This window comes from Lepidochelys olivacea (genome assembly GCF_965140295.1).
Source record: "Lepidochelys olivacea isolate rLepOli2 genome assembly, chromosome: 1".
Lineage (NCBI taxonomy): Eukaryota > Metazoa > Chordata > Testudines > Cheloniidae > Lepidochelys > Lepidochelys olivacea.
Window position 1 is genome coordinate 137284471 of NC_140411.1, and position 122323 is coordinate 137406793.

The 122323-nt window shown below is 41.9% G+C and overlaps 1 protein-coding gene across 3 annotated transcripts; it reads left to right on the forward strand.

Moving 5' to 3' along the window:
• Positions 1 to 31415: 31415 nt before the first annotated feature.
• On the forward strand, positions 31416 to 102759 carry EGFL6 (EGF like domain multiple 6). Of its 3 annotated transcripts, XM_084616874.1 has the most exons (12): positions 31416 to 31702; positions 50349 to 50458; positions 55472 to 55564; positions 59467 to 59586; positions 62060 to 62179; positions 68741 to 68875; positions 70737 to 70859; positions 82047 to 82364; positions 93868 to 93948; positions 95390 to 95476; positions 98807 to 99072; positions 100952 to 102759. In XM_084616874.1, the coding sequence occupies exons 1-12, from the start codon at positions 31635 to 31637 to the stop codon at positions 101060 to 101062; spliced, it is 1632 nt and encodes a 543-aa protein (XP_084473000.1). In that variant the 5' UTR covers positions 31416 to 31634; the 3' UTR covers positions 101063 to 102759. The 3 variants fall into 3 exon arrangements, with proteins under 3 accessions (XP_084473000.1, XP_084473001.1, XP_084473002.1); XM_084616875.1 differs by lacking the exon at positions 68741 to 68875; XM_084616876.1 differs by lacking the exon at positions 50349 to 50458 and having other exon boundaries at positions 31417 to 31702.
• Positions 102760 to 122323: the final 19564 nt, after the last annotated feature.

Sequence of the window (122323 nt, forward strand, 5' to 3'; positions counted from 1 at the left end):
CATTTAATGTCATAAATAGCTCATGCCGATGAAAGTAAAACTCCCAGGAGACAGAGCTGTCCCACCTCCGTTCAGTTCCTTTAAATAGTTTCTCAATATGTGAATTCTGTTCCTCTATCAAGACAGGTAGTATATGGAGAGTAATTTGAAATAACCAAGGGTATTTCAAGAGCTAAATGAAATATGGTTTTAATTTTTTCAATATAACATATCCAGTGTGGAGGAGAAAAAGGATCTGAGGCAAAAAAGACAAGCATTCACAGTTTCCTTCCCCTCCACTCCCCGCCTCCCTTTCTTAAGGGTAGAGAACAATAACCACACAAATGAGAAGTGGAGTGAGAGAAGAAGCTTCTTCAAGAAATATGGTTTTATAACAGACAGCAGGGTTTATGCTATCATTCTCTGGGGGCTATTCATATAGTATTAGGCCTGAAAAATCTTGCTTTGAGGCCAGATTTGGCCTTCAAGGTACACATAGTAGATTCCCATTGACTTCACTGGCAAATCACATGCATACATCTAATAACAGAATTTGGGCCTTTGTGATCTCAAACCTTCTTGTTAGCTTTTAACCGACAGGCTAAAATTGGAATGGACTTTAGCTGCTGAATGGGAAGTCTTACTAATTGGTGACTTGCAGTGCAAAATGAATATATTACAACAGTGTACATTTCAATACACTCTTTGCCTCACTTACAAGGTTGTTACAAAGTAGCCACTTATTCAAAGTACATACACATACACACACACACACACAACCTTATTTACCAATATGATACTAAAGTACCACATAAAAAGCCCTAGCATGGCAATGGCAATGCTTGGAAGAGTGTAAATTTACTTGTATAAATTTATTTACCTGATTTTTACATCCTTGTCTAGGCTGAGGGGCATCTTTGGCACCCACTAGAGCCAGAGCAGGAAGCGGTGGGAAGAGAAGGAAATTGGTACCCTAAGACCCCACACTTCAAAATGGATGCACATTTAAGTGCATATGCACATAGGCATGTGTGTGTTTCAGAATGAGCCTATATGTTGGTAATTTCCATGCAGTATGCTGTTTCTTGCAGCTGAATAAAACAGATTCACCTCTCTATGTACAATTGAGGGGGCATTCTCTCTGGGCCATTAAGAGTTATGGAAGGCCCTGAACGCAGCACAACCAGTGTGGTCCAACTGAACAGGGAGGGACAAAGCAGAGAGAGAGCCACACTTTGCTTTTCTCGCATTTCATGGCAGCTTTCTCAGCAAGTTCACAACCTGCTTCATCCAACTCTTTACAGTAAATGGAAAGACTCCAGTCAGAGATGGATCAGATTCAGAGTGTAGTAGATGCGGCCAGTGAATCTATAACTTACACAGATCTTTTGGCCAGTTATCCCCACTCCAACCAAGCAGGGAGATTCAGGGCACAGAGACTGCTACAGCCCATGAGCTGCAGGAGACGTTCTGCTACTGTACACACATAGGATCAGTCATTAGCCAGGGGAGAATCCTTATTGTCCTTCACTCAATGCAAACTTTCCCATGCAAAGCCATTGATTTGATTTGAACAAGTGTGAATGCCAGTGTGTCATTTGATTGCTGTACCATTTTTGAAAGAAGTCCTACAGACTGTGGTATATAATCTAAAGTTATCTCTATACATAAAGTCTTACTGAAGCCCTCATTTTCTATCTTTCCAGAAATTATCCACAACTTGGTAACTTTGACACATTTTTGCTGTAGCATGGTTTTGTTAATAAGAATGATAAGGGGATTTGGTAGTGAGATACAGACTCCAAGCCTTTCACCACATAGTTGCTACTTTGAGTTCAGCCAAGCTTATTAGTATGGAAGTTACCATTTGAAGGCTGTTCTGTGGCCAATATAAGTCGCTGCTCACAATCTGGTTGTTTTCCATGTGACAAAAGAAAATTTCCCAGCTGGTACCACTTTAACAATCTCAGAGGGACCAAGGATTAAATGCTAATTTATATAAATAGATCTGAGGCATATTGAGCTAGCAGTGTGGAGAAACATGCACTCATGCTGTCTATTTCCTTATTCATTCTGTGGCTAGAGAATGGACTTTTTGTGTTCCATTTCACTTTCACTCTAACACTTTTTCACAATCACTAAATACTTATTTGATCCCTATCATAGAATGTGAGTTCTTTAAAGACATTACTGATTTTATCTTCACAATATCCCCCATTAAATAGGGAAGGGTGACACAAAGAAGTTACATGATTTGCCCAGCATCACACAAGAAGAGTATGGCAGAACCAGAAACTGAACAGAGATCTCCTATGTCTCAGTCTAGCATCTTCATCACAAGACCATCCTTCCCACCCTAATATAGAAATGGGTCTGAACCGTCTGTCGTCCTGTACTTCAGATCTGAAGATAAACTTCACAGTTTTCTCCCATCTCAGTAACAGGCCTAAGCAATATCCCAGATCGGAACCCCTCAGACTTTGAGTCCTAATCAGAACTTGGCAGCTCAGGCCCATCTCAACACTGAAAGCAATTGTGTGTGTGTGGGGGCGGGCTTTGGGGGAAGAGATTGACATAAGAATGACCATATTGGGTCAGACCAACGGTCCATCTAGCCCAGTATCCTGTCTTCTGATAGTGGCCAATGCCAGATACTTCAGAGGGAACGAAAACAGGGCAATTGTCGAGTGATCCATCCCCTGTCATCCAGTCCCAGCATCTGGCAGTCAGAGGCTTAGGGACACCCAGAGCATGGAGTCACATCCCTGATCCGCTTGGCTAATAGCCATTGATGGACCTATCCTCCATGAACTAATCTAATTCTTTGAACAAGAGCTTATTGACGAGATTCTGTTCAAGACTTCCAACAAAGTTGTGAACTGGCCTATTGAGTTAGAAAGTTCAACCGTCTGCGCTCAGGATTGTTTTCAGAAACAATCCACGCACAGACAGGCAATTGATCAGCTTGCCAAAATGTGGCAGACTGAAGGAGTATTTAGAGGTATGATTTAGTAGAAAGATGATCTTAAGTTTACATTTCAAACAAACCTTGATGTTATAAAGTACCTCCACTTCGCAACAGCCACCGTGCAGCCTCATTTTGCCAATAGCTATGGGGTATCCCTGCAGGGTAGATCCTTTAAAGAATTTTCTTTATAATTTTCAAAGCTGAGGGAACATGCATGGTTCATTCCTTTTACTGTTAACTTGAGCAGAGGATAAAGAAAAAAAAACAGTGAACATTTATTTGGTCTTAGGGTCTCTCAAATTTCAAGTGTATGTAGTGACAGAAAGTATGATACGGAACACTCCCAAAGCATCTTCTGTTACTTAAAAGCTTGTGGATTCTGTCAGTCAGTCAACAACAACTGACATAAGTGCAGGGTTGCTTGTAACAGAGTCGCCCCCCCCCCATACCTCTTATACTTCACCCCACAGGTTGATCAGCTTTTCAAAGTGAAAAACTGAGACACCGATGGGAAGTATCAGTGACAGGGTTTTAAGTGAGGGTGGGGAAAGATGAAGGTGTTTCGTGGGGAATTGGAAGAGAACTCAACAGCAGAGTTAACATCCAAATCTGGTATGTTCAAATCATTCCCAAGGAATAGAATAGGAGTCCTAACAGAAGAGTCTAAGCAATCTAAGTGTATGCCTACACTACAAGTGAAGGTGACACTGTAGCACAGGTTGGCATAGCCATACTTGCTTTAATCTAGCTTCCAGGGCTAACAATAGCAGTGTAGATGTGGCTACATGGGATAGCAACCAAAGTACATACCCAGGCTTCGTGGCAGGTTTGTACTCTGGGGTACATCTGCACAGGAATAAAAGACCTCAGCACTTGTCGCGGCTGGCCCAGATCAGCTGCCTTGGACTCCCGGGGCTTGGGCTGAAGGGATAAAAATCTCTGTGCAGATGTTTGGTATCGGGCTGGAGCTGAAGCCTGGGCTGCAGCTGATATTGTTACCCATGCTAGCTGGATAAAAGCAAGCACAGATATGCCAGCCTGTGCTATGGTCATACTTTCACTTGCCATGTAGACTTTCTATAAAGGAGAAGGCAAATTGCTATAGGGAATTCACTGCCTTGTAGAGTCTCCTGCTGGAAAGCTAAGAATAGTGCTGCAAACACTACTGTCCAAAACTCAGAAAGAACATGATTTCAGGATGTGATGGTTTTGATCTGGGGAGAAAGAAAGAAAAACTCTTTTCAGGAAGTCAGCCAAGGCCAAAAGGTTAGTATACCATATATATTGTGACGGGGCAAGGCCAGATGGCTATAGAAAAGTAGTGGGAGATAGATATATTAGCTCCAGGCTAAACAAATCCCTGGTACCAGGATAAATGAAATGGCAGCTGCTCCAGGTCAATTAAGACACCTGGGGCCAATTAAGAACTTTCCAGAAGGCAGGGAGAAGGCTAGGTTGATTGGGACACCTGAAGCCAATCAGGGGCTGGCTGAAACTAGTTAAAAGCCGCCCAGTCAGTCAGGTGGGGGTGCATGTCAGGAGCTGTGGGAGGAAGTTGCGCTGTCGGAGAGGCTGAGAAGGACATACCATATTAGGCACAAGGAAGGAGGCCCTGAGGTAAGGGTGAAGTGGAGCTTGAGGAAGTGAGGGCTGCTGTGGGGGAAGTAGCCCAGGGAATTGTACATGTCATGTTTCTAAAAGGTCAGCTACCATAGCTAATACTAGTAGGGTCCCTGGGCTGGAGCCCAGAGTAGAGGGTGGGCCTGGGCTTCCCCCCACAACCTTTGCCCCCTGATTAATCACTGAGACTGGGAGACGACAGAGACTCTGCAAGGAAGGATAACTTCTCCTCACCTCCCTTGCTGGCTTATGATGAAAATGGCTCAGTAGACTGTGACCCTTGTCTCGAGAGAAAGAAGGGTTACATAGAGGGTCACAGTGAGCCTCTGAGGCTAGCGAAATCCGCCAGGAAATGTGGGACCCACAGAGGCAAGGACAGAGCTTTGTCACAATACATACACAGGCACACAGTGTAATAACGTTGATCTGAAGCTTGGCTTTATAGGTAAGAGATTAAAGGTTGGTCAGAGTGTTTAGACATGGACATTCTAGCTTTAACCTCTTAAAATGTATCATTTTTTCAAGTTGGAATTGATAGATTTTAGTCCCTTGATTCCACTTTGACAGAATGGTAAGTAACAATCAGGTGCACATTACCGTTATTTCCTGGCCATGACTGATTTATCTAGGAGAAGTTTTCACCTAGTTTGGTTATTCTACATAGTTTAGGAATGAACTCTGAGCATGGCCACAGTAGAAACTCAGAGTTACAAACTGACCAATCAACCACACGCTTCATTTGGAACCAGAAGTACACACTCAGGCAGCTGCAGAAAAAAGAAAAGAAAAGAAAATACAATACTAAACATAAACTACTAACAAAATAAAGGGAAAGTATACTTTTTTTCTGTATAGTAAATTTTCAAAGCTGTATTAAGTCAACGTTCAGCTGTAAATTTTTGAAAGAACAACCATAAAATTTTACATTTCAGGGTTATGAACAACTTCCATCCCTGAGGTGTTCATAACTGAGGTTCTACTGTACTTGGTGATTACCAAGGAGGCCTCTGAAAGTGGCATTCAAACAGTTCTGTGTTGATATTTGGTATATCCAAGGTATGTTGATAGAGGGGCCAAGAAGAGAGAGGTTTCAAATCAGAATGCAAGCTGGGGATTACTATGGGTACTTGCAATAAAAAATTTTCTCCTGAAAGGCACAAAAGCATGATATTTAATTGTTTCCTCGATTCCCATTTTAATTTATCTTTGCCTTCTCTCCCCACCCCGAAAAAAGGCTACTGTAATTGAGAGAAGTGATTTATGTTTTACACTTATGGCTGGCTCACCTGTGGGTTTTATTTTATTTTTACTCTTCTTTGTTTTATGACTGTTATTAAGGAATGGGGAGGGGGAAGTAATAACTCAGGGCTTTCATAGCACTGGAAAGCGAGACATTTTTTCTGGTGATATACCGAGTGGTTTTGAAGATACTGCAAAGGAAGATTCAGTGCTCCATACCAGTCTGGATGGTATTTTTGACAGCAGAGCATTCTGACTATGTTTCAGTGGTATCTGTTCTGCATCACCCAGCTCATCAGTCACTAATGTAACGCCAGGTGTTGGTTCTAGCATGCCAGGGTGTATGAGCAGTTCCCCTTATTAGCCAAGGAATGCTAAATAGAAGACATGTGATTTCTTTATTTACATGTCATTTAAAACTGACAACTTTTATATTGGATTTACTACAGGCACTTATCTAGTATTTGAGGTGCCATACATTCTTTCAGGGAAATAAATATAAAAATTAAATCAAATGCAAAAGAAAAAAAAGAAAATGCCATTCATGGAGCCTGATTTTAAAAAACTCCATGATTTAAAACCAAAGGGAACTTCACCTGAGGAAGAGATTTGCTCCCCCTGACAGCAGCCTTCTAAAAGAAACTGTAGCTCTGTTTACACAATCTGCAAGAGAGGAACCAGGGCGTAGTAGATTGGGATTCATTTCCAAGAGAAGCAAATATGTGCTGCCTCACTGTATATTATTTACTGCTGAGATTCAGACTGACAGGGTCATCAATTTTATAAGCAGGAAAAAAAAAATCTACCAATGATAAGAATCACAGAGAATCACTATCTTCTAACACGAACACATCCCCCAGAACAGTTTGATCACTAACACTACCATAGGGGCTGGAACGAGGGGTGCTGCTGCACCACCAGCTTGAAGTGGTTTCCATTATATACGGAGTTTACAATTTTGTTCAGTGGCTCTCAGCATCCCCTCTATAAAAATTGTTCCAGCACCCCTGAACACTACTATACCTGTGTTTCTTGCTTCACTGCATAGCTTCTACTTAGAACCTTCCCCCATCTCCCACCCAGCCTGGTTTCAGATTTAAAACAAACAATATGCCTGTTCTCACATGTCTGGTTGAATGTGCTTTCCTTTTTTAGTTTACCTTAATCCCACTCCCTTTTCCATCATATCCCTCAGCTGATTCTTCTAGGTGAAGCATCATTGTCACTCAACGATGCAGTCATCCAAGCAATATGAATGTACAATCCCGGAGAGTCAGACATTCTGTCCAACAAACTCTCAGACTGCTGATTTGATTCAAGCCTCATTTCCTTAATGCCCAACTGTGTAGCTAGGCCAAACATCCCTCTACAAGACAGCAGATTGCTCCTTTCCCTTCCGATGGGCCAGTTGCTTCCAGTGGGCCAGAGCACTCCTAATACATTAAACTTCCACTGTTGGATCATTTATCTCTACACAGTAACTAGGCTGGACATGGCTTCCACAATCACAGAGGAAAGGGCAGGACTGTCTTCCAAAAACAACTCTAGTGTCTCTTGAACATATTCTTTGATTCCTCTGTCTTCCTTGGTAACTTACTTCATATATTTATTGACCTTTGCCTGAAGCATGTCTGTTCAAGGATCCCTATTACATATCGTAGATTCTGAACCTTCATGAATGCTGCGGGGGAGGGAGTCTCTGTTGACTAAACATGACCTAGGCTTTACCTCTTTCCCAACGTGGACCAGATTATCAAAGAGGTCAGCTTGAGGGTGCTGACCCCTTTTGAAAGTCTGGCCCCATGTGCATATAAAAGTGATATTTCCTACAGTGAAGTATCCGCTCCAAAAACATTGCACTGGCTGAATTCAAAATTTGCACTTTACAAAATATTGAAACTTTTCATGTCCCTCATTGTATTTCACCATGAACAAAACTTCACTATATCCAAGTTCACCCTCATCACATTCCATTGTGTGCACATACACATGTAATATACACACAACAAATGTATAGCAGGATGAAAACTGCTAGCATCAGTCCATTACTTTCATCTATTAGCTTCCTAAATAATAGGGTATTGAATTTCTTATCTTTAAATTTAATAAGCACATCCATTCAACTGATAACTGTATTGCTAAAGGAGGACTGCAGGAGATTGTTTGGATATATAATGCAAATGGACTTTTTATAGTGTGGCATAGGAATTAAAAACAGACCTAGTAGAATTTTATCGGCTAACTCATAACAATGTTATTACATTTTCTATTGCCTTTTGCAACGTCAATTTTTGGATGTGCTGATTGAATCTTAAATTACAGAAATTCAATTCCAAATTATTGAGCAAGTTAAAGGAGTGAAACAGCTTTTTTGAGGCTAGCAGTTTTCATCCATCATGATTTATTAAAGCACTTACAGTCAAGGTAATACTCAGAGGATGAAGAATTGTCTTCCACAAGTGGAATTTCCCAGAACAAATGCAGGAAATGGAGATTATATTATAGTGGCTAAAAGAAAGAGAGAGTGCTGGCCATGGGAAAAGCCAGTATCTTGTAACAGGATAGCACTCAGATAGTAATGGGTTATGTATGGATCAATACTTAGTATACTTCTTCATGTAGAAAACTGAACATTAGAAAGGCACTGATATATTGTATTAAAGATCCTGAAGTGTGGGAAATGACACAAATATAGATAAGATAGTCCTTTCAGTTACATAGAGACACTTAAGAATAACAGTAAACCCAAATCCTAGAAAGAAGAAAGATAATAAAGCTAATGTGCCTAAATATTTTAATATTCAGTTATGTTTTTAAAGATTCTCATCAAATCTGTGCACCTTATTTGTTTTAAGACTCTGGATTGCATGTTGAGAAGCATTAGAAAACATTTTCTAGAATGTGAATGATCTTTGTTTGCATTATACCTTTCACGCAAATGGAGCCAAGGAACTTCGATTTATCTGTACAGGTAGGGGAAAAGTTTGCAAACAGGAAATCTCGGTGCCTATTGCTGCATTACAGCCATTTCTGGGAAGAACATGGCAGCTATTAAACAGCAAAGAACAACACTACCGTTTAGGACCCATCCAACTGAAGTTACAGATGAAAGTTAGAGAGGTTGTTACCTAAATTGAGATTTGATCAAGCAATCAAGATTAACTATCACTCACTCTCATGAGAAGACATGTCTATTTACTACCCATGGTGAAGACCCAAGTTTTACAAGCAACAAAAGCTGGCAGCTCCAGCCACATGATGCCCGTTAACATCATACTAGGGCATTTGGTCCAACTTTGGTGTTGAGGTGAGGGATTTGAATATATCTGTGTTACTAATACTGTTGAGGCCTGCTGCTTACTTCAGGTCTGCCATATGAGCACTTAGGAACTGATGTAGGCATTGTTCCTGCATCTGGCATTACAAAAGCATTCATTCAGTGTCTATACCTTCCGCTCCTAGCTTACCCATTCAGACAGAATAGCCATGAAATAAAATACCAAACATAAACACGAAAATCCATCCACCAGGGATGGATGATTACAGCATTCTAATCCACATATGGGGTCAGATCCTCAGATTACAATGGAGCTGCTCCCATTTACACCAGCTGAGGCTCTGGCCTGCTGTAAGAAAAACTGAGAAGCTCAGATATATTTTTTTAACATAATACATACAAGTGGGATTCTTCATTACAAATAGAAATGCCAGCTACACAAGGCTGGGTTCTATCACTCGACCAGTCACCATTCCCTTCTGCTGTTGACCCAGTTTCTCTCTTCCTCAGTTTTTTGGCAGGAAGCCTCCATTTCCTGACATGCTGGGCTCTCCAAATCCCACAGCTTATTCAACAGAAATAAAGTGAAACCACATAGGATCCCACACATCACCATATAAAGCAGCAAGACCTATACCTGGGATTTAAGAAGGCACCACAGTTACAACCAAGTAAGAAGGGAAACAAATATAAATAGAAGATGACTCGCTCTACAGCAAAATCAAAGGAGTTATGTCCTGGCTGGCTACAAAAGTCTGAAATACAAAAGGTAAGAACTTGAAGAGCTGCAAAGGCTGCTGGAAATCTTCAGGATCACATATTCATGGCAGCTAAGGGTTGTGCTCCTTGAAGAAAAGGTAGTCTGAGGCTGTGAGGGCAGGGACTTGCTGGAAACCTCTTCTCTCTGCCTCACCTGGTTACCCACTCTCAGCACCACCTGCCATGTCATGATAGCAGTGGAAGGAGGAACAGTTCTTCAGACTGAGCAGGTAGGGCCTGCCGAGATGGCCTTTCCCTGCCCAATACTGCTTTCAGCTGTAGCTCCTCACATTTGGTCTAGATTATTTTTTAGATCATGATTAGGAGCTGGTGCTCTAAGTAGTTAAATTCTAGTTCCTCAAGAGTTCTAGAGCTAGTTACCTCTCTAAAAGTGAGACAAAAATGTCTCTATACATGTGTTTTTAGCATGTGAGTGATTCAAAAGCAGGAGTTTTGTGACTCCCCCTCCCTCAAAGTCCTGTACCGTTCTAATTCCATTCTTCCTGCAAATGAAAAAGGTTACCTGCATGAATTTCCACCACATGGAGACTGTGCACCAAGGTCCTCAAGGGTGACAAGGCCTTAGAGTGACAGAGTTTAAAAAACTTTGTGACAAATAATAAAAGCTGTGAGGATATAACAGTCATCAATTAATTTTCCACTAAGTTCTCAACCTAAAGTTCTCAACAGTTCCTTGACTATGTGGGGGAGGAAAGCACAGGTTCTCCAGTTATACTCACAAGAAGTTACATATGAGCAAAAGGAGCGCCTTGAAAGCAACTTCTTTTAGAGGATACAATGGTTGTGTTAATTCCGAGCAATGCTATGGATTCCTTGGAATAGCGTTTTGGGGAGATGGACAAGGAGATTCTGAAACACATAATAAGCGGGGGTAACATTTACTTTCATAACAGCTGTTTGCCATTTACTGTGTCAAATACACCGCACATCATAACTTTAAGGCTGTAGTGCTTATGAATAAGAGATTATAATTTGCTGGATTTGTGGGTGAACTACCAAGCGCCATGGAAGAGTTGCTTAAAGCCTTATAGAGTTTATGGTAAGAAAATAACGAGGCTCTTCAGGGAAAGAGCAGGGAGGTCTTCCTTCAGTGAAGGGTGCCGTGCAGAGGTTAAGCATTGAAACTCCTTAATGAGAGCTGTAATTGTTTTCTGTTTGACACAGAAAGCAACAAAAAGCAGATGTCTCAGAGCAGCCACCTTGTAAGAATGGAGGGCAGGAATGGATTGGAGATGGGAGAGGCAGTAGGATGCAGTAGGTTTGGAAGTGCTACTTTATTTACAGTCTATACACCGCTGAAGAGACAAAAAAAGTGGGGTGATCTCATATTTAAAGACATTTTTGCAGCAGGGGTCTAATAAATACTGCTGTCATTAGCTGTAGTTTTACACTCTGGATATTAGCAACAGATAGATTTTAAACAGATGCATGTGAGAGAAAATATCCTTAATACAGAATCATAGACGCTCAAATATATGCTAATGAGAAATAAATGGCTAACGTGAGATTTAAAGAGAGGAAATGTTTGACGGGTTTGATGGGAAAAGTTCCAAGATAGCTTGGTCAAGTGGCTTTCAACAATGGAACATCAGAGGGAGATATGAGTGAATGCCAAGACTGAAGGAGCAGGCTAAGTAGGTGGATATGTGGTTGGAGAGGTAAAAATGGAATGACAATAGAAAGTGTTGGAAGATGGAAGTGATCTCAGTTTACTGGGAAAAATTAATTCACAATGCTGCAGCTAGGTTATGTGCCAGGAAGAGAATAGGTATTTAGAAAGTCCATAAAAGAGGGAATTGTGATAGTCAAGATGGAAAATTATTTCACAGAGTTCAAGGCCAGAAGTCTGACTTCATGTATATCACAGTCCATTAAATTTCATGCAGTTACCCTTGTGATGAGCCCAATGACTTTAAACTAATGCATTTCAGTCCTCAAGAGATTAAACTGTTAGGTGCCACAGACAGAGAACAGGAGAGACCAAGGTGCCCAAAGCCCCTGCAATGGCAGGGAATTAATTAGAAGAGACACGCATAGATGATCCTAACAGGTGATCCATGTCTCATGCTGCAGAGGAAGGCAAAAAACCCTGTGTCCCTGCCAATTTGACCTGGGGAAAATTCCTTCTAGACTCCAACTCTATGATCAGTTTGACCCTGAGCATATGAGCAAGACACACCAATCAGTCATCTAAGAAAGAGGGTTCTCTGTACCACTTCAGCTCATTGGTACACGTCATCTGGTGTCTTGTCTCCACCTGTGACCAACCTCTGATGCTTCAAAGGAAGGTGGGGGAAAAAAACCAAGAATACATCTGGCCAACTGTTGCATCAGGGGAAAAAATTCCTTCCTGACCACTTCAGGTAACTGTATAAGAGCTGAAGCATGAGAATTATTTATAGACATGGTCTTAATGCAGCACTGCATGTGTTAGGAGAAAGCTGGGAACAATGCAGAAAATCCTGTCTCCTATGGCCCCGGAAGAAAGGGGATGAACAGAGAGACTCCTAGATTCCAAGGCCACAAAGGACCATGCTGACCTTCCAGCCTGATCCCCAGCACACAAAAAGACCATAGAATTTCTCTGAAAAGCTGGAGTAAAGCATACCTTGTAAGACAAGATTGCATATCTTAATACCAATTGATGGCTCATCCACTACCTCCCCTGCTAAGCTGTTCCAATGTTTAATTGCCTTCACAGCCAGGAAATTGCCTCTTATTTAAAGGTTGAATGTGTGTATCTTGTTTTGCCTTTGTCAGCAGGGTTGAAAAGCCCCTCCATCAGATATTTTCCATGTGTAAGTAACAATATGCAGTGATCAGACCACCTCTCAATCCTCTCTTAGATAAGGAGTTCAACCTATTCAGTTTAAGCCTCACATCATAAGGCTTCAGAGTAACAGCCGTGTTAGTCTGTATTCGCAAAAAGAAAAGGAGTACTTGTGGCACCTTAGAGACTAACCAATTTATTTGAGCATGAGCTTTCGTGAGCTACAGCTCGTTTTCCAGTCCCTGGGTCATTTTTGGGGCCCTCCCTACCCTCTCCAATATTTCCACATTCTTCCTTAAGTGCAGACACCAGAACTGGACAGAGTAGTCTACTAGTGGTCTTACCAGTGCTGTGTAGGGAAGTGATCTTGCCTCTGTACTTCTGCTTGATATCCCCCTATTTATACATCCGGAGATTGCACTGGCCCTTTTTGCTGCACTACTGCACTGATGAAGTGGGCAAGGGTCTCTCCAACACTAAGTCTGGGAAAGTGGCAGGAATGAATGGGATATACCCAGAATTCCAAAAGAATCTTGATCCAAAGACAAGAAGGTGACTGGCAGACATCTTCAGCAACATCCACTCTTCTGGCAGAATACCCAAAGAGTGAAAGGTAGCCAAGATTATAGCTTTTAGAAAAGACCGAAAAGACCGAAAAAGCTACTGGCCCATCTCCCTACTGAGCTGTTGCTATAAACTGTTGGCACAGCACCTGCTTCAAAGATTACAGCCCATACTGGAGCAATGGGTCCCCAGCGAGCAGGCTGGATTTAGAACTGGTCACAATTGCTGTGACCAGGTGCTTGCCTTGACCAACTACACAGAATCTGGCTACCAGAGAAAATTAAAAACAGCAGGAGCATTCACTGGTCTTTCTTCTGCATATGATACTGTATGATGCTACATTTCTTATTAGCTTTCCCATGCCAGCCAACCAACCAAGATGCTGAGTAATAGATTAACTGTACACCTTGGCGAGTGTGCCAGTAAATCATGGAGATTGAACAAGAGCCTCCCATAGGGATCCATTTTAGCACCTGCATTGTTCCATCTCTGTGCCAGTGACATTCCGGTCACATAGTCCTGTAAATTCATCTATGTAGATGACACAGCGCTCTCAGCACAAGCGTCCTCTCTGAAGACCCCAGATGATGTCATGAACAACAACCTCCAGACACTTGACACGTGTTTCAAAGCTTGGCGACTGAAATCCAACACTTCAAAAGCACTCTGCCTTCCACTGGAAAAATCAGGAGGCCAAAGTGAAGTTGAAAGTGGACTTTTGTGGTCTGCCTTTTTCACATGACCACAGTCCACAGTTACCTTTGACTGGATGCTGAGCTATCACCAATGCTTTGACAACACCAAAAAGCAGATAAAGACAAGGGTTAACATCATCCAAGAAGACACTGGCGCACCTGGGGATGTGATGCACAGATGCTTGGAATATCAGTACAAGTCCTAGTCATGCCATCAGCCGAGTATTGTGCACCAGTCTGGTGCAACAGCTCCCACACCAATCTCATTGACACTGAAATTAATCGCGTGCTCAGGATTGTTAGCGGCTCTTTCAAATCAACACTAATACCGTGACTTCCAGTTTTGATGAGCATCATGCCAGCCAACATCAGGTGAGACACTACTGTGGTCCAGGAGTACAACAAAATCCTGGCTCCTCCTGACCTGCTGATACACCAAGACCTCAATTCATTGCCACTCTCGCGAGTATCTTTCTGGATACATGCGTCAACACTATTGGCCAATGGAAAGGATGCCAGCACTCGCTGGCTCGAATTGTGGGCTGCTTGTGATGTCCCGAACAAAGACCTGATTGAAGAGCCGACAAAAGAAGTCCTGGGATTCTGCCTTCCCTGTACGTGGTGGACGTCATTTAACCACATTCGGACAACTCACGGAAGATGTGGATATCGCCGCCACAAATGGGAAAAGAAAATCATAGAATCACCAAATTGTGACTGTGGTGAAGTACAAGCTATGCGACACATCCTGGACAATTGCCCCATTCATTCTTACAGTGATGGCACAAGTGGGAATCCATCTAGCTATCCCAGAAGCATGAGAACGGCTTTCAAATCTCAAAAATCAATTACAATCCCAGCCCATTGTTTTTCAAAATGCCATAGGAAAGAAAATGTCTGCACTGAGAGCTCACCAGGAGGCAATTCTCTGCAACACTCCCCTAAGTCATTCTCTGAGTCACTGCTTTCTCCAACACAGTCTCCCACTCTAAAGGAATAACTTACATTCTTGGTTCCCAGATGTATTATCTTGCATTGACTGTATGATTGATTCATTGTTAATTTGGTTAAGATCTCAGAGGCCCTAGGACATTGTAATAAATCTGTGTGCAATGTATTAATTATTATATTAAAGGAGGCTTCTAGCAGAGGACAGAATCAATTTAAGAACAGGTCCTAACAGGGAAACTGTAAGCACTTATACGGACAAAAGGAAATGTGGAAAGAAAAGTAATTTTTTTAACTCAAAAGATACTGCTGAGATTTATAGCCTTGAGAGCAAATTTGAGTTCTAGCCCTGATCCTGCATTGAACGCTGCACAGGGGTCACTTGCATGAAGCTCAGCACAGGATTGGGGCTAACAATAGTTTCAGAGAAACTGACTGAACACAGAGAGGAAAAAAAAAAGAGAGAGAAACTGAATAAATAGATTGTTCATGAGAATTTTCTTTACTAAAAGAATTCAAGTTACATAAGAATTTCTGTAAGTGTCTAATCACGCATTTGTTCATTTGAATGAGAATTTTTGAATGTTTGTATTTTTCTTGGATATACTCCTCATTCTACCAAGATTTATCTGAGAGGAGGGGAATGCATTAAAAGTCACAAGAAAAGCTGTTTACAGGATACTGAACAGAGACTGAGAGGGTTCACAAAGCTAGCTGAAAAGTAAGACATCATCTTTTGTCAGAACCATAACTTCGCATCCCAAGATCTGGATTTCTCAGATAACTCCAGCTAGACTAGTTGCACAGAACCATAACTTGGCATCCCAAAATCTGGATTTCTCAAATAACTCCAGCTAGACTAGTTGCACAGTAGTTAGAGCATTTGAATAAGACCTCTGAGCATATCCCTTCCTTCCCAAGTAGAATTTGCTTAGATAATCCTTGCCTGGTTCTCATCCCTTCACTTTTTCTAATTTATATATTGTGTAGGAAGTGAAATAGAGTGGACTAGATGAACCAGTCTTCCAGCTCCTATTTCACCTAAAGTGCCACCAGAAGGATGCTATCGTAGAACATTCTGTACTAGGGAGTTATTGTATACTCAGGAGCTTATGGCAGTTTTGAGTAAATTCCAGCCAGAGGCATAAGGGAGATCTGCTTTGCTTTCTCTACCACCCCACACCCACCTGCCGAACCTGGTCATGTCCCATGGCTCACAACTACCCTCTGATCCTCCTGGCAGCATGGGGAGGGGGAGCAGTACACTAACTATCTCCCCCCCCCCCAATCTGCCCAAGCATCATCAATGCTTTTTGTTCTATCTAAAACACATGAGAAGAATAAGGAGCAGAGCACCAATCAGGGCAGCACACAACACACCTCTGATGGACCCTGCATTTCCTACTCTGCCCATGCGTTTGAGAGGAAATTAGTGAAAAGTGACCTGAACAAATAGTGAGGAGTTGATGGCAAATTATGGGAGAGGGAAGCAGGAGAAAAATCTCAAGGGCAATTTTGGCAGGAGTCTCAGCAGACCTGGAAAACAGGCCGATGAATAAGAGTAATGTCAGCAAGTGTCTTCTGCATGGCAGTGAAAGCCTGGCTATGAGACATTCCAGAAGACGACAGATGATAGAGAGAACCAAATGAAGAGACTTGAAACATTCCACTAGTTATGAGTGGGGGAAACCTTTTAATACATTGGTTTAAAACCTCATTGAGACTGGTTAGGTCTGAACTCATCCTTCAATTAACATAACTGTATGCATAAACCCCACAAAAGATAAAATGTATGTGTGAAACCACCCAGGAGCTTTTGGCTGAGTACTGTTTTGGGTAGGTGTGCCTGGGAAGTGATCATACAGAAACTGCGATCAGTCAAACAAGAATGGACTGATGTCTGAGGGAGAGAGACAGCCTGAAAGGGCAACTGAAATCATGGTGACTGACCCTGGGAGAAACCTGGGCAGGGGTGCTGGAACAACTTTTATAGTGGGGATGCTAAGAGCTATTTAACCAAACTGTAAACTCTGTATATAATGTAAACCACTTCAATCCAGGGGATGAGGCAGCACCTCCAGGACCCCTAGTTCCAGCACCTATGAACCTGGAAAGAGATTTTTGGGCCAGGGGGGCTGGCTAAAAGAGTGCTTTTGCTGCTATGAGCAAAAGAAGTGGTTTCCTGCTATTTGATTCCTTGAAGGCTCAGAAACACAGGGATTTGTACATTCTGTGCAAATAAATAAAACTGCATCAAGGAAAATACCAGACTCAATGAATTTCTGCTCCCAACTGGAACACCCACAGGGCCCCAGACCCTCACTAGCCACTCAGGTCAAAAAAGGGCAATAATGGTATTGGCAGTTGTAGTAACAAACAAATTCTGGCCAGCATCATGGCAAATATACCCTGCTGTGTACATAGAGGCATGTCTCCAAAAATCTCTTGACAGCTACATGCAGAACACATAACTTACTCTAGCTCAGTGGAATATTTTATTTGGATTCAATTCTGTCTGCATGCTAAGTAAATCACAACATATTTATGCTGATTTTTAGGGAAAACACAGCCACATATAACTTTTTTCACTGCTAACTTGAATGGACAATCTAACTGATTCAATTAGACTGTTTCTGCTTGAGAACTAGCTGTCCTAGAAGCCTGTGTACCTGTACCCCATCCATTGCTCTGTTCCAAAACCAAGTTGGCCTGCTGGGAATTCCAGCGGGCAGGCACATGAAATATTCAAGAGGTAAGATAAATAAAATAAATCCCTGCTCTTCTAAAAATAAATAAAATAACCAAACTCCCATCAATTTCATACTCTTCTTAATCTAAGCCCCCTGCCAAAAAAAAAATCCAATAATCCTACTGCTTCTGGCTCAGTATCTCTAGGCTTTCCCTTTACCTTACAGCTTTTCCTCACAGAAGCAGTGATGATGGCAATCAAGTTGCTCTGCAGTATTTTTCAGCAACAAAGGTGGCAGACAGGTCATCTGGGATCTCTGGCTTTGGGGTGGCTACTCTGACGAAAGAGCAAGTCTCCTCTTGTCATGCTGGGTGCCTGCTTGGAACTTGGGGATGATTTTCCTTTAGTTCTTGTTGTGGTCAGATCTCCCTTGACTGGTCAGTACTAATTGGCCAAAGTGGATGGGGAAGCTGGTTTCTCTTGATTGGTGAAGAGTATTAGGGGAGGGGGACACCAGGCTCTCTCCCAATCCCAACTCTTCAAGATCCAGCTAGGCATCAGCACTGCAGGGTGCTCAGTTATAGTGGCTGCAGGAGTCCATTCAAGGTGGTGACAGCTTGATCCCTCTTTCACTGCAGGAGTAGCTAGCCAGTGGAGGGGTATGAGAGCAGAGATGGTGATACAAACAGTCCTGGGGGAGGATGGTATGACAGGAAAGGAGGTAGCAACATCTGAGGAAACAAGAGCAGATGCATCCACAGCATGTAAACTACAGTCACCTCTGTCCCAGGCCCAGAGAGTATTATACTGAGGCTCAACTTGACTGCCAGTGAACACCTTTGTAGATGACAATCTAGATAATCCACAAACATTTGTGGTTTATTTTAGCTGTGTCCTGGATCAAGCTTTTGTTGAACTGGCAATCAACTCCAGTTACATCAGGGAAGGAGGGTGGGGGACATCTTCTGGTCTAGACAAACCCAGGTAGGGCAGAATATTTTAACAACCAGAGCCAGCCTGCAAAAAGAAGTTTGCACCATTCTCCAAAAGGTAACAGATGTAATCACATTCTCACCACTGTGCTTGGGGCCAGCCAATGGTGAGAGGATTTTTTAGTTGCACCCCAAACTGGCTCATTTTGACTAGGCATTAGGTTGTGGGTGGGGCACTTGTAGCTCTCTAGCCTTTTGCAGCAGAAATAGATCCCAGCTTTCATATTTGAAAAAAAATGTATCTAACCCTCATAGCTGTGGAGAAAAGCTTGAAAATATTTTTATAAAGAACAAAAAAAAAAAAAAAGCACACCCCACAAAAGTATTACAATTCTGTTATTATTTAAAATTTCATGATTTGGGGGCAGGTCACTTCTTATATGCTTCTAAGGTGCTACAATGGCATATCCACTCCACACAAGCCCTCAGTGAGTTAATGTGGGCCAGAAAGGGCCAATTAACTTTAGATGCTTCAGCTGGAGGGAAACCAGGGCTTGCTAGGCCTAATGGCAGATGAAGCCGAGGTGGGGTAGCATTATAATTTGCTGGGAAGGGGCTACAGGGAGGAGTTCTACAGTCACTCCTTAGATAGAAAAGGAGTTGGTCAGGGACAAGGAGGTGATCCAGGAAGAGAATAAGCCCTAGGGTCCTGGGCTAGGGAGTCTTATAAGAGGCCTAGAGAGGTGAAGTAACTATGGGGAGCAGAGGCAGCTCTGTAGTAAACCCACAGATAGGCAAGGAGATAGAGAAGGGTAGGCAGTAATCCAGGGAAACATCAACAGGGTCTATGACTGAGCACACTTATGTTGCTAGTCATAGGGTCCCTGGGCTGGAACAGAGTAGTGGGCTGGCCTAGCTTTGCCTACTAGCCACTACCACAGCATGAGAAGCTGGAACAGAAGACTGCCTAAGATGGCATATAGGCAGCTTGGGGAGATGTTGCTATCCCAGAAGTGGTGGGAGGACAACATAACGACCTGGCCTGAGTCATGAAGAGGGAGCACCCCAAGACAGACACAGAGCGGGACCATAGTGTGAGCAAATGAGGGAAGGGAGCACCAGATGGAGTGAGAGTTAATTCCTGGTACCAGCCCTGAGGAGGCACACCTGTGGTGAGTGGTATCTCCTTTACAGGTGTTTATTACAAGGGGGCTTATAGGCCACAACCATGTTAAGTACTACTCCAATAGAAATGTAACAGAACAATAACTAGAACCAGTTGAAAATTTTCTGATGGAAAATGCTGAAATAATGGAATTGAAATGTTCCTTGGGAACATGTTTATTCCATTAAAACTTTTAATGGAAACCAGACTATTTTCTGCCAACTTCCCCAGCAGCATATGGGGCAGGGGACTTGAGCTGGAGCTCTCCAGGCTTCAAAGCACTTGGCTCCTCTGCAGCCTGTCAGATGGGTTGCCACAGAGCCAGAGCTACTGGGATCCCCAACTCTCAGGGCTCTCTGGCTGGCAGGCTACTTAGGAAGCCAGCTGGTTGGCTCCCCAACTGGCCCATTCTCTGGGCTGCCAGGCTAGCTGACTTCCCGGACTGCCCACCTGGTAAGCGGGCCACACAGGACAAGCAGCAGCAGCTGTGGTGGCATGTTGCCTGTAGAACACATGGGGTAAATTCCATCCCGCCAATCCTTACTTTCACCTCTGGGACTAGGCAAGCTGGTACGGGCCGGTACGGCATACCGCTACGGAAGTGGCCACCGGTACACAGCCAGTAGTGGCAGAGCCACTGACCGGGTGGTGGGGGAAGGGGCAGCTGCCCCAGGGCCCAGCGATTTAAAAAGGTCCCGGGCTCCGGGCAGCAGCTGGAGCCCCAGGCCCTTTAAATTGCCCCCGGAGTCCCAGGGCTCCTGGACACCAGTCCCGCAGCAGCAGCCAGAGCCCCAGGCCCTTTAAATTGCTGCCAGAGCCCTGGGCAGCGTGGGCTGGGCAGCACTGAAGGTCTGGCTGGGGGAGTCTGTCCCCAGTCCCACTCCTTCTGCCTGAGGCCCTGCCCCTTCTGGGGCCCCAGACCTGCCCCCCTCCCACCTTTCCCAGGACCCCTGCCACCCTGTGTACCAGTATGTCCTTTTAAGTTACTTTCACCCCTGCCTAGTCCCTGGTACAAAACCCAGCTTCCTGGTGGGGGGCTGGGTGAATTTCAGCTTTCTGCCATTTTATTTAAAAACATCAAAAGGAGTTAAGCTGTTAAAGTTTAAAGCTCCAAAGGGTTGAATTACAAGGCAATCAGTTACCATTTAACACATTAATGTAACAAAGGTATACATTTTCTACCCTTTCATTTTTAAAGGTATAGTTTCACTGCATGGGCTTTAAAGTAATCTTTTTCTGTCAGAAAGAAGACAGCTATGACAGAGATTCTATTTTATTAGACAAACATATGGAAAATCTTATAGAGGATCAACGGTACTTGAATTTTCTTGTTACAGATGTATGTAGTCAAGGAGCAAAAGACTTACATTTCAGTATGTAAAAAAAATAGCAAAACAGTCCACAGCTTTTTGGCAAGGGGACCCGAAACCAAAGAATCATGACAAAAGCCAGGAATTTATACTTGTAAAAATTCTCAGTCAAAACCACATAGGGGTTTCTTATTACATTCATTCATAAAGCTGCTGGAAATGGCAATCCCTGTTTTATGGGCAGACTGCATAAGAATCAATGTTTAAAAAACCTGATGGGGGAAATATGATCTCAAATGTGGGGCTTTATATGTTGAATGTTTGGTGTTAGATTCTTCACACTGAACTTGCTGCATTCTTCACGATCAAGGATTTCATTTTAAAAAATAAAAGTCCTAAATGTTCCCCTTTCTCTTGTGAATGTGGAAGGGACAGCTGCAGCCTGGACCAGAGAAGGAAGGAAGGGAAGAATTCTGGCTCCACATGATTTCATTTCCCTGTTCCCCACCCCCCATTCCCAAGGAAGCATTTCCATGGACTATGGGCTCCAGAGAAGTGGAAGAGGAGGGCCGGGAACAGAAAAGCATGGCTTAGTCAAAGCCATTCTATCTACCATGCCACAGAGCTGGGTGAACCTGAGAGTAGTGTCATACCGTATCCTCCCTGAATGGCCCTTACTTTTGGCCCTTAATTTCTCTGTCATTTCTACTGGGAGTGAGAGAGGCTGAAAAACTAGGATGAAACTAAGCAAGTGCAAACTTGCTGCTTTTCCCAGTGCTATGCAGAATAACCCATTTAGCCTGAGTTTCTGGGTCTGTCACACTGTGGAAATCACCTTTCTATGGTAAATCCATGTGCCTCTGTCTATGCTGAAATTAGACAGACTGAAGCAATCGTATGCTAGTCTAACAGACATGAGAACTTCACCCATCTGTCTTAATAGCATCTTAAAAAAACCAACTTTTAATAAAAAAGTAACAATGGTAAACTATCATAAGAACATTGAATCCTAGAAAGGCTTGGTAAAAATGGCTCTACTGTTTAAAAATTGTCCCTTTTATTCTCACTTGGGGTTTTATTTTTTTTTTTGGGGGGGGGGGGAGTTTTTTGCTTTTCTTCTGCTATGTTGTCATTGTCATCTAACACTGAGTCAGTTAAGTAGATCTGGTATGGTGGATGTGCACAGCTAGTTTGGCTCTCTCTACGCAAGGAAACTGGCAAAGGTTGTCAGTATAGGGTCCCTAGGAACCAATGTTAAAACACTTTAATGGCTCTTTTAAGGGGGTAGATGTTTTAAAAGGCACAAATGGTACTTAGGTATCCAGCTCCCACTGAAAGCCAATAGGAGTTAGGCACCTACGAGCTAGATCCACAAAGAGGACTTAGTGTATGTCTGCAATGGGGCGTGGGGAGAAAACAACTGTAGCAGCGAGTCTATGTCAACTGACCGGGAATATCTCATAGTCCAGTGCCTAGGAGACTCACCTTGGGGATGGGAGACCCGAGGTCAAGTCCTTGTTCCTCTCAGGCAGAGTTGCCCATATCCTGAGTGAATGCTCTCACCCTGGAATTACAGGATAAAAGGAGACACCACCTCCTCTAGCTGTGTTTGATGCAAGCGCTGCTACAGTCGTCGTGTTCTAAGGAAGTCTCTATGCATGCCTACTAGATCAGGTGAGACAGGAGAGAGAATGCCTAGTTTGAGGATGCTGCTGGGGCTTAGGTGTTAATTCGACACCAACCATCAGGTCCTAGGTAGCTGTGCACATTCCCACTGGCAGATTTTTAGCCACCCAGGGACTATATTGGCAGAAATTCAGGCACCTAGAGAATTTAGGTGCCTACAGGGCTAGATGGCAAATGAGCATGGATTTTTAGAATCTAAATTTTGGATTTGACAGTTAAACTGTCCTGATGGATGGGCCACCAGGCCAAACCTGAGTGGTGCTGCAACCCCATATGCTGGTCACAAAACCACTTGGTTTTTAAGTCTCAAGAATTTTTTTTTTCTGTAATAGCTCTGATTTTTGTCCCATCTCCACTAGTAATAAACCATTTCAGTACCAGTTCAGCAGGAATTGTTGCTGGTAGCCATTGTCATGAGAAACAAAGTTCTGTATAATACCTAGCGGAGGCTTACATTAGGTTTAACTCTGCTTACCTTATTCACAGGAGCAGTTTTAAGTACTTAGCGTGGGACTGCCCAAGTGATTTTTAGGAGCAAGATTTGGCTTGTGGAGTACAAAGAACTGTGTGGTAATGTGGCAATCCTGTAGTGAGAGAACTGTTGATTTTAAACACAATGAAATATCTGCAAATTAAAATGTTTCATGAATTAAATCTCTTTCTGCCGTTTAAGAGAAAAGGATAAAAAGCTTATCTGTATTTTAAATCACTGTACATTTTTATCACATATAAGCCAAATAAAAACTTGTTTTACATTACCTTAGTATTAATCAGGGAATTTTACTGAGATCACACTGTGTGTGTGAGTGAATGCAGCTTCATGTATATGAACACGGTAGTGATGATATGTGACTGACAAGTGAAATAGAGAGGGATTATTCAGTGTTAGTGAGAAATCAAATTAATCCTACAGGCACAGCCTATGGGCTAAATTGTTTGCTTTACTCATGCAAGACTGTTGAACTCAAGGGCAACTTTGTGTCAGTAAGGCAAGCAGGATTTCATTCCATGTAGACAAGGGTTCGATAGGTCAAAGAGGCCCAGGAGAAGGGATTTCTTGTTATGGGGCCCAAACACCATTGAAGTCAACTACAACACTCCCTCTGATTTAACAAAAACGGGCTTGGGACCTTAAGTGTAGAATTTGTTCCATTTTCAGTATATGTACCACTTCAGCTCCGTCAGCAACGATTCATACAGGGCCTGATCCTGCAGCTTTATAGAGACATGACTTCCACTGAAGTCAATGGCATTTTCAGTCACAATGCTATGAAGGCTTATGCATGTGTTTAACCTTACCCATGTGAATAGTCCCACTGAAGTCAACAGGGCTGCTCCTGTGCATATAGGCATACGTTTTTGTAGCAGTGGAGCCTTCGCATGCATAACACTGAAAACTCAGCCTTTTCAGGGCATACCCCTCAATCTGCTTGAGTCCAGAGGCTAAGTAGCCAATGGGCCTTGAAAACGAGCCCAGAACCCCAAATGAGGGACTCCTCAACACTCATAAATAACCTTCAGGAAACCATAAGGAGCTCATTCCTTGGTCATGTTTTTCGTGATTTGCCATTTCTGATTCCAATAAAGTACATCAGTAAAAAGTGGATTAACAGTCATTCCCTGGTACAGAAGTAAACTGCAGCTGAAAAGATGGATCGATGGCTGAATAAAGAAAAGCTGTGAGAGATTTTGGATATGTGGAAGTGGTCCACAAGGTCACACTTATTTAATGTGACCTTGTGGACCACTCTCATCTTGTCTGTATTGTGAATGGCCCCTGTGTGAGTACCGAGGGAAGGGTAGAAGAAGAGTCCTTCCATAGCCCCTCACATGGGGGCCAGCCCCAGTTGCAGTCCCACAGTTGCCCTTCTTTTGCAGAGATATTACTCCCTGCTAATGCCCACTGGAACATGTGCCACCCCCAAAGGGGTTGGGAAGCACAGTGTGGGGCCAGTCAGATGTTCCAGTGGGCATTAGCAGGGAGCAATTCGCATACATGTGGCATAGACCACTACAGCTGACTGACCACCCCTGAAGGGGTATAGCAATGGAGTGCACTTCCTCGAACCCTACAGTTTGTGCCCAACAGACAGTGGGCCTGATTCTCCTCTCACTTCACTGGTGTAAATCAGGAGCGACTTCACTGAAATCAATGGTGATACTCTAGTGTAAAGCTGATGTACGGGAGAGAAGAAACCGACCCGTCAGACAGCCTGGATACTTAAGAAATAGTTTGTTATGCAGGCGTTAGTGCCTGTCTTGGATGAATTGCTAGAAATACACTGCCTCCAAAAAAGTGGACTAATCCTTCGTAAATGTATTGCCTGTCATGTCCTATGATTATTTTGGAAAATATTGTTTCTTAAATAAGGCAAAAAGGTCATATCTGAGCAATGACTAGGTATAATTGACATGGCTATGACGTCATTGACATGAATCAGCAAGTTCAGTTTGTGTCCAGGGTTCATTTAATTATGCAGAATAAGAAACTGGAAATTCTTAACTAAGGATCCCCGTAGTGTGAGAGTGTGTGGGGCGGGGGGACCTCATATAACTGCTGCAGAGACTCAAGCACCACTTTAGATGTAGGATATGTTTCCTTGAAGTTCTTGCCAAAATTAATAATTTGTATTAATTCGGTTAGCTTTTGGAGAGGATGTAGCTGATTCCCTGACAAGGGGCTTGGGGACACTGGGCTTTTACAGCAGCTGATCCTAGTGACCATCAGTTACTGAATTTTAAAATTATATCCTGCCATTGGTACAAAAGAGAATGTGTATGTCTGTTGTGGGGGGGAGGGGGAAATCACTTATTTTTGTAACTATCTGAAAAGGAAACATTGTAAATTGAATTTGCTGTAAATTAGTTCAGATTTCGCCCAATCATACAGCTGAATTTTGAAAGAGCAGAATTTGTCCCATCATTTTAAACCTGGGTAGTCGTGCCTTTTGAAGCACTAGACTGTTAAATGCATGTGCCTTGTGTATTGTTTGTGGGGCTGGCTGGAATCCAGGAAGTTTGGGTTGGACATTTTATGTGCTAATTATTTAGCTATACTATGTTTGTTGCGATAACCTCCCAGTATTGTTGATTCTTGTGCTTTCCATGCTGTCAGTATAATACTTTTGTTACCCAAAGGAAGGCCATAGAATGTGTAAGCAGTGTAAATCTGTCACTTTGGGAATTTATATTATGCCTGTGTGCTTTGTTTAGAGGGGGAAAAATGAAAGATCTGGGTGGAGATTTTATCATCACCTCACTGAGCTTTCTACACACCAGAGCTTAAAAACATTTAGAGTTCAGTAGTGTGGAAGGTCAGGAAGGAAAACAAAATAATAGCCCAGACAGAGGTGGAGTGAGAAATCCTGGATAAATCAGCCACTTGTGTAAGTGTTTGGTAAGGGCTCTGCTTTGATGGGCTAGTAACCCATCCAAGGAGGACATTAAACATCCTGTTGCTCCTTTAATGATATTAATGAACAATTCCAGAGAGATCTGCAATACACACCTGTTTCTCATATGACTCTACCATATCTGAGATCATCCTAAATAGGAATGACAGAAGACTGATATCAGTTCCCCTGTTTTTCAGGATATTGCGTCACCTTTTCCACTAGCACTGAAATGACATTGCCGTATTTATACCAAAGCTCAGATGGCTCTCATCAGATGACCAGTTGCCCAGTTAGTGCAAGGCATTTTGAGTGGAGGAGACAGGAAGAAAGAGAAAAGGGTGGAGGAGCTGATAGAAGCTGAGTTCTCATTTTTTCCTTTTGTCCTCGGAATAAACTTCAGTCTAATCTCACAAAATGGTCAAGTCCCAAACAATCTCTGGGCTAGCTGAGTAAACATTTACTATGGATGAGTGTGAGTACTGACTTCCATTGACCGGCAGGCCCCACAGCAAAGCAGGTCTGTGTTTAGGAACAACCTCTGGAGTGTTTGGCAACACTCTGGAGAGGATATCACACTCTCAAGCCTTGTCTACAATACTACTACAACTGAATTGAGGGACCTGGTTACAGCCTGTTTTAATGTTCTACTGTGGAACATGTTTAAATGGACATGGCTCTGTGGTAACCCTCTACAATTTTTAATCATGTTGTAAACAGATTGGCAGTAATGTTATTGATGTAAACATAGGTAAATGGAGTTTGCCCATTTGGGGAATATGGAGATTGGTTTAGGTTAGTTTACTCCTTTTTTTTTTTTTTCTTTTTTTTTTTTACTACTGCTGGTTAGGGGAGAAATATGTTGTAACCAAGCTCCCTGACTCAGTTATAGTTGCAATAAAGGTATCAATGTAGACGGGGCCTTGGTAGCTTCAGAAGAAGGCCATTGCACTCTGGGGGTAGGTTTTGTATAAGGGAGGCCTAGAGTAAAACCAAACTCAGATGCCAAGCATGAGTAAAGTCTATGTCCCATTCCACTGGGCTCTTTCACTGTTTAAAGCCTCTCATTTGAACCTTGTCCTAAGTGTGAGGAGTGGATGATACTCCAGTGATTGATGATTTCCTGCCTTTGGGATTAATCTGGCAAATGCTGAATGGGAACACTCAACATCTCACAGGATAGCTCAGCACCTTCCAGGACTGAATCCTTAAAAGGAGATGGAATTGCAAATATTAATGTACTGGCAAAAGCTAAACATCCTGTATGAAATCTAGTATTTCAGTTTATCTTACTAAACATAAGGCAGCCCTTTAGATAGTCTGGCTATTACCTATCAATAGATTAGTATAATCTAAAATGATTTTGAAGGGAAGAATTATAGTGCACAACTATGTAATTTTAAAATTCAGACTCAAATTCACCTTCCCTCAGTAAAACATTGATCATTATTTTAATGGCATGTCTTGCATCAAAGGCTACATTAATTGAGTGTCTGTAGAAATGCACATGCATGATGAAATCTCCATGTTTTTATAATTTTAATTTTAAGAAAATGTAGTGCCCTTAAATGGTACTGAACTGATGGAATTCCTCTCTTTGTCAACCACACAGGCAGCCAAATACGAGGACACTGATATTGGCAATGCATATTTCCCCAGTCTGTCTCACCAAATTACCTTAAGCGTATCCTGAAGTAACCACCCCTTGGTGAGTTAGTCACCAGACATTCAATCGACGTCAATGCCAATTCACTTCACGATGGCCACTGACCAGCTATCAAATGGCAACAGTGTCTCTTCCCTACTGTCCAGGGCTGTATTTGAACCAGTGACCTAGCGATGAAAGGGCTGTATCCCATTACCAGTCCTATACCGTCCCCCAACAGATGGCATTTACACATTTTACAACATCTATGGATTATTTTAATTTTCAACAATTTTACATCTTGTTACAATTATGGTTTTCAATAAAGAACTCTAAAGTTTTGATGCTGCCTCCTCTATGATGAGATGATAGGGTTGCCAACCCTCCAGGATTGTCCTGAGTCTCCAGGAATTAAAGATTAATCTTTAATTAAAAATTGTCATGTGATGAAACCTCCAGGAATACGTCCAACTAAAACTGGCAACCTAAGAGATGATATAGGGTCTGCACAAGGCCATTTTGGGAGGAAGTCTGCAGTCACAGGAGACAAAGGAAAAACCAGCAGAGGATCCCATCATGGGATATTTAACATCAAGACTGGATGAGAAATGTCAGACTATTTTATGGGTTTTTGATAAAATATTATATTTTGATATGTTTTTGTTGTTGTTTTTTATGTGAGCATGGTGGGGAGATTTAATGATCCCTCTGGGTAGAGTTCAGATAGAGTTGAACAGGCATTTCTGCTTAAAACACTTGTACTTACAAAGAGTAGAAGGGGCTGATCCTGTAGTTAAGGAACAGAAGTTGCTATCAAAGATCTGGGTTCTATTTCTGTCTCTGCCACAGAAGTCCTGGGGGATCTTGGGCATGTCATTTGACTTGTTTTAGCTTCTCCTTCTGTCAAATGTGGATAGTGCTTCTTCCCTAGCTCACAAGACTTAATTGTTTCTAAAGAGCTAAGATATCATTGCACTTGTAGAACACCTTCCATTCAAAGTATTGTTACTGGACGAGGTTCCTTAAGGCATGGCTTTGCCTGCTCTCTATTGAGTCAGATTCATTATTATGATTAAAAATGGGTGAATAATCTGCAAAGAATAAATTATTCCACAGATTTATGGGTGGGTTTTTCAGCTCTGGACATTTCATAGAAGATTAAAACTCTCTTGAATGTGTCATATAACTGTATTTCACACATCTTTTTGAGAATTCTTTACCTTTCTGAATTGTTTTTGAACAGCACTGCATATACTTGGCATAGTTTGGTATAAAGTTTGAGCTGTTGTGGTTACTCAGATAAGTCACATTGCATCAAATCAGATTCTGGCATCAGTTACTCAAGATACACAATGTTGTAACTCTGCATTTGCACAGCTATAAATGGGATTGAAATCTAGCCCATTGTTTCTGTTTACTGACCAAACCCATGCCCAGATATTGCTGGAGAGAAAACTGAATCTGAATCCTTCCCATGCTGCCAGTGCCAAATGCTACATTAGAGCACAAATAAGGCTCTGCCATCCCTATCTATCCTGGACTGCTCTTTGCCTGTCCTCTGTATTGTTAAGTCCCTTTGAAATCAGGTGATTAGCCAATGTTTGTGGTCTTGTGGTTTGTTTCTATAAGGAGGAGAAAATAGAAGATGGAATCGGGTATTTATTTGATGCAAACCTGTTTATTTACAAAGAATATTGATGGTTTAACACAGACACTGGTGTCAAACAAGGATGCATTCTCTCACCTCTTCTGTTTGGCATTACCATTGACCTCATTATGAGAGAAAGCATAGACCAATGCACCACAGGCATTGCATGGGTCAACAACAGGACACTAGAAGATTTAAATTTTGCGGACAACGCAGCTCTTCTGAGTGACTGTTCAGCCAATGTGCAAGTCAAGATTAAAAGTATCACAAAAGAAAGGGTTAATAGTTATGGAAAAAAATAAAGCTGAGAACCCCAGCAGCTCTGTACTCACACATTATGAGGTGAGTCAATTCTCATATCTTGGCAGTAACACTGAAGCCCAGGGGGATGTCCAGAAGGAAATCATGTCATGAATTGGCAAGGTGGCAGCTACTTTCATTGTCTTAAACAAGACTTGGTCACTGAAAATCTACAGTTTAAGGACCAAACTCTCACTCTTTAACTTAAATATTATTTCTACCTTAGCATAGGAATGTGAAAGCTGGAAACCTACCAAAGGTACAGACACATGTCTAAATGTCTGGAAGAAAAAATGCCTCAGGAGAATACTAGATACATAACAAATGCCAAAATTCAGTAGAAAGTTCAACAGCAGGGGTTCTCAAACTGGGGGTCGGGACCCCTCAGGGGGTCTTGAGGTTATTACATGGGGGGTCGTGAGCTGTCAACCTCCACCCCAACCTTGCTTTGCCTCCAGCATTTATAATGGTGTTAAATATACAAAAAAGTGTTTTTAATTTTGGGGGGGGGTGGCACTCAGAGGCTTGCTATGTGAAAGAGGTCACCAGTAAAAAAAGTTTGAGAACCACTGTTCAACAGCTTCTTATCTCCAAAGTTATCCAGAAAAGAGAATGGAAATATGTAGATACATAGGTGCTGGAACTGGGGGTGCTGCTGTGGCCCCTGTTTGAAGTGGTTTCCATCATATACAGGGTGTACAGTGTGGTTCAGTGGCTCTCAGCACCCCATTATATAAATTATTCCAGCAGCCCTGGTGGGGCTTGTTAAGAATGAATGCTCATGCTCTTCAGAGCAGGGGAGTCCCATCCTTGGCTGGTCTTAGGCACTGCCATACTAAACATGTTAAATGACAGTAAATGTTTGCCCTGGCGGGGGCAGCTGGAGGTGAGAATACCCATGAATGGAAACATGAAACTCTCGGTTTGTAAATAGACGTATGCCTGAAATGCATTTTCCTTCATGACAGGTTTCAGAGTAGCAGCCGTGTTAGTCTGTATCCGCAAAGAGAAGAAGAGGACTTGTGGCACCTTGGAGACTAACCCATTTATTTGAGCATAAGCTTTCGTGAGCTACAGCTCACTTCATCGGATGCATAAAGTGGAAAATACAGTGGGGAGATTTATATACACAGAGAACATGAACCAAGGGGTGTTACCATACACACTGTAAGGAGAGTGATCAGGTAAGGTGAGCTGTCAGGGGGGGCGGGGGGGGACCTTTTGTAGTGATAATGGAGGTGGGCCATTTCCAGCAGTTGACAGGAACGTCTGAGGAACGGTGTGGGGGGGAAGGGGGATAAGCCTGTTTGCACCACTAAAATCAATCCCTGTTTGCAGAGAGCCAGCACAAAACGCCTGGGAATGTTTCTGGGAATTTGTACTGCCCACCACCGCTGGCAATCCATTATTAACCACTTCTGTCAAGGGGGGCTGTCAGTACATGTCACCCTTGTTTTACCTCCTGGATGAGGTGCCAGCGGCCTCCGCCAGGCCCCAGGTGAAGCTGTGGTAAACACAAGCTGCCTTTCTCCTCCTCCCCCGCCTCTCGGGGTCGTTATCTGAAAGCGAGAATGTGGGTGACGCTGACTTTCTTTGCGGTGGGTTGGAGGGGGGGGGTTAATTAATGGATTGGTGGGGGCCAACCCGGGCCCACCTTTGCCCCGCATCCCGCGCGCCGCGGCCACTGCAGGTCACTTGCTTTGAAGCGGCAGCAGCCCGTGTGTGTTGCTGGAGGCGGGTCGCCCCGTGCCGGCGAGTGGCCCGCCCCCAGCCTACCCCTGTCCTATTTAACCAGATCCCGCACTAGCAGCGGTTGCGGGGTGGGGGTGTCCCCGCTGGCGGAGCTCCCCGCGATCCTCCGCTGCCCGCCCTCCCTGCCCCTGGCTGCTGCTCTGGAGCCCCGAGCCGGCGCTGGAGGGGGAGGGCAAATCACACCCCCAAAGGCGGCGGCAGCAGCAGCAGCAGCAGCAGCAGCCGCCGCCCAGAGCTCGCTCCCCCCTCTGCCCCCAATTCCCTGCAGTTCAGCCATGGGGCCGATCGCTTTGCTAGCCGCCCTGCTGCCCTTTGTTACCCGTGGATTTGCTGACACGGCCAGGTTAGTAGAACAGGACCAGGGCAGGGCTCTCCTCTGCGTCGCACGGAAACCCCGCGGGGGCAAGGCAGGGGAGGGTGAAATGGGGGGTGGTCTGTCCCGCAAAGCTGGGCGGCTCAGCCCTAGGGGAGAGCTGGGCAGGCTCTCTGCGGCGGCCAGTGTCAGCCCTTTGTTTCTGCTGGCCAGCGATCAGGGGAGGGGCGCAGTACAGATGTGCTCATTCCTCTCATCTGGCTGCTGAACGCTTCCCCGGACAGGTTTCAGAGTAGCAGCCCTGTTAGTCTGTATCCGCAAAAAGAAAGGGAGGACTAGTGGCACCTTAGAGACTAACCAATTTATTTGAGCATGAGCTTTCGTGAGCTACAGCTCACATTCATCAGACATATTTCACCAGGTGGTTTGTCCACCAGCTGTTTGCTTTGGCTGTCTCTTCGGCGGTTCGCTGTCGGGGATGTGTGGTTGGTCACCCCAGTGTTTGTGCTCTGATGGGTGAGTGAATCTCTTAAAAGTAAGAGGAGGGAAATCAGAGAGATCAAGGTGGCGACAGAAGCACTTTTCCTACGAACATTTGCACAGACACCTGTCCACCTCTCCTCGTGAGACTGTTTTGCTTTCTGCAACCATTCCTGAGAACGAGAAAAATCACTTGTGCTAATAATCACAGAAAACTAATACAAAGGGCTGTGGATTTTTTTTAATTAAATGAATATTTGCCATTTTTTCCTTCAGTATTCTCCCAATTCTACTCAAATGTATGTTAATTTAAGTTTCCCCCCATTCCTCTACATGATAATCTTTTTAAACAACATATATGTTGGAGATGGATATATAACCTGCGTGTATTGCTGTACCTCTGTTAATGCATGTACATGGGTACATATATTTGTAATGTACCAATCTCATGATATCTAAGTATAAGTGTAAAACCTATATTATTATGTGAATTGCAATTAGAGAGAGACCTAAGTTGAACATTTCAGTATCAGATTCCTAACACTGCAAAGTTCTGGAGCATTTGGATCTAGAATTTTACGTTGATCCATTATAAAGATAGTGAAAGAGAGAGAGGTGTGTGTGTGTCTGTGTGAAATGTGGATTCTAGTTAGGAACCTGCAACTTCATGGGTGGCCAGACCTGGAGTTGTGTTTCAAGCCCATCACTAGCTTTAATGTGTGTTAATTCAACCCAGCTTTGAACCCCTGCTTTTGCTTTTTCCTTCTTTAACTAGTTTCTTATCAGTGGCTATTGCAGCAGCTGATTCTGGAGGGCAATGATCGTCTTGAACTTTGAGTGGGTGCAAGCAGCTGTTTGGTGGTGGTGATCAGCTTTTCCTATTTATGCTGTTTCTGCCTAAGCAGAGAGATTCTTGTATGGTACTTTGACTGACATGGATTTAATAGACTTTCCATAGGAATCTATATCTTCATGTGTTTTCCCCCAGAGCTTTGGATGCATCAAACCCTCAAGCATCTTCCAGTAAGTAGGTGCAGATAGATGTGCAGCATGTTAAATTCACAACTGCTTATTGGTACAGCTCTGATTTTTATAAAGCTGAGTATAGCTAGGTTGACCAGATAGCAAGTGTGAAAAATCGGGATGGGGGTGGGGGGCAATAGGCGGCTATATAAGAAAAAGCCCTGCATATCAGGACAGTCCCTATAAAATCAGGACAGCTAGTAACCCTAAGTATAATGCTACTGAAGATACAGTTATTAAGACTTTCCCTCTATTTTACAGACTATAGACTAAACTTTCCCTGGAGTAATTCCACTGAAGTCAATGGGGTTACACTGGGGATGGCTCTGGCTCTAACTTAAAAAACTCAAGGAAATATAGATGAATACAAAGGAGGGAAGCAAAATACAGAAGGCTATAAATTGTCCTTCTCTTAAATTTGCTTATAGAAATAAACATTCATAATAACCATATGTTCAAGGTTTTTTAACAAGGAGAACGTCGAGGTAAGGTCCAGCATACAATTTTGAGAGGGAATTAACAACGTTACTCAGTATCAGACAAACTTTTCCAGGGCTTCACATTCAGAGTTAAGCAAAAAGCCATAAAGACCACAATAAAATAGTAACTATTACAATTAGAGATGAAGTTTTCAAGATGTAGCATGGTTTATTTGTTTAGTATTAGGGTCATGAACTGGTATGTTTCTTATCAGCAAGTGGAAGTGTGCTGTTCCAGCATGTTCAGAGCTGTCAAGTGCTCAGTTTTTCAGGAACTGCACAGGGACTCAAGTTTATGAACTCCAGAGCTGCTCATATAGAAAACACATTTTGCACTTCAAGCAGGGCATCCATAACAAGCATTATGTTCGTGTTAGTTAATTCTTGAGGTTTTATGCATTTGTGTTTCAAGCTTTTTCAGAGGCCTGAAATTGCAAAATGAAAGCATTTTAACAGAAAATGTTTCTTTGATTTTTAGCAGAACCAGTGATGTAAAAACTAAAAACTAAAACTGTCATATAAAAACTAAATTTTATAACATTAAAGCAGGAAATTTGAAGACTGATGCTTACTCCATGTCCAATGCATAGGTCTGACAAGACGGATTGGTGGTCGTAGTGGTTCCCAGTGGGTTTTGCCCAAGATCAGAGCTACATCTTGTTCTAATAAAAACAGACTTTAGACATCTGGATGGAAGAGTTAAACAGCATGTTAAATAGATTTTGTAGAGGATCCTAAATTAAAGGGACAAAAAGATACCAAGTGTCCCATACAGTTTAGAAATATGGACAGGAAATAGAAAATTAGAATCAGCTTTGAAAAACTGAAGTTAAAATACTAATATTTTTCTTAAAGGAAAAATAATCAGTCACTGAAAAGGCAGAGTCCTGAAAAGAAGTGATAACAAAAGAAACATACTGGTCATAATGGACAAAAGTTAAGAAACAAGCTTGTAGAGACCTAAGAAAGACGAGAAGAAAAGATCGATAAGATTTTTGCAGTGTGGTCAGAGGCATCATATTGTGGAGCAGATGAAAATGGTTCTTGTCTTTAAGGTTCAGGTTATTCCACATATTAGGGATGAAATTCTGGTAAAACTTCCATTGATTTCATTGAGGCCAGGATTTCACCCTAGGCCCTAGTCTTGCAGTACTAACTCAGGAAAAACGCTCATTGATTTAGACGGGAATGTTATCTGCAAAAGGACTGTAGGATCAATCCATTTGAATACTGTGTTCCGTTCTAGGTCTTTCATTACCAGAAAATATATTTGAACTGGAAACAGTTCAGAGAACCGTGAGAAAATGGCGACATGCTGAAAAGAATGTCTAGCCATTTGGGAAAGAATTAAAAGAACTAGATTTGTATAATGTGATTAGTGGCAGATGGGCATGAAAACAATCTACAGTTATTTAAAGAGTAAAAAACCAGGGCTGAGTTGTGCCTTTGAGGCATAACCATGCAATTGAGAGGGTTTTTCGAAGGGAAGGGGTGGAGGAGGAAGGGCATGATGGAAACCTTAGGCAAATTCTTGCTGACTCAGACAGAATTCCTCCTGGGTTCTGAAGGAGCTCTCACTGAAGCTGAAGCTTCACCATGTTTCATAACCTGAGTTGGTTAGGGCAAAGTTGGGACTATCCTAGAATCATAGAAGATTAAGGTTGGAAGAGACATCAGGAGGTCATTTAGTCCAACCCCCTGCTCAAAGCAGGACCAACCCCAACTAAATCAAATGATAATAGAAGACTTGGGACTCCAGAACCCTGTCATATTGAGCCAGACACGCTAGCCTGTTGCAACACAGACCCAGGGTCTGACCCACGTCCCCAAAGCTGCAGACTAACTGAAAACAGCTCAGCAAGTACTCCTGTCTCCAGCACCCAGACACCCAGTTCCCAATGGGATCCAAACCCCAAATAAATCCATTTTACTCTGTATAAAGCTTATACAGCGTAAACTCATAAATTGTCTGCCCTCTATAACACTGATAGAGAGAGATACAGAGCTGTTTGCTCCCCAAGGTATTAATCACTTACTCTGGGTTAATTAATAAACAAACGTGATTTTATTAAGTATAAAAAGTAGAATTTAAGTGGTCTCAAGTAATAATAGACAGAACAAAGTAAGTTACCAAGCAAAATAAAATATGCAAGTCTAACCCTAATACAGTAGGAAACTGAATACAGGTAAACCTCACCCTCAGAGATGTTCTAGTAAGCGTCTTTCACAGACTAGACTCTTTCCTAGTCTGGGCCCAGTCCTTTCCCCGGTACAGACCTTGCTAGTTTCAGCTCAGGTGGTAACTCGTGGATTTCTCATGACTGGCAGCCCCCTTTGTTCTGTTCCACCCCCCTGTATAGCTTTGGCACAAGGCGGGAATCTTTTGTCTCTCTGGATCCCCAACCCTAATTCTAAATGGAAAAGGACCAGGTTTCAGATGGATTCCAGTTCAGGCGACATGGTCACATGTCACTGTAAAACCTACTTCTTCATTACCTAGTAGCTGGAAGACAGGTACACGGGAAGGGTTGCAGGTAAACAAACCCATTCGCAGTTCATTGATTCTGAAGCACCCTTAATGGCTTCCACTTAACACGTTTACATCAGTAATACAAGTTTATATCTTATTCTCCTAACTCCAGACATAGAAATAATACATGCAAACAAATAGGATGAACACACTCCATAGATCATAAGCTTTGTAATGATACCTTACAAGAGACCTTTTGCATGAAGCATATTCCAGTTACATCATATTCACACTTATAAACATATTTTCATAAAACATATGGAGTGCAACGTCACAAGCCTTACCTACTAGTTCTGAGTTTGAGTCTGCTTTTTTTATTTTAAGTCCGTTGTCTTTATTGTGCTGCTCTCACTCCTTCCTTTCCTTAGGATCACGAAATCTGTCGTTTCATGATCACTTTCATCCAAATTGCCTTTCACCTTCAGATTTGTTACCAGTTTCTGTACTTGTTCTGAATTAACTTGGCCTATCATGAGACAGCAATAGAGTTCAAGTGCTGTACAGTATATCAAAGAGATTTTTTTTCCCTATAATGTGCTGTTTTGTATAGGAAATGGCCATGACAGGTATTGAAAACACATGCAATATTTTGGGGACTATTTTAAGTATGGTTTGTGTCCCTGTGAGCCAAGGTTTGTATGCAACTCCTAGGGCCCAGAGGATTACCACAGCTCCTCCAGAAACTGAAAAACAGTGGGGAATGAGTAAGACAAATCACACAGGTTGTAAACACCCCCTTGGGAGATTTACATCTACTGTTTGACCCTACGTTTTCCAGAGAGGACAAACAGGATTTTAGTATATAAGGCTGAGTTTAAATTGACACAGAACTGCTTTCTGATTCAGCCAATGGACAGCACCCTCTGTCCAAGGGCAGTTGCAGCTGGAAGGGGGAAACCTTTGAGGAAAGGTTGGAAGGAGTTTAGCTTACTAGAGCCCCATAAGACTGATGGATAACCTCTGGTAAGTTTCAGGGGGAGGGTTAGCATGCATATAGGAACTTTTATGGTATGTGTTTTCTCTGTAATGCTTTTACCCTAAATATAAATGTATTGGTGTACATTGCTGTAGCCCCTGGAGAAAGGTTAGCCACAGGTACTGTACCCTGGTGAGACTTGCCAGGGAAATCCTAGTGAGATACAGAGGGACTGCAAGCCTAAACGCCAGGTCTGGATTGAGAGATATGGAGGTCTCCGACCAAGGGAGGTGACTTCTAGGAGCTTGAAACCTTGAGTGGGTTGCCTCAAGGAAGCTTGGTGGGGTAAATGGTGCAGTTAATCCTGAAACTGACAATGGTTTTAGCACCCAAGACAGAAATGAAACTTTCTAAATTGATTGTCAGTGATGTTGTAGGTACACAATACAGGCTCAGTAGAGCATAGGTCTAATTATGTTGTGGTTTGGGGGATTTTTTCCCCTCTGTATTTACTCGTATGTCTCCGAATACTGTTCTATATAGTTTTCATGCTGTGTCTATCACCATGGTATCTGAACACCTTCCAGCTGTGCCTTAAAGCAATGTGACTAAATTGGGCACATATTTGCTCTCATCCTCTCCTCAGGGGGAGAAGTATATGCAGAGAACTGTTTTGTTAAAAACAACCTCCTCCAAAAAACTTTTTAAAATATACCTGTTGTTGTGTATTTGTTAATGAAGGCAAGATCAAAGAAGTGTACCATGCACTTGGAACAGATGGTGGTGAGGTTTGCGATGCTCCATAGTGCCTGTGGGAGTTCATTTCACAGCCTCGGACTGGCACCTGAGAAAGCTGTCTTTTGCACAGATGAGTTTTACTCTTTTTGCAGAGGGGGGTTGCACTGTACCCAAAAGCAAATCTGTCAACCAGGGGCCTTATCACAGAGCTTAATCAATCTTTTAGGGGCCACGGAGCCCCTTGAGTTCAAGGTCCTAGACCTCCTTTTCAATTTGATATTCTATGGGAAGCCAGTATGGAGAGTAGCAAACACATCACATCTGTCCTCAATACCCTGTGTTGCTGAAGAGACATGCTTCTATCTTTTGCACTGCTTGGTGTTTCCTAAGTGCTGAAAGCTTCATACCCAGTTACATCTCATTGCTGTGGTGTATCTGGAAAGTGATGAAGGCATGACTAACCAAGGCCTGGTCATCGTCCATCAGGGTGGGACAAAGTCTTCTGGTCAACTGGAGATGATAGAAAGCATTACCTGTGAGAGCTTAGGGTCAGTGAAGACAACAAGGAGTCCAGTGGCACCTGAAAGACTAACAGATTTATTTGGGCATAAGCTTTCATGGGTAAAAAAACCACTTCTTCAGATGCATGGAGTGAAAAATTACAGATGCAGGCATTATTATACTGACATATGAAGAGAAGGGAGTTACCTCACAAGTGGAGAACCAGTGCTAATAGGGCCAATTCAATCAGGGTGAATATAGTCCACTCCCAAAAATTGATGAGGAGGTGTCAATTCCAGGAGAGGTAAAGTTGCTTTTGTAGTGAGCCAGCCACTCCCAGTCCCTATTCAAGCCCAAATTAATGGTGTTAAATTTGCAAATGAATTTTAGTTCTGCAGTTTCTCTTTGAAGTCTGTTTCTGAAGTTTTTTTTGTTCAAGTATAGCTACTTTTAAATCTGTTATAGAATGTCCAGGAAGATTGAGGTGTTCTCCTGCTGGCTTTTGTATGTCAGGGTCAGTGAGGAATCCAAGAAACCTCCTAAACTGCAGACCAAGTTGACCAGTTGTGGATGTGCACTTTCAAGTAAGGAAGTACATACAACACACTCCAGGCCGTGCATTTCTATTGAATTATTGTATTTGACAGCTGACATCACAGAGCCTGGTCACCTATTACTATGGAAAGACCCATGAGCGGGAACTGCTATGGAAGAAATTTCCATCAGATTCTGGTAGGGATGTGGGATCCTGCCTTTTCCCCGCTGCCCCTCCAATGGAACAGGCCAGGAGGCCTTGGATGGGGAAATCAGTTTGGAAAAAATTAAGAACAAGAGATAGGGATGAGCCACATCCAAACATTTCCATGCTGGGGAGTGTTGGAATCGGGACCTTGGTCTTTGAGCCCATCTCGTTTAAGAATTTGTTTTGTGGGTACCTGGGATTTATGCAGTTCCATGCGGGGGCAGTAGCAGGACAGGGCTATCTGCATAGAAACAATTAGTTTTAATCCATGATGTTCAACAAAACTTTGCATGCATGGCTTATCAGGCTTAGTTTGATGTTCACATTCTCTAGCATTATTAACCTTCAGGAAAGGAATGTTCTCCAGAAGTTCTGTGTGTGTGTTTATAGATCTGATTAAAAAACTTACCTGCTAAAACTTACCCATCCTCATTCAGAGACTGTAGCATTTGAACCACAATATCATCTTCCTCTGCTGTTTTTCCTTGCTTTCTACTTTTTAATGATCCTTTAAATTCTCACATTGTAATGTGCAGTGCTTTTTCTTCTATTTCAATGTTTTATATCTTCCCATTTTTCAGGATCATCAGAAAGTTCCTTCACTTATTCCAACTATTTTTCCAGGATGCTATTGCTTTCGTGACATATACTGCAGTCCTTAGTTTTAATATAGCTAATTCCTTTTCTTGACTTTTGTTTGACTCCTGGTTCTTTTTACAGTGGGATGAATCTTTGTGGTGGTATCTGATTTCATAGTCATAGTTCATTGCTAGCCATTTTTCGTTTGCCTGTTTGCATGCTTTTTTAATTTGTTCAGATCTGGGTAACTGTCCCAACTCCCAGAGGCAGCATTTTCTGCAACTGAATGCACCCATGGGTTGTGGACAGCCTTCAGATGTGGAGGTTAGCTATGATATAAGCAGGGAAACCTGCCAACTAAGCAATTGTGGACAACCTGTTGCCAGTACTAGCAAGGCATGATGGAGCAGCAGGTGGCACTGCTGCTCCAATAAAATACCACAAAAGCCCAAAGGTGGTTCTGGAAATGGCCACTATTAAATAAGCCCCCATCCTAACCCCAGTGGCACTAAATTGCTCTGCCAGAATGATTCTGGAAAGGCAAATGAACCCCAAAGGGTCAACAGCATTCAGTCACAGAAGAGAGTTTGTGAAACTGATCCCCTAGTAAATCATCACCAGATAAGGTAAGTCCTATAATTAAGTCTGCAATTGAAAGCCTTGCCATCTGACTGGCAGTCCGTGCTACCTTGTAACCAGGAAAGACAGTGTAAAACGGACTACAGGGTGCACTGATGTGTGTGACCGGGCACCCTGTATAAAATCAACTATCAGAAAATTGAGAGAGAAACATCTTGAGTGATGAAAATTGCAATGTGGAATGTAAGAACACTGTATCAAGCAGGCAAACTTCAAAACAGGTTAGAAGCAGCTAAGCCCTTGAAACTTAATGTCAGGATAGAGATGACATGATTTATTTTGGTGGAGTACGGCATGAAGGGGGAGTTGCAATAATGTTAAAGAAAACATAGCTAATATTATACCAGGAATTTGGCCAATATCAATTTTGGTGAGATACAAGATCTCACCAATTGGAATTTGCATGCTAAAAGTTTACATTCCCCATGGAACACTGTAAAGATGTGGTGGACAATTTGTTTTATGATAAATGGAAAAGTAGTAAACCAAGGAAAAGCTTCAGTACCAAGACAGGAAAAGATCAAGTGGCTGACATAGTTGAAGACTATATATTGCGGTGCAGGAATGAAAGAGAAGACTGATAGTTCCTGCTTACAAATTCAGTCTACTCCTCCATAATATGGTGGCTTCAATATCACACAAGAAGCTTATATACATGGTGAAACCCTCGGTCAAACCTAGCCACCCTACAAGAAATCACATAGATTACATTTTCATATTAAAAAGACTTTAATTCAGTTTTAGACGCTAGAATGCTCCCATTGGCAGACTACAATAATCTGCTTGTCATGAAGCTGAGACTAAATCTTAAGAAGTTATGTAAACTACCTGGCAGATACACAAGAATACAGACCAATGTGGATGTACTCCCGCAACAAAAATGCATGGAATATATTTCAGAAGTCAACCAAAGCCTTGACGTCTCCCATGAATACACCAGTGAAGACACTGAAAGAAGAATGAAAAAAGTTTGACAGCTGTACATACAGCCAGTACGTTGGTATTCAGAGAGTAAGGACATGATGCTAAGCAACCATAGATGATTGAAGAAATTCTAAATTTAATAAATACAAGAAAAGAATGCAGAGATAGGAGGAGTTAGGAATATTGAAAGTTTCAAACATTCACAAAGCCTGCTACACAGAATGCCAGACCTATGGAGAGATGGTGACTGAGCCTCTCTTCTGTGTGGAAGGGAGAGATCTGCCTCTGAATGCCCTTCTGCTCACAGGTTGTGGGGACACAATGAGGTCCTCAGTGATAAATCTCATGCATTCTTCCATTTGTGAAGCTGAGACTAAAGCTTCAGAAGTTATGGAAACTACCTTTAATATGCTTTAACTATCCAAAGGCTTGTTGTTCCTGGGTCCTATTTCTGAAGACAGAATAAGTTAAAGATCTTGTCCAAGATGGTATCTTTAACAGAGGGGTTGTGTGCATTTTATTTGGATAATTACAAAATATGTGCCAGTTTTATAAGGTGAGGTTGGAACTGACATTTTTACTTTAGGAACATTTGGGGATTTGTAAAAGATATTTTAAATAAAATTAATCACTTAATAAAAAAAATTATTTGTCAAGTCAACTTGACTTCTCTATAAATGGGCCCAGATTTTGCTTTCAAGGTAACTAATTAGATCGTATTTCTTATGATCCAAATTCTGTCTGCCTTAATCCTGTGAGCACTCCAGTGATGATGATCAGACTACCCGGATGAATAAAGTGGAAAGGATTTGGTCCGTGCTTAGTGGCAACAACCACCAGTGCCAGTTTGTCATATACAGTTTTCAGTTATTGGCGGGGAGAGATTCTGTACTGGCTTACATCTCCTACAACGCTTGCTGAAGTCAGAGAGGTTACATAGGATGTATGGCAGAAACATTTAATATTTAGCATTAATTTTTAGCTCCCATAGCTGATGCACATTGACACTGTATTCTTTGACACTGGTACACTGATGAACCAAATGTTTTTATAGAAGGCCAAATAAATATTAGAGGGAAGGCCATTGGATGACACGTTGAATTCTTCTAATGTATAGAGCAGTAAAAGCCTTCACATATACTTCTTAAGGTAGTGATTACCACTTAAATCACTGTCTTCATACATCTGAAGAGGCGCTGTACGTGATCCTATAAGTAATTGTATTGTCCCCAGGATGGACCGATGTTGAGAGCACCTAAGGACGCTCATATTGACAAGATCACAGATTCAAAAGTCCATAAAATTTATCTCCTCATTTTCCTCTGTAAGACTTTCACAGGTCATCTCTGGCCAAACCACTCAGCTGGTTACACCTTGGATACCTGGCCTTGGGCCTCGATGTCAGAGTACATCACAACCCAGCAATTATCTTGGACAGACCATCATATTATTAGGGAAGTAGTCAGAAACTTTCCATTGCCCAGGCAATAAAGATCACTGATCCTGATTTGACCACAAAGCTCATGGACTTCAACAAATTCCAAAGCCTGTTAAAGGACAACAGCCCCCCACCAACAGTGGGAGGAGGAGTAGGGGAGTGGTGAATCATTAATATTCTGTACTGGCCTCTGCCACTGATATGCTGGCCCCCAAACAGCCCTTCCTCCCCTTTGCCTATACAGATCTCCTTAGTTTTCTGATACCTTGTGCTGGATGAAGAGAGCAGGATGGAACCTTGAGCACCGATGGAGGAAAGCAAAAGCTGATTCAGAAAGAATAAAACCTAAATTCTTCAAGCCTATGCTGAAGCTGCGCTACAGGCTAAGAGAGCCTTACTATCAGCATCTATTAAGGTTGCCAAGTTGTCATAAATATAAAGGGAAGGGTAAACCCCTTTGAAATCCCTCCTGGCCAGGGGAAAGCTCCTCTCACCTGTAAAGGGTTAAGAAGCTAAAGGTAACCTCGCTGGCACCTGACCAAAATGACCAATGAGGAGACAAGATACTTTCAAAAGCTGGGAGGAGGGAGAGAAACAAAGGGTCTGTGTCTGTCTGTAGTCGTTTTGGCCAGGGACAGAACAGGAATGGAGTCTTAGAACTTTTAGTAAGTAATCTAGCTAGGTATGGGTTAGATTATGATTTCTTTAAATGGCTGAGAAAAGAATTGTGCTGAATAGAATAACTATTTCTGTCTGTGTATCTTTTTTGTAACTTAAGGTTTTGCCTAGAGGGGTTCTCTATGTTTTTGAATCTAATTACCCTGTAAGATATCTACCATCCTGATTTTACAGGGGGGATTTCTTTATTTCTATTTACTTCTATTTTTTATTAAAAGTCTTCTTGTAAAACACTGAATGCTTTTTCATTGTTCTCAGATCCAAGGGTTTGGGTCTGTGGTCACCTATGCAAATTGGTGAGGCTTTTTATCCAACATTTCCCAGGAAAGGGGGGGTGCAAGTGTTGGGAGGATTGTTCATTGTTCTTAAGATCCAAGGGTCTGGGGTCTGTAGTCACCTAGGCAAATTGGTGAGGCTTTTTACCAAACCTTGTCCAGGAAGTGGGGTGCAAGGGTTTGGGAAGTATTTTGGGGGGAAGGACGCGTCCAAACAGCTCTTCCCCAGTAACCAGTATTAGTTTGGTGGTGGTAGCGGCCAGTCCAAGGATAACGGGTGTAATATTTTGTACCTTGGGGAAGTTTTGACCTAAGCTGGTAAAGATAAGCTTAGGAGGTTTTTCATGCAGGTCCCCACATCTGTACCCTAGAGTTCAGAGTGGGGGAGGAACCTTGACACAAGTCCTGCCCTAAGGCATTATCCAGGGAGGTAAACAGCTTCAGCAATCCAAAATCTCTACTACCTGCCTCAGAGCTGAGCACCAACCACCAAGTGAAGGACAATCATCTTCCTTCAATGAAAAGATCACGCACATCCAAAAAGACTTCTTAAACAGTATGGATCCTTTCTGTCGCCACTCACCATTCAACAGCCCACGTGCATTCCCAGAATCTTGTACATACATACTGTGATTCTTAACGTAAAAAGTTTTGGGTTTTTTCTTTTTTCTTTTTTTTCCCCATTATCAAATTGTGGGCATTTGGTTTTTTCATGTTTAGAAATTAAAGGCTTGGATTTTCAGAGCAAGGTATACATTTGGAACACTGGATCTTATTGATTTTAGTTGGAACTTGGGTATTCAAATCCCTTGGGAGCTCTGAAAAATCTGATTTCCAGTTTTTAATTTAGGGTTTAGAAAGAAACTCCTTAAATTGACTCCATGAAGGGCTAATTCATTGTTCTTCTGAAGCAGCTCACTGAGACAGGATACTAGATTAGATGGGTCACTTATATTTTCCAGCATGGCAATTGCTACGTTCTCATGTGCAGAAGTAATTAGAGATGCAGATCCTCATCTGGTATAACTTAGTGTAGCTCCAGTGGAACAGTGTAGATTTACACCAGCTGAAGAAGTGGTGTTTAGTATTTTGTTTTGATTTTTTTAAAAAACTTTTGTTTAGTTATCAATAAGTATTGGTGCCTCACTAAGGTTTACAAACCAAAGCACCACATTCTGATGCTGGGCTGAACTCATTTGTAAGTAGAGAATATGTCCTAATAAGGAAGTTAGCATTATTAATGCTATCCCAGCAATGTTCTTCAATTTTTTTAAATTGACCGGAAATCCCAAGCATTAGTGATATAAATATATAAAATTTCTACTTTTTAGAGACAGGATTTTTTAGGAAAGAATAACAAGGATTCAAAAGAGCTGGTTAGGTCTCTCTTTGGGTCTCTGTGACCTCAATTGCAATAGGAGCTTATTATTAACATTTTTGTTCCACTGCCCGTGTACCTGAAGTTTACTATCTTGCCTGCTGTGTTCAAATTTATCTCCACTGCGGAAAGATGTCTTGCTTTGCAAACATGTGAGATAATATTCCACAAAGCATGTGTGGACCACTGCAACAAGCCATATATAAGGCAGTGTCTTGACTCCATAATGCTGATCCGACCACTGCCGGCTGTCATGATCTCTCCAGGACCAATTCTCAGCTCTTTCCCTTAGGAAAGCATAATGGAATCCTCCAGAGCAACTGATATCAGAGGTGGTTATGGGGCCCATGTGTTATGGAGGATTATATGGTTATGGGCCCATTCAGGTAGAAGGGGTTCTATGGTAACGGGGGGCCATATGGTTGTGGAGATTATATGGACGCAGAAGGCCATGGAAACTGTGGGCTACGCTAAACCCAGAAGGCATATCCATGGAAAAAGGAAGAATAAGGAAATGAATGGCAAGATACAGATTCACCTCTGAGCGCATAGGCCTGGCTTTGAGAAGTGTTGAGTACATCACTCTGTGTGAAATAATGAGAGAGTTGCATTTAATCAACACTTCTGCAAACATTCCTAATGTTTCCCATGTTCCACTTGATATGTCTTTCTTCTAATGCCTTCCTGGCTATGTGCTTCCTCTATTAGCAGCACAGTGGGCCTGATTCTCAACTACCCTATGGGTTTTTACACTACTCTGTAAAGTGCAAATGGAGCAGGCGCCTTAAGGTGTATATTACCTACATTTAGGTCTTGGCTACACTTGCAAGTTAGAGCACATTAAAGCAGTCCCGGGTGCCCTAACTCCTGAGGTGTCCATGCTGGCAAGGCACGTAGAGCGCCTGGACTCTGCAGCTGGAATGCTCCTGGTAATCCACCTCCACGAGAAGCATAAAGCTTGCTGCGCCCCGGCTGAAACGCCCGGGTGTCAGTGTGGATGACATGTTGCATTACTGCACTATGATTGGCCTCCAGAAATGTCCCATAATCCCCTGACGTCGAGTGGCCACTCTTGTCATTGTTTTGAAATCAGCTGTAGGCATGCGGATATCCCCTTTCAAAGCTCCATTTCTGACAACCAGCATGTGTATCTGCTCTGGGACAAAGCAAACCATTACTGTAGATTGCTGCTGTTGTGAGGGGGAGAGGATGGAGGGAGGGGAGTCTGCTGCTGTCTGAACTTACAAGACAGCATGCTGACACACTCTCAGCCCCCCAAAACACTCTTTCCCCCGACATACACACTCCCTATCACACTCCACCCTCCACCCCTCATTTGACAAGCACGTTGCAGCCTCTTGCACACTGGGTTAGCTCCTCAATGCACTGCTCTTTGTGGCGTCGCAAGAGCTACTAATGTGGCCATGCCAGTGTGCTTGCAGCTGACAGTGTAAACACACGGCAGTGTTTTCCCTGCTGCAGTCTCCAAAGACTGGTTTAACTCCCAGCGCTCTACATCTGCAAGTGTAGCCAAGCCTTTATGTTACTTTAATGCTTCTTTCCAATGCCAGAGGAGTGTCAAAAGACTTCAGTGTCAGTGAGAATTAGGCTGTGTTACCTCCTATCCACGAACATGTACCATTTTTCTGCCTTTTAACTTTCTAACAACAGCTGCACAATGGAGAAGCTTTCTGAACATCTGCATTTATTGTTTTGTTTTAGTTGAGACTGACCAGGTTGAAACAAGTAATTAAAAATGGTTGGAAACAGCCTTGATTGTCAAACTTTACAGCTGCAATAAACAAGAAAGAACTCTGTGAGGAAATGCATCACTTTGGAGCTGGTGATAGGATGCAGCCCTTTGTGCAACCATGGAAATAGAGTCTTGCTCCTCTGCTTTCCTTATTTATTCTTCATTTTGATAATTTTCTACTCCCCTTTATTTCAAATTCAAATATATACTACATCTTACTTTTGGTCTTCTGGTTTTAATTGATCTTCCAGTCATTATCTTTTAGTATCACCAAAGGCTTACACGTCACTTGACCAAAAGTGTTCTCCAGTTTTGGACACTTCCAGGGTTGGTGCAGCTCTCAGGAAAGATTGTGGCCTGTTACCAAAAATGTTGAGCATGAACAGCTCCTGTTAGCTTCAGTGGGAGTTCTGAGTCCTCAGCACTTCAGAAAAATAGGCCTGGAGCCTCTCCTGTCAGGCCACTAAAATTAATGGCTCCTTTGGAAAGAGGTTGGCTTAGCTGCATCCAGAAGTGAGATCATTGGAATATTTGCTGATTTGTTCTGTTAGGTCTGAAGTCTTGCATGAAATACTGTCACTGCAATTCAAAGGCTCAGAGTAGCTAGGCCTTCCAATTAAAAAAACAAACAAAGAACATTGATTATATTAGGGCGTTTGTTCACAATGAAGCTTGTGATCTGGGGGTGAAAGGCTCACTGCTGAATGGCAAAAGGTTTATTCCTCAGCAGTTCAGGTCTTTAATGCTGCAGCTTTAAATTCGTCATTGATCCTGGTGTATCTCAAAGGAGAGGGATGAGTTGAGACATGTCTCTTGGTGACGTGGACAGAATGGTGCTTGCGGTACTCTAGAGCAAATGGAGACTGAGATGGATTTACTATATTTCTTCAAGTTTGGCAAGGATATAAACTCTTATGCTTCAAGGTATCATCCAATAATGGGGACAGATCTGATTGATGGGGGAATGGTGAAAAAGCTCCTCTAGGGACAGGTGATCCCGTACCTGTGTTCTCCTGGATTTCTTGCACCTCCTGTGAAGCCTCTGGTACTGACCACAGTGGGGAAGAGGCCTGATCTTCTGTAGCAATGCCTACGTTTTTCCATTCCAAGGAGGAGTCCATAGATATGGACTGATATTGAAGACTAGAGCTGGATCGCTCTTAACAAAATCCATGGCCAGACAGCTAAACCCCCCCTCACCAACTGAGTATTCTGTCATGTCCTTAAAGAGGCAGGATGGTCTGGATAAATTTTATCTTTAGTGTTGTCAAATCAAAAATTTGTTTAGTGAAATATGTTCATCTTCTGGGAACTGATAGCCACAAAAATGTTGAAAAAAATTTAGTGGAAAATGTAATCTTTTTTTATCTGCAGTTCCTGCAATATCAAGCCATGGTACATCCAGGGGATTTTATATAAGAATGGTAATACAGAGTGCAGTTACTCACAGTTACCTCAAAAACCATTAGATTCTTGTACTGAATTAATGGTTTGTGAATTAATTTCTTCATATCACACATGAGATTCCTGACTCCTGCAGATGACTTTGGTGTAGTATCATTTGTCTACGTGGGCAAAATGGACTCAGGTGTGTTTTCAAGACCCTTTCCCAACAGAAAGCTTTTCAGCCATATGTAGAATGATTTTTAAAGAAAATACACGTCCAACAGGATTTCTTTCAATCTGAGCAGCATAAAAAGCCTTCCCTCAATTTTAAGGCACAGAACGTCATTGAAGTCTATGGAACTGTGCTGATGTACACTGGCTCAGCATCTGCCCCTTGAGCTTTACAAAGCAATGTTTGTTTGTTAAAGAAAGGGAAAGGCAAAGTTTTTTGAATAAAAATCAAATAGCCCCAAATTCAGAGTCTAGGAATCATGAACTGACTATTGAAATGACATCAGAAACCTTAACATGCATTTGTAAAGTTAATGGTGTCTGCCAGCCTCAGGTGGTACTGTAACACCAACAGCCCCCACTCATTGGTGGGCGGGATTGAACCTGGGATCTCTGAAGCTTAGTGCTTGAGCCTCTACTGCATGAACTGAAAGCTACAGTGCCCTTAGCTAATGTTGTAGCAGACTCATTAATTTCTAAATGGTCTCGGTGCCATTAGAGGGGACAGAACACCACACCCAGGAGGTGTGTGGGTTACAGTACCATCTACTGCCATTATGGTAGCAGGCTTCAATGAAACCTGACATGACCTTCCAAGAACGAAGGACCAGCAAGACATGCCTTTTCTAAAAAACCTATAGCAACAGATATATTTATATTTTAAGACACACCCTACCAGACAAAGACACTTCACTGCACATGCTTCTTCCTTTGGGGAGAGGAATGAGAGAATAAACACCACATGACAGATGTGTCACGTGCCTTAATGCACTGCTGGAAGGCACTCAGATACTATAGTGGTGAGCGTGTAATAAAAATCTATATAGAATAGACCTTACAGAGCTCCATCAGACCCCTAAGTCTTGCCCCATGCAGGGTGAGATGCAACGTTTTGTTTAGGCTCTCCAATAACTATGAGCTCTTGGATTCCTTCTGGTGACCTGTCTCCTGGCTGGCCTGCCTCTGGTGACAGTTCCATTTCAGAAGGCAGTTTTGCTGAGGGAAATATCATTCCCTATCTTTGGAACTATTCTTTTTCTCTTAATTTATGTGAATGGTTCCTGTGGGGATGAGAGCCTTAGCAATCTGTAATGAGCATTGTAACTCCATAGTTGCTCCAATAAAAGTTATATTACAGCTCAATACAGGGTGACCGGCCTTAATGACACTATCATCAGGAGATGAAGTGGTGACGTTAATATATTATCAGAGGAAGGACAAAAATTCATGAGTCTTATTTTCAGTGTAGGACTTATATGTTCCCACACATTGCCCTGAAAATACCCCACACATTTACCTGGAAATTCCAGCTACTGAACTCTCTCTAAGGAGGCAACATTTTCTCTGAGGAAGGACCAAATATTTGTAGACTTTGTCAAAGGAGTGTACTAAGGAGGGGCGTGGAGAAGGGGATGGACACATGGGATTTCAGGTCGTGGAGGGAGTTTCATGCATAGGTGGCTGAATGGCCGAAGACCTTATGGACCGAGAGTTGGAGGAGGAAAAACAGATGGGCTGGGGGGAGGTTAATGGGCAGGAGAGGGACCCCAAACCCATCATGTCATCTGCCACTGCATGGTAACCACCTCAGAAGTTATGCAGCACTGATTTTCCATTAGTACTGTAATTTGGTCATTAGCATTGTAGAATTAGTCACAGTGGCCCATTTCCTCATCCGGTGCAAAATGGAGTCATCCCATTGACTCCAGTGAAGCTACATTGACTTGTGCGAGCTGAGGATCTGGCCCTATTTCCTACTTTGCAATTTTAATAGAAAAGTTGTAAGTTAGTTACAGTTTGAAAACCCTCGAATCACCTACTTAGCATCCCTTCAATGAACCCTGCTGACTGCTTCAGTGACGCACGTCAGCAACGTTAAAATGTGTGGTGGTGGACGACGTTCGATTAAAACGTGCAAAGGAGGCAGTGTGATGGTAGATTAAAATGTGTTCCTCTGCTGCAGCTAATATTATGCTTCGTGCACAGCTCAAGAGGTCACAGGCAGCCGATGAGTGTGAGCCAGCCTGGGGTTTGTCGCTACGGTTCTAAGCTCGAGTGCTGCTATGGCTGGAGAAAGAACAAAGGGCACTGCGAAGGTAACATTAGCAAATAACCATTGACATCTTCATGACTGTGTGCTTAGCTTTTAATAATGTGGCTCCTTATGGGCCCCCCAGAGGTTATAGGAAGCAGAACCGGTGAGGAGTCAATATACTGTAGGAGCATGAAGAAAATGAGTTTTGAGTTTTAGAGGGAATCCCTTTAAAAATGCAGAATTGGATAGACAAAGGCACTCAGTAAAATAGATTCATAACTTTTTAAGGCCAGAAGGGACCATTAGAATTATCTGGCCTGACCTTCTGCATAACAAACTGAAAGATAAGAACTGGAGAATGCCTGGATCAAGATAGCCATCGAAAATTATAACAAAATCCAAAAAATCAGAAATGCAGACTGTAGTCGCTAAAGCGATATTTACAGACAGATGCTTTTCATTAAGTAGCAGCCTTTATCTTCAGATTCTCTGGGAAGAAATAGTTTTCACCCTTCTAAAAACTGAATAAAATTCAAGCAACAAGTTCATCTGAATGTAACTTATGTTGCCAGCCAGTATTCTGGTCCCTGGGGAGCTGGTTTAATGAAAGACCAATGGTTTTTAAAAAACTTCCAATCTGTTAAGGGCATACAAATGCTAGGGAGAGGGTAATATGAAATCTCTCCCCAGCTGTATTTAGGCAAAGCACAATGAACTTGTAAAATGTTGGACTTTAGGAGGAGGCAATTTCTCAGCTGCTCCATCTGCTGTGCTGATAAACTTAGCGCTGACTATCTGTTGAAGTTTAATAAAAGTTCAGTGTATAATTGGTAAAAATCAGTGGACTGCTATCGAAAAGGGAGTGATACCCAAAAGCCTTTTCTCCTTATAATTGTATTAATAATCTTTTCAGATAGCAATGCCAGTTTTTAAAAAAAAAAAAAAAAAAGCTTGAGCAAAGGGATTACTTAGTAATTTTACATTGTTTGTATAACCCTAGTTCTGGTGTTAAAGAATACACAGAGGTAAATATAGCAATATGCAAAAGTAATTTGGATGAGCAAATGCAGCTCGTCACGTTCCCCCCCCAAAAGCGCTCAGATGACCTCCTGTTCGTGTCCAGTTTTCACAAGTTCTTGAAATTCTTCGCCTGGCAGATTTCTGGTTTGAGTCAACCACAATGTAAATCTAAACTGTAAATAAAGATGCAGTAGCTCCTCGCTCTAGGCGAGGATTTTTTTAATATTCATTTGATTTCACAGTGTGCAACTGTTCATTCAGGGTTTATGTCAGTTTAGGTACGGTGTGGTGAAATTCTTCATTAATTTGAGGTAAGAGATGATTTAAATGCAAAGGATTAATACATTTAATAAATGTTCAACAAATTTTTAAAGAACTTCATAAAGATACCTAAATTCCATTGTGCTAATTCTGGCAAATTCTAAATTGTGGCTTTCCTATGTGTTTTAACTGGCAATATAGGTACACAAGAGAATTGGGACAAGATCTCCAGGGTTTCTAGGTGCTACGGTAATGCAAATAACCAACAACAACAATATCCTACTGACTTCAGCAGGAGTTACTTGTATCTATGCATTGCATGATTAGGCCTTACATTTAAAAAAGAAAATATGTCATATTGGAGAATATCTGCTTTTGTAAAATATTTTTGGGTATCTCGTGTACAGGATACAATGCTCTAAATACCATTTTATGAGCTCCCCTGAAAATAAAATAACAGTTCTGTAGCAGTATAAGAAACTTGTAAAGCACTGGGGAAATAAGTGTTTCACAACAGACTTGTGACAAATCAATTAAGTCCTGAATTACCAAATAAAAAGCCACATCCCCCAGACTACTCATAACCACTGTCCTGAGCACCAGTATTAGTTTAAGCCAAATTTTGCAAAGATGGGTGTCCAAAGTTAGGCATCTAAATCTTATTTAGGCACCTAAGTAGTCTAGTGCTCAAAACCTCTGTGGGGAAAAAAACAAGGTAAACAAGACTTTAGGTGCTGAACATTGAAGACACACTTCAATTTAGCTTTAGAAATTTAGAAATTTTTCTCTTACTTTTTATTGTTTTAGCAAATAGGGAGATTGGAGAGATCTAGCTCTTGAAAAGCAAAAGCTGACATTCTTACAACCCACTAGTTCATGGATACCAAAAATATCAAGATGGCAGTTTTCCAGTTCTGCAATCCAGTGTATTGAATGCACTGAAAATTAAGCCATAATGGTTATTGCAATATTACAAACCATTGTAGTCTGGGTATAGTTTAAAGTACTGGTTCATTAAGTCTTTTGCATGCTGTGTAGCACTTACTGGTGTTAAAAGAAAAGGAGTACTTGTGGCACCTTAGAGACTAACAAATGAAGTGAGCTGTAGCTCACGAAAGCTTATGCTCAAATAAATTTGTTAGTCTTTAAGGTGCCACAGGTACTCCTTTTCTTTTTGCGGATACAGACTAACACGGCTGCTACTCTGAAACCTTACTGATGTTAGTAATCACACTGAATTTCCTGCTCATGTGAGCAGGTTTTTTTAAAGAACTGCCAAGCCCTCAGAACATCTGGAAGTATTAGAACGAAGGGCACCCACCTACTGGCTAATAACGTAATGGGTTGTGAATTAAAAAGCTTAAACTCATAAATATGTTCAGGCTTAACAGGTGGAAGAGGTATCGTAATTTATAATCCGCTCCAGTGCACTTCATGTTTCTCCAAAAAGAAACCGCTTCAGAGCAAAAGATATAAAGCACAACTTAGTAACCACCATGCACAAGCCAGAGGCAAGGTTATAGATGAAGATGAGACTAGAATCCAGAGGTGAATCGAGAAAGTAGGTTGGGGGCACTGAATTGGGTAGGCAATATTCCACCTTGAACAGGACAAAGCAAAGGTTTTTCGTTTTATTTTTACACAAATCCGCATCTGCACCCCCCCAACAGGAAGAGAGCACTTAGAGTATGGACTAGATGTGCTCCTGAGTCTCTGATGGCTTCACACACACACATTCCTTCCTGGGAGCTTCTATGAAGTTCCTGGCAGGAGAGAGAGCTATTTGGCCTGACCTTCCTTAGAGTGAGTCAATCTTGTGTGGAGGATCTTGCTGATGGAAGGAGTAATTTTAAATTTCCCCTGCCAGTAAATCTAGCCAAATTGTTTGGTATTCTTTTAAAAGAAAAATGTAACCCTCAGTGTGGGATGGGACATACAACTGCCCAGTCCAAAGACATAATAAAGCATTTAGTTAGTAATTTAGAATCCAGGGCTAATTTTTGCTCTCTTGCATACCAGGATGCACAAGTGTATTTGAAGCTGTCTTGACATCATTAGTTTCTCCAGTATGTTCATACTATATGGGAAGACTTTAGATACTGTGTGTGCTTTATCATTAGATGTTAAACATCTTACTACTGTATACAGAAAGCTGTTATGCTACATGGACATGGTTTCAGACAGTCAGTGCAATTCTCAGGTGGCATGTCAGACCCCATAATTAGAAAGCGTTCAGACACATCAGGAAAATTCTGTGCCAGTTCAATCTCTATGCAATCTGATTGATTTCCAAGGGAACTGCATGGGGTCTAAGTCAACTGGCAGAGAGTCTGACCCTTCTTATCTACAGTAACCTGAAGCTGCTCTAGAATGGCTTAGAAAAGAAGACAATTCAACAGTATTTGATAGAGATAAAGCCTCTCTGGAAACGTTCATAAGTGGAACGCCAGAGTGGGTAGAAAATTAAGGAAGGAAGAGGCATGGACAAAGGACAGTGAGGGGGAATTCAGAGGAAAAGGGAGAACCGCTCAGACCTATGCATTATAAATAATAGACATTACAACTGAATCTTGGGTTTTAAAATGCTAAATATATCTCAGCACTTACGAACACTCGTGATAATGAACGAATACAGATGAGTTTGAGATTTTTTTTTGAGAGGATGCACGTTTTAGTTCCAAATTTCCAAGCTTCTACCAGCCTTACATATTTCCATTCACCTGCTCCCTGACAGCAAGTTGTGGCGGTTCAATGATGAGACAGAACACAGCTTTATGCAAGCAAGCAGGCTGGTCAGCTGAGATGGGCTGTTCTGCCCCCCCGCCTTCCACCTTCTCCTTTTATTATATTTCTCCCCCCTAAGCATTACACACTGCTACCGCAAAAAGATACACAAAGGAATGTATGACGTTGATTAATATACTTATTTACCATCCTTTATCTACTACAATCCTGGTTCTCAGGCCTTGAACCCAGGCTAAGAAAGCTTCCCACAGTTGCTGTCCCAACAATCAAGTTCTCATGGTTCATATCTAGCCCTTGTCCTTGGATAGAGCAATGTGTGCATTGCTTCTACAGAACAGTCAGGGTGTGCCCTGCCTGCTTCCAGGTGGAATAGCTAAACATGAACCCTTCAGCAAGTAAACTCGTTGAATGGATGAGCTGTGTGCTGTGATCTAGCAGAACCCTGGCAGCTGCCTTAGACTGCAGCTCTATTCGTCCAGTGGCTCCACACTCTCCTACAGTCAAGCTCCATTGTGCAGAGGAATAAGGAAGGTCCTAAGAGGAAACTGATGCAGCTTCTTACTGATGCAACCCCATTTTTGGCAGGGGGAAAGAACGTGAGGGGATTGTTCTGGAGGGAACGAAGGAAGAAAGCTATGAAATTCCTTTCAGTGCATCCAGCTCTTCGTAAGCCAATGGCAGCACCATCTCCCCTTCCTTTCCCTTCAACCCCAAAGCCCCTGCCCGCATCAACCCTCTTCTCCCAGCAACACTACTCTCTTCTGCTCCAAATCAATGCCAAATTCCTTCTTTTCCCTCCCATACTCATGCTTAGCCAGCATCTTCCTCCTGCTCCCTGCTCAACAAAAAATTACTAGTGTAGACAGAGCAAGCTACCTGTGCTGCCTTGAGTTTTGTCCTGTTCAATTAAAATGTCCTCTGGTTATGATGGAGTAATGCAGATGAAACACTTTGACAACTTTAGTTCATGCTAGGTTCTCTTGTAATGCAGAAATGTCTCTACCTTCCAGCAACAACGCCTTTAATTTCTCTCTGTTTTGCCCTCCAGCCACCTGTGAACATGGGTGCAAGTATGGCGAGTGTGTGGGGCCAAACAAATGCAAATGTTTTCCTGGATTCACAGGGAAAACCTGCAGTCAAGGTTTGTACAAACTATAGTTCTTTTCCAAAACGAGACTTTGACAGTCTATCTCCTTGTCTTCAGCTCCCTGTGGAAAAGTTTGTGTGTGCGGGGGGGACCTCAGCCATTTCTTTGCAGCTACAGCTTAACTGACTTAGGAATTCTGAATTGTCATGGATGATTAAATGATAAATATGGAAACTAAAACAGATAGGTAGTCTTCAATGAAAACATTCCACTTATCTGTTCCCTCAACAAGCATCTTTCTTCTAGATAGTGTACTAATATAGCTACAGTACTTACATGGCCCCCATTGCTTTAGTATCTGTGAGTGCCTTACAATCTTTCATTTATTTATACTGACGGTACTCCTGTAAGACAGGGCAGTGCCACTCGTTCCATTGTACAGAGGGGGACCGGAGGCATAGAGCAGCTAAGTGACTTGCCCAAGGTATGTTAGGACAGCTATGGCAGAGTAAGGAATTGCACCTAGGTTTCCCAGGTCCTAGGCTTGTGCCCAAGCCATTGGACCATGCTTCCACTTTAAGTACGTTTTTATATACTGTAAAGATACTGAAGAACAAGTGTTCAGTGTTCTGAACCCATCCTGCACATTTCCTTTCTTCTGCTTATGCAGCCAGGATTTGGGGTGTGCATTGTTGGCTGACCCTATATTTTTGCTCACTCAGAATATCGGATGTATGCAAACAGTTTTTGTATTGTTTATAGTTGGGGTTGCCAGGCGTCCGGTTTTCGACCGGAACGCCCAGTTGAAAAGGGACCCTGGCGGCTCTGGTCGGACTTCTAATGGACCAGTCGGTGGCACAGCAGAGGCCCGGGGCTAAAGTAGGCTCCCTGCAGCTCCCGGAGTGGCCCCGAGGTCCTTGTGGCCCTTAGGTGCATGGGCTGCCAGGGAGGCTCCATGCGCTGCCCCCACCCCAAGTGTCGGCTCCGCAGCTCCCATTGGTCGGGAACCTAGGGGCTGCAGGGACCTGGCAACTGCTTCCTGGGAGTCACAGTAAGCATCGCCGGGACCCTGCACACCCCCAACACCCTGCCCCAGCCCTGAGCCCCGTCCTGCACCCCAAATCTCTTAACCCTGGCCCCACACTCAGAGCCTGCACCCCAGCCAGAGTCCTCCCCCTCCCCTGCAGCCCAACCCCCTGACACAGTCTGGAGTTCTCTGCCACAGCCTGAACCCCTCATTTCTAGCCACACCCAGAGCCCACTGCCCCTGCCTGGAGCCCTCTTCCACACCCCAAACCCCTCATTCCCGGCCCTACCCCAGAGTTTGCAGCCCCAGCCAGAGCCGTCACCGCCCTTCCACACCCCTACCCCAGCCCGGTGAAAGTGAGTGAGGGTGGGGGAGAGCAAGCGACAGAGGGAGGGGGAATGGAATAAGCAGGGACAGGGCCTCAGAGAAGGGGCGGGGCAAGGGTGTTCGGTTTTGTGCCATTAGAAAGTTGGCAACTCTATTTATAGTACAGTAGTGCCAAAAGGTCTTGATCAAGATCCCATTTTGCTAGGCACAGTGCTTAAGCATAGTAAAAAAAATAATCACAGAGCGTTTATAGCCAGAGTAGACATGAAAGAAAGGAAGCATTATAAATTTGCATCCCTACTAATCCAAAATAGCCCATATGTGTTGATCTTCCAGGCACACTTCAAAAGACATATGTTTGAGAGGATTTGGGGACAGGGCTGAGAGCGTGCTTCCCACTACAATTAAGGGGTGGAAATGAGTTCTCTAGATGGTAGGCTTGCTGAGTTCCTGTTCAAAATTATTTTCATGCTGTTCAAATTTTATTGTAGTATAGGTTAGGGCACCTAGAGTCTTGTATAGGCATCTTACTATTTAACTAAATTATCTTCCCCATTTTATGGATGGAGAAATGAGATGCAGAGTGATTAGAGACTTCCCCAAGGACACACATGAACTTCTCATAAAAACCAGGAATTGAACCCAGAAATCCCACTCCAGTTTCTTGAACACAAGTTTTTCTTCCAAACTGAATTGATAGACTCTTCACAATTTACATGGGTAAATGCCCTTTGTTTGTATATGCTAATTTGAATTTTTGAGAACTCTGAAATTAGGACATCCAAACTTGTACATTCAGAAACTTGAGTGAATAGTTTTGGCTTCATAAGTTTACAAGGCAGCCTTTGAAAATTTTGAAGAGACAATATATGTTAGTTTTTCACAGTGTTTTTAGACTCTGCTTTAAAATGTTAAGCAATCAGATTAAAAGGACACTGTCAATTTTGAATATTAACCATTTGTAAAAAAAATTAATCAGTCCAATTTCTGAGATAACTTCAGAACATTATTTGAAGGGTGCTATTAGAAAAACCCTTCAGAAAAGCCCTTTAATTTTTCTTCTTCCATGTTGAATTATTTATAAGGAATTTTCAGCAAGGGAAAAACTAACTGACTGACTCTAAAGAGAAAATGGTGAAATTGACTATACACAATGGGTAAAAATTTCAAAAGCACCTAAGTCCCATTCTTCATAAGAGGCTAAGAATCATTGAATGGCAATAGGACTTAGGCTTCTAAGTCACTTTGGTAATTTTGAAAAATGTTTCCATTGTCTAGTTGAATAAATAAAATTCTGCTCATCTTTGTTACAGTAATCTTGGCTGTTACATGGAACTGTAGTAGCTACAAAACTTTCAGTTGTAATTTCCAAATTGGTGTGTCTCTAAAATGTATGAAAAACAACAACATTTTTAGTAACATCATGTTTCCTCTTTCTGTTGGAATGGGCTCTTGACAAATACTTTTGCAGGCATATCACTACCAGACTGTTTGCTCTTTGTGGCCTGGAGATTTTCCTCTGGCCTGCAGGCCACACTGACACATGAACAGATGCTGAGACCATTAGAACTGGAATTGAGCCCACTTAGCCCTCTGAGATTCGTCTTTATTGAAATCGCATTACTGTATCATTAAACACATGGTATATGGACTATGTGCAGTGATGTTTTTTGTTAATGAACTCTTGAGTATTTGATAAACAGGTTTCAAAATAGTGAAAGAGGGGCGGTTGCCAAACAGTTTCTGAAAGTTGCAAATGCAGATACTGTTTACATATAACAGGAGTGTAGCCTCCATTGTCAGGACTGTGTTTCACTCCAGGCAAATTAGATTCAGCGAGGTGATTTCCTTTTCTACAAAAGCTGGTTCCTGGGCAATTGAAAATAATATTGTTTGTTTCTTGCCCTTTTCAGGAGTAGTTTTTGTTTTTTTTAAAAAAGTGGGTCAACTAACCTAAACCCCATATTCCCTAAATAAGAAGTGGGTAAACTCTGTTTACCCTCAGCTACGCTGCTGCTTTTCAGATTTTATTGACAGGTTGGGTTTTGGGAATAGAATTTTGAAGATTGGTAAAGAATTCAGCTGTGTGAGTTTCCTTTAAAAAAAAAAAAAAGACAATTCTTAACATATGATCAACTCTGCCCTCTGTAATGATTCACTCTTGCCATGACATCACAGCTGATGCTTGGCGCATGAAATCTTTGTAGTCTTTTTCCCCATGCTGTGTGACTGACTTGTTTTCGCTTTTTTAATTTATTTATTTTTTTCATATGAATGTCAGATGGGGGACTAAAGTCTCTAGCTAGAATAATAAAAATCCTGCTGTTAGCAAATATTGTAATTGCTGTTCTCTCTCCTCTCTCCCCTTGCGGTCTGCCAGAGGTTGCACTGCAGTCTGTCAGGTGCAGCCGGCTCTCCTTGCTAGTTTTTATAGTACTCACTTAGGCAGATGGTCTGCTGAATTCCTTTCTTGCAAAGGGTTGGCTCATTTTCTATCCCAGGGCTTTTACTTTGGGGGATTTTAGGCATGAAGCAACATTATAACCGTATATTTAAAATAATAAAAATCCCTGCACTCATTTCTTTCAAATTATTTCTGCAGATACAAATGAATGTGGATTGAAACCACGTCCCTGTGAGCATAGATGTATGAACACCCATGGCAGCTACAAGTGTTATTGTCTCAATGGCTACATGCTCATGCCAGATGGCACATGTGCAAGTAAGTAAGACATATCCCAGGACAGGCAGTAATTTAGATACACAGATTATCCAATCAATATTTTATCAAAAATGACTCCTGTGTAAGGATGACTGGCAGCTAGTTTATCTGTGACAGGGTATATCCCTCAGATTCCTAGTACTGTCAGCACTAAAGGATGTGCTATCCTGTGGCAGTATTTTTAAAGGGATAGATTAAACTAATCTAGGGTACAGTTGTGTTTTTAGGGGAATGTTAGTCCTTAAAAATGAAAGCCTTAGACAGTTCTACAGGGTTAGTTCAAATGTAGGGTAGCTTGCATAGCCTCTGTCCACAACTCTGCTAATGCACCATATTAGAGAGAGAAGGTGGGTGAGGTTGGTAATATCTTTTATTGGACCAAATTCCGTTCATGAGACAGACAAACTTTTGATCTCACACAGAGCTCGTCTTCAGACCTATGTAAGCTCAAAAGCTTGTCTCTTTCACCAACAGAAGTTGGTCCAATAAAAGATATTACCTCACTCACCTTGTCTCTCTGATATCCTGGGACCAACATCCTTATTGACTAGGGATGAATGAGCCCAGTACAATAAACTATAGATACAAATCTTTGTCCAGAATTCAAACTGAATTTTTAGTGAGGTTCAGTGTTCAGTAAGCTTCCTAAAACACGGGGAAACCATATTCTTCCACTTTGGAATGGACTTTTTCCATCCCAAAGTGAAAGTGTCAATTTAATATCCTAGAAACTACTTTCTAGTGCTCTCTCTAGTTCTGTCTGACACGACCCAAGCCCTGGTGTTCCCAGTACTTGTTTGGAAGACTTTCATACTAATATATCCCACCATTAAGAAACTTTTCCTAATATTTGACCTCCATTTTCCCAGGCATAATTTTATCCTATTACTCCTTGATATAGTCCTTTGTAGCACCCTGCATCATGTCTACAGGGTAGAAATAGCAGAGAAATACAAAGTGCAGTTATGGTTCACAGTAGTGGGTCACCCCATGCTGCAAAGGGATGTATTGATGAACACACTGATTTGAGGGGTATGCAGTTCTCTTCAGTGAATCTGGTAGCAGTGACCAATCTACCTGCGTACAGGGAAATTTATTTGTGCTTATGGTCAAATGAGATAATGGAAAGGTTTTGGAGGACATACGCAAGGGCGCAGGGTAAGAGGGTCTGGCAGCAGGTGATGATGGATGGTTGGTTGGTTTATTTTGCTGTACTTGATATTTTGCATTTTGATCTTTGGAGTTAGCACTTATTTGTGCCTTTACAATTGTGTAAACCCGTGGGCTGGGTTGGCCTGCTATTAGTAAGTGCCTGCATGGGGGTGTCTGACTCAAGTTTTCTTTTTGATGTAACGTGTATGAAGAGTTTTAACAAAACAAATCAGGCCCGTGGTAACCCTTTCATGGTGTGTGTTGGGGGTGGGGGACAGAAAACACATCACAGCTTCTCTTGCTGTCCCTGGCATTTCCTTGCTGCCTTCTTTGTGTGCTTCTGTGATGTTTCTGCTACTTCTCTCTCACATACACAGAGCTCCGTCAAACAATACCCTGCCCCCATATATTTACATTCTGCTCTTGTCAAACTCCTCTGCCCCTACTGTTCAGATTCCTGACCAGCCTTGCATGTGGCCTGTGTTTTGGGCAGTGACCCCTATTGTTTCAGCTATAGTATTTCATAAAGAAGTTCAACGGCTTCCTTTGTTATATCCTGAATGAAGGACAACTGTTGCTTTAATGACATTTCACTCAACCCTCCATATAACAATACTTTTAAAGTATTTATAGTAGTGACTGCTAAAAATGAGACTTTTCCATTTATTTTTGGGAGCTTTTTCTCCTCAGGGTAGAATTGTTGTTCATTTCTGTAGAGCATAACACTCTGCAGACAATTAACAAGACAAGTTTCCTGCCCCAAGCAGCTTACAATTTAAAAGAGAAGTGAGAAATTGCGACTGTGGGGTTGGGGCAGGAAAGGAGGAAGGAGGAATAGGAGAAAACAAGAGGGAAGAAAAAACATGGTTATACTCTTATGGCAGACATCTAGGTAACTCTTATACCTACTGGGTACGTTTACAGAGGAAAAAAAGACCTGAGAGCCCAGATCAAGTGACTTGGGCTTGTGGGGCTAAAAATAACAGTGTAGACATTGAGGCTTGGGCTTTAAACCCAGGCTCTGAAACCTTTTGAGTTTGAACATCTACACTGAGATTTTTAGCCCTGCAGTGGGAGCCCTGCAAGCCTGAGTCACTTGACCTATGCTTTGAGGTTCACCACAGTGGGTTTTTTTCCTGTGCAGACATACCCATTGAGTATTATTCTTTTAGTGACTAAACAATGTGATGAGCAGATGCTGAGAACAGTGAATAAGATTATTCTGTTCAGCTGAGTATATGGCATTTACACAGAGCTAGTTTAGGAAAAAGGATTGGTCTTGTCCAGTCTAGATTCCAACAAGGGTGTGTTTTGTCTTTAGATTCTAGGACATGTGCTATGGTGAACTGCCAGTATGGATGTGAAGAAGTCAAAGAGGAGGTGCGGTGTTTGTGTCCATCAACTGGACTTCAGTTGGGACCAAATGGAAGGATGTGTATAGGTATGTGTGGCGTGATTTTTTTTTTCCTACTCTCAATTTTTTTCTGCCGAGCCCATTCAGAATGAAGTCCTGAATCTTAAAAAACTCCGTATGAGGTTGGACTACTGACCCCTCCCCGCAGGCTCAAGGTTAGGGCCTCTTGTTTTCAGTGTGTGACAAAGAAATTATCCCTACTATTTTCAGAACATAGGAAAGAATAGTAGTGTGCTTAAGATCCAAAGGTCAGTCTCATTGCTAACGAATGACCAACAGTGCAGGGGTAAAATAGGAAACTCCTTCCCAACAATCACAGAATCATAGAATATCAGGGTTGGAAGGGACCTCAGGAGGTCATCTAGTCCAACCCCCTGCTCAAAGCAGGACCAATCCCCAACTAAATCATCACAGCCAGGGCTTTGTGAAGCCTGACCTTAAAAACTTCTAAGGAAGGAGATTCCACCACCTCCCTAGGTAACGCATTCCAGTGTTTCACCACCCTCCTAGTGAAAAGGATTTTCCTAATATCCAACCTAAACCTCCCCACTGCAACTTGAGACCATTACTCTTTGTTCTGTCATCTGCTACCACTGAGAACAGTCTAGAGCCATCCTCTTTGGAACCCTCTTTCAGGTAGTTGAAAGCAGCTATCAAATCCCCCCTCATTCTTCTCTTCCGCAGACTAAACAATCCCAGTTCCCTCAGCCTCACCTCATAAGTCATGTGTTCCAGGCCCCTAACAATTTTTTTTGCCCTCCGCTGGACTCTTTCCAATTTTTCCACGTCCTTCTTGTAGTGTGGGGCCCAAAACTGGACACAGTACTCCAGATGAGGCCTCACCAATGTCGAATAGAGGGGAACGATCACGTCCCTCGATCTGCTGGCAATGCCCCTACTTATACACCCCAAAATGCCATTGGTCTTCTTGGCAACAAGGGCACACTGTTGACTCATATCCAGCTTCTCGTCCACTGTAACCCCTAGGTCCTTTTCTGCAGAACTGCTGCCGAGCCATTCGGTCCCTAGTCTGTAGCGGTGCATGGGATTCTTCCGTCCTAAGTGCAGACTCTGCACTTGTCCTTGTTGAACCTCATCAGATTTCTTTTGGCCCAATCCTCCAATTTGTCTAGGGCCCTCTGTATCCTATCCCTACCCTCCAGCGTATCTACCTCTCCTCCCAGTTTAGTGTCATCTGCACTATGCACAATGCACAGGGCTCATGGCAAAGCCACAGTTGACCGCACAGTTGGGATCTGGGGGCCCACTGCTAGTTGTACAGCATATTTAGAGCTGACGGCAAGGCTTCCACTTTGTTTCTGTCTGAAGATCACCACTTGTTTCAGTTAGGTTATCTGTACATTCAGAGGTCATTTTATTTCACTTACGGTAACCCTAAGGATACTTATTTCATTTTAAGAGGGAACATAGTCAACAGCATGCACTAGATACACAGCAGAAATCTTAAACTGCACACTTATGTCCTCTTAAAGGGAGGGCAAAAGAACTTCTTCAGGTATGTCTGTGCCACTGGCTTGAGACTATCAGATAAACTTATTTTCAGAACATTGTACTCATTTCACACCACAAAAATCATTAGGCATACGAGTTCATTTGCAAGCTTCCAAAAGAGATTTAGGTGTACCAGGCATCTGCAAACTTTGCAATTTCGGCATTCCAAGACTAGTTCTGTATCTCACAAAAATACACAGAGAGTTTGTGTAACTTCCATTCCAGTCAGGCAACTTTAGCCAATTGAAACGCCTAATTAGAGCCGGGCAACGATTGATTTTTTTCCCCCCAGTTTGGTAGTAGTTCCAAAAAACTGAAAAACAAATTTAATTCAGGTCGAACTGAATCTGAAAGTTTTTTGGAATTTGTGGTGAATTGAAAAAGTCCATCTTGGTTTCGTTGTAGAGCAGGGATTCAAACGTGGGGCCCCAACATCTCAGATGAGTGCCCTACCCACTGGCCCAAAGATTATGAGGGATGGGGAAGAGACAAGAGCGACAGCACCAACTCCTCTTTCTTCTCCTTCTCTGGCCATTTTCTGAATGGCTGAAATTATTTGTGTGAAATTTTACACATAGTTTCAGGTTGACCACAACTGCATGTTTTGCTGAATAAACTTTTCATTGAAAAAAACTTCACATAGCTCTACTCATAACTAAGAAAACTGTATTTTCTGTGGTTGACCCAAAAGTACAGTAGAAATACCTCCTTTTGCGCTTAGAGTATTACTTGTGAAAATGTCTCTGACAGAGATGATGATGATGATTTCATGCATGTACACAGTCCCTATCACAATGGTATCTGATCACACTACAAATGGTTTGGGTTGGAATCCAGATTATAAAGAACAGCTGTGCGGGCAATATCTGATAGGAGCAGAGGAATACAGTAGCTATTCAATTTCAGATGTTGCTGAGGAATACATTTTATAGGAATATACTCTACAGCCCAAAGAATATTTTGGATCATGGAGAGGTTTGACATGTCAAACACACAGGAAATGAATTTTAACAATATTGGCAAAAAAACATGCATAAGCTTTCAAGCAACAGATCAATTAAGCACGTCAACCTAGACACACTTTTTCTAAGGAGAGACATACCATAGGAGTTGTCCTTTTGACACACAGCTGCAACAGTACACCATACACAAATTTCGTACGTCCTGAGTGTTTTATCGCTCTATGAGCTATAGAGTGAACCCATATGGACATTTGGCTCAGCTTCCAAACCATAAACATGCCATAATGGGTGTTTCTTTCCTTGAAAATGAAATGAATGTGATTGGAAATGTCCTGGTTTTGGGTGTATCAGCAGGATTCTCTAACCAGCCTCCTATTGTAGTTTTATTATTAACATTTGTTTTAATTATTTAAGAGGTATTTGAAGGCAGACAGTCAGGAAGCATGTGTTTAAATACAACAGACAAGAGCTTCTCCTAAATCTCCTAAATTAGAGCTTCTCCTAAATCTTTCTTTTAGCTATTCATACATCCATTTTGATTGTTTCATATGTTTGTTTAGCTTATGAAGTACCTCGGTACATTCAGCATACATCTTAAAACACTAAAAAGGAGTTTAGATAAATGCTAATGCTCCAGTAGAAATGGTGTAAACATGAGCAAAAGAAAGGATAGTCCAGTGGTTAGGGTATTAGCCTGGGACTTGAGAGATCTGTATTCAATTATTTTCTCCATCACAAACTTCCTGTGTGACCTTGGGCAAGTCGTTTGGTTGCTCTGTGACTCAGTTTCCCCTCTGTGAAATGGGGATAAAAGTACTTCCAACCTCACAGGAGTATTGTGAGGATAAAAACATTAAATATTGTGCAGGGCTCAGATACCAAAGTAGTAGGGATCATGTAAGTACTTACAATAGACAAGCAGCCCAACAGGAAAGGTTTAGTATAAGTAAAATGGGTTGAAAATGCTGCACTATTTTTGGATCCAAAGAGCAACACATCTCAAACATTCTAGTTGGTCACAATTTTAAAAACATCTAGCAACTATGGGACGAGATTTCCACCTAGGCCTCAGCCCAGCCTTCTTGTGTGCATAGCCTGCACCCACTTAATGTGCACCTGCTTTTTTTTTGGCCCTCAGAGTTAATCGCAGGCACAATATTAGCAATTTCTAGATCAACACCAAAATGGTGCGCACACTTCAGGTAGCTGGCCATCTGTCTGCTAATATTTGAATTCACAATTAGTTGTGTACACAATCCTGAGTCCTACAGGCCACATTTTGGAAATCTGGACCATAACCTGCAAGCTTCCTGGCAACAACTACCCACGAATCCAAAGGAATAAAAGCTGGGAATGATCTAGAGATAATGAGCTATAGAATATTTACTCCATAAGATAAGAATCCTCCCTGACCTGCATTATGGCTATTCTGCATTCAGTACTCCCTCTGTTATCAGTGGGTCTTCTGCACCTGGAATGAATGCAAACTAGGTAATACAGATCAAGACTGAGGAATTCACAGAGTGGCTCAGGGGAAGATTTTGACTTTAAATGAATTAAAAAATTTAGTAAGTGGACATAAAATGGAGATATTTAAAGAGTTGCAAAGAGTTTTAACCGTGTAATCCAAAACTGACTGTTGTGCAACGCCTATAGCTAATACTCCCCCACCAAAACACTTTGAGGGCACTGAGTAAAACTTGTTGTATAAGGAGTCTTGCTCCAAGACTCCGCAGTTCTGATTTTTCTTCACATACAAGCAAATGCATACAACAGGGATCGGCAACTTTTGTCACGCGGCCCGTCAGGGAAATCCACTGATGGGCCGGGACAGTTTGTTTACCTGCAGTGTCCGCGGGTTCAGCTGATCGCAGCTCCCGCTGGCCGCGGTTCAGCGTTCCAGGCCAATGGGGGGCTGTGGAAAGCGGCGGCCAACATATCCCTCAGCCTGCGCTGCTTCCCACAGCCCCCATTGGCCTGGAGCGGCGAACCGTGGCCAGTGGGATCTGCAATCGGCTGAACCCGTGGACGCTGCAGGTAAACAAACCGTCCCAGCCTATCATTAGATTTCCCTGCTGGGCCACGTGCCAAAGGTTGCCAATCCCTGGCCTACACCATCAGGTTTGGATATTTGACTGTTGTATCAGATACATTTAATATACCACTTCATAATGCTATATTATAAGTAATAATAATACAGTAATTCCTCACTTAATGTTGTCCCAGTTAACATTGTTTCATCGTTATGTTGCTGATCAATTGGAGAACATGCTCGTTTAAAGTTTTGCAATGCTCCCTCATAACATTGTTTGACAGCCACCTGCTTTGTCCACTGGTTGCAGAAAGAGCAGCCCATTGGAGCCAGTTGGCGGGGGCTTGGAACCAGGGTGGACCAGCAGACCCCACATCAGCTCCCCACTCCCCTCAGTTCCCTGTGCTGGAGCCACCCAGCAGGCTGTCAATTGCTGGGCAATTCAGGTGTCCCTCCCCCCACTCCCCTGCCATGTGCTGTTCCTGCCCTCTGCCTTGGAGCTGCTCCCGGGAGCCTCCTGCTTGCTGTACAGCTAGGGGGGAAGAGGGGTGCTAATGTCAGGATGTCCCCCTCCCCCCGCACCTGCCCCCCGCTCCTATACCTTATCTCCACAGAGTGGGGGGGAGACGGAGACATGACAGGGCTCAGGATGGAGAAAGCTTGCTGGCAGCAGCTGCTGTCTCAACTTGCTGATCTACTTAAAAAGGCAACGTACTAAGAGTGGTGTCAGCGTACTTAAAGGGGCAATGCGCGTCTCTCTCTCTCTCTCTCTGCCATGCTGTCTCCCTTCCCTCCATTCATGCTGCCTTGTAGAGTGTGAGGCTATATTAAGAACAGTGTGTTAACCCTTGAGGGCTCAGCCGAGTGCTGGTTCATCATTTAGCAGTAAGGCATTCCCTGGGAAATATCCCACCCTCTTCCACCCTCTGACTCCACCACCTCAACCAAGCTTCACAATCATCATTGCTGTGTACAGTATTCAATTATTTGTTTAAAACTTATAGTGTGTGTGTGTGTGTATATATAGTCTTTTGTCTGGCGAAAAAAATTTCCCTGGAACCTAACTCCCCCCACTGCATTTACATTAATTCTTATGGGGAAATTGGATTCACTTAACATCGTTTCGCTTAAAGTAGCATTTTTCAAGAACATAACTACAACATTAAGCGGGGAGTTCCTGTAGTTAAGGACAATGGTTTGTCATCGCAAATTCTATCTAACATCACAGTTTGTTCATATGGGGTTGCGGGAGGGAGAGGAAAGGCAAATACCATCAATTTTTAAATTCCATATGTCACCAGTTGCATTATTTTAATAAAAATGTTACTTCATTTTGCAATAAGAAAAAAAATTAAAACCTATTTAACGTATAACCACTCCAGATCAATGAAGAACCTTTCAAACTGTGGTTCTCTGGCATTTTCCATACCAGGAGCCCTTTACCACTTATCAGGAAGGGCAGGGTGGTCGCATGCCCCGACAGCTGTCTCCTACCCCCAGGGACTCATGACTTCCAGCCTGAGTTCTACCCATAATTTCATACTTTTCTGCCAGAGCGAAAGGATTTACCACTGCAAGCAGCAGGGCAGGAAATCAGGAGAGAAAACTGATGTTTTTTCTTCACTGGTGCTTTCCCACCTCTGCAAAAGGCCTTATCTTAAGAGTCTTCTGCTGTTTCCTCCCAACCCCCCACCCCCTCCACCCCCACCACCCCCAAGAGAAATCACAATCTGTGAAGTACTTCTCTCCCCCACGCATATTCCATGACCATATGACAAACCATTACCTTTAATGGTTCCTGCTGTCTCTCAGCTTGTCACACAACCTAATTTTAACTTGGCAGCTCTCAAGGTTTTCAGTGAACTTGGCTTTACTGTTACCATCATATCCACCTAATCATATGCAAAACAATCCCCAAATATAAAAGTCACAGGACATGTTTTATAACATGGACATTTTGAAATGTGTGGTTCCAGTGACAGCTGTGACCAAAGCACACCTTGCAAGTGACAACTAGCAGTGCATTTGCTTCCTCCTTTTCCTTCTGCTTGATCTTACCAATTTCCATTTTCCTTGCCCTAGATATTGACGAGTGCTCCACTGGCAAAGCTATTTGCTCTTATAACCGCAGATGTGTCAACACTTTTGGAAGCTACTATTGCAAGTGTCAGATTGGTTATGAACTGAAATATGTCAGTGGCCATTATGACTGTGTAGGTAAGATTTAGGCACTAGGTTGGTTTGTCTCTTCCCTTTCCTCAATGTATATCTTTCATGTTATTGCATGGTGGTCAGTGGATTTTGCTTTAAGCATGAATATTGGCTTCTGCTTGAGTGCAGCTCAGAACCAGATGTAAAATATCATTTAGAGTCCTCCTTGGGATATTGACTAATCTCTGCAGTCTGGTGACTGAAAAACTATATATAGCAATGAAAATTTACAATGGCAACTGCAATTTATATTGCCTTATCTTGCCAAGACCTCTCTAGGAAATTTCACAAAAGAAGTACAATTATTTGTAATAAATCTGCAACAAGGGAACAATGGATTACAAGGGAGTGCTCACTTTTGATTTAAGAATGCTAATTGAAAGCTCACTTGTTTGGATTAAAAGCAATCGGGTAAATTCATTTTTCAGCTCTGATCGGCATAGTGAGGTGCAGCTTCCTATGCTTTCATTAAGTTGTAACACAGTGGAAAGAGATGTTTGTTTGTTTGTACAGCTCAGATAAGAAAAAATAACTGTCTAGAAAAAGCAGGTTTTAATTACTTTGAAGAACTGTGTTACATCTCTGATCTTTCAGATGCAGAGACAAATACAGATGAAAATACTCTAAGTCATTTTAACATACACAGATGCAAAAACAAATGTCAAACCTCTCTAGTCCCTTGTTGCAGTCCATTAACTAGAGGCCTCACATATTGCATAAGAAGAGCAAATTTGTAGTTGATGTGGCAGGCACTGAAAAATGTTGCTTTAATGATACAGTACGTAAGGGCCTGAGAGAATTGGAATTACACTGAGCACATACAAAAGAGAACTAATGTTTGTCTTGTTTTTGAGAGTTTTTTTTTAAGGCAGATTTAGGAGAGTGGAGTCTTGGTTTCCTGTTGTACTCAAATCCCAGGAGCCTTAAAACTGAAAACCATAGCCTTGCCCCCCCTCCCCCCCCATATATGTATGTGCATAGACAAAATGGTGAGACCAGGCCTAAGGCTTTCAGGTCTGAATCTTATTGACAAATACATCAGCCTTTTGATGCAGAGTTCTCTGTTACTTGTGTGTCCGTGCTGACCCATGCTTTGCATCTGTACCTTTGACCTGCTGGGTGTGAATCATGGGTGGGTAACATATGAATGGGTGCAAAACTTTACCTTTGTAAGAACTTAGCTCCCTCATGTGGGAGAAACCAGAAAAGCTCTTGTGCCATTCAGTAGCAAAATCAAATGGAACAAAACAATTAAATCAGTTACTGCCACTGTTTAAAATGTTCTGATGTCAATTTAACATAATGGTTAACTGAATATATCAATTATATTTCCAGCAGCATCCTGTACGTGCCTGGCACTTCTCAAACAAATACAAGAACCCCCTGCCCTGTGGATCTTACAATCTACAGGCACAGTTCTGCCAGTTCTTACTTGCAATGGATTGTTCGTGGAGTGAGGTGCTATTCCATGCAAGGAGGGCAGAACTAGGGCCTAAATGACTGCATTTCATCATAGTCATGCTTACTTTCATGGGCCCTTTGTATTTTGTTAGGAGAGCAACATTTACAATCTCAGGGCCCAATCCTGCTCTCACTGAAGTCATAAGCAAAACCTCCATTGACTTCACTGGGAGCAGGATCAGGCCCTAAAATTATTATACTACAAGTCATGCTCAGACACACAGGCCAAAAGTTTTGGTCTTGAGAAAGAAGCAAGAGTCCATAGCCAGAGCGGATTCTTCTGTTAGCAGTGGTCTCAGGTTCTAATGCTGGTGCTTAAACTGTCTGAAAACAGATGACTGCCACAGGCAGATTGTTATGAAACTATGATTTGAATGAAATTTTCACTGAATTATCCCTTTTCTAGATATAAACGAATGTGCTGCAAGTACACACAAGTGTAACGTCCATGCAGAGTGCCTCAATACTCAGGGATCCTTCAAGTGCAAATGTAAACAGGGCTACAGAGGTAGTGGATTTGAATGTTCTGGTAAGTAACTGCTGATCCCCAGAGATGCATTGCTTTTACTTTTCTTAGGTTACTATGGGATGATTATTAGAACCCAGTCCTGCATTCCTTAGCCAGACAAAACTCCCACTGAAGTTACACACATATTACAAAAGTAATCTCTTATTGCATATGTAATAAAAGTATTATTTTGGCCAAATTACATTCTGTTACACCGGTGGGATCCCACTGGTGTAATGGTGAGCAGAATATGGTCTTATCTATCTTCTCTCCCTAAAGAAATCTGCTGCAGTTTTTCCTCAAAGGCTTGGCCTCTTGAACTATTCAGATCTTTCTAGAAGAGTTGCAAACAAGCTCAGGTAAAATGGGTGTGGAGGAAACAGGGCTTGCTTTTCATGCTAAAATGTTTTTGTTTATAGTTTTGTCTTATGTCTTCTCTGTCCACAGAGATGTGTATGCCAATTCCTAAATGAAAATGACCCTCCAAAAAAGGAAAAATTAAACATAAAGACAAGAGCAGCCTATTTAAGTGCACCTTTTTATTTTCTGGGGAAAGTTTCTCCGACAACTTAATTCAATAAATCTTCCTCAGGGGAGATCTGAAAATGTTTCCATTCATCAGAGGAAGAATGTTGTGAAAATATTCTCATAAACTCTTATTTACTTTGTATGTTACAGTAGCCTTTTCCATGGGTCCTGCTCCATTAATCCTTTTAAACTTTAGTGATTGGGTATGGACCTCCCTCAGCTGGACCTTTCCAAGTCCCTTCTAGCCCTGCATTTCTATGATTCTATGTAATTCTATCATTTATTTGTATTACACTAGCACCTCCAAAATGTGCTGTGACGTTATGTTCTATACAGGTTCTTATTCCCGTTACTGTGGTATCTCAAACCTTGCAGTGATACCTTAAAAAGCATGACTAGCATCTATCATGTTCTAGATGCTGTACATAGTGACTATTAATGCAAAATCCTTTTTTGTATCAATACTGAATCTGTTAGGCTCAATTCAGACCCAACATGAGTGAAGTCAATAAGGACAATACTATTTCGGGGCTGAATTTGGCCCATTGTCTATTAATTTCTTAATTCTAGTGCAAAGGTATATGGCCGTGGAGAGCAGTTTTCAAGTTCAGTGAACACTATATACTAACTACACCTTTCAAGTTGCAAAGGACAAGAATGTAGACAACATCGAAAGGGTGTTAAGATTACAGCGCTAATATTATCCCTGCTTTGTCACCACTCTTTGACATACCTTTCCATCAGGTAATTCTGGGGCTGACTTGCATGATACTTAGAGGTTCAGAAATTTGGACCACATCAAACTGATTTACCCAAGATCAAGCAAAAATATCTAATTTTGGTCAGATTTTGTACATAGTTCGATTTAAGAGCATGACTCTGACATGCCAAAAGAGTGAGTCACCCTGTGTGAGTGTGTGTGTGTGAGTGAGAGAGAGACTGTATACTGCCAGAACTTGTAGCAAAATATACTAAATTCTACTTTGGGTTGACAGTTTTACAAGTTTATCCTTTAGGACAAATTATGATGTTGCAACATCTTCTAAGTGTAACATCAAAACGCAGTGCAAATACAGTGAAAACTTAGCTAGCTCAAAACTGGGACAATCCTGTGAAACGCAAGACGCAAGATGTGGGATTTTTCCATACACTTTTAATGGTCCCTAGTACCTATCATGGTAGCACTGGGCACCTTTATAGTACTTTGAATACAAGACAAAAGTGAAATTGACCGAAACCTGAAAATTTAGATGTGGAAGTTTAGTCTCTCATGGGAGTTGTAATTGAGGTACCTCATGCCTGCAGTCTCCTCTATGGGCAGGGCTCTCCAGCCAGACTGCATCACCCTTGATGAACCCTAGTGGTTCAGCAAGAGGGGACACTGGTGCATCCTGGGAGACATAGTTTGCTTTACAATACATTCTAACGGAAACAAAACATTTCTATTTGGGTCCACAAACAAAACAAAACAAAAATTGATGCAGAAATGTCAAAATGTTTCATTTTGATTGAAAATTTCTGTATCAAAGGTTTTCAATTTTTCTAGGAAAAGCTGAAATCTTTCATCGGGGAACCCTATTTTCTGACCAAATCTATGCATGAGTTATTTTTACTTAAACAGAAATATTTCAAAGATAAATATGCATCACCCTGTTATATTTTACAAGTTACCTGAATGAGAACAAAGGAAGAATTTTTGAGCATATGCAATGGTTATTACACACTTTATAGGGGCTAGTCTTATAGACTCATCAATATTAGAGACTGAAAAATCCCTGATAGACCATCTACTCCGTCTCTCTGACAGTCTGGGATTGTTCACTACAATACAGTTTCTAGTATTCTGTCCTAACTTGTTGAAGTTTGTTAACTATCCAGAAGAGGAAAAAAAGTAGCACATTATTAAAATTTGCAGATGATAGTGAATTAGGAGGTATGAACTCCAGAGAGAACAGAGAAATAATACAGATAAATAGAGAAATTAGAAACATGGACAGAAAGGAATAAAATGAGAGTTCAATTGGGAAAATGTATGCAAGTCTGGTAGAGAAAATAATCTAAAACATACTCAGAGGGAGGGCAAACCTGGACAGCATTGGTGCTAAAAGAGACATGTGTAGCAGCTGACCGCAAAATAGACATACAGACTTCTACTGAGCAGCTAAGTGCTCCCAATTCAAAAGGCAATGGGAGTGAAATCCTGGACTTTTTGAAATCAATGGGTACTTTCACCCTGGTAATTTAGGGTAGTTGGTATCTTGCATGATTAGTCCTAAAACTATACCATATTTGGAAGAGGCATCGCTAGGTCTGGATAACAGTTTTCTACGGGATACTATGAATGATTTTCCATTGCAATGCTATTAGATTTTACTAATGCATGATAAATCAAAGTGTTATGCTAGAGGTTAGCCATGTAGCTGTCATTGCTTGTAATGAGAATCATGTAGCTAAACCTCTTAACATCACTGAATAATTACAGAGGTTAATAAATGTAAAATCCAGATGTGGGTTGCTGGTTTTTAATCTCTATTTAGAACGGAAAATGGCTACTACAGTGAACTGCATACAGAAGACTGCATGTATACATGACAAATACTGCATGACAAAGCCATGGCTGGGATGATTTAGATGGGGTTGGTCGTGCTTCGAGCGGGGGTTGGACTAGATGACCTCCTGAAGTCTCTTCCAATCCTAATCTTCTATGATTCTATAGCACTGTCTGTGGTACTTCAGGTTTAGAATCATAGAATATCAGGGTTGGAAGGGACCCCAGAAGGTCATCTAGTCCAACCCCCTGCTCAAAGCAGGACCAATTCCCAGTTAAATCATCCCAGCCAGGGCTTTGTCAAGCCTGACCTTAAAAACCTCTAAGGAAGGAGATTCTACCACCTCCCTAGGTAACGCATTCCAGTGTTTCACCACCCTCTTAGTGAAAAAGTTTTTCCTAATATCCAATCTAAACCTCCCCCACTGCAACTTGAGACCATTACTCCTCGTTCTGTCATCTGCTACCATTGAGAACAGTCTAGAGCCATCCTCTTTGGAACCCCCTTTCAGGTAGTTGAAAGCAGCTATCAAATCCCCCCTCATTCTTCTCTTCTGCAGGCTAAACAATCCCAGCTCCCTCAGCCTCTCCTCATAACTCATGTGTTCCAGTCCCCTAATCATTTTTGTTGCCCTTCGCTGGACTCTCTCCAATTTATCCACATCCTTCTTGAAGTGTGGGGCCCAAAACTGGACACAGTACTCCAGATGAGGCCTCACCAATGTCGAATAGAGGGGAACGATCACGTCCCTCGATCTGCTCGCTATGCCCCTACTTATACATCCCAAAATGCCATTGGCCTTCTTGGCAACAAGGGCACACTGCTGACTCATATCCAGCTTCTCGTCCACTGTCACCCCTAGGTCCTTTTCTGCAGAACTGCTGCCTAGCCATTCGGTCCCTAGTCTGTAGCTGTGCATTGGGTTCTTCCGTCCTAAGTGCAGGACCCTGCACTTATCCTTATTGAACCTCATCAGATTCCTTTTGGCCCAATCTTCCAATTGGTCTAGGTCCTTCTGTATCCTATCCCTCCCCTCCAGCGTATCTACCACTCCTCCCAGTTTAGTATCATCCGCAAATTTGCTGAGAGTGCAATCCACACCATCCTCCAGATCATTTATGAAGATATTGAATAAAACCGGCCCCAGGACCGACCCCTGGGGCACTCCACTTGATACCGGCTGCCAACTAGACATGGAGCCATTGATCACTACCCGTTGAGCCCGACAATTTAGCCAGCTTTCTACCCACCTTATGGTGCATTCATCCAGCCCATACTTCCTTAACTTGCTGACAAGAATACTATGGGAGACCGTGTCAAAAGCTTTGCTAAAGTCAAGAAACAATACATCCACTGCTTTCCCTTCATCCACAGAACCAGTAATCTCATCATAAAAGGCGATTAGATTAGTCAGGCATGACCTTCCCTTGGTGAATCCATGCTGGCTGTTCCTGATCACTTTCCTCTCATGCAAGTGCTTCAGGATTGATTCTTTGAGGACCTGCTCCATGATTTTTCCAGGGACTGAGGTGAGGCTGACTGGCCTGTAGTTCCCAGGATCTTCCTTCTTCCCTTTTTTAAAGATTGGCACTACATTAGCCTTTTTCCAGTCATCCGGGACTTCCCCGGTTCGCCACGAGTTTTCAAAGATAATGGCCAGTGGCTCTGCAATCACAGCCGCCAATTCCTTCAGCACTCTCGGATGCAACTCGTCCGGCCCCATGGACTTGTGCACGTCCAGCTTTTCTAAATAGTCCCTAACCGCCTCTATCTCCACAGAGGGCTGGCCATCTCTTCCGCATTTTGTGATGCCCAGCGCAGCAGTCTGGGAGCTGACCTTGTTAGTGAAAACAGAGGCAAAAAAAGCATTGAGTACATTAGCTTTTTCCACATCCTCTGTCACTAGGTTGCCTCCCTCATTCAGTAAGGGGCCCACACATTCCTTGGCTTTCTTCTTGTTGCCAACATACCTGAAGAAACCCTTCTTGTTACTCTTGACATCTCTGGCTAGCTGCAGCTCCAGGTGCGATTTGGCCCTCCTGATAACATTCCTACATGCCCGAGCAATATTTTTATACTCTTCCCTGGTCATATGTCCAACCTTCCACTTCTTGTAAGCTTCTTTTTTATGTTTAAGATCCGCTAGGATTTCACCATTAAGCCAAGTTGGTCGCCTGCCATATTTACTATTCTTTCGACTCATCGGGATGGTTTGTCCCTGTAACCTCAACAGGGATTCCTTGAAATACAGCCAGCTCTCCTGGACTCCTTTCCCCTTCAAGTTAGTCCCCCAGGGGATCCTGGCCATCCGTTCCCTGAGGGAGTCGAAGTCTGCTTTCCTGAAGTCCAGGGTCCGTATCCTGCTGCTTACCTTTGTTCCCTGCGTCAGGATCCTGAACTCAACCAACTCATGGTCACTGCCTCCCAGATTCCCATCCACTTTTGCTTCCCCCACTAATTCTACCCGGTTTGTGAGCAGCAGGTCAAGAAAAGCACCCCCCCTAGTTGGCTCCTCTAGCACTTGCGCCAGGAAATTGTCCCCTACGCTTTCCAAAAACTTCCTGGATTGTCTATGCAATTGTCTATGTTTACTTTTGCCTCTCAATTTGTAGATTTGAATGGCATGTTGAAGTGTGTTTCTGAACTGCCTCTGAGAACCTACAAAATTGTAACCCTTTTATCTTTCCCTGAAGGGGTGTTAACCGTTCCCACATCTGGCCTTCATCTTATTCCAGTCCACTGCTTTTGTCAGGCCTCTGTTTCTCCCGACTTCTGGTTGTGTATTGACTAAGTACATTTCACTATTTCTAAGTGAGCTGTAGCTCACGAAAGCTTATGCTCAAATAAATTGGTTAGTCTCTAAGGTGCCACAAGTACTCCTGTTCTTTTTATCCTCATTTTGGCACTTCTCTTGTGTGTGATAGCTCTTCCATTACAAGGACAGTCCATATTTTACTGTATCACAATTCCATAGGAAGAAGGATCACATTTTTCCAATAATGTCCAAAACAATCTAGCTGCTATCAATATAAAAAAAATTATTTTGCAGTTCTGTTTAAAATGAAGGTTCTTTACTGGAGCATTAAGTGAGCAGGTCAAGGGATCTTTAGAATGCTGGCACTTTGTCATAAAATGAAACTTTCTAGAAACTTCTTCCCCAAACTGCCTAGTTCCTGGACAATATGTACCCCTTTACCCACAACTCCTTCCAAGAAAGCACCTCCCTGGTAGCAAAAATATTATGTATCTTAACTGGAGTCCGATGCTATCCGTACAGTAATTTAGACATTTTTTTTCTATGTGCTACACAAACTGAAGAGACCCATTCATAGAGATCAACTTATTTGGCCAGGTCCCTTTACCATCTTTTCATCAATGTTGTCAATATCTTTTTTCACTCAAATTTGTATATATCTTAAAAATTAAATGAGCTTGCTCCTGGATCAACTCTTGAAATGTCTTAATGGGAGTTTTCTAAATGATACCAAGTTTCTGTGCATTCTCAGATTATTTTGCAATAATTCCTAAAGAAGAGTGGTAGTCTTTCTATAGGATTTGTAAACCAACCTATGTAATTTTTAAAATTTGAAACAGTAGCATTTTCTACTAAATGCAATCAATTTTTAGAGTTATTACTCTGGAATCCTACTGGTTGCATCCCTATTAAGTTCTATAGGAATTTTTCATAAGGTTAGGAAATTGATATATGTACACACATGCATGCTCACTCTTTCACTTTTATACACAGAAGTTAGAAACTTGTTTTATAAACGAACCTCTTAGAAAATCTGGCAGGTGATAATCCTAACGTGCGGTTAGGTGTCAAAGAGGAGCCAATATATAGCATATAGGAGTTGACAGCAATAACTCTTCTCTGTTGGGACCTGTTGGTTCTTATGTACCAATTCCCAGCCATGGTTACAGGGGCACATGTGAGAGAAAGGAATGTACATCTCCATCTTTTTGTTCTTCCTCTTAGGAGCAACGTTCCTCTTTGTATAGCACAGCATACGAAAAGCTGGAGTCTAGCAATTGTTCTATGTTCTTTCCAACTCAACCTGCTTAATTCAGGCATTAGTCACCTAATGTGACTAATTAAGTCCCTTGGTTTCCTAGTCTTGCACAGAATGTGTTTACAGAAAATACTCACCTTTAGCCCTTAGCCTCCACTGGCATTGTTGCTTGCAGAGCTCTTTTGTTTTAATTCTCTGTGAATTAAAGCTGATGCATTTTCACATGGGCATTATAAACACAAAATGTAAAAGAATGACAGACAGGTAGTAATCTATATACTACTAGATATGAGGTTTATAAAGAATGGCAGTGGAGAAATGGATCAAAGTTGTTGATAAATGCATGAAGGTTTGTGTTCAATAAATATAGGATTATACGCTGAGGGTTTTTCTCAAAAATTCCAGCCTCACAGCCTTAGTCTTGGCCTTTGGCAGTTTGGCCTTTGGCTTTCTCCAGTGCATTCCGCGTTCTCATGGAGGCTCAGGCTGTTCCTTCCTGTGATGTCCATATGTGGAAGTTAGCAAACTCTGATGACAGTGGATTCTTGGAGCATAAGATTTTCCAGATGAATATGGGGAAGGACCCCCTCCAGCTGTTGCTGACATCCAGACTTAAGAAGGCTTAAATTTAGCACCTTGGGCTACTTTAAGACAGGAATCAGATTTGAAAAAGGATTAGTGATATCTCCAAAAAGCTGCCCCCAGCCCAGCCTCCATTCACCTATGATTCTAAAATGAGAGTATGCAGTTTTTCATAATGTTATTACAAACCAAAAAGGTGTGTGGACTGTGCACCTTTGTCCCCATATTTTTATCACATCTGTAGGTTGGTTTCCTTGTCCCTATTTTCTTCTGTAAATAGAAGGAGGGTTGGTTTTCTGGCACCATAAAGGTTTTTAGGTTGAGCTATAAGAATTTTTCATTTCAATAGGAAGACTTCAAAGCAGAAACTGAAAGCAGATGTTTAAGTTTGCTGGGCCGTCAGACTTGACTTGAAAACCTCCATAGGCTCTTTATTAAAAGCCTGGAGTTTTGTGTTACTGATTGTTGAGAGGAAATTTGTTGGGAATGGGGTTTTCCTATTAATTTTTCTTGCTGTGTTCTGAGTAAAGACTAAGCGAACCATACCGTCTAAATTATACACTACGTTCTTTATAGCACCATCCTCTAGGGGGAAGGCTCGCTAAGCAGCACATTAAGAAAGTCATGACATGCAGATGTATGGCAAATGAGCCTGGAACTATTATCCAAAGGAAAGAAAAATAACATCTGAGATTTTGATTTATTTATACTGGCACTGGTTTGCTTTATACTTGCAGCTGCAGTCTCATAAAACCTGAATACATCACTAAGTACCTCCCAGAGAAAGTGCTTTTGTCCATGTGGGACAAGTCATTGAAAAAAAAAATGTAGCCACTTTTGGTTTAAAGAAAAAGGGACAAATTCAAACTAATAGCAATGTGTTAAACGGGAGCTGATGTGATCTCTGTACCTTTTCCCATACTCTCCAAGTTACACATTTAATTATTTTATTTGTAATAGCTGGGGGTTTTTTCTGCTGCTACTATTTAAAGAAACACACAGAAAAGAGAACCTATCCCATATTCTAGATATCCTTGCCATCAATTAAAAATGCAATTCAAAAATCATTATAAATCCAAAACAACAGCATACCCCTCCCCAGATATACAACCACTAGGCAGCAGAAAACAAAGGGGGAAAATATCCATTTCTCCCTACCCTTCAAATTCCTATAAGAAACTTCATCCCCCATCACCCCTCCCTTCAATGTCTTCAAAGACTGTAATAAAGTTCTGCTAACCTACTGAGAGTGTTCTGTGGGCAAGAAAGTCTTCTCCTCTAGAACGCTCTGGAATGCCCAGGTCTCATTAACCTCTAGGGGCAGACCATGAATGCAAATTCCTCCACCCCAACAGGAGAGATGGGTTTAGAACTCAAACCAGCAGAAGCATGTCAATGTGTGTTCCTAACCCAAACAGATTCAGAGTGTGGCCAGAAGTGTGAGTGGAGCATACAGTGACATGGGATCATCCTAGTATTGTCATGGCAGCCATGAAGTCCTGAGCTGAATTAGAAGACTTGTTATCTGTGTGGATTTTAAAACTCCTTGGGCACTGTCTCCCTCAGTGCCTCTGATGCCACAAGTAGGAACTTCCTCAGCTTGTACGGGAACTTCTGCAGCAGCAGTGAGTGATCTATATCACCAGATATGTTCCCATCTCTTTCCCGGGACTTGCATATCACACGGAGAAGTGCTATCAGGTGTAGTTTTGGGGCAGTGGCTTTTCTGAGCTTTTGGTCAGATGTAAACCATTGAGCCACAGCATCTCCTTAATTATTCCCTTGAGTTCATACCCTAGATCTGGTATCAGTTAGCCAAAGTTGGTTCTGTGTTGTCATCCCACCACATCTCTGCCATATGTGTAAAGTCAGCATTTCATCCATTGTCAAATCATGGATGGCCAGTATTTTATTATCAACCAAGAAGGGTAGCCTGGTGATTAGAGCTCTAGCCTAGGATTTAGGAGTCTTGGGTTCAATTCCCTGTTCCACTAGGCTTCCTCTGTGATGTTAGAAAAGCCATTTAGTCTTTCTGTGCCTCAGTTCCCTATCTGTAAAATGGGAATAATAGCACTGCTTGACCTCACAGGGGTGTTGTGAGGTTAAATACATTAAAGCTTGTGAGGCTCTCAGATGCTACAGTAATAGGGGCATATAAGTATTTTAGATAGAACCAATCTTTCATTTAACAATAACAGAAGATGAGGCCCACCCTCTGATACCTATTCTGAGATATAACATCTAAAGCTTTCCTTAGTAAGGAGAAAGGTGAAAGGTCCTCTGCTCAGTGAACACCTACATAGGAGGGATGTCAGCTAGTCCATCAGAGCCCAATCCCCCATCACCAAGGTTGGAATAAAGGGTATGAACTAGTGTAAAGTGCAGAGAAAAGTAATCCCCACTATCTGTACAGGCGGAGAAAGACAGCCAAACAAAAGCACTCTGAACAAAATCTCAGCTCTACATAACCAACCCACTCCACCCCCAGACCCAGAGACACAAAACTTGCCCCAATCTCCCCCTCTACCATAACCCTGCTCCTCACCTGTGTCATCACTCAAAAAAGGAAAATATATGGCCTTCTCTTTCAACCCACCATGGTGTGATAGCAATCCTGGCTGCTCCTTCCCCTGGAAATGCAGCAGAGAGCTTTTAAGGAAGCTGCCCCCCACTTGTGCAATTCCAACACAGTTTGGGGTTCATGGGGACAGGAGAGAGGAATGTAAAAACAAAAATTAAGAAATAAATTTAAGTTTGGAGGTCAAAACATTGACAAGGAAAACATTGCATAAAAAATGGGGCTGCTGCTTAAATTTAAAAGCATCCCTTAGGAATTTTTCCAGTGATTTTCTTTGTAGTTTTCTGTCTAGGTATAAATGATATTTGGCTTAATTATACTCTACTATGTAGCAGGGTTGGACAAAACCACCCTGAATTCAAAGCCCATTCCCTCTTTTTTTCAGGTTTGAAAAAGCTTGGTTAATATTTTCTCTCACAAACACATACGCACCCATGGTTTTTCATTTCCAGCAGATTCTGTAGTTTTTGTATTCTGGACAACGGCAAAAGTTCCAAAATACCACAAAACTGGATGTTCTTGTGGCATTTTGTGGCCAGCTGGCAGCAGACATATTGGAAATCTCTGGAGACAGAATATTTGTGTAAGACTTCTAGGCAACTCCTGCAAAAGCTAAACTCCTGAACTTCTGGGTGCCCATTTGAACTGAACTTTTCGATGTTCACCCATCACTACTGAGTATTGCTTTTTAAATTGCAGCAGATAAGCCTAGAAAGTTTTCACTGAAATGTAATCAAACAGTAGGGAAAGGTTGTATGTACTATGGGACAAGTTCACTGTTCATGTATCTTATGCAGGTTCAGCTCTATGTTCCACCTGCATATGACAACAGCGAATTTGGCCGTATAGTTTCTTTGAAAATTGCAATGGATCGTGTGTTATCTGTTTAAAAGCACTACGATTTTGGGGTGGCCCAGTTACTTCAAGTGTATCTTTTACATTTCATTGTTGGTTCTAGTTATCCCGGAAAATTTAGTGAAGGAAGTCACAAGAATCCCTGGACCCATCAAGGACACAATCAAGAAACTTCTTGCACACAAGAGCAGTGTGAAAAAACATGAAGAGATCAAGAATGTGATCCCAGAACCAGCCATTACACCAGCTTCTAAGGTTCACTTGCCATCCTTTGACTACGAAGATGGTGTTTACATTGGAGGGACCTATGATGAAGAGGAGAAAGAGACTGAAGATGCTGTAGAGGAAGAACAGGAGGAAGAACAAGAGGACCTTAAGAACCAGATTGGCCATGAACAAAGCCTTAGAGGAGATGTTTTTAGTAAGTGTTACCATCATTTCTTATTTATGTGAATAAATCTGTACTGATTTTTATGTAAAAGTACATATAAATATTAACAAGATTACAGTCAAATGTTATATATATATCATACACTTTTACATGCATTTACCGGCAAAGGAGGAAAAGTAAACAGGTACATAGTCTAAAGATTAAAAATTTTGAATCTCCTTTATAGGGTATCAGACAATTAGGTGTTTAAAAACAGATCCATTAGTGGAGACATAAATCAATGGCATTAATAATATGCTTTAGTGACACTAGTTGCACATTGGCATCTACATTCTACACTGATGGGTGTTCTGAGAACACCTAAGAAAAATAGATAAACTTAAATAGAGGGTGTCTTAAAAGTGAGAGAGACAAAGGCGAGGAGTGGAGGAGAGAGAGATAATGAGAAAGTGAGTTCACTTGGAGAAATGCTGTTTTATTGATACACTTCTTGAGCATTGCTGTTTCACAAAGCTATCTAGTATAATTCCTTTTCAAGATAATCAGAGAGTCCGGAACTTCCAACTGTAACTAAGACCTAGCCCAGCCAAAGCAACAAAGTAACAAAGGAACGCAGCTTAATAGCTTTCCCTCATCCTCTCTGCAAAAGCCCCTGGCAAATTGTGCTGCTTTATTAAAGAAGAAGTTCTAAATTTAAGTTAGTTTCCATGATATCCTAGATGGTGAGTAGGCATCATACAGAAAAGAAAAACGGAGTTTTGTGTCTTTGTGTTTCATATATCAACGCTTATTCAATATGAATCATTGTTGTTCATGTCATATAAAAGTCACTAGCTATACATCACAGAGTTTCTCAGATTTTTAATTTGAATGTGAAAATTTAGCAGAAGAATACAGGTGAAAACATTGGTAGTGCTTGGATGGGAATTTCTAACATTAGTCGGACATCAGGAAGATGTACATATATTTCCTCAGGAAGCCCTCAAAGCATTTCAGTTTAGTTACTTCCTCGGAAAACAAGTGTTCCTCCCTGTTCTTCAACTGAAAAGTCATCTTCTTTGTTGAAGGAACTTTTAAATGCACTTTTAAATAATATTTGTAATAATATCTCTAGCTCAGATTCTTCAGGCTGATGGCTAACTAAATAGATATTATAAAAGTCATGCCTTGCTCTTAACTTATCCAGGAAATGTTCTCTCTTCCCAAGCATAGGGACATAATAACTTATCAGTGACCTCCTAAACTGATTAAAATGATACATTTATGTCCCATAGTATTATTTATAAAGACATATTCAGTTTAGCCAGCACCAGAACTGCAAAGAATCAAAGAAACCTTTCTTGTGTCAAAGAAACCCTTTCAAATAATATCAGTGCTTTTTTTTAAGGAAAAGGTTATGTTTGCTGCTGCCAGAACAAAAAGTCTTTTATGGCAGTAGCAATAAACCCAAGTACAAATATGTTTATTAACATGGAATACATTTGAGAATACTAGTCTGCTTGCCGAAGGCACTACTCTCCTAAAATTACCTTTTTCAAGGCTCAGTGATAATTGGAGGATATTTCAGCTCAGTCAGAGGATAAAATCCAAATATTACACAAGATTGTGCAGCAGAGCCAACGGGAAGTCTGAAATTTGGCTTTTGTTCAATGCCTTCCATTCCAGCACATATTAATAATACTGAGCTCTTACAGCATATATCAATTTAGGATCTCAAAATACTTTACAAAGGTGGAGAAACTGAGGCACATAGCGATTAAGTGATTTGTCTCTACTCTCACTGGATAAACGATAGAACTCCAGGACTCCTGAGTGGTAGTCTCATGCTCTAATCACTTGAACAGGCTGCCTCACGCATGCTTCCACTAGAAAATTACACCGTCAGAACATGACTTTCAGGAGTTGTGTTGACCATAACTTTGCAGTCAGTGTAGAGAGGAATGAGTCATGTTCAACATCCTGTCATTTGGTTCTAGGGAACCCCAAATAGGCTCGGACTTTTCTTAAGATTGTGTTCTAATTCGATGCAGCTTTCTAGTGAACACAAGCCCAGAGTGGGACTAGCATAGCCTCATATTACACTGCTTCCTTTGCACCTTTGAGGAAATGACCAACATTCATGTCGTATTCAGCTGGGCAGGGATAGATTAGGAAGGATTTTTGAAGGTTGACCGACCAAAATATATCAGTGGGGTGTTTTATCGCAAAGGAGTGATTTGCCAAGGATCTGATTTCTTCAGGAGCAAAACCCTTTCCTTCCAATCACACAGGAATGAAGAAGAAATATCAGTATTCAAGTATTTTTGGGAGGGCAATATGCTGGGTGATATCACTGGTCGTCCCTGTAGAGCTGAATAGATTTTATATGTATAAATTTTAGGCTATGGTGATGTGGGTTTTTTTGACTCACTAAGCCCTGGGGAAAGGTGCAGTGGAGTAGAAGAAACTCATTCAGATCAAGTCTCCTAGCCCTTTTGACTCTGCAGTGCACATCTTGATGAATGTGAATGAAAAACTTTTCCATGATTTGCACAAGCTTCAGGAATAGCTCAACCACATATGCAGGCCTGTTCCTTGGCCTAAATGGAAGGCCATGGAGAATCTAGGGGGGAATAAACCTCTAACTAGTGTGGTTGAAATTAGGGTAACATAGTTATTCAATTTTAGCGAGATATCACAGTTTAGGAATGCTTGTCAGCAAAGCTGTTTAGGAAACAGAATGAAATTCAGTCCCTGAATCAATAGAGCTAACATTTAGTACTGCGAGATATACAGTACATACATGAACACATCCAGTTGCCTGGCTTTGAAGTTCAAATAACAGGTTGTTAAATAAGATAATATAGTATACATTCCAGCTGAGGGGCAATATCCCTTAGTAATTTTTGGCCTTTTCCTATCGGCTACATATTTTTAGAAAGAAGTTTATTCAGTATGAATTCCTTCAAGAAAGATATCTACATAAGATGCTGTTGAGAACAGGCTAACTACAGTAATGATCATGAGTGTCTAAAATAAGATATCTTTCAGAGAAGGTAAGAATAACATATTATTTCATCCACCTGATTAGTTTAGGTATCTCGTATAATTTCTTGAAGTATGTTATTCCTTCTGTTATTAAAAAAGTTGCTGAATTTTTATAACAAATGGTTGAGTAATGATTTACGTAATTATAACCGAATACTAGAAATTAGAAATGGAAATGAACTATTAGATCATCTGGGAATGTAGTGTTTCCTAGTGGACAGAGCACTGAACTGGGGCTCAGCAGACCTGGGTTCTGTTCCAGACTATGCCACTTGGACCCAGTTATTTGAAGGTATTTAGGCATTGCTACACTCAGGGTTGCAATGCTTAAGATTTAGGAGCCTAAATATCATTTTCAAAAGGGATTTTGGCTCCTAAGTGCCATCATCTATTTGTGCCTCAGTTTCTTCATCTGCAAAATGAGGCTAATAATATTGACCTCATTTGTAAAGCTCTTTGTGATCGACTGATGAAAAGCATTATATAAGTGTTATATATTAATTAATGTATTATTAATAATTTTTATCCTTCTCCCATCACCAGACTTTTCATATCATGCCAGCAGCTGCATATTTGGTACTTTTTTTTTAAAGTGCCCATTAATTTTATTTTACACACCATGCTCAAGATTCAGAATAGTAATGGGATGAATTTGTTCTGCTCACTTTTCACATTTCTGTATTGTTTTTGAGTGCGCGACATTCACTTAATTGAACCTGGCAGGCGATGCAGCCGGGTGGACCCCAGCACAGAGTTCCGTTCACTTGAATGCACAGCTTCTCTAGACTCTGCACAGGTGCTGGGCTCTGTCCACATACACCTTACGGCACAATCAGGGCTTGTGTTTGTACAGTGTGCCATTCCAGTTCTAGCCTAATTGGCTGGACTTTTCCATTAATAATTTAAGGTATTTAGATACTGAATATTGCAGAGGAATTTTTGTTGTGCCAAAGAGTACTGGTAACCAAATTGGCATCTTTCTGTGTGTGGGAAGAGTACTATGCAATAAGCCTCAATCCAGAGCCTGACTGGGGGGGGAGGGGGGCTGGAAGGGGGTTATGGCTTTCTGATTTGATCCCTACTATAAACAGGACTTCAGGTATTTTACCCTTTGTGGCATTCAAACAGCCTTTCTTTCAATTCAGGGTATACATATTAATTGTATTTCCATTCCTGTATAAAGTCCAAATACCATATTTCACCTACTTTGTTATAACAAATTCCAGTCTTGATTTAGGGCCTTATTTGCTTGAACCTTGGACTATGAAATCACTTTAATTGTTATGGTATTGCTGGATGCTTAGGAACACACAGTTCGCTTAGATATGCATACTGTATAAATACATATCTTTATTTTTCTCATTATATGTGCTGTTGATAAGTCAACTTAGGAAAAACTTTGGGGAAGGCATGATCCTATATTACCAAAAATAGTTACTCTTTATGGGAGAGGGATTCAGTATGGTGACAATCTTTAAGAAGCTCCTAGTGGCTGTACCATATGCTTTAGTACACACATACACTAGGGTTCCCCCCCCCCCCCGCCTTAATAGGGATCAAAATTTAGTTTTGTATATTTCTACAAAAAAAAAGGGAAAAGTCTTTTGTTGTATCAGAAATGTATTTCACAACCTTTCCTATTTCTTAATGGCCCATCTTCTGGCTGCTTGTCCTCCTCTTCCTCCTGCTCAGTTTTGTGACTGGCACCTAAATCCCCTTGTAAATCTAGCCTGAGAAATCAAAATGTTTCTTGTTTCAACACTTCCAATGGGGGGGGGGTTCATTTCAGCAAAAATAATTTGCTAAAATCAACACAAATCTACATATTTTCAGGGAGAGGGGGGAAGTTTCAGCTGAAAATTTTCACCCAGCTCTACATGGGCATATGTAAGCACTGCTCTTCTTTTGAGGTGGAGTTTAATTAGCTCCAGTACCTTGGCACCACAGAACATGTTCTTAACTTCCTCCTGTTTTGCCATATATGTTTAAGGAATAGGATACATTTCTGCTTTAAATATGCAATTTCCTTGCTTCTATTGTTTTCTCTCAAAGCCTTAATGTTCTTTTCAGGCACTATTAAGATCTTTTGAAGTTGCATGTTACCTCATGGTTTGTATCAGATTGTTATCTGCCTGGCTTATTGGACAGACACTTCACCTAGTATCATTTAATTTGATAAAAATGTGCTGCCAAGGACTGATTCATAAGAAAAAAAATGTAATTGTCATGTGTTTTCCTAACAAATTCTAATACAAACACAAGGAAACATTTTCTTTTGCTCATGTTTGGTTGTATATTTCTGGTCATAATTTGCTCTCGTGTTTGTTCTTGGTTTAACTCCCAGTGTGTATTTAACATAAGTGATTCCTCCATCTACTGTACAAAATACACAGTCAAAGCCACAGTCTATTTGATCTCAGTGTAAAAACACTAACAGAATAGGCTGCAGTCAAAACTAAAAATGGTATTCTGTTTAAATAAAAGATCAAATTGAAAAATTCTGCATATATATATTTTCAAAAATCATATATTATGCATCAAATACAGGATTATTGAGCCTGACTCACTACTACATTACTCCAGCTTTTCACCTTTTCAGTGTCATTCCACTGACAAACCCATCGTGATGAATGTCATTTCCTGAGATTGCTTGGTGTTCCTGTGCCATTAACTGGTACATAGATTATTCAGGGTTTTTTTCTGCATCCCTTGAAGACAGAATTCCATTTAATTTGGGAATGCCAGCAAGTAATTTCCTAATTTCCTCAAATAAACAATCAAAAATCTTACAGAGTAAGGTTAAATTTTTCAATAGTTCCTAAGGGACTTGGGAACATAAGTCTTAGTGAAAGTTAATGGGACTTAGGAGCCTAAGGGTTTGATTCACAAAAGAATTTAGGCACCTAACTGTGTCTTCAGGTGTTTAAAGCTCAGAATCAGGATTCACAAAAGCCCTACTCCACTGCCCCCAAACCCTGTAGGCAGATCTGTCCCTTGGGTACAGCAAATCGGGGTGGCCCGTGCTTTGGGGGGCCCCACGCTTCAATAAAATCATGAGGAGGCAGGCGGGGAGGTATGGTGGCAGGCAGGAGGAGGGTGAGGAAGCAGGCAGGCGGATGGTGAGGAGGAGAGCAGTGGGCGGGGGGGTGGGTGAGGAGGTGAGCGGCAGCCACCGGCAGCCTCCCTACCAGAACCTCCCCCTAGTGCCTCCTGCCCACCGGCGGACCCCGCCAATCAGCACCTCCCCCTCCCTCTCAGCACCCACCGCCTGCCACGTATCAGATGTTTTGTGGTGTCAAGAGGCATTGGGGGGAGGGGAGGGGAGGGGAGAGGAGCAAGGGCGCAGCGTGCTCGGAGGAGGGGGTGGAACTGGGTGGAGAAGAGGCGGGGTGGGATGGGAAGAAGCAGGGCGGGGGTAAGGCCCTGGGGGAAGGGCTGGAGTGGGGCGGGGCCTGGGCAGAGCCAGAGGGGAGCACCCCCCGGGAGATTAGAAACTCAACGCCTATGTCCTGGGCCCCACAGCCCCCTAGGAACGGCCCTGCCTGTGATATGATTTTGCAGTGACTGTGTTTCTGCCCATGTGCCACAATATGCACAATATAGACCTGCTCTGGGGATGAATCAGTAGAGAGGCTGTTGTCTGAAGGGCCCCTGCTTCATTTGTTGAAGATGTTGGAAGGTGTGTCGCGACTGAGGAAGAGAAAGGATGGACTGATAGATAAGGGAGCTGAATGCTGCCCAGGAGAATTGAATTCTATCCCTGCCTCCGCTTCAGAGTTCCTATGTGATGCTAGACAAATCACTTAAAACAAACTTTTCACAGATGGTCACTGATTGACTGTCTGTCCCTCATTTTCTGGGACCTGAAACCCTTCAGAGCAGGATTTGGATACTGTGGCATGGGCCACACATTGAACAATGAGGGGAAAACAGAATTTTGAATAGCAGCCTGTTAAAGGAGCACTGTCCATCCTGTACACTGAATAAGGTATTTGCACAGGTTCTACATTATTATATTCCGAATCACAAGTGAAACATCTCAGCTAAGCAGAATGTTTGCTGCTAGTTTTATTCTTCTTTGATAATTGGCCCATTACGAGTGCAAATACTCCCAGAGCCCCCTCACACACCCAAACTTCCTCCCAGAGCCTGCACCCCTCATCCCCTCCTGTACTCCAACCCCCTGCCCCCTCCCCTGCTCTTCTGCTGGTAATAGCTCACCTTAAGTGATCACTCTTGTTACAGCGTGTATGGTAACATCCATTGTTTCATGTTCTCTATGTATATAAATCTCCCCACTGTATTTTCCACTGAATGCATCCGATGAAGTGAGCTCTAGCTCACGAAAGCTTATGCTCAAATATTTTGTAAGATGTCCCTGTATTATAGTGTCAGATTATTTAGAAATGTGCGTAATTACAACTAGATGAAAGTTTTGTATGTTCATTTTATAATTACACTAACCCCAACATTGACACATGATCAACTACTGATTGCTTACCTGTTCAGAACTGAGAATGCTTTCACCATTCCCTGAAAAAGGCACGAACAGCTGTAACTGCAAGGAAAAACCATCTTTTTTTTTCTGTGTTTGTACAGAGCCTTGTACAATGGGGTCCTGGTCGATGATGGGGCTCCTAGGTGTTATGATATGACGACTACTACTACTATTAATAATAATAATAAAAGAAACTACATTCCTTACAGCTTCCTTAAAAAAATGGCAATGTTTCTGTTCTGCCATGCAGTTGTTCTTCCAGGATGGCTGCCTCATTAAGAGGTCATTGTGATACCATACATGAGATATAAGAAATATAATCATATTTAAGTGTATGCGCAGAGGCAGGTGGAAACTAAAACTTGAAGGATAGCCTCTGCATTTCTGGAGGAAAAATAGAGAACTACCTTCAAACTATAAACCAAACCATATTTTTAAAACAAAATGACACTTCTGTGAGTACAAAATGTACTACAAATAAGTTTATGTACAGTAGTTGCTTATGCAAAGAGGTGAAACCAAGTGCAGGTGAGGGAAAACTTCTCTTTGTTTTGGATAAGTGCCTTTTGCTCTGTAATGACTCACTTGTCCGTACTGTTGTACTGTTTCTGGATAGCATCCTATCTAGCGAACTATCTCTTTTTGTCTATTTATTTTTTTTATTTTTACTTTTGGCTTTTTCATGCTGTAGCTTGGTCCAACCTATGCTTTTCCAGTTGGGGTCCTGAAAATTCCCCACTGCTTTTGTTGTCGTTAGATCATTGACCCTTAAGTGTCTAGCCAAGCTGCCTCTAAGGTTTGTGCCAAGGCCCTGCTGCAATAGGAATGACGGATGAACTCAAAGTGAGCTAGCACAGTCATCAGCTCTCTAGAGGGCCACCCTGTCACCTCCACTGACACAACTATTCAGAAATCCACTGCCTCAAGAAATGGCTTACAAGATGGCTCTCAAAGCTACTTCTTTTGCGCTATAATATGCAACAGTGCCACTAAGCACTGAACCCCAGCATTTTCTTCAGATAGACTTTTGATATTTGCTTGACCACATACAGTATTCCTAAATTCCCTTGGTGGCACTTTGTACAGGCCTTTTTATAATGGCAATATGTTTCATCTCCCTTTTTGGCTACCCTGTTTTCTCACTATCTGAAACAGTGGCTAAAAAAGTGTTTTCCGTGAATGCGGTTTTCCTGAGTTGTTCCAGTGTTGCATTACGTCATTCCTACTATTTTTGATCAAATACAATTCTCCAGCTAGCCTAAGTCTTGGTGCTGCTGATTGTTGGTTCCATTGTGCAGAAATCACAATTCTCCTTAACTCCAAGTCCTTCATGTACTAATACTGTCATCTGTGAAATGCCATGGTGTCCTGTTAGAACAGAACTCAAGATTGGTGCTGTATTTAAAAAAATGTCATGGATGATAACAACATTGAACACCTAACCTGAGGTCTGCAAAGACTCTAAAAAGCAATGGCTATGCTGGGCACTTCAGAAAGAATGTGCCTTTCTTTGGGTATATGCAGAACATGACAGTTTCTCTTCTGGTTCCAGAGACAGCTACCTACCCTGACTGGGTAAAGGATAAATTATCCTGACATAACTGTAGCCATGTAAGTCAGCAGAAGTTTTGTATTTGTATAAAAGTTTTGCAAGCAGTTTTTTGTCCTTCTCCTTTTTACATGCTCTGATATGTCTGAAGGTCACAAACTTTTTTGTAATTCCCTGAAGGCACCTGATAGTTGGAGAATAAGAGCCTGAGTGTAACACTTGACATTGAAAACAAAAAATAGACTCAGACACAAAGTTTGCCTCCTTGTTATACTGTATTTACAAGACAATCTTCACCTGGGGCATTTGCAGCACACTTTGCATACACTTGCATGCATGTCTCCAAAGTGAACGCGTATTGTAATTCAATAAACAAATTATTCTGGTACCTCCTGTCTTTAGTAAAATCACTTCGCTCTTCCCAGAACAGGTCATACTGAAGTTGCTTTTTCAGTTTGGCAAGCATTCTTAGAATCTCAGCTCCTTTTGCTAATGGTGGGCCCAGATATGTGGAATGACAGTAAAATGTTTTTGCAGGCCTTACACCTAGTCTCTATGTACTTGTTCCTAAGTAAAGAAACAGACATAAATAAATAAATAAATAAATAAAGTCTTAGCCTGAGGTAAGATCATTATCCAAGTGATTTAAGCAATGGGAGGCTGCAAGTGCAACAAGAGAAGACAAGCTCTTAGCAATCCATCAAAGTTCACATAGCATTTCAAAGGTCTCTTTTCTCTGCTCAGTTCAGCACCTCTATAACTGCCTTTAGGGCCTATTTGTATATGTGTGTGTGTGAGTGTGTGTGTGTGTGTGTTTTCTGATGGGTGCACAGGATTGTGGGATTGGTTCTTTTAGTAACAGCTGTCACAAACCTCAAACAGACTTAGGTACAGGAAAATCTTTTTGTCACTTTGGCAGTAAGAGACAGATTCAGAAGATGGTTAAGGCACTAGGGGCTCCATTCATTTAAGCAGGTGGTTTATCTCAATTTCAGTGGGACTCAAGCACATGCTTAAGTGTTTTGCTGAAACAGGCTCTAGATTAGTAGTACATATTTGGATCAAACCTAGATCTAAACTATATGTCATGTTCATGCATGGGAAAGAAATAGTTTTTAAAACATTGCAGTGTAGGTGAACAATATAATCCTGAGGCACAGATAAGCAATTTTATAATTTCTGTACCTCCTGTTATCTGGCAGTGTGAAGGAAACCTGAAATTCTCCTCACTACGCTGCATGTGTTCTGTGGATGACTAGTGGACTCCTGCCTAGAGAACTGTCCGGCCAACACTGTTAATAAGCAATAATTCAAGGGTTTTTTCCCCTTAAAGTGGTACATTCAAACACTTAATGTCATCCTGTATGCATTATTATAGCCTCCATCACTGGAAGTTGAATTCTCTATCATGCCATTTGTGAGTAGTTGTACTGTTTCTATGTAGAGGCCTCCACGCCACCTGTCTTCTACAATAGCACTGCTCCTCTTCTACTAATCACTTAAAATAGTGCAAAACAAGGGCAGACTGTATCTCAAATGGTCAAAAATACTTACATCAGGCTGATAATCAGTTGAAAACAATCTCAGTTTTCCAGTTCCCCAGAGCAGTGTAGATCATGCAAGTTGAAGGGAGTTTGGCTCCATCTGTTGGGCTGATGCTGAGGAAAGCACTGTGACTTGTTGTTTGAGCACCCCCTGTTGGACAGTGTGTGGAACAACATTGATATGGATAACAGAACACATCGCCTATCTCCAGTGCTGCTGTAAACCTGCTCATTGATTCCAGACATCACAAAGAAGACAAGGAGAAGGCAGGGGTATGGCCCTCCTTTCCCTCTGCACTAGCCAGCGGAGCTGGTCAGGTTTGGAGGGGAGCACACAGGTGGTGCCTCTGTAGATACAATGCCTCCTAGAGTTCCTACTTTGGCAGTGCACTTGCCACTGACCCTAATGCAGGTTGCGCATTCGAAGCACAACTGAACCTATAATGGTCTTATGGCTTTTGTGAAATTTTTAACATCTTGAGTTTTCTATGGCTACTGTTTTCAGTTTGCTGCCAAATCATGATGTCATTGACTTTGCTGTATCCCACAGCTTATGTGCTTTAATCATGGGGCTAAACATTGCGGCAAGAGGGGTCTGATCATTACATCAAAAAAAACAGCATGTTCATGGATACTTGACTCTGTTGCTCTTTCGGCTCCAGGATAAAATATGAGGTGCTGGTAGTTGGCAGTTGAAGCGCAGTTCATTTGATAGCTTGGTCAACATTAAAAGTTTGGGGTTTTTTAAAGTTCAAAGTTGCTTTCTAACTGGTGGCTAGGTGTGTGGGTTTGGTAGTGTTGCTGGTAAACATATTACATCATGAAACCTATATGATGGCAACTGATATGCTGAAACAGTTTAATTCTCTGCTCCCTGTAAATTATTTGGCACTGACGAGTTTTTTTTTGTATTAGTTCCTAAAGTTAAAGAAGCAGCTGCCTTTGGTCCTGTCCTGGCACAGAGAAAAGTTCCAGTATCAAAACCAGAGCAGGAAGGTAAATTATTATTCTTTGCTACAGTATTTATTTTCCTGTGCAGTGTGTGTTTTCGTGGCACCCTTTTTTTCCCCTTCCTCTCCTATTTCACACCAAGCTTGTGGCTGCAGAGAACACCAGTAGTTGCTGGGAATTATAATGCATGGCACTGCGACTTTGCACTAGGCAGAACATAGAAAAAGATGGGAGGGACCGAGGATCAACAGGACCCACTCTGTATGTGTAGTAAACTGACCATGTGTGATTTGACCACCTGATTTTCACCTGTTCAGCACTCCTGGGGAAGGTGAAACCAACTATCAATTACAAACATGATTTGGGGCACCCTGGGAATGTCAGGAAATTGAAGATATTTAAGGGCCTGATGCTGAGAGGTGTGGAGAAAGCCCAAACCCATGTGGTGGGCTAGAGGGAGTTCAGGGGGGTTACTACATACTCAACGCTGCCACAGGCCTTGCAGTGTAGCTGGCGGAAAGGTCTCCTGTGGAGCTATTGAGAACTTAATGTAGTTACTTAGGCTGGGCAGTGGGATGAGAATTTAGGGCTAGTTGAAGTTGGAATGACTTTCAAGGGCAGGATTTGAGTGAAAAATGACCCAGTGACATTTAACCAAATCTTAAAAATAACAAACAACATTTCAGCCCAAAGTGGCATTTACAGTAATGATAGGCACCAGAGATAATGCCTTCTGAATCCTCTCTCTTAGCCCCACAATAAAGTACATTAAAAGAATTGGAATGGTTTGGTTTAAAACCACAAAAGCTAGGAAACTGAAGAATGGCTGATACACCCTTCTGAATCTCACCCATTGTGCTTTTTTACTGCATTGTACAGTGCAGTATTTATTTCATTTCTTCTAATTTGTACAAATTACAAATACAGAATTAGAGAGTCTACGTTGTGCACCAAACAATATGGTCTTTTTAGTATGCCCTAAAAGTTAACGCTATTTCAAACCAAGTGTTGTGTGAGGAGTGAGTTACAAACTCGAGGGCCCCTCACAGAGGATGTCATGCCTCTCTTTTAAATGGAAGGAGCTGATTAAAACTGCAGCAATATCATATAACGAGAGAGGCAGTTTCTCAAAATGGCAGGTCCCAGGTCGTTCAAGGCTTTCCAGCTCAAAACCAACATTTTAAACTGCACCAGGAAACCAGCAGGCTGCCAGTGAACAAAAAACAGCATGAAATCATGTGCAGGTGGGAGACTCTTGCAGTAACCAATCACCACAGATGATATTAAGAGCTAAGGTAGGAATTGCTGTATTGATTCTAAATGCTATACCTTTGTGGGGTTTAATCTAGGTCACTGCTATTGGAATGCAGATTTTGGATACTTCTTTTTATTAACTATTCAAACATAACTTCATAACAGAGTCACATCATAATACAGGGTATTGCCTTTTTTCTCTTTTTTCTAAAATTTTTTTCAAATTTTTCAGTTGATTGCACCTTTAGTCACGGGATTTGTAACTGGAAACAAGATACTGACGATGACTTTGACTGGAATCCTGCTGATAGAGATAATGGTATTTAAAATATATACTGTTGCTAAGACTTAATTTGATCGTTTCTACACAAGCACCAACTTTCAGCTTTCCCTGGGGGTGCTCCACCCCCTGCTCTGCCCCAAGGCCCCACCCCCATTCTGCCTCTTCCCCCAAGGTCCCACCTTTGGTCTGCCTCTTCCTGCTCCCACTGCACCCTTCCCCTGAGGCCCCGCCCTGCCTCTTTCTGGCCCTACTTCCTCCCCTGAACACGCCCTGCTCCTGTGCCTCCCGCTCACTGCCAAAGAGCTGACTGGCGGCGGGCAGGAGGCACTGGGGGGGAAGGGGAGGAGCTGCTCGGTGGGGTCTGCCAAACAGCTGATCGGCAGGTGGCTGGTAGGTGCTGAGCACTATTTTTTTCCCATTGGTGCTCCAGCCCCAGAGCACCCATGGAGTTGACACCTATGAGTTTCTATTCCAAAAATAAGAAACTGGCTGTAATATGGTGTTGGGATTCCAATCAGTGTCTTAGGTTTGGTGAGGGGAAAACTCAACAACAAAAAAGGGAGAAAAAAGAGGGGTTTTTGGATGCGGGGAGGAGTTGTTTTAATCTATTTTGGGGCAATGGATATTCCACAACCTAGTTCAAAACAACTGAATTTAAGTAAAGTAGTAAGAGACACAAGGTCTAAGACAATGCGTACAGTATTAGAGATGTCAGCTGAGACTTTCCACAGACAGCTAGGCAATTTAACCACACATCTCCCCTTAATTTCAAGTTTATAGTCATGTATGTTGAAGACAAGTAACTGTGGTAACAGTTCGTAATTGCCAAACACTACAAGTTAAGTTAGCCAGGAGTAAGGGTATTCCACTCCTGACAGAGAGATGATGGTAGCGTACTATTCAAAACCATATAACATATTACAAATATTATTCCAGACCCTGGTAAAACATGACAAAACATTCCGTGAGTGCTACATGTGATTACTATTCTTGTATTCAGATAACAAAAAGCCTGGCTGAAGACATTACCTAAAGTGATTAGATATATTCTTGTGGAGGTACAAAAAATATTGCAGAAGGTATCGCAACAGGGACCACCTCACGCTGTTGCTGTCATATTGCTCCCTGTTATCGGGTCCTGCCCCAGAGCAAACCCCACGTACACAGAAAGGTGGCTAGATTATGGTGTTGCTGGGCTTTCCCCTTGGTGGTCTCTGCCTGTTGGTTGCCTCTTCTCTCTCGCAATGACTTGTCTCTTTCTAGGGCTTCTATGACCCAGCCCTCCGGTCAGGTCAGTCCCTTTCTAGGGTATCCAAGTGCAGCTGTAACTGTATAGGTCCCAAGCTGGCTTCTCTCAACTGGCCTCTTCAAAGTCCCTTTGCCTGGCTCCCCTGGTCTGGCAGCAAAGTCCTTCCAAATCAAACAGAATGTCACTCTCCTTTTGCAGAGCAGTAGGTCCCAGGGCTTGTCCCCGGCCCCTCAGTAGAACTCCAAAACTACAAACAAGAACATTACAAAACATTACCCAACATCTTTCACCGCTCTCTAGGCTTGAGCCTCTCATCCCTTTTGGACTCCTCTTCAGCTCCCTGTTCTTACTGAACATTGGCCCAAGGACTGCCTCCCTGGATCCTGTCCCCTTGTTCCGGGGTCCACCACAGGAATTAGCTCCTGTCCTGTGGCTTGGCTCTTCAGCCACAACCAAGCTCAACTGTTCACCTCCACAGCCAGTCCCTACCTGTTCAGCTTCCTCCCTTTTTAAGCCCTACACCAGGGGTTCTTAACCTGGGGTGCGAGATGCCCTTTCTGGGGGTGCGAGACATGCCAGATTTTTTTTAGAAGGTGAATCATCGAAAACACAAATTAAGCACAGGCACTTAAGTACAACTACTTTGTTTCATCAAACCTATGTATTTATTAACATTATACATTTTTAACGATTACTGTAATATACAAACAAAAAATATATCTAGGTTTAAAGAACTGACCTACTTCAACGATTTTTGATACGGGGTGCAAGAACATATTTTGATTTTTGATACGGGGTGCAAGAACATATTTTGATTTTTGATACGGGGTGCGAGAACATATTTTGAGAACCAAAGGGGGGCAGGCTGCAGTAAAGGTTTAAGAACCACTGCCCTACACCTAGCTCAGTTGAGGCAGGGTAAGGCTAATTAAACAGGGCTGGTTAGACCCAGGGCCTCTTGGCTCTTAAAGGGGCAGGGCAGGCCACCCTGGTTATGTTTACCCTGAAATAAAAGACCCATGCCACAGCCACAGCTGACTCGGGTCAGATGACTTGGGGACTCAGGCTGTAAAATTGCTACGTAGCTGTTCGGGCTCAGGCTGGAACCCAGGCTCTGGGACCATCCTCCCTCACAAGTCCCTGAGCTCATGCTCCAGCCCAAGCCCAAATATCTACATGGCAGTTTTACAGCCTTGTAGTCCAAGCCCCGTGAGCCCAAGTCAGCTGACCCAGGCCATCTGTGGGGGGTTTAATTGCTATGTAGACATATTCCCTGTTACATGCCACAATTTTCACTCTGGACATTCTCTTACTTGTACTGATTGGCCATTTGGTTCAGCAATCTTCTCTGCTCCCCCTCACAGTCTCTTCACTTCAGCCTCTCTCCACCTGGCCTTCACACCCTCATCCTTCCTTCCCTCCCTCTTTCCCCCTCACCCTTTTCCCTTCCATGACCCTTCTCCCTTCCTGTGCCTTTCCATCTAGCTAATTCCCTCCCAGCAACACCTCATCCCAAAACACCCCCCAAAACAATGGAACTAATATGATGTTTGCTCCCAATCAATCACTCTGTTTGCTTTGGTCCTGTGTTCTCTCCCTTTTCCCTATTTTTTGTCTGTCTTGTCAATTTAGATTGTAAGCATTTTGGGACAGAGACTATTAATTTATCTGTTTGTACAGTGTTTAGGACAATCAAATTCCAATTTTGTTTGATCCTAGGTATTACCATAATAAATATAATCAATAAAGTTAAGGAGAATATGTAGAGTCACTCAAAACAAATTTTGGATCTTTCAGACTAATAGTGCAGAGAGAGATTAAATGCTGTGTTGAGCCTTTATTTCCTTTGAAACATAAGAAAACAAAATGCAAGTTTGGTCAAAGAATTGGCATAAGTATAGACGAAAGATTAGGCTACCTAATCCATCCTTCTAGCAGTGCAGGAGTGTTCCCTACTTAGTATATTTGACACTGTTTTTTGTAGGCTAGATTTTAGTTATTTAAGTGATAAAACTTGCACTTATTATTATTTTGGCAAACTGTTATTGAGTTTACTAAAAAATATTTCACAAAACGCAACAAAACACATAAAGATGTTTGCTTCCTCCCCTCACAAGGTGATGGATATTATATGGCAGTTCCAGCCTTTGTGGGACACAAAAAGAATGTTGGCCGTCTGAAACTTCTTCTTATTGATCTCAAGCCGAAGAGGAGCTACTGTTTGATTTTCAGTTATCGCCTTGCTGGAGACAGGGTGGGGAAACTCAGAGTATTCCTGGGCAGCCACAGAAGTGCTCCTGCCTGGGAGCAGAGCAGAGGAAAAGATGAAAGGTGGAGGACTGGAAAAATAGAAATGCTTCAGGGAGTGGAGACTACTAAAAATGTAAGTTAAGGCAGAAACCAATTACAATAACTAACACAACAGCTTGCATTTCATCCTCACTGATTTTTACGCATTCTATAGACCATTTTGTAGGTATACCAATTACCAACTACTGAAAGCCACCTCCAAGTTAGAAAATGGGAGCCATACTTTGCTAGCAACACCACCAAATAATTTCTAGGATATAAAAGAGAATAATATTCTCTTGAAACTTTGTCTTCAGGGGCAATTTAACTAGAGAGAATTTAATTACTTGAATTGCTCAGGATGTCAAGAATAAGAACCTTATCGTTTTGTGAAAGTTCCATCAGATCTTTAGTGATGACAACTAGTTGTGGCCTCTGATTTATGTCTCAGTGCAAAAGTAGGTATAAATATGTACACTGAGAGATTATGGTTTGTTACCTCCACCACAACTACATTTAAAGATTGAACTATCGCCTAGGTGGTGAAGGATTAGAGCTTTCAGTTTGGCTTGCAACATTTCCTGATAATTTGATGGGGTGTGCGGAATGATCCTCATCATTAAATACCCTGGGTTTTTGGGTGTTTGCATGAATGCCCTTTAATCAGGGAAAGGGGAAAAAAAGCTGTCAAATGCAGATACAATCCTCAGTGTTAGTCCAGAGCCTGTATCCAGTGTGTGTTGACATGCTTACTAGTTTTGTCTCCTTTAGTTAAGTTCATGATACATGTGGCCTCCACTCCTGATATTGCATACACACAGACTTGCTTCCTCCATATAACACAAATACACTAGGGGCCAGATTCTCTGTCCATATAAACAGTGTACTGTGCCAGACTGAAGGGGATGTGACTTTAAAGGTGAGTTTATCCCTCCTTTGCAGCTCCTAGTTCCTGGGGCTGGTGAGGGAATGGGATGGTCCTGAGAATTAGTTAGAGCAGCCCAAACCCCATATCCCCAAGGGGCTATTCTGGCAGCTGTGGATCACCGGAATACACACCAGTCCCAATATGGACAGGAGATGGGTGGTGTAAAGCCATTTTGCCAGCCCTCACCACCTTGGGATTCCCTTATTTAAAAAAAAAAAGAGAGAGAGAGAGAGAATCCACAGGTAGCCAGTTAAGCCAACTTTCAGCTGCTTTGCCAAGCAGGGGCCAGAACCTGCTCCAAGAATTGCAACAGGTTTAATTAAGGTTTCCTCTTGACACTTTAGTCAGATTCACATTTAGGCCAAGCTCCCTGTACACAGCTTTGGAAGTGTAAAGGGCTTTAATGAGGACATAAATTTCATCCGTGGCCACTTAGGCCTTTTGCTCTATCAGGCCCTAAAATACTAAGACCCAGATCCTGAAAGGTATTTAGGTTTTTAACTTCAATTGATTTCAATGGAACTATTTCAGTAGAAGTTAGGAGCCTAAATACCTTTCAGGATCTGTGCCTAAATACCCTGTAGATAAGCACAAAGAAATATCTAAAATAAATATTGCACTCAATAACCAAACATACAAATAGAGGGCAAACTCACAATTGTAATGTCCCCAAAGAAAGGAATACACAACATCATCATATCAGCAACATATATATACATGTTGCTTTATTATAATGTATTCTTGGTTTTTTGAGAGAGACAGCATTTTGTTTGTACTATAACAATAGTAAATTCCATTATGAGAATCAATTTGGTATTGTAGATTATCATAGAGGACAATCAATCTTGCTCTAGTTCAGATATTATGAGTTATAAAAAGATCAAGGATTTAAGTGGGTAAATTTTCCTAGATAGTGATAAGAATACAAATTTCAGTTGATACATCATCTCAATCTAGTTAAATAACTTTGTTTCCTCTTTCACAGTGGTTAAATGTTCACATTCGCTATCTCGTAATAATTAATGCTTTTCCTTTCTTATGTCAGATCATTTTTGAATCAGAACGTGGGAAGGGCAAAACTGGAGAAATTGGAGTGGACACTGTAACTTTGGTTTCAGGCTTGTGCCCTAAAGATCACTTGATAATGGATTTCTGAGCTTGTTATTTCTATTCCTATTTTAATATTTGCCATACTAGTACTGTATTTTGTTACATCATGACAGATGAAAATAAATCTGGAAAATGTCTTGAACTTTATGCAAACAAACTGACATGCACAAAGTGTGCAAAATCCTTTTAAGCACAAATTTTTCTATCAGATATGCTAATACTTGCTTTGAGTCTAGCACTACTGTATTCTATAATTCAAGGTAAAGGTTTATATCGTATGGAGCTATTTGTCTTGCTTTTCTACAGTATGCATGCTTTCTTTACATAAAATTCCTTTTTAATGATGTCCTTATGTCTTATATTCCACTTCAAAGAAGCACAAAGCAGTATTTAAAAGAACTTTATTACCTCTAATGACATTTACATGACCAGAGAACAACTTTTTCCCCCAAGTGCCTCAACTGTGATTATTAACAGTGATTATTAACAATATAACATTTTATCTCAAACTGTAATACAGGTATTTATGTTTTTAAGTGTTTTTAGGAGATTCAATGGTCCTGATTCTTAACTATGTTACCTCTTGTATAGTCATTTATACGTCTGTAAAAAGGGTATGAAACCCTATATAATGGCATGGCACCCCTTCTGAGCGGGTGTGTCCACAGTTTTTTAAATAGTCCCAGCCCTGGTATTGGGCCGTACTCCCAGGACTTCCTCCCTGGAGGCAATGGTTTCACCCTCTTGATCTACTCTGGCTCCAACTCTCCTGCTGGGCCTCTCAGCTTTTCAGATCTCCTTTTGTGGGTTTATCGCTCTCCAGTTGTAAGCTACTTCACCTAGTGGCCTAAGGGGGGGATCCAGGCCCACCCACTACTCCAGTTCCAAGCCACACACCGCCCTGTCCTTTTAACTAACTGCTTTCAGTTCCCTGGGCCACTTCCCAGCAGCCCCAGCCTTGACCGATGTCTCACCCTTAGTTCAGGGCTCTTCTAAGTTCAGGCCCAGCAGCCAGCCAGGAGTTCTTCCTTGCTCCCCTGGTCCCTACCAGCAGTGAGCTGTCTGTGATACTGCACCATTTGAACTCCTCTGGGTACAGCAAGGAACTGCCTTTCTCTGGCACTGAAGCTCCTTTTTATATGGCCCTCCCGGCCCCTGATTGGGTGCTCCCTGCAGCCTCTCTGATTGGCTGCTTCCCCCTGCAGTCTCTCTAGCCCACTTGGAGGCCCTCTTCCATGTCTCCTTTCCTGGGATGGGTGTGACAGGACCCTGAGGCCTCCAGCAGAGGGGGCCTCTGGGCCTAGTCCACCCAATCACACTGTACTATTCTGATTTTTATAACCACATTGTACTCACTTTGCACTAGTATAAATGACTATACAAAGGTGTAAGGCAGTGAAGAAATCAGGCACGATGTATTTTTCAAGCAAAGTAATATTTTTGGTGGCTTCACAGCATAAAAATATGAAGTCTATAGTTTACATATCTAGAAAATATGACATCCATTTTCTCCTCCATTCACATACTTATTTGCCACTAAATTGATGGCAATTAACATGAGCATGGAGGAGAGATTTTGTTAGCCTGTACAGATTTCTTACGTTTTAATATGTAGCTCTAAAATCTGCTCTACAGTAAGGACAGAGGGAAGCAGTCTTTTCTTTAAACGGATGGAAACAAGTTTCCAAGTGGAATCATGTATTTTATGTGTGTATTCATTTCTAATAAAATATTTGAAAAGTACACTTGTGTTGAGTAAGGTTTCTGAGTCACAGATATTGCTGCTGGAAATAATCCTCGTGTATTTCCTCTAATTTTATAAATATCTACTTGCATCTTTAAAAGATTTTTACATGAAAAAGGAATGTCAAATGTTACACACACAAAAAACCATAAAAAACAAAAAGACCAAAAGATGATCTGTCACTGATGTCTAAGAAATCTGATAGAACACTAGTATCTTATCTATATATTGTCCTTCTTTGTGTCATGTGAGTCCTGTATTCTCAAGTTTGATTTCCCTTTAAAGAAATCTCTGCCCTAAAGCCAAGGAATATATGCAAGACAAGTTTCAGGTTTGGGCTTTCCACTGACTCTACAGTTTATGTGAACAACTGATATGAGGGAATCATCAGGCGAGGTTATGAAATGTTTGTCCTGCTTTTGTAAATGTGATCTTAATTTCTTCAATGGTTTCCTGTGAAGTATTATGGGACTGTAAGCAGGGCAAGCCATCTGTGATGGCATCCCCACTGACTGGTATAGGGATGGGGGGAACCCAAGTCCTCCCACTCCATGGGCTTCTGACCTAGGGGCCCTTGTGAGCACCACAAGGCAGGCATCCACTACCTGCAGTCTGGGTAATCCTGTCCCCGGATCTCTTCCTACTGCTCTGTCCCCACTAGGGGCATATCATGGCTTGTGGTTGTCCCTGACAATCTGGTCCATGGGTCTCAGTAGGCTAGGGACTTCCAGCTCCATTCAGCAGACATCCCCTCCCCCCAGCCCTGTGAATGCCCTCCCAATGTAGAACCTCTGTAGCAATGAGCACAGATCTTCCTCTCTCCACCCACCATGCTGCTGTGCTGAAGAGGCCACCTTTTAATTCCCTCCTCCAACTGGAGCAGATCTGTCAGGGTGGGTCTTCCCAGGCCGAGTTGTTCCTGTGCCCTTATCTCTCCAGTGTGGGGTTTATCCACCCCACCACAAGTACGCATCCCATCCTTTTTAGCATCAACCAACTGAAATCAAACACTGTTTTAAAAGGGCTTATTGGAGTTATTTTGTGTGTCAGGATACACACTGCTGGTTAATTTTCTCCTCCCAAAGTTAACAAGCTTTAAGTATACTCAGCTTACTCAAGGATGCATTTTTCCTTGTCCTCAATTCAATATTCTGTGGATACCTAATAATGGACATAAATATAGGAGGAAAACATAAGATCTAGCAAAGTGGAGAGATTACAGTAATTCTAGAAGCTTTTAAAATGTTGACAACATTTAAGTAAACCTATGAATGAATTTGTCTATGCAGCAATATTGGGGATCCACTGACAGCAAGGGAAAGGTTAGTGTTACAACCTCAATGGCTTCCAAAAATGGATTGCAATTTTCCATCCACTGAAGAATCACAAGTTCCAATGTACAGTACCTGATAAACATATACTTCTGAAGTTGCCCCTGAATCGCTGATCCCATGATGCTATTCAGGAGCAAGAACAGGAATAGAAGATGATGTCAATATTCCATAACAATATTTCTTCTGTGAATAAAACCATTTGGAATGTCCAAAGCTGCGTGAGTCGTTGCTGAGTGCATATAACTGTTCTAGAATTTGCTGACACTGTTGCTACCCTAATCATTTGCAACAGATTTGTAGAACACTTTCTGGTGTCCTGTGAATGGGGAAGATGTTGTGATGTGAAAGAGGCTGTGGCAAATCAAATTCTATTCTAATCTATAATGAGATGCCTCAAAATTAAAAGTAGCTGTGAAGGGTCTCACAAATAAAATAGCTGCTGAGCAGTTTTTTTATTTCCTTTCTCTTGATTGTGAAGTAAGAACACACACAGTCAACACCTTAACACTGTTGTAGCAGCCACAGGGCTCTGCTGTCCACACTTGTAGTACGCAATTTGTAGGTTTCTCTTATCTAGAGCTTTACTGAAGCTTCCTTTCCCAGTTTCACATCTGAAATCCTGCCTTGATCAGATTGCAGATTGTCTGTGCAGAGTTTTCAGTTCTGTGAAATTAATAATCTTGGTTGGAATTCTTTTAACCAGGCATCTGATGTACTCAACCTCACAGATCCTGAACTATTAAGGAAAGGATTAGAGCTACTTTTAACTTTAGATACATTTTAATATTTTCTTTTATAAGTAGTTTATTTGTCTGTCATGTTCTGGGTTTCCCTTTATTTGCCATTTAAAAACATTGTAGCCAAAGGAGGAAGACTGTGTGTGTGAGACCAAGAGACTCTGTGCAAGTAATAACAGTTCAATATCCCTATTTAAGTGGATATAGTGCTTATGCAGCCTTGGAGACTGAAATTATTAATCTAGTCACAGAATAAGTACAAAATGGGCAGGCAGTGGACAGGCAGTTCAGCATTGTAGTTAAATTGGTTTCAAAAGCAATGTTGGGATCTCAATGTAATATGCCTCATTAGCCACAGGAAGTCAGAGACCTGAGAGTAAACGCACATTAATCTAGGTAATTAATTACTACATTGCTACCATATGATTTACTTAGACTGTAAGCTCTTTGGGGCAAGGACCACCTTTTTGTTTTGTGCTAGGTACTATGCAAACACACTGGAGGCCCTGGTCCATGATTAGGGATCCTACATGCTATGGTAATACAAATAATAATAATATAATATAATTGCTATTCAGTGAACTCTGTGAAACTGAGTAGGCATAACTACCTTTTTATTGTTATTTATTATAAATGCCCTCCCTCAACATGTGCTAGGCCCCTGCCAAACAAAGATGTGATCTTTGACTTGAGCTGCTTACAAATTAATTTTTTACATGACACAACGAGGATGAATAAGAAGACAGCAAGGGAAAGAGGACAGGAGCAACATCAGTATGATTGTCTGGCTACTCAGCAACATCTAGAGCACAGCAAGCTTGAGCAAGGAATTTGTAAGATAAATATAAAGAATAAGTAGAAGACTTATTCCTAACCTGTGTATTATAGATCCAGAAACAAAGACCAAATCCCTTTCAGAAGTCCTGTTCACGCTATAGGAAGTCTTCTCCAAATGAGCTAAAGCCCTTAGCCCAGATTTCCAGAGTGAATCTAAGGTAAGTCTATTGAAATAAACTGAAATTATGCTCAGAGGGGTTAGTCTGGATCTGTAAAAGCGGCATGCATCAGAAAGTGGGTATTCATCCACAAAAGCTTATGCTCCAATACGTCTGTTAGTCTATAAGGTGCCACAGGACTCTTTGCTGAAATTAGGCTGACTCTACATATCAGTCAGCTACATCCAAACTTTTGGAGTTCTGTTTTCTTGTGGTCCAAAAAAGTTTCGGGTTTTTTTGTAAAATAGAATAAATGAGATGAGAGAAAATACATAAGTGAGAAAGGAAAACTGCTACTGATATATGTGTTACATAAATGTATACAGCTGAAATTTTGTTCTATATGTAACAACTATGCTGTGGCCAATTAGCCATTTCAATTAATTGTTCTCTGACCTACAGATGCTAAGAAAATATTCCATCCTGTTATGTGTGGAAGAATAAGTCCTCTCAAATAAATACATCATAGGGATGGAAGAATAAACCCCCTCAAATGTTTACACCAAAAGGATGCAATGTATCCAGTGATACATTTTTGTAAAAATTTAAATGCTGTTATCAGTGTATCTGTTTTATAATATTTTCTTCAACTTCCCTTATAGTAATAGATCTAAATATTATTAAAGCAAACATAAAGTTAATTAAGAATGGGGGGAGAGGGGAGGAAGTACTCTAGAACAAACATCTGAAATGGCAGCATGAGAGACCAGGTGTAATTATGCTCTGTGCTGCTTGACCTGTCCATCAAAGTCAGATTCTGTCAAATCTGCTTTAACATTTTAACTGGTGTCCCCATAGGGTACTTTTCTGAAGTAAGAAATAGAAGACTGAATGATAGATTCTGCTATACACACACTGTGATGTTCCTCCAAAACATTCTCATAATCAGAAGCTGGTCATTGTACCATTAAAGCAGGATGAAATGTTATCCCATTTATTCACTGGGAGCAATGTCAGGTCCTAACTGATGGAGCTGTCCCACTGGTGACCTCCCAAATCTTTTGTAACTCTAATTAAAAACAAAATCCTGGACTGGTTATTATAGGTTTGTAAATGACTGATACTACATTGAATTTTAACCTAGATTTGAAATACAGTTGAAATCCCATTTTAATAACTTTTTTTAGCTCCTATTGATGTTCTCATTAACAACTTTATTTAGAAAGATGGGCCCAAACCATGAAATTACAACCAAAGCAAAGGTTCACATCCTGTATTTTGGTTCAGACTCATTTATTTATTTTATACCCCAGTTTTATCAGATGTACTTCAAATATCCATGGGGCACTCGCAGAGTTTAAAGTGATAATAGGATCAGTAACTAGGGCCCTACCAAATTCATGGTCCATTTTGGTAAATTTCAGGGTCATAGGATTTTAAAAATCATAAATTTCATGATTTCAGCTATTTAAATCTGAAATTTCACGCGGTTGGAATTGTAGGGGTCCTGACCAAAAAGGAGTTTGCGGGGGTCTGTAGGGGAAGGTTGTGGTACTGCTACCCTAATTTCTGTTCTGTTGCTGGTGGTGGTGCTGCCTTCAGAGCTGGGCAGCTGGAGAGCAGCAGCTGCTGGCCGGGAGCCCAGCTCTGAAGGCAGAGCCACAGCCAACAGCAGCACAGAAGGAAGGATGGCATGGGATGGTTGTGATGAGTTGGACCCTTTAGCATGCCACCTGATGTGCTGAGATACCAATGTGCCAGCCTGTTATGCCAACCTGGGACCCTTTCTACTTCCCTTGCTGAGCCAGGCTATTAAGCCTCCTCCAGCAAACATGAAGGCAGGTCCCCACCCAGCTGCAGAACGAAACAGACAATGAGATCAGTTCTGGGAAGGCTCAGCTTAAGGGACTTGCCCCAACACTCAGGTGTCCACCTCCCTTGGGCCTTGTCTACACTACGAAATTAGGTCGTATTTGTAGAAGTAGGTTTTGTAGAAAGCGTTTTTATACAGTCGAATGTGTGTGTCCCCCCACAAATGCTCTAAGTGCATGTAGTCAGCAGAGTGTGTCCACAGTACTGAGGCAACCGTCGACCTCCGGAGCATTGCACTGTGGGTAGCTATCCCGCAGTCTCTGCCGCCCATTTGAATTCTGGGTAGAAATCCCAGTGCCTTATGGGGCTAAAACATTGTCGTGGGTGGTTCTGGGTACATATCATCAGACCCCCCCTTCCCTCCCTCCGTGAAAGCAGTGGCAGACAAGCGTGTTGCACCTTTTCTCCTGGGTTACCCTTGCAGATGCCATACCACAGCAAGCATGGAGCCCGCTCAGCTAACCGTCTCTTGGGTGCCGGCAGGCACGGTACTGCATTGCTACACAGCAGCAACTTATTGCCATTTGGCAGCTGACAGTGCAGTATGACTGGTAGCTGTTGTTGACGTAGTCCAGGGTGCTCGTTTAACCGACCTTGATGAGGTCAGGGCACCTGGGCAAACATGGAAGTGACTCAGCCAGGTCATTACCCTTTTAAGTTTCGTCTCATGGCAATTCAGTCCCGCCAGCAGTCCTACTGCACCGTCTTTTAATGAGCAGCCAGGAGACAAAGATGGCCAGCAGTCATACTGCACCGTCTGCTGCCGAGCACCCACGAGATGATGATGGCTAGCGGTCGTACTGCACCGTCTGCTGCCAGCAAGATGTATAAAGATAGATGAAGTGGATCAAACAAGAAATAGACCAGATTTGTTTTGTATTCATTTTCTCCTCCGTTCCTCCCTCCCTCCATGAAATCAACTGCCTGCTAAACCCAGTTTTGAGTTCTGTCCTTGAGGTTTTGAGTTCTATCTTGAGGGGGCCATTCTGTTTCTCACAAAGCCACCCCCTTTGTTGATTTTAATTCCCTGTAAGCCAACCCTGCAAGCCATGTTGTCAGTCGCCCCTCCCTCCGTCAGAGCAACGGCAAACAATTGTTTTGCGCCCTTTTCCCTGGATTGCCTGAGCAGGAGCAGATGCCATAGCACAGCAAGCATGGAGCCCGTTCAGCTCACTGCAGCAGTTATGACCATTGTAAACACCTCGTGCATTATCATGCAGTTTATGCAGAACCAGCACCTGAAAAACCAGGCGAGGAGGCGACGGAAGCGCGGTGATGAGGACATGAAGACACTTTTCTCTAAAACCGCGTTCCCCCGCAATTTGGAGATCATGGTGTTAATGGGGCAGGCTCATGCCGTGGAACGCTGATTCTAGGCCCGGGAAACAAGCACAGAGTGGTGGGATGGCATTGTGTTGCAGGTCTGGGATGATTCCCAGTGGCTCCGAAACTTTTGCATGCGTAAGGGCACTTTCTTGGAACTTTGTGACTTGCTTTCCCCTGTCCTGAAGCGCAAGAATACCAAGATGACAGCAGCCCTCACAGTTCTGAAGGCAGCACAGAAGTAAGTGGGGCAATACTGCAGACCCCCCTAAAATAACCTTGCAGCCCCCCCTACAACTCCCTTTTGGGTCAGGACACCCAATTTGAGAAACGCTGGTCTCTTCCATGAATCTGTATTGTATAGGGTAAAAGTACACAAAAGACCAGATTTTATGGCCGTGAATTTGGTAGGTCCCTACTTATAATCCTTAAAATTGTATTCATTTTAATCCTGTGCCAGGCCCTTGTTCAACCTTCTAGTTCAATCTTTCAGTTCAACCTTTCACTGTCTGTTTGGGTGGGGAGACAGAGGAGAACCATGATGATGTTGACATGTACTCATGTACTATAGTAATCTTTTAAGGAAGCAATGGTCACCTATAGTAATAAATATGTGTGACCTGAAGGAAGTCAAGTTAACTTTCTGGTGTTCCAGTCATTGGAGCTGAAAACTGGATAAAATGCTGGCCCCTACTAGCAACTGGAGATACTATAGACTGGAGATACTTCTCTCTCAAAGTACCAAATATGCCAATCAAGAAAACTATTTTAAAAAATAACCAGTCTGAACAAGACTAAAAGCGCAATTACTTTCATACGGAGGCACACAAATCAAATCTGAGCCTTACTCATATCTGCCACAGGGGAAAGTGGTAAGTAAGTTCACACCTGGGTCAGACAGTTTAGAAGAGGTTCCTTTGTTCTCCTTCAGCAAGGGACAACTTGAACTGGATTTCTAAAGCTATCTAAAATTGAGTCTGGATACAGCACTACTTCAAGCAGATGATACATATGGCAGTAAATATTCTAAATGTATAAGAATATCAGTGATCAGGTAATATTGCACATTAAAAGTTTTATTTGATCACACATATAGCTGTAATTCACAGTTAGACTAGGGAAAGTCAGAGCTTTATCCAACTCCCAATGTAGTTGTATGGAACTCAATGAATGCTGGATCAGTTCCTAAAGCATAAAACTTATTCTTGAAGGGAACAGCTGTTCAGTAACCATTGGTCTAAATTAACATGCCGTCAAGCTGTTGACATCAATGGAGATGCTTTTGACAGGCAAAATCCTTATGTCAGACTATGAAGGGGTAGCCTAATCCTCGGGTTTTCACAGTCTATGAAAATGAGATTTGTGTCTGATGCTGTTACACATATCATTAAGGGAGAATGATTAAGCAGAGAGAAGTCTCTGCTATACTTTGGTCCTCATTTAATTTCATTATAAATCACTGGTGCTAGGAATATGTCACTTTCTCCATTACTAGCAGTAATGTAGTAAGTCTTCTAATGAACATCTGGGAAGATTTTGTTTCTGCAGAGATCTGTGAAAGCAATATGAATTTAAGACCATTTTGACAGAACAGAAACCCCAAATTGTAAGTACTGTACAATACCAGACTCCTCTTCAGAAAGAATTGAATAAGACATTGGGCTCGGAAACAAATGTCAGCATATGGATGCCTTTTCCTCTGGCCATTTTTCATTTCTTCTCATAGCTTAGCTTTTTCATAGTTCCTCTCTTAAGAGTCTCCAGTCATCTAGTTTAAAATAAATCTACTGCCCATGAATCTGACTTCGGCTATGCAGTTAACAAACATGAAAAACAGGAGTAGCCCTTTGTACTATTCTATTTCTTTGAAACCAAGGTTTGAGACCAGCTAATTAGGAAAAAAACGGTGGGAAAATATATATAAAGTGGAGAGAGTGACAAATAACAATACTAGCAAAGAGCAAGCAGCACTGTGATGATGAGGAAGCTGTGAAACCTGTTCTGTTTCAGAGACTGCTCCGACAGGATCACTTGTTACCTTGCAGGAGTGAGCCATCTATTAGAAATGAGGTTTCACAATGGGGAAGTCTTTTTGAAAACTGATAAACAAAACCTAATTTACCAGCAGGTGGAAAATGCTTTCTCAAACTGCATAAAGCATGCCATTAATATTATAGGCAGGATAGCCTACAAATATTCTGTATTCCTGGACTATTTATATGGGTGACCTACTACTAAGGAAGTGTGGGATTTTATAAATAGGGGTTGATAGTTGCACAACGGAAGAAAGGGTGCTCAGAATGTTATGTTCCTGAATGGATTCCAAGATGCACAGTCCTAATCCCCTGGCCCTGATGTTTATACTTCCATTTTCTCTTATTGTATTTCCCACACAGCTATGCAAAAAACAAAAACCACAAAAACAATGACAACAACAAACTATGCTAGTAGATGTGATGTATGAAAGCTTGTGTAAAAATTACTGCCACTTTAAATCCTAAGGGGGTTCCTGGTCCCATTTGTAGGCTAGGGGCCTCTGAAGGAGCATGTGATCAAAGTCAGTTTACAAAGAGCCAGCCTAAACCAAGCAAAGTGGGTTGAGTTGTGCCTCGCTGCCTTAGGGTAACAGCCTGCTTTTTCTCTCTCTGTTTTTTGGTTCTTCTGTGTTAAGGTTCTGCATTTCATGTAATAAACTAGTGTTACATTGCAACCTTTCATAAAGAGTATGTCATGTTTTTATCTAATTTCGCTGTGTGCCATGACCATAACAGAAGATTTATAACAAAGACAAAATTGCATATCTGGAGTTGTACAAACCCTAATCAGAATTTTAAAGATTCAGTATCATGAAACTTTCAGTTTACCCAGAATGAATAACTATCAGTAATATCAAGTCAAACAGCATCACACACACCAAGAACAGCCCATATCACACTGCTACTACTCCCCCACCTCCAAAAGCCTGCATGAAATAATGGGCCTTGCAGCATGTCCTGACGGTCAGCAAATCTGAGCTTTTTGGAATGCAGGTAAGAAATGAATGACAAAATTGAGGAGAGAATGCTGAGGTAACTCCAGCTTGAGCATCTCCACAACTGTAGCAACAGAGAGCAGAGGGAGTGGTGGTATCTCAGATAGACAGGTCCTAGGTCATTAAGGTCTCTATAGATCAAAAACCCAACTTCTTAAACTCCACCCAGTTATCAGTAGTAGCCAATACAGATCCTAGAGCATGAGTGTTATGTATTCTCAGTGAGGTACACTGTTTACCAGACAAGCTGCCACCTGCTGCACAAGCATCCGTTGATTGTAGATGTCGCTCCAGGCAGAGTGCATTGTAGTGGTCTAACCTTGAGGTGACAAAAACATGGATTTGGTAGCAAAGAAAGAAGTAGTCATAATCTCAGGGCAGACACAGATGTGGGAGAAAGCCTTCCTTGCCACATCCGCTATGTGCTCACCCAAAAGCAGCTGTAGATCCAGCGATGCCCCTAGATTACAAATTTTAATTATAAATGGTGAACAAGCACCATCAACGAAAGGATTAGATAAAATGTAAATGCTGGCAAAGTCTTTACTTTAGCCTGCCAAGGTGGATTAATTGATTTTTGTGTTGAGAGTTATTTTAAACAAGACCTCTAAAACTTTGGTCCTGTTGCCTGTACGTGGACATTAAAACCCTCATGGTATAGAATATTTTGTAAGAGTAGGAGGCTAAAATTCCCTCTTCTCTGTTTGTTGGGCACTACCTGCTATTGCCCATCTCAGAGGTGGCTGTAGTTCAGTGATGTGATCTCTGTATGTATATAGTTTAGAATAGAGGCACAATTTCAGTTCTGTGCAGATTGATTAACTATTTCTGAATATTGTCTATGCCTATGAATTATTGAAGGATTCCATCTTCATTGCAAACCTACTCTCAGGAGAATTGTAACACCACCAGTGTAGTGTAAACAACTGCATTGTTGGCTGAGTGAGAAATACCCTGATGCTTTCATGCATGGTTTTGCCTGGCCTGTTTCAGTTTCTACCTAGAATGGCCTCTCATATCTCGTCAAACAGACCTCCCTGGTAGGGAAAACATGAAAGCAACTTAAACAAATGTAGGAGGAAAATAGGTCAACTTCTTATCTCGATTGATTTTCTCAAATCTCCTTTTAAACTATAAAGTTAATTGTAGCCAATAAACTACTTTCTCATCCAGTAAATTATTTTTCCTAAGGAAATTTTTAATATTCATTAATTTTTAAAACACACACTGGCTGAGGATAAATTGTGGTCTGTGTTGCATGGGTATGACAGAAAGGAAAAAGGTTGCAAGGAATCTTGTTGTCCTGTAGCATACCATCAAGGCAAGATGTCAGGGTTCCTTCCCCACTCTGAACTCCAGAGTACAGACGTGGGGACCCGCATGAAAGACCCCCTCAGCTTATTCTTACCAGCTTAAGTTAAAAACTTCCCTAAGGTACAAACTTTGCCTTGTCCTTGAACAGTATGCTGCCACCACCAAGCGTTTTAAACAAAGAACAGGGAAAGAGACCACTTGGAGAGGTCTTCCCTCAAAATATCCTCCCAAGCCCTCCACACCCCTTTTCCTGGGGAGGCTTGAGAATAATATCCTAACCAATTTGTTACAAAATCATCAAAGACCCAAACCCTTGGATCTTGGAACAATGGAAAAATCAGTCAGGTTCTTAAAAGAAGGATTTTATTTAAAAAAAAAAGAAAGGTAAAAATCATCTCTGTAAAATCAGGATGGAAAATACTTTACAGGGTATTCAGATTCAAAACACAGAGGATCCCCCTCTGGGCAAAACCTTAAAGTTACAGAAAACAGGAATAAACCTCCCTCTTAACACAGGGAAAATTCACATAAAACAAAAGATAAACTAATCTGCCTTGCCTGGCTTACCTATACTGGTTGCAATATTGGAGACTTGGATTAGGATGGGTTGGAGAAGATGGATTTCTGTCTGGCCTCTCTCAGTCCCAAGAGAGAACAACCACATAAACAAAGAGCACAGACTAAAGCCTTCCCCCTCCCTGAGATTTGAAAGTATCTTGTCCCCTTATTGGTCCTTTGGGTCAGGTGCCAGCCAGGTTAGCTGAGCTTCTTAACCCTTTACAGGAAACAGGATGTTGCCTCTGGCCAGGAGGGATTTTATAGCACTGTATACAGAAAGGTGGTTACCCTTCCCTTTATATTTATGACACAAGATAACTGCCTAGTGCTCTTTTGTGAGCTAGAAATGGGGTTGGCTTATACACCTGTTAGCACTTCACAGTACTTGTGGTTATGATATACCAGATTGGAAGCATAGTCAGGACTCTGGCTCAACTGTATGCATGGTGCAATCTGTGGGAAGCACTTCAAGGTGTACACAGTGCTACACTGGGAGTAGAAGTAAGATGTGCTACAGAGCATATCTTCCTCAGCTGCCCTGAGCCACCCTTTTGCAAGCAGTCAGGATGTTTCAGGAGTCAGGCCCCATGACACAGCTAGTACTGCTCTGCTGTCATCTTTGCATAGCCACTCAAAGGAAGGAGGACATTTTTCCTATGATCTTTGTTGCTATGAACAGCTGAAATGCCTTTTCAAAGGACACCACAACAAAGAGGCCCGGCGAAATGTAAAAATATAAGTAGCTATGTGAGAAAGTGTTTTCCATATTCTTGCCTGTAATTTCTCTAAAACTATGATTTTAATGGCAAATCATACATTGCCAAAGCAGATCTTTCTTCTCAATGTGCATGCTTATGGTGTTAATGGGAATCACAGGTGCCCTATGAGAAGAGACTGTGTCCCTAATTTTCATTCTCCAAAAAGCATAGATGTTTCAAAACATCACACACCTAAATAAACTCATGATTTGCATCCATGTTGTCCTTTTAAACATTGTAAAATAGAACTGGATCCATAAATGGCATACAAAATAGCCATCATGCTTATTCCTATTTAGATTCTAAAATTATCTAAATTTCCTGACTATTTTTTGGACTCTAGTTTCTCCCGGCAGTACTATAACTGTAATTATCATAACTATAGGATAATAGTGGTGATGACTCACACATAAAGAGGACAAGTCTGGACAACATATCAAGCACTAACAGTAGCAATTTGCTTGAATCTTGTTAGGCTATTTTTACAACAAACAAAACATTTGAGAACTTCAACAGTTAGGATGCCTGAGAATCCACAGGAAAAGAAATTACACTGCTGTGGTCATAAATATGGACTATGGGAAGAATATGGAAGCCTGTTTGTAAAGTCAGGTATATGAAAAAGAACGTGTTCTTGTGATAAGCACATCACTCCACAAACACTTATAATTAAGGCTGCAAGTCTGTCACAGAGATCACGGATCCCATAACTTTGACTTCTGCAGTGGCTGGTGCTGGCCTAGAGGCTGCTCAAGGCAGGGAGCCCCTGGGCCAGCACCAGCAGTTTGGGTGTGTGGGAGGGGGCTCAGGGCTAGGGGCAGTGGTTGGGGGGGCGCTTACCTGGAGTGGGGGGCCCCCTGCAGCTCCTAGGTGGCGGAGGGGCAGGGGGGATCTCTGTGCTGCGCGCTACCAGTGCCCACAGACCCTGCCCCCACAGCTCCCATTGGCTGTGGCTCCCAGCCAATGGGAGCTGCAGCAGCCGGCGTTTGTGGCGGGAGCAGCGGTGGAGCCCTGCCCTGGCCCTGCCTCTGCTGCCTAGCAGCTGCAGGGACATGGAGTTGGGTAGGGAGCCCCGCCAACCCTCCCTCCCCCAGCACCAGCAGGAGTCCCGAGTCACCTCTTCCAGCACCCATGGTGACCCCGTACTACCCCCCCCCCCAGCACACCTGTCCCCTTCCCCCCACTCAAGTTTTAGTCATGGTAGGTATTTTTAGTAAAAGTCATGGACAGGTCACAGGCCCGTTAATTTTTGTTAAAACAAAGCCTTACTTATAATGGTTTATCCTCTTACAACTGGATTTGGTGAAGTACTAAATAAGAATCAAAAGATAATCAACCTATATTTAAAGCATCATCCAATATTTTTGCCTCTTCTGATTTCTCAGCTGTCTCCATGAAGAAGATGGAAGTGAATCTGAGGTTTATTGGGTTTGTGCTTCTATATGTAGCATTGTGCTCTTGCATTCAAGCTTGTAAGCAGAGCTGAAGTGTTAGTAAGGAATCACTGTACCTTCTTATTGATTTACACTCCTCCTAACTGTCAGGAGAACAGATGCCTCATCTGGCTAGTGTCTGATGGATTTGGGAAACAGATAAAATTGTAAAGTAAGAAATTACCTCCTCTGCATCTCCTGCCAGTGATGGCTTAAGGCACAAACGTATTGGCCAATCAGGACCTCATGTTTCAAAGAGGAATTCAAACATTTGGAAAGGGGTCTTCAAAATCACTTCCAAAAATTACCCAACCTCCCTCACCTCCAACCTCCAGAGATTTCTAGCAGTACCTGCTTCATGTTGATTTTACTCCAGAAGTATGTCTTCCCTATTAGTGAATGGTTTGGAGGCCCTGTTTTTTTAATCAGTCTCTACTATTGTTTAGTTTTAACCACTCTTACGTCTTGAGATTTGTCAAGTATTCCTGCTCTGTAATTTTTCCTTGTGGCATAGAAGCCACACGGAAGGAGTAAAAATCCTGCATCTAAGTTGTTAATATTTACAGAAACCAGCCATGATTCTGAAATGCTATTTTTTTCCAGCCAGGATAATGCAGTATTTCTGGACTATTGTTGCCTATTATTTCATCTGTAAAAATGATGTTATTTAATTAAATAGATCCCAGGCCAAATTCAGTGCTGACTTCCACCCTGTGCAAACTCATTCAGAGTGGTTGCATGGGGTGTACATCAATGGAGAATTTTCTCCCTTAGTCAGATCCGCAGCATTTTTAAGAATGACATTTCATAGATTTGCCTGTCCAGTGATTTTCAGAAAGGGTGCACTATTTCTAGCTCCTTTATCATAACTTTGGTCTTTGAGCTTCCCTGTTAAAGCTACAGGTTCAAATTCTGCTCTCAGTTATATTGGTGTAAACCTGAAGTAACTCCATTGGGGTCATTAGAGATAGTCCAGATTTAGACTGGTATACAGAGCAGAACTTAACTTTCTGTCTCCTGATCTAGGGTGTTCTAGGAAGTGATCATCAGTCAACACCTCTTCGTGTGTTCAGGGAGAATGCAATTTCTCTGATCTCATTCCATGGAAAACAGCTGCTATCATTACCTGTGCAGTACAGCACAGGATTTTGAAAAGTTCAGAGTCATACATCTTGTCTATGTGTCCAGGGAATTTGTAGGAAATGACTCTCAATAGGCTCTTCCCATCAGAATGAAATGTTCTTGAGCTGTTGTGCAGAGGTAGCTCTAATAGGATTCCAAAAGTGGGGAGTAGGAAGGCTTGACAAAGGCTACGTCCAATCCTCTCCTAAAGCAACCGTTATGAAAGAGAGCTTGAGGGGGAATTTCCCACAGATTTTGTTTTAAATAATTTAATATTTAAAATGTTTTGCAAATAGCAGCAAAATCTCTGTGCTACTTCACGGCTTACCCAAAATCCAAGATGCAATATCTCAAAACTGGTTAGTGGCCAGCATGTCTCTGGGTACCTTGTTTGCATGCACAACTCAGAATTTGCACAAATACATATCTATATTCATGGACAAATCCCAATTTGTACATACAGATTTGAAAATCCAGGCCTATACTTCTAGGGTACAGAACTGTCCCACTCCAAAAAACAAACTGGTGTTGGCAAGTAAATGTCTGAGGGTTAACTTTACTTCAAGGCTTTGCAATAGATTTGCCTATGACATTACAACAACCATGTGCCCTCTGCCTCTATGTTTCCATGCGAGCTAAAGTCTGGACTATTTATCCCAAACATTTAAATTGACATAAATGAGCCTTATAATTAATTTATTTTATGTTTTGCACAGTGATTAAAATATCATTTGAAGCACTCTGTAAATACAATCTGAATATGTATAGCACCTTACATAAATTTTCAGTAAATGGACAGGAAAACACAAGAGGAAAACCAAGTATTCAGCAGGTAAACAGGGCATCAGGAGAATATGAACTATACTACTTGCCAAGAATTACATCTGTTGACATTAAACATTTATTTTAAAAGATAAAAGCAAAATTTTGTAACACATCCATACTTGATGGAATGCCAGACCTGCTCACATGTGTGTGTGATTGTGTTGCTTTCTTGTAGATGGTACACCAGTGATATAAAACTTAGTACTACAAAAGCTGGTGGTGTTTCTCCTTTAGCTCAACCGGTAGAAGAAGCCAGCTCGATTTATTTCTTTATTTATTTGTTTTATTTTGGTCAGAGATGATACCCTATCGTGAAGGCAATAGTTCAAGTCTTGTGTAGTCAGGGAATTGTTAGAGCAACACTGATCCAATTCTGAAGAACTATACATATATGAATGCAAACAGGCATAAAACTTGATAGCTTTGTTTTTAGTCTTGTTTTGTTGTGGGACTTGTGTTTATAGGGAACCAAGTTAAAAATCATATGAGACATAATAAGAATATGAAACAAATGAACAAGAACAAAACATCCTGTAACAGATTAAAAAATGTGGAAAAATCAAATTAGGCAGAGTTCTCAGGTTTTGTCCAACACTAAGAACTTAATTAATTATAATAATCATTTAAAAATCTAAATATTATTGCTGATCAGTCTGTCTATGTACTCATATCTCCTCCCATTACTTTAGTATTTGATCAACTCACAGTCATTCACGTATTGTCCTCTGTGAGGTAGGGAAGTGCTATTATCCTCACTTTATAGATGGGAAACTGAGGCACGGGGAGACTAAGTGACTTGCAAACTACGGAATTTAATCCAGGTCTCCTGAGGCCTAGAGCAGTGCCCTAATTACTGATCCATCCTACATAAAAACTCGTTTGAAGTTTTATACCTTTGCAGAGATTATATATTCATATTATAGTTTCTATTTAGCTATAGATTGTATTTTTGAGAATCTCAAAACTATGCATCATTTCTAGTGTAATTCTATTCAAAATACAACTTACAAGCATAAACTGTACTGTGTAACTATTTCAATGCTATACATCATTTCAATTGAAATTATATTGAAAATAAAATAAACATATTTTTAAGGTTTAAACTCATTTAGCAGTTGTGTTGTTTGAAAGTCTCCACTCACAGTCCACTCCCATATCTCCCGCACTGGGAATGACTGTGGAACTTGTGTAAAGAGCAAAAAATTATTTTCATATATCTTGAGGCATTGGAGAAGACGCAAGAAAGAAAAAGTAGCACAAAAGACCTTGCTCTCTAGAACCTCCACCATGAACTACTGTAAAAGGAAGTCCTGGATACTACAGTGATTGGTGTTGCCTAAATATATACAGGGCTGCTGGAATAATTTTTATAGTGGGGGTGCTGAGAGCCATTGAATCAAACTGTAAACCCTGTATATGATGGAAACCACTTCCAGTCAGGGGGCTGCAGCACCCCCACACCCCTAGTTCCAGCACCTATGAATATATTATACATTCGTGCTAAATAAATATATAAAATAAGAGGCAGGATAGTCCACTGATACAGGGGCGGCGCCAGCATCTTCCCAGTGGGGGGGGTGGGGAGGGGGGCTGAGGTGGGCTAGACAGAAAATTGGGGGGAACTGCACTATACAGCTTGTGAGCACACATACGGGTCGGGAGCACTGAGACTCCCCTGCCCCCAGGCAGGGCCCAGGAAGAGCATGAGTCTTTGTGGGAAGGGCCTTGGAGCTGCCCTGGGCTCTGGACCCACGGCTCGAGGTCAGTCCCGCAGCATAGCTCAGCTCAGTGCTTGGCAAGCCTGGCATTAACAGCCTTGGACAGCTATGGTGGCAGGACCGGACCCCTCGCAGCGTCCTCTGGCTCCACTCACAGTAGCAGTGTCCCCTGCACTTCCAACTCAGCCACGGCCCCTATTCCTGTGCCACACCTGCAGTGTGCAGTGCCTTGGACCGGGCTGCCTTTTGCTGTTCCACTGTGTGCCAGTCCCCTCCTCGCATGGTGCCTGCCCATCTGGGACTCCACCCCCACCCACACTCCCTCTGTTTGGGGCTCTCTGCCCCTTGTCCACACCTGCCATTCCCCTAACCATGCCACACTTCCCCTGTCTGTGATCCCCCATCCCCTATGCATGTTCCCCGTTTTCCCCAGTGGTGATCTCCCTCCACTATGCATGCTCCCCCTTCCTGCTCTGTGATCCTCCTCCCCAATAATGTCCCGCATTCTGTGACACCCTCCCCAGCCAAGCCCCACCTCCCCACTCTGTGATCCCCCACCCCTATGCATGCTTCCCTTATTTGTGATTCCCCGTTCACATATGTATCCACCTCCTTCCCCCATCTGTGATTCCCCTCCCTTATGCACACTCCTCCCACACACTCTCCCTGCATACTCCCTCCTCCAAGTTTGTTGTTATTTCTATGCCCCCAGCCCTTCCCCCATACTCAATATGCCACCGTTATTTCTCTGCTGCTGCTGCTGGGAGTCCAACCAGCAACCGCCACTCTCTGCACTCTGCCTTCAGAGCTGGGCGGCTGGAGAGCATCAGCTGCTAGACAGATGCCCAGCTCTGAAGTCAGTGCCGCCACCAGCAGCAGCAAAGTAAGAGTGACAATGCCATACCATGCCACCCTTACAGGAATTCAGCATAGTTGACCTTTGCATAGTGGGGAAGGGTTAATGCAAATTTCGGGGTGGCTATAGCCCTGCAAGCCCCCACTAGCACTGTTCCTGATTGGGCAAGTCAATTCACATCTGTTGCACATCCTTTGTCTTCTTGCCTAATTCAGTTGTAAGCTCTCAGGGGGGAAGGGACTGTCTTTTATTTGGTGTTTGTACAATGCCGGGCACAACTGGGCTTTAACTTTATTTGGGGTTTCCAGGTGCTACTGTAATACATATTAAAACAGAACAATGCTAGCCAACTCACACAGGTTCAATCAATGTTGTATGTGTTAGTTTAGAAAAAATAGTGTTATAAAAATAAAATATTGCATTAAAAATTATGGTCACCTAAGATTTCACAATTACCAGCGCATACCATGGCAGCACAGCCACTTGGAATGTCATAGCAATATGATTAATCTTCAAATTCTAAAAACACAGCCCCCTAGCACTTGAGTTAAAGTGACAGTTGAGTTGTCCTGATTCCATCTAGTAAAGGACACTGGTTCATTACAATGTCTCGATAAACCATTTATTCTTATGTCAGCTTTTCAGTGCACCAGAAACAGTGCAAGAGGTGCAAAAGGTCTTTTTTTTTACATTACCTTTAAACTAAAAAAAAAGTGATGTTTAATTTTGCAAAGAAATAAAGACATTTCATAGCATGGTACATCAGCCATAGTGTAACATTTGAAAAGGAAAGCTCAGCAATAATTTTTAGAAAAATCAGAATTCAGACACCTGTAGTGTTAGCAAGGAGTAACATTCACATTACTGTAAACATAGCAAGAAAAACAAAAGTGCTGTGAAGAATTAAATGGATTTGTCATTGAAAACTTAAATGAGAGAGAAACTCCTCCACACACTATTGTATGTGCGTTACAAATCAGTATTTATCTTTTACACAATCAGCTTGGATACCCTACGTAAAATAGTCAGAAAACATGAAAGAATAGCAAACATATCAAAAGTTTACATATTTTTGTGCTTATTTATTGATTTACAAAAAATAAATCAATTTTTGAATCATCACCATTGATTAAATAAAAACCTATATTCAGCATGTTGACTATACCCAGATTTTCTCTCATGCTGTCAAGTATATTTTTATAATAAATGTTTTAAAAATACTGTACTGATTTTTAGTGTTGTTTACACTAAGTTAGATTTGTCATCTGCCTGATTAGTTGCAAGGTCACAGAAACAGAGTTTTAAAAAAACCTGATTATTTTAAACTGCCCTGAAGGAGAGTTTCTCTTCATTGCTCTGTGCTTTGCATTCAATAATATTTATTTTTAAGCATTTTGACAGGAATAGTATAAGTGATGTAGCACCAAGTTGAATGCTGGAATGTTTCTGATATTCTTGTCCTTCTCCACTAGCTTTATACCTGCCATTCATTTTAAATTATTATTGTTTTCTAACCCTGCTCTACACTTGACATCTATTTCCTCCAGTCTCACTTATTTCGTGGGGAGACGAGAAGAGAGACTCCATCACTGGAAATAAATTTTAAACTTGAGTTTGTATGTCAAATCCTCTCCTTCTAGAGACATGCGCAGGGGTGTAAGGTTCAAAGGCGAAGCATGGATCTTCCACCTCTCCTAAGTGCACAGTGAGGGCACTCCCTCCTGTTTCAATGTACCAGTGAACAGGG

What these genes read in the sequence shown, in the direction of transcription:
- EGFL6 (XM_084616874.1), top strand. Translation starts at nt 31,635, where the DNA reads ATGGGGCCGATCGCTTTGCTAGCCGCCCTGCTGCCCTTTGTTACCCGT. An exon ending in GAACAAAGGGCACTGCGAAG is followed by an intron (nt 50,459 to 55,471) that starts GTAACATTAGCA and finishes TTTGCCCTCCAG; the next exon opens with CCACCTGTGAACATGGGTGC. An exon ending in AGGGAAAACCTGCAGTCAAG is followed by an intron (nt 55,565 to 59,466) that starts GTTTGTACAAAC and finishes TTATTTCTGCAG; the next exon opens with ATACAAATGAATGTGGATTG.